The following is a 144179-nucleotide window of genomic DNA, read 5'->3' on the forward strand; positions in this document are numbered from 1 at the left end:
TGTTGAGCGAATAAATGCGTCTTTCGACCGAGGTTCTACGATGAGAAACAAGGATTTTACAAATAGGGATCAAATCTACGCCGATTGCCTCCGCTGAATTGGCAACGCCGAAATTTTGTGAGGGGAGGGGGGAACGCGAAAAGCTCCTTTTCTCCCCCACTCCAATTTTTAGCTTGTCCACGTGTTTCAGTAATTCTAGTGACTCAAAGGTGTTTGGCAGGGTGTGAATTTTCACCGACCTGCACGACTCATTTATTCTTCTACATCTACAAAACTCCATGCGAGCAGCCTCTCGGGTCTTTGGCAGGGGGTGACCAATAACCAGCATGGAGCATGCAAAAGAATCCCCACTAGGTCCCTCCCCAATGGAGCAATCGATAAATAAAAGCATGCAATTTACATTTGCATAATACCCTGCGAGCCACCTCTAGGGTGTATGGCAGGGAGTGATCTATAACCAACATGCAGCAAGCAAGAGAACTGCAACATATTGACATCTACATCTACATAATACCCTGCGAGCCACGTCTAGGGTGCTTGGCAGGGGGTTGCCAATCACCAACATGCAGCATGCAAGTGGACCGCCACATGCACACCGCACGGTCATAGAAATATTACGTATACTAGCAAAATATACATGCTTATTCACAAAAAAACTCTTGCTAATGGTTAGTAATTCCTAGGGAACATACATGAAGGTTAGAACTGTGGAAAAAAATATGTAATGAATCATCCTAGTGAGTGACGCCATCAATCCTATCAATTGAGACAACGTTGCTATCCTTAATAGTACGAGGGAAAGAATGACATTTTAAATCTCTCTGAGATTTACTCTAAATTTTTGTATCCAGGAAATTACATAAACATACAGGCCGTCATATTTCAGTTTTATAAATAATTCTCCGTTTTTTTTAATCAAGAAAAATTGTGCGGGAAAATGCGGGTTAACCCTATGGCATTTTGGTCTTACGTTAGGGATGTTAAAGGTAAATGATGTACCGTATGTTCCCAAATAAACGATAATGTAAATGTGATAAACAGATGCGAAAAAGTCAATTAATTAAATTCCTACTTCAAGAGCGTGTTCACCGAGTCTTCTTATGACTCACCTGAGACAGTTTCCATATCTCTGCATACGAAAGATGCCGCCACTTCACATTAGTGCTCACGAAGTGGAAATTTTTTAAAACTGCTCAGTTCCAATAGATCACCTTGTCCAGACGAAATCACCCTCGCGTCTGTAAATAACTAGCCTCTAAATATGTCCCCTTCTTGCAGCTATTATTCAGAAAATCCATAGAGCAACACGAAGTACCTACTGACTAAAAATTGCCAATGCAAGGCCCATATTCAAAAGTGGAGGCAAGAGACAGCCATCTGATAACAGACTGATATATTTAACGTCCATCTCATTCTAAGTCCTTGGACATATTGTTGTCAGCTCAGTTATAAAACAACCAGAAGCGCAAACTTGTTAAGGATAACTCAACATGGATTCAGGAAAAGTAGATCATGTGAAACCCAGTTAGCGTTTTTTGCCCACGATATTTTAGTCTCCAGAGAGAACTACTTACCAGTAGTCGCGATTTTTATTGATAAAAAAACATTTGATGAAGTACCCCACGGAAAGTTAATAATAAAACTGAAATCATACGGCCTAGATTAATATGTCGTTGGATCCGCGTTGGAAATGACACTGCTTATGATATTATGATGTTAAAAAAATTGTCTCATGTCTATGCATGTCGCAATTAAAATTAATGAAAAAGTTGACGTCGTATGATCACAATGAAGACAAAAAAATATACAATCATCACGAAGCCCCGAACCCGGGTCCCCGGGGTGGTAGCCATTATCGATTCCACTACCCCACCTGATACGTCTGCTGAACAATGCGATATCATGAAAGTATATCCGGCTTGTGAAAAGTACCGCATGAAAATTAAGTAATTACAGCCAAACTAAGGCCCATTCAACGGAACCACTACTAGTTCAGGGATGTGTTCACCATTCCGAAGGCCAAAAAATATGGCATTGAAAAAGGCGGAGCGAAGTTTGTGGTCTCCCCTTGTGAGTCATGGTTTGCAGTTTAAATTCTGAAGCCGGAAATACTATAATAAAATTCGTGTTTACCTATTTTTTACGGTAGCTTATTTCTCTAATGAGTTTAGAATTTAAAATAGCTTGATCATTACGATATTTTACGGATGAAACTATAGGATGTAGGCTAAGATAATTCTGCTTACTTTGCTAATCTTATGATGCGATTAAAAAGGAAACAGGGTCATTCCGGAAGAGTATAAACGATGGCTAATAACGATATTTTTCTTGTAACTCATAAGAATTTAATGCGGAAAGGCGATATCACGACCCGGTTCCTGCTTTGTTAGTCCCTGGCATAAGTCTACGTTAGGAATTCCGTGACGTCACGCCAGCACGGCAGTTTCAACTGAAACCACCTCCTATTATACGCACCTTGGGCATAACCGAAAAACATGGCCCTTATATACGGGCCACGCCGAAAAATAACCCGAGAAAAATATTCTGACTCCTGATTCCCGCACTCCCTGGGGAACGGTTGGAACTACCAGCACTATTTGCCTCTGCCACACGGCCCACTGGCTGAGGTTTTCCTGCGCCTCTACCGGCCACAGAGCACATTAAAACCGGTTATTTTGACGTAACTGAAAAATCTTTTGCCCGGTTATAACCTAAGTGACTAGTACTCGTTGAAATAACCGTGAGAGAAGTAACCGGAGGAGTGAATACTCGCGGGGAAAACCTATCGCAGTGAAAAGGTTTTTTCAATGGGTCTCAAGTTGAAATGAAACGAGTACTCGGTTATTTTTGGTTATGTCGGCTATATCTAAACAATCAGCGGAAATAACCGGACGCATTAACACACGTGAGGAAACCATGCTGCTCATCGCTGCGGTATAGGTTTTTGTTCAATGCACCATAGGGGGTCTGCGGTCCCCTCAGGTAAGGGTCCGCGCGTCACTAGAAGGATCGTAGATTACCTGAAACTTCGGGGGGGCGCCTGTAGCCTCCTAGCTGTTTGTACAAAATCAGGCAATGTTTAACAGGTCTGAGACATCGGAGTAGATGGAGGATTACGGTGGGGGCCTGGCCACCCAAAAAAATTCTGGGGGGGGATCTGGCCCCCCTAATTATTTGTTGCAGATTTTGTTGTTTTCGAGCACGGCTCTACCTGGAGGGTTCCTCCCCTCCGAAATGGTCGTAACCCTCATAAAATTTTCGGTGGTGGAGGGGGAGGTTTCACCCCCCAAGAAAATATGGCTCTTCCTTAACATAAATAAATCTAAAACAAAAACTTAAGGGGCCGAGTGCGGGAGTCAGGAGTTGGATAATTTTTCTCAGGGTATTTTTCGGTTATTCTAAAAAAATAACCTAATACTCAGGTTAACCCTTAGATGCACGTGCCTGCAAGTATAGCGCCAGTGCACGCTAGCGGCTTTTTTGCTGCACTTTTACATTTTTGAAGATCCCAAGTATAAATTCAAATTTGAGGGTATTTTAACGTATTTGGGTAATTTCTAATAAATAAAAGCACTTGAATATTTTTCCCATTTATTTATAACCTAAAACATCACATAATTATTTGCAAATTTCTTGAAAAATACTTCGACTAATTTTTCCAAAGGAATTGCAGACGACAATCTAGACAAAAGGAAATCTAGAATAAAGTCAAAAAACACACACAAAAAAGGAAATGGATATGCCAGATCGTTAATGCAATAATTAGAATTTAAAAAATAACAAACTATAGAAGCAAAATTGATTTTTCAATTTTTTCATCCTTATTGGTTTCATTATATTCATCACTGCCTCTGAAATGACATTTGTGACACTTTTTGACGCAAGTGGAATGATTATTGCATATTACTAGAAAACATTCGTATATTTACCGTCTCATAATTTTTACATTTTCCACGTGTAAAACAATGACCCACCCTACATTGACGTTCATATGCAGAAGCAAATAATTCAGGAATTTTCCTAAGTCTCATTGCTAGAGAAGCCTGTGTGTCTGCTGGAAGATTACCTTTTTTCACCCTGGACTCGAAATGTTTATCTGCAAGGCTAAATACGAGAGCTTCCATGAACTCCATTCTTGTTCTTCGATGAATTTTTTTCAAAATTCTTAGCAACAAAAATCACGTGGTCGCTAGGAGTAGCCATATATAAAACCGGAGAAATTGTGATATAGGCCACCTTCGTGTTCGTCTTGAAGGGGAGTAATTTACACACTTCTGGTTCACAGAATCGACACCTCCCTTGGTTGAGTTGTATTTCAGGATCATTTCAGGTTTTTGCAGTTCGTTTAGATGTCCTCTTTGCAGTGCAACGTAGAAAGCACTTCAAAAGAATTTCACATTTGTTTCGTTTAGTGCAGTATGAAACAAGAGTGCAGGTATCCTGGAAACCAAGAAATGAAGTTCGAATTTTTCAGGGTAGAAACTCTCCTTGAGTTTACGGATTTTTTTCACGGTACCTAATAAAGTTAGACCATTTTCTAGCAAATGAATGGCTAAATCAAGACTTGAATAGTAATGCTTTGCTGTTATTTTCCCATTCGAATTCATGAATTCCCGTTGCTATCCCGAACGCTGATCTGCAAATCATCAGGCCTGTTCCATCTGTTTTAAAAGCTCTTCTAGCATCTTCCTTTCAAATTTTATTTACAGAGAGAGTGTATTTCATTCCATATAAATATATTATTTCTATACGAGAATTAATGATGCAACCTCTGATTGCGAGTACACATGAGATGACAGTTTTCCTTCGATATACAATTTGGTATTCTCGACATTTTTTTCAATCACGTTCTGTAAAATCGGCAACAATTCGAGTTCGGTTGCAGCATTCTTAGGAAATTATGTTGGCCCTGGTGAAACACGAATAATGTATTTAGCTTTTGTTTGGGTGTTTGCAAATTGTTTCTAAGAGTTCAGCCAAAACGTTTCACCGTTTTCCGTTGATCTAGGTAAACATTGAAAATATGCATATTTGAGTTTGAAGACGAAATTTTTAAATTACGACATGTGGTTTGAGGTTGACATAAATTATACAAATAATAATAGTTAAGAAATGATAATGCAAATTCTTACAAAAAATATAATAAATACGAGACAACATATTAACATAGTATTGAAAAAATAATTATGCTTCCAAGTTTCCACGGTAGCGGCAGATTATCAGATGTTCCTTAGTATCGTGTGAACGCCATCTAGCGGCAAATCACCCAAAGTTTTCGTCGTTCTCACTTTGTAAGATTCTAACGCAATAGTTGGTCGTCACATTAACGCAAACATATGCTCTTTGTGTAGGGAAAAGTACAGAAATAGAATAACAAAGTGTGCCACAAGTGATCCATTCACAGTAAACGCGCTATTTCAAATTTTTGAAAAATGCGGCAAAATCCCCGCTTAGCGTGCACCAAAGGGTAAACCGGCGCCTAAAAATAACCGGTTTTTAATATGTTAACCTAATAAAAACACCGGTTACATATAAATCCGATTATTTTTGCCCATCCCTAATACATAGAAAAATACAGATTTATCTGCACTTATACCAAAGGCATATGAGTGGAGAAGTATTAAATAGGAAGCTACTGATGCGAATTACCCATGATATGTTTATCTTTATATGCAATATCAGCTTCATATCATGATGATGAAATAAATTTTATTCAAAGGAACACTTATCATCTAAAAGACGTTAGGTCTTTGTCTTGATAGAGTTAAATTTAAATCTTACATGTTAGAGTATCAACAATGTACGTCAAGTCAACTTACCATCTTTATTCTCAACATCTGGTTGCATAAATCCAATGTAATTGCCAGTGGGAGCTAAATATATCTAACTTTCTGTATTATCTGGAGCATTTGGCCCCAACCAACTTAATATCACTGGTAGAAACAGTAAACCATGGAGCAATCCATAAATAACCACACTGAAAAATAACTGTGACAAAGAGTTGTTAATCATAAGATAACCTTACAGATAAAAAATATGAGGTTTCTCAGAAAATACAAATCAATGTTAATAAGAGCCCATGGAAAGAGAGAGAAAGAGAAAGACAATACAAAGAGCAAAAAATTGAAAATCTGTCCAGTCTGTAGTACTTTCCATTTAGAGCAGCCTTTTCTCAGGCATGAGATATTCTACCCAGATAACACAAAGTAATTGAGTTATCCGTTTCTTATGAATTTCTTGCGGAAAAAATGCTAAACAGCTTATCGTAAGCTAAGGGGCTTATATAAGACAAGGGTAAGATTAAGGGAATAATAGGTAAGATTATTTCACTTAACTACCGCTTAACGTACAGGAACAATAAACATACACCAATGACAGAATTTGAGGCATTAAATCACCGCGATACAGTTTTATCAGTCATTTTTCGAATTTTGAGTGAAAAATGTATAAATAAGAGAATTATCACGTTAATATTCTGATAAAGTACATAGAAAAATGGCTTCTTCGGTTGTACATAGGCATAATGATTTACAAAGCATTGCTTCCATAATTTTTATTCAGTACGGTGCTTATAAATTGTTTGAATAGTTAATTGTTGTTTGAATAAGGATATTTAGTGATACAAAAAACATCGCCTTTCGTCTGGATTTATGCTTACGGTTATCGGATAGAAATTTCTCTGTCGTTGCACCGCTCCTGTTCCTGTATAACTGTTCGCAATAGGTGTATTGGCTATTATTTGCTCCACCTCCGATAAGGCGACAACTTGCTATAGCGAGTGTTTATTTGAGCACCGTGGGGTCTCGTTTATCGAGGTTGCACGGTATACAATTTCCATACAGAATGTTTACAATGTGCGCATTTTGTATAAATTCGTCCCGGGCCTATGTGGAAGAAAGCTGTGCATTTTTCTACCATACCTTTTTCGTTTAAGAAATTAAAATCGGCATTCAAATACCGAACATCAATCTCGCAATGTCTCATTGTCAGCCCCATACAGCCTCATCCTAAAAATTTGAATGAAAGATCTTCTAAATGAGCTTTTCTCAAACAATTATAGAAACTATTGTGTACAGTGGCGTAGCCAGAAATTTCGTTTCGGGGGGGGGGTCCAAAACCAGGGGGAAATTTTTGAAAAACTGGATACTAAGTAATGGGTTTTAAACTAATTTTAAAACTTTATATTATCGAAAAAACTTCAATTGTTAAAGAAATATTTTTAAAATTCAATTTTTTAATATTTTGTTTTCTTTTATGAAGGAAAATGATTGTGTTTTTATATTGCGGGGGAGGGGGGTGAGGGGGAGGGGGGGGAGGAGCGGACCCCACCCCTGGGTACGCCACTGATTGTGCATATTATTGCTTTCCTAAGGGGACTTTTTAAGATAAGTTGTGCAGCCCGTCTATCTTTGGTTTCAAAGACTGCTTATGTTCTTGTACAGAACTCAATACTCTTTAGCATATTCAATCTTTCTCTGTTGATTGGACATTTTCTTACACCTCTCATAACATCTTTTTATCATCCGTAAAAAAAGGTTCTCGGAGTGATCATAAGAACCATTGGCATTCTTGTTTTTTCCAAAGTCTTTGAAGCTAATTTATAACTGTTTTCAGCTAATTAAAAATTTAACCTTTTACACTATTCTCATAATGGATTCTTAAATGGTAAGTCAACCATAACTGCTGCCTTTCACCTAACTAATAAGGTAATTTGGGGGCTTTCTAATAAGAAAGACATCATTGGATTTTTTTTAACACGTACAAAGTATTTGATACTAAAGACCACTCAAGACACTACTTAAATTCTTGGATTATATCTTAATGTAAATGTTGATTGGCATGCCACATATTAATGGTTGCAACCGCATATTATAATAGCACTGGAATAATCACTAAGGCCCACCACACACGTTCAGTTTGGCCCCAAGGCCTGGACTGTACCACCACACACGTTCAGTTTGGCCTCAAGGCCTGGACTGTACAGTGTACAGTCCAGGCCTTGAGGCCAAACTGAACGTGTGTGGCGATGCCTTGAGGCGGATCGTTGGCCGGACGGCCTGATGGGAAAACAATAAGATCCGGCCTCAATGTCACTTGACCTTGAGGCCGGGCCTCATTGGAATCCCCATCCAGCCGTCCGGCCAATGATCCGCCTCAAGGAATCGCCACACACTGTCAGTTTTGCCTCCAGTCCGGGACTGTGCAGTCCAGGCCTTGAGGCCAAACTGAACGTGTATGGTGGGCCTTACTCATACTCTTCTCCGGAGTGGGAAGAGAAAGAGTTGTATCTCCACCTACTATTCGCAGTCAAGAACGTCCCTACAGCAACACCAAACTCTTCCTCTTCGAAGGAATGAGTGTTGAGTTGATCGCTGAAATTATCATGTCTACGTAATGCTTTGGGCGTAGTTTAGTACACGCTTCCAACGCTCCCGCTTCAGACGCTACCGATTTGTGGTCCACTTTTGCTCCTATCACTCCCAGTGCTACCCTACTGGATCACGGCTGGAGCGATTGTAGCATTTGTTAGTCGTTTTTTTTTACTAGTATCGTCTGCTCGGATATTAGATCGTCTGAGTTAAGAATTGTTATAGCCCCTTGTACTTTACTTAGCTTGTTAGAGAGGTCAGTAATATAAATGACAAAAAGAATATGACCATGGGGTACACCACAAGAAACCTAATTAATTTTAGATCTTCATTGAATACCATGATCGGACACCACAACAGACCGATGCTTGTCCTGAAGATTTTACCCACTGGTTTGCAAATCCTCTAACACCAAGGTGATAAACTTAAACGAAGAAGAGATCATGATACATATAAAAGAAGATAACACTGATTAAATACCTTATTAGAGAAATTTCTAAGAAACCAAATAATAAGCCTAATTAACTTAACTCACCTAAAACGTGCGTGTTGTACGTGACGTCATGCGTGACGTACGAGAAAGCTACGGGAGCTTTTGTAGCTTCTACTGGACCACGCAAAGACTCGCTCCCAGCGCTTCGGAGTACTTGGAGCTTGTACTATACTACGCCCTTTCTGTGACGTTTGCTGCCCACAGCTCATTGCGGCAACGACGCATCAACAAAAAGTAGGATCGATTTTATTAATGAAAATGGAGGACAACAGGATAGTCTGACTTACAAAGGAAGAGACAAAGTTGTTGGTTATGATCATAATTAAGCGACGGGAGGTGTTGGAAAGCAAGAGGACGGATGTTTTATCGCATGCGAAGAAGACGAAGGCCTGGTTTGTGGCAATAAAGAGCAACGTTGTTCCCCATACATTCGACTCTCTTCCGAGAGAGAGTTTGCAGTATTTTTTTCCTTCCAAGAGGGACTGTTTTTAGTTATTTTTTGTTGCCAAGAGGGATCGTATACTTTTAATTTTTCTTTCGAGAGGTGCTCAAAAGTGATAATGTCTGGGGATGAAGGAAGTCGTGGAGGTGGTTCTGCCACTGGAAGTGATGGTCCGCCTCTAATCAGCATCAGCACGCCAACTTCCATCATCATGCCCGAGTTTACCCAGCAAGTGATGTGGGACGTTTATATCTCTATCTTGAAAAATAAATTTAAAATGATAGACGTTCCAAATGAGAAACAAGATCCCCACTTGTTGAGTGTGGTTGGCTTTCAATATGCGGTCTTAATCACGAATTTCGCATACCCTACTAAACCAGAGGAATTGTCTTTAGATGATGTTGTGAAAGTTTTTAAAGATGCAATTGAACCTAAGCCCTCAGTTAAAGCTGAACGTTTTAGATTTTACGAGGCCAAAGGAATTTTACGAGAACAAGGTCCATCAGATACAATATCGTAATTTCTGTCTAACTTAAAAGCTTAGGCCCAATCATGTCAATTTGGACCTGGCCTGGTTGATGCCTTGAGGGATAGATTCGTGTGTGGGTTGAAGTGTGAAAGTATTCGCAAGAGACTTTTTGGGGAGGACAATTCATCATTTATGAGGTGTTTAGAGATTGCCCAGAGTATGGAGACTGCAGATAAAGCAGCAGCTGCTATGGGAGATTGTGTTACATCAGTTAATAAGCTTTATGTCTCCGCAGATAAGAAGTGCTATTTTTGTGGTAGATCTAATCATTTTAAATCAGATTATCCCATGAAAAACGCAGTGTGTGTTATGTGTAAACGCCAAGGGCACATGCCAGCTAAGTGCCTTAGCAAGAAATCCAAATTTTCCGACCCACCAAGCAAGCATGATGGGAAGGAAAGGCAGAGGAAGGAGGACAAATCACCTAAGCAGTTCTCAAGAAGAAAAAGAAGAGAATGTACAGGTTAGTCGTAGAAGATTCAGAAGATTGGAGTGAGAGTGAAGAAAATGGTGAGATTGATGAAAGAGTATTGGCGAAAAATGTCGACGTCATTATGGAAAATGATGTAGGAAAAGTTTTCATTCACAGTCTAATTGTAAAAAGGATGGTGACATTGTTGACCATGGGAACACCTTCGTTACTAAATTAACGGTAAATAAGAGAGTTATGACATCTGAATTGGATGCGGGAGCTCACAGCACATGTATATCGATATCTGAGTGGGTTAAGTATTTTTCCAGAAGTGAATTTTACAAAGGTAGAGCTACTTTAATACAGTATGATAATAAGAAACTTGTTGCACAGATATATTCCGTTCAAGTAAATGTTGAGTTAAATGGTAACTTGTATGAATTACCACTGTATGTAGTTGATACTAAATGTTCTAATGTTCTTGGTAGAAATTGAATGAGATTGTTGCCACTTGATTGGGAAGCAGTTGCTAGTGTTTGCAAAATTCACTAGATTTCTATACTTAAGCCAGAAATTGATTCTATGGATAAGCTCAAAATAAGTTACCATGACGTATTTATACATAAGGTTGGTCTTTTCAACGGCACTAAGGGTAGTCTTATTCTTAAGGAAGATGCTGTACCTGTTTATTTGAGAGCAAGGCCGATACCCCTAGCTTACCAACCTCTTGTTGAAAACAAGATATTGGAGATGGTCCGTGATGGTTATCTTATTAAGCTAAGTGATCAAGAATTGGCTAAAAATCAGTGGACGAACCCCATAGTGCCCATTACTACTGAGTCAACTGATAAAAAAATTAAGGTACGGATTTGTGGTAATTTTAAAGGAACCCTTAACCCAAGATTAGTTGTTCCACAGTATCCTTTGCCGAAAATAGATGAAATATTTGCTAAGCTAGGAAAAGGAGTGAAACTTACCAAGCTCGACTTGAACAGTGCATATATGCATTTGGAAATGGATGAGATTTCTCCGGGACTAAAAACAATTGTTACCCCTTGGGGACTATTTAAGTTAACCCGATTAGCTTATGGAGTAGCATCTGCACCTGAAGTATGGCAATTCAAGATGCAAAGTATTCATTCTGGACTTAAGAAAACCTTTTGTTACCCGGATGATACTACAATTACAGGATTTTCTGATGATGAACATTGGCCAAACGTTATCGTTCTTGTTGAAATGTGTAAAGCCGCCGGACTGACTATTAACTTAACTAAGAGCCATTTTTTCAGAATGAAGTCGAGTATTGTGGTCACATAATCGACAAGTATGGATTGCGAACTTTACCCAAAAAGTAAAAGCAATGTTGAACGCCCCGGAGCCCAAGGATGAAACACAAGAAAGATCTTTTTGTAGCATGGTTAAATGTTATTCAAAGTTTTAGCCAAATATATCCACAGTAATGAGCCCTCTCTATAGCTGTTTAAACAAGTCAAAATTTGAATGGAGTGAAAAGAGTAGTAAAGCATATAAGAAGGCTAAAGAATTACTTGCTTTATCTTAGGTTCGAGCTCATTATGACCCAAATTTACGTATAACTTTAGCTTGTGATGCGTCAGAACAAGTAATGGGAGCCTGTTTATTCCATATTTATGCAAACAATGAAGAAAGACCTTTGTCTTTTGCAAGCTAAACATGGGCTAAACCAGAAAGGAACTACTGTGTCCTTGATAAAGAAGTTAGAGCAATTGTATGGGCTACAGAGAAATTCGATGTACCGAGTAAGCACATGTAACAGGCGCACCTTTTTTCCCAGGAATTGCAGCCGAAAATGGGGGTGTACCTCTAACACAAACTTTTTATCTTCCCCTCCTCTCTTTTCCCGGTCGCAAGCCCAAGAGGAACTGAGTGGCCTTGGTTTTCTGCGTGAGTCAGTCATCTAAAAACCAAGGTCAAAAAAAAGCGGGAGGCAGGGGAGTTTCTCCTTCAGTAACGTACTTTTACAATGCTCCTCTTTGTGTTTCTTACTCGTAAGAATCGTGCCGTCACATTGGTACCTCAGAGGTGAACATGAAAAAGATCGTGCGGGGTATTTCGCTCCGGAGGGTGCGCTAAATTTACTGCTACAAGTGGGCATACCGCGGAATTTATACTGCATATAGTACTCGCTTAGCAATCGTAGAGAAAAGCACAGTTTTGAAGGTCAATACCCGGTAATAGTCAACGTCGGTCTTGCCGAGTAATTTCTGTTACGCTAAGGGCCTGCTTTTTCAGAAATCATCTGATTGGAAATTATATTGGTGTTAAAAATGCTGTTAAAAATTCAAACGAGTGCGTACATTGTTTGACTAAAAGGCGGATTGAAGAAATCGGAAATGCTTATATGTGAAGAGCACTGAAGGAGAGGTAGAGGGGAAGGAACCTGCTCCCTCCGTCTTTCCTCCGCAACGAGGTTGAGGGCGAAGGAGAAAGGGAAAAAGACATCCGATCTTGCATTTGACGTCGATGCCTTCAAAGCGAAGGGGCGATGGTGCAGCAATGTGATACACGCAGTTTGAGTTGCCTGAAGTTTCCAGTCCATCTTGTCTTATTTGAATGCGCTCATGCTATGCTTGTTTCTTCCGAAATTGTGCTTTTTGGACTATTTTGAACATTAGTAGCCTTGTTGCATCTATAAATATTTCTGTCAATTTAATAGGGCTAAAGAAACGTAAATTCTGTCAGATATGCGTCGCGTTAGATCCCTTTCTTTTTTTGAACCTCGTGCGTGGCATACATTTATTGAAAGCTATTGAGATATCTTCGGGCTCAGTAGGTGACTCACCTAGCATTTGGCCTCCGGAAACTGGGAGATCAATCAAGGTCAGTTGGTGAGACAGGGTAGGGATGAAATAAGTTTTGGTTGTTCCCGCGTAAATTGATATTTTCCTTTGAGGCGCGTGATTTATGGTCCATGGGGTCACGGAAAGGAAAAAAAAAGTCAGAGGCATGAGCTGATGGAGGGTCGGGGGTATTTTGTGAAATCTACGCTGTGGTAATTTTCTAACGGCGCTGAGATTCCCCCAATTGTTGTCCAATCTCTTGGGAATATTCACGCTATGTGCCTGTCGTGTTTTGCTTTAAAATTTTCCACGGCTGAAATTATATTACAAAACTCCTAATAGAGCCTTTAAAAAGAAATTGCACGTGAGTAGGACAAACATCGTAGTGCAACGGCGTATGCGAAGAGAGGATCGGAACTCTTTCTACTCCCTCTTACGGGTCGTTGCATTCAGGAAAGCAATGATTAAAAATTTTGGATTCAGATTCAATTTCTTCCACAAATTTGGATCCGAAGTCCATTTGAGGTGAAGGGCATTATTCGTGGGTATTGGAATCTGAGGTATCCGATCCGACCGTCCCTAGTAAGCATCATGAGGTGAAGGCTACAAGTGAATACCTGTTAATCTCCGAGCGCCATACATGCCGTGTAAATTTAGCTGAAAAATGCCGCTTGAATTATTAGTATTGAAGTGGAAATTTTTATGACTGCCAAAAGTCCAGGCTTAAGTCTGCAACGCCACGCGATAGGATAAAAATTCTCGAAAAGTTTTTTTTCTTTGTCTTCGATGCTCAAAATATGGGTGCGCCTCTTACACATGCTTATACGGTATTCCTAAGAAGTCGTTTCTTTCTAATTATCACAGAGCATAAGTCAGAGTTCTCTATTGCAAACAATTGCGTAATATTAAATGGAAAAGTCGTGATCCCGAGATCATAAAGACCCCAGTTACTTTAAGAATTGCATTCTGGTCACTTGGGAATCACAAAAACGAAATTCCTAGCTAGGATTTTTATTTGTTGGCAAGGGCTAGACAAGGAAATAAAGTCTTTAACGTCTTCATGTGAAGGATGTTCTCTAATAAGAATAGAACCTGTCAAAGCCCCATATCATCCGTGGGAATGGCCAACAGAGCCTTGGGTACGTATTCATCTTGATTTTGCTGGTCCATTTTTAGACTCAATGTTTCTGATCATTATAGATTCCTATAGTAAATGGCCAGAGGTAATCAAAATGTCCTCAACCACCAGTAGTGCCTTGATTGAGGCCCTGATACCAAGTTTTCCACAGTTTGGTCTACCAAAGGTTATTGTGAGTGGTGAATTAAAGCTGTTCTGTAAAAATAATGGTATACTACATGTAACTCTTGCACCATACCACCCTAATGCAAATGGATTAGCAGAGAAAGATGTTCAAACATTTAAACGTGCAATGTTGCCAAGCAAATTTGATTCCTCCAGTGACCTTGACAAGTTTTACTCTTGCTAATTGTCATACAGAAATGCTGAACACTATTTTACAAGACAAAGTCCTGCTATACTAATGTTTGAAAGATCACTCAGAACAAGACTAAGTTAAGTTAAATCTTACAGTGTGTATCCTAGAGATGTTACACCTAAGTATGATAAACTTAGATCGTTTCAAGTTGGTGATCAGGTACTGATAAAAATTTCCACAGATAAGAGGAAGTGGAAAAAGGCTGTGATAATTAAATCGACCAATCTAACGTTTATATTTGCTTTTTGGATCCTATGTTTATATTTAATGGTATATTATTATCGTCTGCAACGGGCGCTGCCAAATGTAGTTTTGCTTCCTTGTTATCTCTTTCTACATTAAGAACGACTCCTCGAGAACAGCCATCCAATCTTGATGTTAGGAATGAAAGACAAAATAATTGTCTCAGCGCCTAATCTGTGTTGCCAATTTCCCGGACGTAAGACGTAGGGATTTATTTGACAACATTGTATCGACTGATTTACTCCCCTGGATTGGATTATTGGACTACTCACCTGGGAAAAAGGCTAATGGGAATACCATTGAAAAAATATCTATGGAAAGAGAGTGGGAAGTAGAACCTGATAGGCAACATGTTGATTCTTCAATTTCTGATGATAGCGAGCAATGCTTGCCAAAGTCAGCTTCTGTTTCAAATTCAGATTTAGAATCAGATGGGGAAACTAATTGTAAAAAGTGTCCTACTCGGGAAAGGAGGAAAAAGGAGCACCCCAATTTTAATAAAATGAAATGCATCCCCATGACGTCAAAACCCTGACCTTCACTCTGATCCACTCGATGTATGTTTTCGTCCTTCACTCACTTGTTCACCAAAACCGTTTCCCCTCCCACTCCCCCACACCTAATTCCATATACCCCCACCTACTTCCTTGGCCTGGGTATATATACCGAGAGAGTACTGGATTTTTCACCTTGAAAATGACACTTACGTGTTGAAACCATGGTTGGTTGCTGAGTTGTGCCGGCCCTTACAGCCCTTGTGGTGACTGACTCCCTCATGGATACAAATTTCCGAACACTTTTAGACATTCTGGAGAGCTGATTTTGGGACGCGTGCGGGGAACCCGAAATGAGCCGGAGGAAAAATCCGAAAACCGAAAGTTTCCGCCACGTGTCGTCGCTAGGACGACAAAATGGCCAAAATCGCGCTTTTCCCGGAGACGGTCTTTCGGTTTTTATTTTACTGCTCGCGAACCGTACGTGCCACGTGCATGGTTAATGCACATATGAAAGCTGATAAATTTGGTCACGTAATTATGTAATTTTATCAGTTTATAGTTAAGTAAATGGCTGCAAAAATGGCGTCCGAAAATTGGTTTTTCGAAAAACATTTCATAACTTCCGCTCCCCTCGTCGTAATTACAGGTGTAGGATATTTAAAATGATTATTATATATGGTTATAATATTGTCTACGATATATAGGTACAATTATCTTTCGTCGCCCTTTATTACTCAGAAAAAAATTAAAACATACCAAAAATAACCGAAAATATTCAAATACGATAATCAAAAGATTAACGCAACATTTCGACAATTTTTACTTGACCGATTTCTTTTAAACTTATTAATTACATACATAGATGCATTGTCTTTGAGATAACGTAAACATTTATAAAGTATTTCAATCAATACACCCGTAAAAAATAAAAATGTCGGACACTACCCATTTTTTTCCTGGGAGAGGTTTACTTTTTATAGTATTACACTCGAAATATGGATGTCATAGGGCAAACGTCTGTTATTACTGAAACTAAATGGATGTGATCATAAAAATTGTTATCTTTACAGTGTGATTTGACATCAGTATTTGCAGAAATACCGTCTAAAAATGTATTCAACGGAAAATATTTCATTTTATTGTCATACTTAATGCTGCCAGCAACGTAATTTCGTGAGTGGTTTAACAAAAATGATTATTATATATGCTCATAACATTGTATACGAAATGTTGGTAAAAATTTGTTTCATCGTCCTTGGTTACCCAGAAAAAAATTAAATATTCCGAAAATCACCGAAAACCATGATTTCCAAAATATTAACACAAGATTTCGTCAATTTTTTCCAGACCGATGTATTTCAAACTCCACAATTACATACAACCAGGTATAAGGTTTCCGTAAAGATAGGCATTTAATAAATGTTGCTGTCAATATAACAGCAAAAAATAAAAATGGCGGACACTACTAATTTTTTCTGGGGAGAGTTTTACTTTTTAGTGTATTACTCTCGAAATATGGATTTCATAGGGGTAACTTCTCGTAGATATGATAGTAAATGGATGTGACCATATAATATCGTCATCTTAAAACCCCGTGAAGCCCCCTAAAAATTTAAATTCGCATATAAGTAGCCTTTTCGGGTACTTTTCGTCACGATTCCGCCTCATTACCATTACCACTCATCGCTACGGAATTGATGTGAATGATTGATAACCTCTTGCAGTACAAACCTGTAAACTCCCGGTAACCCCACATACACCCCCAAAAAAATAAAATTATGCATATAAGTATACTTTTGGGTACTTTTCTTTACTATTCCACCGTTTTTCCAAGCCTTACCACTCATCGCTACGGAATTGATGCGGACGATTGATGACCTCTGGCAGTACAAACCTATAAACCCCCGGTAACCCCACATACACCCCCCAAAAATAAAATTTTGCATATAAGTCTACTTCTTTGGTACTTTTCGTTACTATTCCACCGCTGGTCCTTACACCAACGACTCATCACTACGGGATTTATGTGAACGACTGGTGACTGCCAGAAGTGCACACATGTAAACCCCCGGTATCCCCTTGAAACCCCTTTAAAAATGTAAAATGTGCCATTAAGTCTCATATTTGGGAACTTCTCGCCAACATCACGCCGCATTAACCGTCCCCTATGAGCTATAGATCCATAATCTATGGTGAGGGTGGGCCGCCGTAAACCATACGGGAAAAATACCTGAAAACCCCCGATAAACTCATGGAACCCCGCCGAAAAAATATAAGCGAGCGCGCGGAGCGCAGCGAGTATACTTATTATTCTACAGTACGTGTCCAAAATCCATCTCGCGGAGGCAGAAAAAAAGTGAAACCTGAAATACTCATAGTGGCAGTCAAAACATAAAGTTTCATTTTACATATTCGAATTAAAATTATAATAAATATTGCCAAAGAATGGCCATAATATTATTTCTTTTGGCAACTGCCTCTGGTAAATTTCCTTCATTCTCATTTCTTACATCATGATTTCCAATTATATCATCATCTACGCTTTTAGTATAAACATCGTTTTCGCCTCTTAGTATAAGAAAGTTGTGTAGAACACAAGATGCTGCTATTTTGTCACAACCAAAATCTATATCCTGTGTATCTAAATGTTTCAGGTGCCGAAATTTACTTTTTAGGAATCCAAAGGCCCTCTCTATAGCCGCTCTAATTTTACTTAATTTAGTGTTATTAATTTCATTTGTTTGCCGTGGTCTCACATGTCATGTATCCCGAAATAGTGTCATCACGTTGAGGAGCAAAGGGTAAGCCGACTCTCCAATTAAATCCAAGTCTTGAGGCAAGAGTGGATTTGCATCACTGGTAAAATGGTCATATACAGGACTCAGCCTAAAGACATTAGCATCATGCATTCGCCCTCGCAGTCCCATAAAACATCCAAAACTAATGTCCGATGGCCGCAAACGCCTGAAAAATTCAGTAAAAATGAGTTGAACTCCACATAAAAAAAATCCTCCTCAAGTAATAAGGTGTCATATCAAGTGCTCAGATAGAATACTGCAGAAATATTTTTTGAGTTACAATAAGGTACCTTGCAAAATTACCAAATGTGTTCCTTAACGGTTATAGTAATCGTTTGAATTGTGTGGTGGTTTCCTACAATGTATATGGCAACCATCTATAGCTGCCACTACTCCTGGAAAGCCATGTGATATTACGCTGAATGCCTGAAATGAGCATAACTGTCAGCTTGAAGTTCGAACTTGAGAATTTCCTGTACTCCACTCACTCTTTCAAGGAATTTTTCTTCCTTTTTTTAATGACAAATTTATACTGAGATACGGTAGTACTGGATTGATTTAACGACTAACATTGGCATTAGCTACAAGAGTCCTACGTTCCGGCAACTTTATGTAATTTGTGATTAAATGTTTTAGGATCCTTACAGTCTCCATAATGGCAAGGACATAATGGCATGAGCTCTTGGCAACACCAAATCTGTTACCTACTGCCAAAAAACTCTCCTGTTTAGCGAAGATCCACACTGTCACCATAATTTTCTTCGGCAATTCAATTAGCCTATTTCCATTTCCGTTCATTGCATTGCCGATTACATTCACCAATTCCTTAAATGCAATATTTCAAATCATTCTCATTATACAGATATGGTACACGACTGTTGTATAACGCAGGCTGCTGATTGACATTTGATAACCCGAAAAATCATCCATGACATATTAAAGAGCATTAAAATCATTATAATTAATAAATATTAATTTACCCGAAAAAATGCCCTAGACATACGGAAATGCTCTTGAAACAGATCGTCCTGATAACGAGGGAATATCCTTTCATAGTAATTTTCATTCCGCGGCCTATTTCTTCTGAAGCGTACGAATAAGGGATTTTTTATAAAGAATCCAGCCTCACGTTGAATTAAGCCGAACAAATTGTTCATAATATCATCGTCTCCTGTAATTATAATTTCCAGTGCATCTACTGGAATCGCATTACCGCCCATTTTGAATTGTTTCTGCTAGTTAGCCACGTGAGTGATCACTGCTCAGCAACCATTCAGCAGATCGCAACCACCGGTTGCTCACCGGTGAGTGTGCGCTGAACGCGACCAATGAATGACGTATATAAGGAATCATTAGCAACCTAACAACCAAACAAGGTTTCCATTTGAACCAGATCCTGCAACGTATACAATGGTAGTATACATCATGGTTATTCATGGCCCATATCGAACTTCCATCGGTTAAGTAATCTGTATAGACTCGAAACAGACAGATTTTATAAGTCTACAATTTTTCGTGTGCTCTCAGGGATATATATACTAAAAGGTCGCATAAAAAGAAGCCTCCGCTTCTTAAAACCATTTCTGTCAAATACCACGTTGAAAAAGCAAAAAAAATAGCAGAACATTACTCAGCAAAGAGTTATACATAATTAAAAAAAATCTTGTAAGAATTCCTTAAACAATTACGTTATGGTAACTTAAACGCCTCATCATCATCATCACTGGTCAACAATCCTAGGATTTGTTTGACGCAGCTCTCCACTCAGTTCTCCTATCAGCTAATCTTTTCACACCTACGTATTTCTTCTCTATCACATCTCTCTTTACTTGTTCCATATATTTTGTTCGGGGTCTTCCTTTTCCATTCTTGCCTTCCTCTTGTCCTTCGACGATTGTCTTCATCAGGCCATCATGCCTCAAGATGTGGTCTATAAGGTTGTTCCGTCTTCTTATTACGGTTTTCGTGAGGCTTCTCTTCTCTCCTACCCTTCTTAGGACTTCCTCGTTACTAACTCGGTCGATCCATTTGATTTTCATCATTCTTCTGTAGCACCACATTTCAATGGCCTCTATCCTTGCTTTCTCCGCTTCGGTCATTGTCCATGCCTCACTTCCGTATAGGAGCATACTCCAGATGTAGGTTCTTATGAATTGTTTCTTTACTTCCATATTTAAGTTTCCCGCAGTAAGCAGGTCTCTCTTTTGGTGGAATGCTCTCTTCGCCTGGGCTATTCTGCTGATAACTTCTTTCTTGCTTCTCCCGTTACTAGTTATCTTGCTTCCCAAATAACAGAATTCAACCACCCCTATCAGTTTTTGCCTCCCTATTTTAATGTTGGTCTTGACTTCTTCTCTTCTGCTGCATACTAAGATCTTGGTTTTCTTCGTGCTTATTTTCAGTTGATATCTACTTATCACCCTACCCATATTAACTAGAATATTTTTCAAATCCTTCTCTGTTTCTGCTATAACGGCTATGTCATCGGCAAATCTTAGCATGCTAATTTTTTCTCCATGGATATTCACTCCCAATTCCTTTTCTTTGATTTCATTAATGGCTTTTTCAATGTAAACGTTGAAAATTACGGGTGACAATGTACAGCCTTGTCGCACTCCTTTCTTAATTCTTGGTTCTTCACAGCTGGGCCCTGATTTTATCACGGCTAATTGGTTTTTGTATAAACTGTGGATGATTCTTCTGTCATTATAAAGAACCCCAACTTCCTTTAGGATTCCAAGCATTGTGCTCCAATCCACGTTGTTAAATGCTTTCTCTAAGTCCACAAACGCAACGAATGTTGGCTTGTTCTTTTCCATTCTCTTCTCTATGAGCAGTCTTAGGGCCAATATTGCTTCCCTTGTGCCTTTGTTTTTTTCTGAATCCAAATTGGTCCTCATCCAAGTACTCTTCTGCTTTTCTTTCTATTCTTCTATAGATGATCCTTGTCATTATCTTCGACGCATGTGTAGTCAGGCTAATGGTCCTAAAATCTTCGCAGTTCTCCGCTTTTTTCTTCTTAGGAATAGGGATTATAATGTTCCTCTCGAAATCCTTTGGTATCTCACCTGTCGTATAATGTCCTCCACCTCACTAATGATTTTGTATAGCTGGCTCAACGTCTTCTTTCCTGAATTTTTAATTAGTTCTGCAGGAATGTCATCAATGCCAGACGCTTTATTTATCCTGAGGTCTCTTACAGCCGCATAAAATTCCGATCTTAAAATTGGGGCTCCCATGTCATTGGCATCCACTTCCCTCTCGTTTTCGATAGCATTCGTTCTGAGGCGACTTCCTTTGTACAAATCTTCCAGATATTCCTTCCATCTTTTCCCTTTTTCTTCGTTTTCAATCAATAGTTCTCCGTCTTTGTCCCTAAGGGTATTACATCTTACGCCCATTTCCTTAAAGTGGTTCCTCACTATCCTATTGGCGGCCTCTACTTTTCAATATTTAAGATTGTTTTGCACGTCTTACAGGATAAAAACTTGAAAGGTATGTGACCCACGCAACATTCTTATAGAATTCTATAAGAAATGTTGAGTTCTTATAAGAATTTCTGTAAGACTTATAAAATCCTATAAGAACTCTGTAAGACTTATAGTATTTTTTAAGTCTTACAGAATTATTATAGGATATTTTAAGAAATTCTCTAAGACTTAAAAGTAGAGGTCCGTGAAAGTGGTTTTATTTTTTGCTAAACTTTGTTTTAATACCATATATTTCGATGTTATGGAAAATCTTGGCGGTGTTCTTATAATGCTACAATTTTCCCACGTCCTTAGGCGTTTCATTATTTTATGGTACACATTTCATGAATACTTATACTTTTATTAAGCATTTTACATAATTTTATTTTTACAATTTCATTTAGCACAATTTCGATAGTACAAAATTTCTGGTAAAACTAAATGAAAGAAATGGTTCAACTTATATTGCTTCAAGGTATATGAATATGTAGTTCAAGTATGTAGTCTTGGTGAATATGATCGGCAAACGGGAAATTCCCACTACCTCGTATGTGTATACTTCGAGAGCCATTCCAGAAATTTTGCATTTTCAAATTTCTCTACACTAAATAAAGCCTTTAAAAATGCATCTGTAGTAGCTCCTCCTTGACTCTTTTTGACTGAGTGACTTTGTGTACAAATGATAGCTGTCGTTTTGTAGGTCCCCTTTCTTTTGCACGTTTATGTGTATCGCTACTGATGTGCTTTAACAAAGTGTCACATCTTTCAAATTAAAATCTTTTATCACAAACATTGCACAGTAATACTCTGTCTTTCACATAAAATCCTTCTAAGCTGAATTCATTTGCCCTGGTATGAACAGTATCACTAACTTTTGGCATTTTAAAATTCCTATCCTTCGTTCGATATTTAAAGCTATGGAACTATGATAAAAAACAGTCCAACCGCAAAACACAACCAATCACAATGGTGTTTTCAAACTGAGTGCTGGGTAGCTGCGGTATAACCATAGTACTGTATAACTTACAAATTGGCCAAAATGTTTCATGTTGTGGGTTCCCTTTCAATACCCCTCATCCAGGTGTTGAGGGAAGGTAGGAGAGCAGCTAGGTACAACAAAATCACTCGGTTTTGATTAAAGCTATTGCCAATCGGTCGGGAACGACAGTGAAAGAAGTATATATAACTAAACATAATAGGATTCAAAGAAACATGAAAAATTATTTCCCATTTATCGATCATGAAACATCTAGAATAAGACGCTTTCTCACCTGAAGAATTAGATATTATATTTGGACAATGCCGAAATGATATTTTCTGCAATGAAGCTTAGTAGAGAGCCAAATATCCGACGATCAGTCCACTGATAAATAGAACCCCCCTCCTCCTATCCTTTCTGTTCCTTCCTTTCCTTCCCCCTACTGCTAGAGCTTCGTGCTTTCAAATAACCATACGTCTCTATGGATGTCTTTAGACGAATCGAATTGCACAGTGGACGGCCGCCGTGGTCACCGCGGCGCCCATTCCAATCCAGCCCGGCAGTGCGCTGTCTGCGGCATGAAATAGAGGCAGTACTATATTGAGGCCACTTTCTGACGAAATAACTTTTCGCCAGCCGCCGTTCACGTCACGACGCGACGGCGTGAAATTCAGCCCGCTTTCAGACGAGACGACTCTGCCACGCTGTGGGCCGTGTCGTGAACGGCGCGCCGCGGCGGCCCGGTCCCAGCCAGCGGCCGTGTTTAAGTCAACGGAATTGTTACATTATACCCGCACTCAAGGTTTGCCACTGCTAGCACTTTGTGCTTTCAAATAACCATGCGTGTCTATAGATGTCTTTAAACGAATCGAATCACGCAATTGACGGCACGGCGCACAGTGGTCCCAAATCGAAAAAAGCTGGCCAAAAGTCATTTTTTTCGACTTTTTACGAGGAAGTTTTGAATTATGTATGTGGATTTTGCAGGATATGGCCTGTAATATTTTGTACCTGATAGGTCTGTGTGATTATTATGTTGACCTGTGTAACCCGTCAAACATGGGCATGTTCAGCCTAAAACGCCCGAGGCGTAGAAATAGTCGATTTTAGGGTAATTCAACTTAATAAATGACTATTTTAATTTCATGGGATTCATCTGTCAATTTTAATACGGTAAGTTTGCATATTTTTTCACCGTATTATAGTATATTTGTTCGTTACAGAATTTATTATAACTATATTTAATTATTTATAATGTTAGCTATTTTTGGGCCTATTTTTAGTCAAATGTGTCAATATAGTTTCGTGCCCCTCCGTGCCCCTCAAAGATTCCTATCCTTAATCCTTAGGAAGAGTATGTACAACAAGATGGAGAAAAAAAATCTTGCCTATACTTGCCTATCCGACATCTAGAGGGTTTTAAGTTGAGCGGTGCACCGCTCCGCTGAGGGCGGCTGGCCAGCGGCCGGCGGGAGACAGTGGCATTATCGCTCAAATATTCCTGTATCGGTAGTCAAACTTGCTTGGTGTATACTTAGCATAATTCTACATCCTGTACGATTACATAAATCAAGTGCTTCACGCCTATCGTATGCACACTTCTCGTTTGTGCTCTCACCTTTAATGAAACCAATGAGGGCCGGTTTTCATGCTCTTAATGAGAAACATTATGAGTGATCAAAAGTGACTTCTCAAGTTCTCATGCGAGAACCTTACAGTAACCACAAGATGCTTTTCTCTGCAAAACTAACCTCATATTTTTATAGAGAAGAGATCCCTTGCATGCTGTACAGCGTTGTCATTACGTTATTCCGAAATAAGGTATTGGCGCTAAGAGAAATAAATGCTCCCTAATGCCAAGAATTATTCACAGAATCATTTCGACAGCCCATAGACGTAGATAGGATTGAATTCGGAGGGAAAAATTCGTCTAAACCCACCAATGGAGCGTGAATCTTGCTCGTGCATTCTTTAATAATAATGGAATGAGGATGACGGCCTCCCTCACCATAGCCATTGCATGGATGTGGTGAACATTTCCCACTCAGTTTTACTTAATGTTTTTTTATGTGAACAAGTGCTGTGCTCCGAACTGTGTTAACACGGCTAACTCGAGAAACTTCTCCTGTCCAGATAATTAAAGCACTTGGTTTGCCTATATTTGGCATTCAAATTTCAGGATACGCCGGAAACTCAGAGACAAGTCTATATAAGCTTTATATCTTTTATTCAATGTCAAATCATAATTTCCTGTTTTTTATTGGCTAAAAATAGACAACTTTTAGAAATCACATTCATCGTTTCAGCCGTAAATACTCCTGTTAAATTTGAACTATGGGTGCCGCAAATTTTTTCGTACCTTGCGGTGCACATTAAAAATACGGAGAGAAAAGAATATTAATAAGCGAAGAAGAAGGAATATGTCGTGGAATATTTGAAAATAAGATTTCGACTGAATGAAATCAAGCATGCAAAAAATATTCTGACGCGTTTTGTGCGAAGAATGTTTTCTCGAAATACCTGAGAAAGTGGAGTCAAAGCTCGAGGACAGATGAGCATTGCAAAGAGATGTTCAAAAGCTGGTTGCAGAAGGAAATGAAATTCCCTCCATAAGCATATCAATATCTCCCTCTCGCATCTAGTGAGCGCAAATGATTACCGTGTATGCACAGTCGGTGAATATATGCAGTGTATATAAATAATCACTTATTATTCTCAATCATCATATTTTTAAAAGTGAAGTTTTGATTCAGGATTTCATTTCAGACAAGATGAAATTACGTGTAAATATAAAATTATAATCAATAAGTAAGAAATATTGGACCCGTTTCTATAATTTTGAAAAATCTACGAATGAATGCTTTATGTGTATGAAATGTAATTATTAATGTGGTTTGTAATTTTCACGACGGGTATCGATGAAAGACTTATTCATAGACTTTCAGTGATATTAAAATCTGTCCTGTGGCTATGAGATAAATAATGAAGCCTTCAGCCAGTATTGCATTGAAATAGCTGAGCTGTGCATCGATTATGCTTGGTATTATATTCTGCTCATGGTAAATAAAGTCCTGATAAATGGAACAGCATTTTCCAAAGAATCCTTTCTTACATTTGAAGTTTTAACGGAGGAAGCATTGGAGGCCAGGAACATAGACATGAGGAAATTCCGAGAGCATTGTACAAGAAAATACCCAAGAATGTTAAATTATGAAGATATCTTTCGAAGACTCCTGCAAATATTTGAATCATACATTTTAATTACATCAGGAGTTACAAAAAAACGAGGTCAGCCTATCAGGTGAGGTGAAAATTTGCTAATTTCAAGTGATTCGCAGAACGACAATGAGTCCGATGGTGTGACATCGGGAGACAATTATTTTTAAATTTGTTCTTTGTGATACATAAAAGCCATTTTATTGCAATTCGAACATTATTTTCCTCAATGTTCTTAATACCAGTCATTTTATTTCATCTTATGTGACTTATCAAATATATGGAAGCCAAAAATGAGTGAGTGTGAGCACTTTTTTCCGATTTTGGTATCTCACCAACTATGCTGATGGTCGCGGGTTCGAATCTCACCAATTTCATGTCGTAAATTCTATAATGGGTTTTAACAACAATTTATACATATTTTACCTTAAAATTATACTAATTTAAACTCTCCATGAACACCAAGTTATCACCAATCGCAATGACATCTATATTGAGATTTTCTAAAAATTGTTTAAATAATAACAGCTCAAATAATGATAAAATGAAGAGACATCGTAAAAATAATGCCAAAATCAGATTCAGACAATCAAAATCAGTGAGAGATATCCACTTTTGTTGCTGTTTTAGCTAAAAGTACGACGTTATTAATTTTGGCCAGCTTTTTTCGATTTGGGACCACTGTGCGGCGCCGTTGGCGGCCGCTGTGGTCACCACGCAGCCCATTTCAATCCGGCGGTGCGCCGTCTATGGCGTGAAATACAAGCAGTGCTACATTGAGGCCGCTTTCTGACGAAACGAATTTTCGCCGGCCGCCGTTCACGTCAGGACGCCGTGAAATTCAGGCTGCTTTCAGACGAAACGACTCTCTGTCACGCAGTGGGCCGTGCCGTGAACGGTGGCCCGGTCCCAGCCAGCGGCCGCGTTTAAGTCAACGGAATTGTTTCATAATACCCACATTCAAGGTTTTCCTGAAACAAGTTATCCAATAACGCTGTCTAATGCGTCTCCGTGAGACACCGGAATTACTGCTTGGCATTGACGTGTACCGGGCGCGTGATCTTGTATTTCCGCACTTCCGTGGCCGCGTTGAATTTCTTTCCACGCATTTTTTATTCATAATATCTAATTATTCAGGTGAGAAAGCGCCTCATTCTAAATATTTCAGAATTGATACATGGGAATCGAAGAGAGAGGCTGTGATAAATTTAACGGCAAATGCTGGCGGAGAAATCATTCGCGCATAACGCATGCGCGTTATTACGCGGATGGGCTATGCGCGAGACTAAACGAGCCAATTGACCTTGGAATCGTGATGAGAATGAGCAAATGAACGTCGGCAGCGTTAAAAAATTAAGGCTTAAGCTTTAAGAGAATATGACTCCTTAGATGTGATTTTTTTCACTAATCCATCTAAAATCGCAAAAAATGCAAAATTTCGTTTTTATTAACCGTTTTCGCGTTAGTTCATGTTATTTCGCGATATCACGTCTCGCGAAATTTACTAACCTCTACTTGTAAGAAATTTCCAATAGGGAAGTGCCTTCAACTCAAACTCAAAGCACATTAGCTAAGATCTACGAAAAAACTTACCTTAAAGAATGTAGTAAAAATATAAGAATCACTCCTGCCAAGAAGAACAATTGCCAGAAAAATACTCATGCCTCCGTTGAATACAGCAGGTCCCACGTGTACAAGCGTAGCCAAGGCCCTCTCTAAATAAGAATGAAAAAGAACCTTTATCATCATCAATTGCAAACTGAACATAAATATTATGTAAGCAAATTCACGATCATACCAGTCAGTGGCGCAGACTCCATGGGGCCTGAGGGGGCCCAAGCTCCCTTAGAAATTCGTTATGGGTGTGAGGAAAAAATGTGTCAGGCTTGTCAATTTTCCCCAGAATGTCCAGATATCGAGATTTGAGTTATCAGGGTTATAATGTTGATCATATGACTCTTCTAAAATGCTTGAAAACCTTAAAACGCATTACTTATAAAATTTCTCGGGGCAAGATCCCCGCTTTGGGCCCCCCCCCCAATATTTTTTTGTAAGTTGGTACCCCTGATACCAGTAAACTCGATCATACTAGCTTGTTAATTGTAAATTAATGCAAACACAGCAGAGGGCATATTCAGCACCAAATTTGGGGTCCTGGGAGTCTAGCTTGAAAAAAAAACACCACTTACATTTTACGCTAGCATAAGACACTGTAACACTTAATTTTGAGTTGTGTGTTAGCTTGACGATTGATTGGTGAAGGACAATGGAGCGGGCAATAATGAGCAGCAGAGGTGGAATGGAGAAATTGCTGTTGACGGTGCGGGAGGGAGTGTACGGGAGTTTTTGGTTGTAAAAGTTGTGGCGTGCGGGTGTATCTTTGCTCCCGAGTTTTTAACTTATCAAAAGTGTTTTAAAATAGAGTGCATTAACCACATTTGTGAAGTTTGAAGAGAAAATAAAGAAAGTTGCAACACATGACGTTGTTTTTGTGAAGTGAACAATTTTACATTTTTAAATGTATTTTGAGCTATGAATGTATGTATGTATGTGCATTTATGTATGACTATAACCTGGGTGTGGGGAGAAAGGAATACCCCAGGGAGAGAGGGGCATTCTCTTGTGTAAAGAATTTTAAAATACTCATTTTTTATGGATTTCATAGCCTAAAATTTCATTGTTATTCTTAAAAACAGATGAAATTGAACATTTTTTGACATTTAAAAAGTTAAACATTTGAGGAGAAATAAAAGATCAACTTATAGTTTAGCATAATTATAAAAGATTAATGTTTCATCTAGCAGAAAAATTGGAAATAATTAATTGGATAAGGTTTACTCATTCAAAAGGATAAAAAATGTATGAAGATAATAAAAATGAAAACTTTTTGATAAAATTTGGGAGGCATGACCCGTGTGACCTCCTCCCCTAAATATGCCACTGGCACCAGAATGGTAATGCATTTCATGCCTCTTTTTTAAACATTGTATTGAACTCTCTTTCTGGATACACGCAGTATTTTTCCTCTTTCCCTCTTTTTTATTCAGACTTAGCAATATATGCAACCCTCATTTCAGAGACACTGCAACAGCCCTCTGACCAAGCCACCATTATGGTTGACAGAATCATAAAAATTAAAATACCCCAAGCAGCAGATAATATTCATTGGATATCTAAAAAAGGTTGATGTATCCAAAACTCATTGTTATTACACGATGGATATTATGAAAATGTAACATAGATATCCTATTTGTAACATCCACAATGATTTATAAAAATAACATTAAATAGATATCCAAGTTGTAACATCCATGATATTAAAAAATTTCTAGTCAATCCATAGGTAGCATATGTTCTATACAGAATTGAAGTGCACAAATTTTTGTTTGCATGTCTGGGGATTACCAAAATTCATAATAAGCACACCCATTATCTACTCATTAGATGTTGTGAAGATAACTGAGAGATTCTGTACCTGGACCTCCATGTCCACTGTTGGACATCCCTGCAACATTGTTTGGTGGGTCCTAGATATTTGACAGATATCCATAAAATGTTAGTATTGGGATATTGATTGATGCTTGGGACATGCTCAATATTTACCAATGCGGGTTCCAGCAAGTCTTGTGAAGGTGTGTCCAATGTTAGCGGAATAATCAACAGCAAACCCCACACACAGCAGTATGACAATTGAGGTTGAAATTTCAATTGTAAGTCCAAAGAGGTACATGGAACCGACCAAGTTAACCAATGTGAAACAAATGCAGCAGATTATCCAAATGGCAGTTTGGAAATTTTGAATCAATAAGATTGTTACAAGAGCAACAGCCAATATGGTCAGTCCCAAATTCCCCAAGAGCTCTTCTCCAATGACCTGAAAAGAAATGCATTGCTCAGCAATACCCATTCTGGCAAGTTTGTCAACTAATTGTCTCATCAAAAGCAGAAATTGAATAAAATGAGTGCCATCATGACTGAGCCAGATTGCATCTAAAAAGTGTATTTGATAATGATAGTGCGTGATAAGGATGGAACATTATCCGCATGAAATGGTAGTGAATTTTTAAATAGATGTTTCAGAACCAGCAACCAAGAATAAAAACAAGCCCATTAATTTGATCCAAGAACATTCATTAACCCATTAACTGCACATGGCATGCTGGAAGAGAGTGGTAGTGGTTACTGCCATAAACAAAAAGAATAGCTTGAAGATTATTGTGCTACCAGCTATAACCATTGAGAATTTTGTGATAAATATCACCTATAGCCAATCAAATTATAAATAAAAAAATTTTCAAAAGACCAAATGTTATAAAAAAATGATGAGTATTTACTTTCTTACTGTTATGTATTGTGCATGTAATTGTAATGAAATGTTTGTTTTGCATGCGGCCATTTTGTTTCAGGGATATTCGGCTGAGCTTTGTTTTTGTGGCATGATGGGTACACTAGGGTTATGAATTTTTGACTTATTGTACAAAATTTGATTTCCTGTGCCACAAAAGGATGAACTTTCGCCCAAAAATAACGTCCGAAGTTTTAGTTTTGTTCTATTTTTTAAATAGGTCACCCACAACATGAAATTACTAATTAGAAATTCAGCCCTATACAAGTTCTTTCTAGAGTCTTGTCAAACGTTCTTCAAATATCTCAATCTGTATGATGGAACTCTATAGGGTAGTCTGGGTGTTTGTAAGACTCTCTGAAGTCTTCTATGGCAGTATTGAATTCTATATTACTCAATAGAAATGTCCAGAAAGTTCTGGAACATTCTCCAATTTTTAAGTATATAACTGCATACGTTTGTGATCTTCTAATTAACTCTTATTCTTAATTTCTTATTAATATGTTCCTAGTCTCCAACTGCAATTTGAAATCGTAATGTCTCATAAGGTAAGCGCAACTACTATTGAAGGGAACAAAAAGATCTGGGAGAATAGTGTTGGAGATATAGTAACAGCTGATGTTTGTAAACAGTTTGTTGTCACCATTGTTGTTCTAGTTTACGTGCCTTTCTAAAGTAAAGAAAAATAAAAGGCTGAGCTACCGAAAAGAATAAGCTGCATTCTTTCTGCGCAAAATCCAACTGGTTATGGGCCCAGAGGTTACGCAAGGATGAGAAAAACGCAGTAATAGAAAGTAAAATCGTGAAAGAAGAAAAAGAAACAGAATCCGGACAATTTAATTTTTCACGATGTCATCGGATGCTCATAGCGAAAGAATAACCGTCCAGAAGCTAAATGATAATAATTATCAAGCATGGAAATTCAAGATGAGAATGGTGCTAATAAGAGAAGGTACGTGGAAAGTAGTTGATGAAGATAAACCAGAAAAATCCGAGGCGGGATAGAAAGGAGAGGACGAGAAAGCACAAAGTACCATATCCCTTAGTGTCGAGGATGGTCAGATAATACACATTTGCAAGTGTAAAAGTGCCAGAGAAATGTGGTTAGAATTGCAAAAAGTACATGAAAGGGCCAATTTAAGCAATAAATTGTATCTACTTCGAAAACTTTATCAATCAAAACTTAAAAAGGGTCAATCAATGCAAGAATATATAAAGTCAACATTAGAACTAATCGAACGTTTGCGGAGCATCGGAGAAGAAATTAGAGATTTTAATATAGCTGCTCTTTTGCTTAGTGGTTTGACAGATGAATATAGCACCCTTGTAACAGCCCTTGATACGCGTCCAGATGACGAACTCACATTAGAATACGTAAAAGGAAAACTGATTGATGAATTCACACGTAAGAATGAGTCCATAATATGCGATGATTCACGCAACCTGCAATCGGAGTCAGCTTTGAAAACACGAAAACCACATGAATCCAGATCGGAAAGAAGTAATTATAAAGAGACTCGCGAGTGTTTCGTTTGCAAGAAACGGGGACATTTAAAGAAGGATTGCAGAATATGGAAAGCAAAAATGAAAGAGTTCAAAAAGGAGAAAGGCAGTCACGAGGCACGAGGTGCTAAAGATGCCAGCCTGAACGCATCGTTTGCTACTGCGTTTTGTTCATGGTACGTAGATTCGGGCGCTACGAGCCACATGACAAATGATATTGACTTCTTTACAAGAATTCGTCGAAATAAAGAAGGAAAGGTAATCGTTGCCAATGGGGAATTCATTGCTATTGAAGGGACAGGTAAAAGATACCTCAATTGCAAGATATCTCCGACAGAAATAAACAGGATACTATTGAAGGATGTTCTGTATGTACCTGATTTGCGAGGCAGCCTACTCTCGGTAAATAAATTAGCTAAAGAAGGTAATGTTGTGACTTTCAAGGAGAATGACTGCATAATTGATAAGAAAAGCACAATGCAAGCTGTGGGAAAGATTGATGGTATTCTTTATAAATTATAATGTCAAGAAATGGCTAATTCTGCGAAGTTTGGGAATCACCGGAATTGTATTCATCTATGGCATAGGCGGCTTGGACATAGAGACCCAGTTGCAGTGAAAAGATTAATTGATGATAAACTTGCTATAGGAATAGAAATTGATAACTGTTATAAATTCTTGAGGTGTTGGGACTGTGTAAAAGGAAAATTATCGAAGAAATCCTTTCCCAAAACAAGCAGTTATAAAGCTCAAAGACCCCTAGAACTCATTCACTCAGATATTTGTGGTCCAATGAGTACAGAAACTCCAGGAAAGAAACGTTATTTTCTCACATTTATTGATGATTACTCTCGTTACACAACTGCATATCTGCTACGCTTAAAGGAAGAAGTGTCAATCAAATTGGAAGAATATGTTGCAGCAGTTTCTACTAAATTCGAAAGAAAACCGAAAATTCTGCGAACGGACAATGGCGGTGAATATATAGGAAAGAAAACTCAGGATATTTTAAAGAAAGAAGGAATTGAGTTTCAGACCACAGTGCCATACAGCCCTGAGCAGAATGGAATAGCAGAAAGAAAGAATCGTTCTCTAGTTGAATCAGCTCGATGCATGCTGCTAGATGCGAATTTGCCAAAACAGTATTGGGGAGAAGCTATCATGACTGCATGCTATTTGCAAAATCGCTTGCCCAGTAAAGCCATTGATAAAACCCCATATGAGCTGTGGACTGATGAAAAACCTGATCTTCAGCATATACGAGTATTTGGAAGCAAAGCTTATGCTTATCTTCCCAAAGAAAAACGGAGCAAGTGGGATTTACGTGCTCAAAAAGGAATTATGGTAGGATATAATGAAACGTCCAAAGATTACAGGATCCTACAACCCAGTACGAATAGAATTATCATTAGCAGAACTGTAGTATTTGATGAAAATGTTACAGATAAGGAGGAATTAATCAAGGATATCGACCTAGAATCATCTGAGCGTTATACACACCAGGATGATAGGTTGATGAGAGAAAGAGAAATACCAATCACCAAGATAGATGATAACACCAAACTGGAAATGGACAGAACAGATCAGCCAGTTCGAAAATCATCAAGAGAATGCAAGGGGGTGCCACCAAAATGGTTATCATACACTGTTAAAATTAACCCAAAGCCCGATCCAGAGTCTTTAGAAGAGGCAATGGAATTGCCTGCAAATGAAAGAGAGGAGTGGATGAAAGCCGCTGACGAAGAAATAAAATCTCTCGAAGAAAATAAAACATGGATTTTAACTAAATTGCCTGAAGGAAAACATGCCATTGGATGCAAATGGGTGTTCAAAACAAAATATGATTCAAATGGAGATATTTGTCGACGAAAAGGAAGACTTGTTGCAAAAGGTTACTCTCAAAAATATGGAGAAGACTACGATTCAACCTTTGCACCAGTTGTAAGACAAAGAACCTTTAGAGTCCTTATGAGCATAGCAGCAGTACGAAGGCTGTTTGTCCGACATTTTGATGTGAAAACAGCATTTCTTAATGGCGACATCGAAGAAGAATTATACATGAAACAACCACCGGGCTACACAAAAACCGCTGAAGATAAGCTAGTTTGCAAGCTTCAAAAATCAATATATGGACTGAAGCAGTCAGCAAGAGCTTGGAATGTCAAAATAAATGATGTTTTGCTTGAAAAAGGATTTCAGCGCAGCCTAGCAGGTCCATGTCTTTATACGAAGAATGAAAATGAGAAAAGGATGTATATTCTGATTTATGTAGATGACCTGATTATAATTCATGATAATGAAGATAAAATTAAGGAACTAAGACAAATGTTGAATCATCACTTTGAAGTAAAAGATTTGGGAGATGCAACTAACTATTCAGGAATATAAATCCAGAAAAAAGAGGATGGAAGTTTTCAGTTAAATCAGAAATCCAAAATAGATGGAATATTGAAAAAGTTCGGGATGGAAGATGCAAAAGGTGTACCTATCTATACCGATGGATCCTGAATACCCCATATTGAAAGGAGAGAATGAATCCTTGCCAAATGATGGCAAATATATGGAAGCAGAGGGGGCACTTCTGTATATTTCAACAACCGCTAGACCAGATATTTCTGGAGCAATGAGTATTCTCTGCAGACGGGTTAGTAATCCCAGACAGCGAGATTGGGAAGCTTTAAAGAAACTAATGCGTTATCTCAAGCAAACCAGTGATATGGCATTGAATATTTATGCCTATGAAGATCTTAAATTGACTGGATATGTAGATGCCGACTGGGGTGGAGATATACAAGATAGGAAATCTACAAGTGCATATATTTTTAAGTTAGGAAACAGTGCAATTTCCTGGTCCAGCAGGAAGCAGTCTTCTGTCGCTCTGTCTACAACAGAGGCTGAGTATGTTTCTGCAGCATCTGCCAGTCAGGAAGGTGTTTGGCTACGACAATTACTGCATGATCTGGGGGAGGTGCAGAATGAACCAATAATAATCTATGAAGACAACCAGGGATGCATAAAATTAGCTTCAAATGAAAAATTTAGTGCCAGAACGAAGCACATCGATGTTCGGCACCATTTTATAAGAGACTTAATGAAAAATAATGTTATTCAGCTTGTTTATTGCAGGAGTGAGGACATGATTGCTGATGCACTGACGAAGCCACTTCCAAAAATAAAATTTGAAGAATTAAGGAATGGAATGGGCCTGACGACATAAGCTGTTAAGTGGGGGTGTTGGAGATATAGTAACAGCTGATGTTTGTAAAAAGTTTGTTGTCACCATTGTTGATCTAGTTTACGTGCCTTTCTAAAGTAAAGAAAAATAAAAGGCTGAGCTACCGAAAAGAATAAGCTGCATTCTTTCTGCGCAAAATCCAACTAATTTTGTTCAACAAATTTGTGATCTTCTAATTAACTCATATTCTTAATTTCTTATTAATTTGTTCCTAGTCTCCAACTGCAATTTGAAGTCGTAATGTCTCATAAGGTAAGCGCAACTACTATTGAAGGGAACAAAAAGATCTGGGAGAATAATTCTACTCAATATCAAGACTCAAATAGAAAAAAAGAAGAACTGCTCCACTAGAAGAACAGTCACTGGAAAAGAACAGCAGGATACCACTGAAAATCCAAGTTTTTGACCGCTATCTAACCCTTAGAACATCTATCAGGAGAAGGAAGGAACGAGTGAAAGAGATTATGAAAGAAGCTACATGTTTGTGGCGAAAGAAATAAAATTTCCTAACTTTATCAAAGCAAGTAGTACAATCAAAACTAGAACATGTGCTAAGGCCTATGTAAGGCCTATGTGTAAAGCGAGGAAAATAATATTCTTTGAGTGAAGTATTTGACATAACAAAAGATAATGGTGAATGGCTGTGCAGTGAGGTTAAAAAAGTTATATAATTCACAAATTGAGAGTAAAGGAAAAGTAGGTTATTCTACTGAAAAGTCAGCCAGTAATGAATCTATCCATCCATCCAAAAGAAGAAAAATACCTTTGGCCTATATTCCCTCAACAGCAATTGCAACAATAATGTCAGCTTGTGTATCAGAGACTGATAGTGAATATCAAGAGTCAGAAGAAGAAGAGTCCACAAGCACATGTAAGGAGTACAGCAAAACCACAATTTTAAATTTATCAAGCAGCAAAGCATCAGCAATTTGTAAACAGCTATTTCAAGATGTGATTAATGTAGATATGCCTTCACGATCGGGTACTTAGAGTACTATTAAAAAAGACGCTACAATAAAAGAAGAAATGAAGAAAATGCTGCAATTATAAAAAAAATTAATTAAATAAATAATGGAAATTCGAATCGAGACAAATGGAAAAATTTATGGAAATGTTTAAAGATGATTGTTGCTAACACTACAAATGTGAATTCTGGAAGAAACAATGGTGTTGTCATCAGTTATTCAGAGTTTTCTGAAAAGAAACTAGGAAAGCCACAATCCATTGCCTGTGAGATCCATGTTCTTGATCGAGTTCTTCACTTAGTAATGGATAGTGAAATTGAAGGAAAAGAGACATCTCCCAACATTGAATATCCATTTATTGCGGAACTTGTAAGTAATTATGAACAGCTAAAAATGAAATTCAACAATCGTAAAGGATATATTACTGAATCAGCAGGGCGACGTGATGATATGAAATTTATATTTTATTTAACTCCGGTTTTCCGTTTTTTTAAGAAACTGGAAGATTTTCTAAAGTAAAGTTTCAGAAAATACCTAATTTAAGTAATGTCAGGTGGAATTGCCAAGCAATACTAACTCTTTTGTTATTTATTCTTTTACAAAAAAAAGACCTCTCAAAACTTTTAGATTAATCCCCGACAGTTGGGCAGATCCAATAAGGTAGCCATGAATTACGTTCGGGGGGGTGGAAGTTTTGAAAAAACGGGATTCTAAGTTCTATTTTAAACTACTTTTAACATATTTTATAATCAAAATAACTTCATTTGTGAAAGAAATATTTTGTAAATTCATGATTTTTCAATATTTTGTTTGCCTACTGCCTCAATTTCATTCTTTTACGAAGATAAGTAATTGTGTTTTATATTTCGGTGGTGGGGGTTGGTCCGGACCACCCCCCCCCCCTCGCTACGCCATTGAACAGATGTGTGTTAATGCATAAGTGTAATAAAATTGCATCATTATTATTTAATTTAAAATCTAAATTTTAAAAACTGGTACAAAATGATTTTTTCACCGAATAAGTTATTATGGTAAAAGTAGTTTTTTGAATTGGGGGTGACCTTTTTTAAAAAGAAAATAGAAATAATGCCTTTTTCTTAAGTTTTAAACAATAGTTCATCAATTTATAGGACAGGAACAGGGGTTACAAAAAAGTCATAATCCCTAGGGCGCACACATCCATGGACGGCAGTGATTTTCGGGTGTCCTGGCAGTATCTAAATGTATTCTGTGCTGGCAAATATATCCGTTGTGCCTCATAACTAAGTCTTGACAATTATTTCGCACACAGCAATCACAATGAAGTGAAATTGGCTACAGCAGAATAAAGAAAGTAATCACTCCCGAAGCAGTAAACCTATTCATGCAGTTAACCATTTCGCTCCAGCTTAAAGAGGCATTGGACCCCGCCCTAGCCACCTGGATTCCACCTTACAACTCATTAGTGATTCCTAAGAAAGCATTAATACCTATGCACATTGCTTACACACTGTATTTGAACCCATTTACGAACATTTGAGACACAAGACATTTAACATACTTTCCTGACAATTTGAAATTTTTATTTTTTAAGTTCTGGGTCAGTATTAATGAATATCATTAAAGAAATTTTTTAACTTGAATTTCATTAAATGCTATCACTAAAAGTCATTCTTATTGATACAGCAAATCACTAAAATCCTAACATGCCTGTGAAATGCAGGTTAATCCAGAAGTTTTTCATTCAATGCATTTTTTGGAGAATGCATTTATATGATCGGTCGTGAATTTTCCAATCCATCAAATACAATGAATTTCATTATTTAGAAAAACCAGCATCCACAGGTCACATTACAATAATCTGATTACATTCAAATGTATACCATCTATTTATGAGAACCCTAAAACGCCATGTACCTATCTCTTCCAATTACTCAATATGCTATTCCAATGAGCAAATATGTCACAAAATTTTTATCTACTGCAATAAATGAAATAAATATTTGAATAGCACGATTAAAAAAATTCCTCTCATTTACCTGATTTGCAGTCCAAAAAATATATTCAGGGGAATATGCCACAATTCGCGATGGTCCGGTGGTAAAATTTATAGAGTGAATGAGGTCACGAATAGATTGCATGGCTTTCACTTGTTCTGCTGTGGTGTTCATATGAATATGCTGGATGATTATCTTAGATGCCTGTAAATAAGAGAGGAAAAAATTAGGCTGTGAGCTAAGCCCTGGTTTGCAAGAAACACAGATCCCTTGCTGCATGATGTGGAATGGGTGGCAATGAAAATGAGGACCATGGGCAGGCTCGCAGAGTTACACACCTGAGGGCTGGGTCTGTAAGTTCAAGACTTCTCATCCGCACACCTCAGGAGGGGAAGGACAGTGGAAAGAAAAACGGATAGGAGGCACCAACATGATGAGAGTCTGATAACGCATCCAGGGATGGGAAAAGTAGGATAGGGAAATCCCAACTCTGTCATTAGGGTGGCGTGGGCCACTACTAGTGAGACCATAATTTAATGTTTCTATGGAAAGATAAGATTTTTCTATCGAGAAGAAGAACCTTAAAAGTTTCTTAACATTATGAATGGGTAAAGTGTGATCACAGGCTTGTGACAATGGCTATCAAGTATGCATCAACAAACAGGTTGAAGTCCAAGACTATAATGTCAGACGCCATGCCACACAGCTGCAGTGCTAACAAGTTATTCGGGAGGCAACTGCTGTGGAACCTGGCTCTATGGTCACACCCCCACTCTGTCTGCGGAAACCAGTAGCACAGAGCTCCCTAAAGATAACTGCCTCATGATCACACTGTTGCACATCACACACCATGCAGCCACCAATCCGTTGTTCTAGGGCATAAGGGCTTCAGTGGACAATACTTGTCAGGAGTGCCCATCACCCACGGAGTTATAAAGCTCTGATTCCTCATCTCTCTCACTCATCCTTGGTTCTTGCCTCTAAAACATCATGACTCCCTAAAAATTTTAATGTACTAACCTGTTCCATGCACCCCTTTTATTGGCACCTGTGACAATTCTCAACCAAAATTCACTATTCCTCTCATTAATTATTCCCACTCACAAGGGGAGACCACGAAAGTTGCTCTGCCTTTTTCATTGCCGTATTTTTTATGGCCTTCGGAATGGTGAACACATCCCTGAACTAGTAGTGGTTCCGTTGAATGGGCCTTAGTTTGGCTGTAATTAATTAATTTTCATGCGGTACTTTTCACAAGCCACGTATAGTTTTATGATATCGCCCCTTCATCAGGAGGGTTAGGTAGTGGTTAGCGTTTACGGTTACCACCCGGGGGACCAGGGTTCAAGCTTTCGTTCTGACTTTATATTTTCTTGTCTCCATTGTGATCATACGGCGTCAACTTTTTCATTAATTTTAATTGCGACAAGCATAGACATGAGACTATTTTTTTATCACCATAATGGCGTTAGGTGTTTAACCAGTGTCATTTCAAACACGGAGATACGACCACTGCACTAGCAAGGGTTGGTGTGCGCCAAAATGTTAATTTTTTTATTGCTTATACTGATCAACTTCCACATTAAAAATGGAAACCACTATTGATAGAGCACAAGCCATTAAAGGCTCGCGGCGACCAACAACATGCGTACAGACATAATTAATACGAACAAAAAGCGATTATAAAATGCCATATTTCTCGAACACTTGTAATTCACTTTACTCCAAAGGGAGTTTACTTACACAGTACCTATGTGCTAAAAGAACCATTCCGAAATATAATTTCCATTAATAAATAGGATGAAATAAAAGTTTATGGCCCTGGACCGAACGTGGTGGCGTATAAAATACGTCAATCTTCGAAAGCCAAGGATTTCAACATCGTACGTACATTCTGGGCTGGAATGGTCTCGTGTATTCCTACAATGTAGTTTGACTGTCTATATTGCGAGTTTTCAAAATTCGAGGTATTGTAGCTAATTTTTTTTAGATCAGCAAGAGGAACCCGTCACACGTGGCGTATAAATTACGCCGGGCGACTGGCCGTATACCACCTCTGTACCTTTATATCTGTATCACCTATAAATGTACAAGCTTTTACCAATGTATACAAATAAAGATTAAATTTAACAAAAATCGAGTATTATCATATATGCACATAACATGGGCAAAGTACGCCATTCGCCCGGTTGTGAAGAAATAACAGTCGCGCCCGCTAGAGGGTTAAAAGCAAAAAATACACCAAATGTGTCTTGTGCTCGCCGCTTCCCAAAATCTTCCGTAGCCCTTCCAATATAATAACAAGATATGCACCAACAAATGTCATTTCTTCCAAAAAAGCCACGGTTTTAGCCCCCCGTTAATCTCTCGTTATATTTTTGAGTAGAAAGTGGAGCCTTCACTTCTCCGCGTTGAAAATGACACTGCTTAAATACCTAAAAGTCATTATGGTGATAAAAAAATAGTCTCATGTCTATGCTTGTCGCAATTAAAATCAATGAAAAATACGACATTGAAAGAGGCGGAGCAACTTTCGTGGTCTCCCCTTGTCAGACAAAATTTGCAAAAATATTAAGAAAGTTGTGCATTAATATATTTTATTAGAAGCGAATTTAATTTCTTTGATGGTAAAAATCAATAATTTTTCACTATGAAAATTTTTAGAAATGCATACCTACATCACCACTAGCTCATGGAGTGTATCATATTGAACATGAAATCTAACTGGCTTAGTTGGGAATATGACAACAGATATGTCTACGATAAAGAGAAGATAATGTGAAGTAATAGGACACCCAATATCTACACATGAGATGTTTTGGAGATAACTAAGAGATGCCGCATATGGACCTCCATATCCAATGTTTGGCATCACTGCAGCATTGAATGCAGAATAAATGAACTAAATGTATTCGTCTATAAAAAAGCATGAAATAATTACTCATAGATTATTGGTTTCAGTCGATGTAAAAGATCAAACACCTAGTGGGTAAATACATAGGACAAAAACTTGCATTGGTAACTTACAGTTATATTATAGTCACCGAAGGGAAAGCTGCTAAATTTGATATCCTTAACGTATGGTTGTCCCTCGTTGGTCATGAAAAGGAATTCAACGAGGTAGCCTTTGAATTCATCATAATTCTCAGGGACATATCCTGCAGATTTAAAGTTAAACCATGTTTCACAAATTCATCAGGCAAATTAAAACATAAAAAATTAGCCATTTTCATACATTGATAGAACATTTTCAGCCACTAATTGAGGCTTTTGACAACCACTAAATATCTTATTATTACATATTAACAAATGATTATAAGTCAGCTGGTCCCATGGGAGGATTTGGGTATGTTAATAATGTAAAACATGTAGTATTTATCTATTGCAGTAATAACTAATAATACACATATTTGTTAAAAAAAACAATTTATAATGCTATAAGACGAGCCATTAATAACAGGACTGCAACAAGGTAAATACCAAATCTGTCAAGCCATTTTTGGTATGATTTCCACCAAAAATCAATTGTTTCCTCATTGATGTAAGGATTATCTTCAATTTGTGCAATGAGTTCATTTAAGTTGTCTTTCTCAGCAAAATAATCTATCTCTCCTGAAAGCAAATTAAGGCAAAGTAAATCAAAAATAGCCCAAATTTATGTTCAGAATTTATAAGGCATTAATAATGATTACCCATATAAATTCCTGCTCGTTTCCCATACTTCGGGAAGTATTGCTTGAGGGCATTTGCATAATGCATTGGATATGAATCAGGGTTCAAATACCAAATAGGATCAAATTTCTGCTCCACTTGAAACACACCCCATATGTTGAATGCTAAGATGACCAAAGTTATCATTACTATTATTATCTGTAAGAAAAAATATTCCTCATTAATACCATATCACTTTTGAAAATAAATTCACTGCTTTTTAATCCCAAACTTTACCTTCACAGGAAGGCTGAGCAAGAAAGGACCGACATATTTTTCAAAGATCAATTTCTGGATGTTTCTTTGGCTGCATGAATTTGGGGTCCAGTTAGGGTGCTTCCTAAACATGCATCCATCTCTCTTGGCTTTCATTCTGAACTCATCAATGCACACACAAGCAACAAAGAAAGTCAGCTCGAAGATGTACAGAAAGAATATACCAAAGGCAGCAAAAACACAAAATGATCTTAATGATGGCACAACCTGAAATATAAGTGAAGACTTTTTTTAAAATATGATAAACTTGTCAGTTGGCTAAATTTTTTTTTGTTTGATTCAAGAGGGGGGGAAAAGAGTTGGCTGAGGCAATTAAGGGATTAACGGTGGATGTTTAAGCCGGGAGGAAGAAATGCTTTGAAAAGCCATATGTAACTTAATTCAATAGAATTAAGTTTGAGTGGGTGGTCTGTGGGGGGAAGGGAGGCTAAAACTGAAACATTGTAGCAATCATTGAATTGACGCTGATGAGCGGACATATATATATAAATATATATATATATATATATATATGCATATAAATTCACAGGTAAGGAAAGAAAGGGAAAGGAACATGGAATAGAAAAAGGACAAGGACAACGGTGCTGTGGTAGATGGAAAAAGCCAGAAATCAGAGGGTAAAAATGCGGCCTGACTGGGACTCGAACCCAGAACCTCCTGGTTGCCGGCCAGGTGCTCTACCAGTTGCGCTACCAGGACGCTTAGATTTACCATGATTTCGGCGGGGGTTTATATACAGTAAACTCCCTTTGCTTTGGCCCACAAGAGTAACCAATAGATGGCACTGGGGCAGCTCACCACTCACCAGCAGAAGGAATGGACGAGGACACAAGGATGAAAGGAAAGATACACACTCACACGATAGCAGGAAAGAGACAGGAACATGCGTTTCGGGGCACGCTGAGCCCAAGTGAAATAAGCCAATATGGCCGATACACTACTTCATTCATTCACACGACGCCTTAAGCGCAAATATGCATATAAATTCACAGGTAAGGAAAGAAAGGGAATATATATATTATATATTATATATATATAATATATATATTATAATATATATAATATATATATATTATAATATATATTATATATATATATATATATATATATATCATAAAAAACCCTAGGGTGGGCAGTATCAGAACACACAATAAAGAATAGAAACTAACACTCACTAAATAACTAAATTTTCGGTGGCATTACCACCTTCCTCGGAGTTAGGTTAAAGACTGTAGGTAGAGGGTAAAGGATAGCTGAGGGAAGGGGAAATAGAGGGGAGGTAGGGTCCAAAGAGGGGGGAAAAGAAGTGGGTTGAGGCAATTAAGGGATTAGCAGTGGATGTTTAAGCCGGGAGGAAGAAATGCTTTGAATAGCCAAATGTAGCTTAATTCAATAGAATTAAGTTTGAGTGGGTGGTCAGTGGGGGGAAGGGAGGCTAAAACTGAAACATTGTAGCAATCATTGAATTGACGCTGATGAGTGGCCGCATGTTTCGCCACTGGGAAGGATGCAAAGTCAGAGGAAGAGCATGATGCTCTGTGGTTATTAATTCTAAGATTAAGGGGAGTTGAGGATTTGCCTATATAAAAGGAGGGACAGTGCTTGCATTGAATAAGGTAAACTACATTTTTTGAGGTACAGGAGGCCGCAAGAGGTGGTGGTAGGTAGGAGACGAGATGACTGGGGATAGAAGGAGGGGTAAAAATAGGGCAGGTCTTACATCTAGGACGACCGCAGGGCGAAGGTGTGCTAATGGGAGTATTGGGTGACTTCTGTAAGGGGTTAGTAGAACGGAATAAATTTAAAAGGTTTGCAGGTCGTCTGAATGTGACAGTAGGGGGTTTGGCGAAAAGATTGGCCGTCGACTTATTGTTTTTAAGAATAGGGAAGAGGTCTTTAAGGATAGATTGCAGGGATTGTATTCCAGGAAAGTAAGTGGTGCAGAGGGAAAGGTCTCGTGGTTTGTTACTATTGCACGGTTCTGGGGGGCATTTGTGTTTGAGAATTTTTTTTACGTAGGAGGGACTCTGGGTAGCCTCTCTGGAGGAGGGAACGGTGAAGGTTGTGAAGAAAATTATTTAAGGCATCAGGATTATTACAGATACGGTGGCCTCGAATGGAAAGGGAATAGGGAAGGGAGCGTTTAGTATGGGAAGGATGACAACTACTGAAATGAAGGTACTGCTGCTTACTCGTGGGTTTTACATGGACAGAGGTGAGAAATTTGTTGTTGACAAGAGAGATATTGACATCAAGGAAGGTAATCTGGGAATTAGAAATGGTTGAGGTGAAAGAAAGAGAGGATGAGGAATTGAGAGTAGCAATAAAATTTTCGAGGGAATCATTACCATGTGGCCATAGGAGGAATATGTCATCAATAAATCTGAGCCAAAGGAGGGGTTTCAATGGATATTGGGAAAGGAAAATTTGTTCAAAGTGGCCTAGGTAGAGGTTTGCGTAGGAGGGACTGAATCTACTACCCATTGAACAACCTTTGATCTGTAAATAATGTTTGTTATTAAATGAGAACGAATTGTGCGTTAGGACGATATTAGTTAGGTCTAAGAGGAAGTCGGTGCTAGGGGTATGAGGAGTTGGGCGTTGGGAAAGGAAGTGGCGGAGGGAGGAAAGACCTTCAGAATGAGGAATTGATGTGTAGAGAGAAGTGACATCTATGGTGGCCATGGTAATTTGGGTGTCAGGAGGAATTTGGGTGGATTGGAGACGGTCTAGGAAGTTATATGTGTCTTTGATATGGGATGGTAGAGACAAGACTAGTGGCTGGAGGTAATAGTCAATGAAAGCGGATATTCTTTCCGTGGGTGAGTTGCAAGATGAGACAATAGGACGGCCAGTGTGGTTGGGTTTATGTATTTTTGGCAAAATGTAAAAATGTGGAGTATGTGGGTTTGGGGGGGAAAGGATGGAGATGTCAGACGAAGAGAGGCCTTCCGGTGGGGCATGTTCCTTGAGAAAAGACTTGATATTTTCCTGGAAGGTGGGGTTAGGGTCATGAGGCATGAGTGTGTATGAGGAGGTATCAGTCAGTTGTCTTTCAGCTTCCTTAATGTAATCAGAGGTGTTCAGGAGAACTACTGTGGATCCTTTGTCAGCTGAGGTTATGACTATATCAGGATTGTGGATGAGTTTTCGGAGGGCAATGTTCTCCGATTGAGAAAGGTTGGGTTTGGGCTGAAGAGATTTTAGGAAAGAATGGTTGCAGACTTTTGAAAGCAGCAGATCTATAAAAATTTCAATTGGGTGGCCGGTTGGGAGAGGTTTAGGTTCATGGGTCGAGGGTGGTCGAAACCTGGAAAGGGCACTATGGGGAGGAATTGGAGTATTAAGTTCTTTCTGTGTATCCCAAAAGGCTTTCCACCTTAGATTTCTGCAAAATTGCATAATATCCGTGACTAAGGGGACATGGCGCACTTTAGGGGTGGGAGAGAAGGAAAGGCCTTTGCTGAGGAGGGAAAGTTCTTCTTTGTTTAAGGAGGCAGAAGATAGATTGATCACTGGGATGTTTTCATTTTGACGCTCAAGCTCATGGCTTTGGGAGGGGGGGCGTCGAAATTGTTCTCTCTCTGGCAGTCGTCTCGGTGGAGACCAAAGTTGCTGTGGAGGTGGCGGAGGAAGATTAAATAGGGTGGCTAAATCAGGTCTGTAGAGATGTAGAGGAGGAGGGGAGGGAATGACCACAGCTTTATTGAAAGGTAAAGACAACCCGACTTGAAAATGAGACGCACAAAGGGAGGAGAGCTTTCTTAGGGATTTAGTTCGGCGGAGTTCCAATGAACGGCGGGATGCATGGAGTATTTCATTTATATTATTCAGTAGATGTGGTGCTGTCACAGAAATATTATTAATTAAATTTTTGATAGAATTGTGGAGTGTTTTAGTTAACACATCATATTGATCACGAATAAAACAACAAAGAAGAAATGATTGTTGGAACGAAAAAGCATGAAGGAATGGCCGTAGGTGTGGAGGGAGGCCAGAGAGAGGGTATTTCACATGAAGTCCATTGGGGAAAATACCTAATGCAATGCATGATGATAGAAATTCTGTATGGCAGGTATACTGAGCAAGCTTAAAAGATAATTTACGAATCTGGCGAACATATGAGGCCACTGCATCAACGTCATTCATGATTGGGATTACTAGGAGAGCAAACTGTATGAAATCTAAGTACGAAGAAATAAAACGGAAGGAGGAAAGGAAATAAGGTACAGTGGTAGTAGGAGAGATAGGGAAGTGAAAAAGGTGGTGTCCACTCACGGCCCAGGATGACTCCGTAGCTCCAGGAGTGGCTCAGCAACAGATGAAGGCACAAGTAGATTGCGATGCAACAATACACACTTCGAAATGTTCCTCGGCAAGGTAAATATCATAAAAAACCCTAGGGTGGGCAGTATCAGAACACACAATAAAGAATAGAAACTAACACTCACTAAATAACTAAATTTTCGGTGGCATTACCACCTTCCTCGGAGTTAGGTTAAAGACTGTAGGTAGAGGGTAAAGGATAGCTGAGGGAAGGGGAAATAGAGGGGAGGTAGGGTCCAAAGAGGGGGGAAAAGAAGTGGGTTGAGGCAATTAAGGGATTAGCAGTGGATGTTTAAGCCGGGAGGAAGAAATGCTTTGAATAGCCAAATGTAGCTTAATTCAATAGAATTAAGTTTGAGTGGGTGGTCAGTGGGGGGAAGGGAGGCTAAAACTGAAACATTGTAGCAATCATTGAATTGACGCTGATGAGTGGCCGCATGTTTCGCCACTGGGAAGGATGCAAAGTCAGAGGAAGAGCATGATGCTCTGTGGTTATTAATTCTAAGATTAAGGGGAGTTGAGGATTTGCCTATATAAAAGGAGGGACAGTGCTTGCATTGAATAAGGTAAACTACATTTTTTGAGGTACAGGAGGCCGCAGGAGGAGGTGGTAGATATATATATATATATATATATATATATATATATATATATATATATATATATATATATATATATATTGTGATAGATCACGGGTCTATTATAATAATATCGTGGAAGTTCTGCGGCGCGCGTTCGCGATAAAGGTATCTAAATACTGGGGATGGATTGACCTCAGTGCAGAGCACAGCACAAGATAGAAACGACCTCTTACAAAATGATCGGGTTTACACATTTATTTTCAAAATTGACCGTACAAAAACAAAAATCAGAGAAATACCCTTTCCTAGTTCTAATGAGGGATGAATGATTTGACTTTTATGATGATACATAAATGAAAAAAAATGAATCAAAAAGACGAAGAACACTACCCCACCAAAATTACCTAATTCTAATACAAAAAAAAATCAATAGGATGAATGGATGAATGATGAATTTACAAATGCCAAAGAATGTACAGGCTCCTCGTCCAGTTCTGCGAAATGTCCAGCACTATCGCTTTGAGTATGCAAACCTCGTGGACGGGAGATTAGTGATACAACTTTTCTCTTTGAATGTAGAAAAAAAACTTGGCAAAGGGTTGCGTGATATCGTTCCACAAATCACTAACTTCGAGTGAACAGCACTCGGGGTCTCTTCTTGAGGAATTATGTTGGATCGAGCAGGGAGAGTGGATAATGCACTATCCGGGGAGATGGGTTTGAGTATTTTACCGCGTCAATGGTGTGGTTCTCTGTCGAATCACCGTCTCGGCCGGTTGAGCCCAACAGGCTTCTCTCCGCCTGCGGCTTCGAAGAACAGCGGGCGATTCCCACGGTAAGTCGTATACTCCGACTGATTCCTTATCTCCCGTTGACTCTCGCTCTTTGTGCGCTGGCCTTATCTCGGCTCGGAAGGTCTCTCTGCTGCCGCGCACTTCCAAACACAAATGTCCTCCCGTCTCCTCGTGAACACCCGTTATATAGCGGCGTTCACGTGACATACCAAAACAAATGACACTCGAAAAACCCTTGTACTTGATGGGGACGCCGCTCTAACAGTGCTGTGCCCGCTAAATTTAAATGAGCGATGGCTCAGACCAAAGACCGACCGCGATGAAAACATGGGAAAAAATGATGGTGCTAGTCGTACCGTCACAATATATATATTTATATATATATACGAGTCGATTTGGCGCTTGAAGTCATCAAGCGGGTTTTGGAGGGGGTGGGAACATTATTGTGTCACGTGCTTTCGAGTCGCGTCCATAAGTAGTTTAAATTAACGAAATTACCCTAAAATTTTTATGAAAAGGAAAGAAACTAATGTGCTATGTCAAAAAATTTTTTTTATCTTTAATAGGATTCCATTGGACGGATACGTCATTCTTTAGATTGGCTATCGTTGAGACATAATTGGACTAAGGTTTTCAAATTTTCAAGAAAGAAAAGATTGTGTAGTTGTTTTTCAACGTTTAAGGTCCAAAAGTATTGTGAAAAGCAAAACTTGAAAATAAGACGCAGATTTGATAGATGTATAAAGATATCCCACCTACAAAACATACGTCCGTAATGTAGTATAAAAAATACTAATATGAAACCACCCAAAAATTTCTGTAATCTCACAGAAGTATTTTTCAAGATATTCCATAATGCATTTTAGCCTTAATGATGGAAACGGCAATTCACATTTACTGAAATCTTTAATGTAAAATTTGCGATCCTATTGAATTCCTTTCCAGTTAATGTGTATCGCCAGACAAATGCAAGAACAACTACACCAAAGAATGATAAATGTATTAACTAATAGCGATACCATTAATTTGAAGAAAAAAAACGCTGATTTGAAAGATATCGAATAATAGTCCACCATAATGCATATTTCAAATGGATTGCATGAAGAAGGCTAGAATGCAACTATTCACCATATTCCATTAGGCTACCTGAAATAATACAGAAGATTTTCCAATTTCGAATTGGTCACTGTAATCGAATCGAACTTTCGATTATACCGACACTTGTATTCAACTGTTCGCGATCCTATTTAGTTTCCATCCACCATTTCATCATTTCCTTCATAATAAATGATCAACTAGCCCCGAAGTTGTGAACTTCTATAATTTATAGCAATTTGATGTATTTAACAAAAAATCAGATTCGAAATGTTTCGCATAGGAACATAGTCAGCAAGCATATTTCGTTAGTGCATTATGAAGAATGGTATGATGAACTATTTACCAAAATTTCATCAGTCTGACGTCAATAGTTATCAAGATATGAAAATTTTCATATTTCCACCCATAGTCGTACCGAGTATCGACTGTACTGACATGTGAATTGAGAAATTCGCAATCGTTTTGATATCACTTCCATTCAATTTACATTCCCTTTATACTACCTACTCAATTATCCCTGTGGATGTGAAAATCCATAACCTGTATCAATAAGATATAATATACGAAAAAGTAGATTCGATGTATATCAAATGTGAGACTAAATAGAAAACATATTGCCATTGGGAAGTATTAGGAATACCAATATGCACCCATTCACCAAATTTCAGCACTCCAACGTAAATACTATTCAAGCTATGCCAATTTGCGTATTTGATCTATTAATAGAATCGAACTATCGATTATACTGACACCTGTAATGTAAAATCCGCAATACTACTGATTTTACCTACAGTGTATGGCCATCCACTATATAATTCCTGATATACTATGTCTATGGAGATTAAATCCTATATGTTACAGCAATTCGATACATTTAAAGATAAAGCAGATTCAATATACATCGAATGTGAGACTACATACCAAACATATTTTAACTGGACATTATGTACAATACGAAGATGTACCCATTCACCAAATTTCATTGGTTTAACATAAATACTCATCAAGTAATGCCAATATTCGTATCTGCTATAATAATCGAATCGAAATTTCGATTATACTGACACCTGTACAATAAAATACGCAATGATATTGACTCAAATTTCATTCTATGTTCATCCACTACATATTTACTAATCAACTTTGTCCGTGGATGTTTAATCGAACGTGGTGTAGCAATTCGATATATTTTAAGAAAACACAGATTCGATACATATCGATTGTGGGACTACATACAAAACATTATCACATTGTGCATTATGATAAATACAAAGATGTACAGTGGTTTGCAAAAGTTTCTTAACAAATTGAGCGGCGCCACTTCTGCTCCTTCAGAGAAATTGAGCTTCACTTACTGCTATTATTGCCCTTGGTTACGCGCCACATATATTTCGTTTGTTTGTAAATAGATGTTGTTCTCGAAGGTAAGAGCGTAGAATATATCGTGTTATTGCATATTTATCTTTTTTTCGTTGATTTATTTAGTTGAAAATGATTTTTTCGTGATCTCCAATGACTTTCTGGCTTCCAGAGTTCCTGTCGGTTTGTATTTTGCGTGTTTTAAGCCTTGAACTGCATTGAACTATTCGTGTTTAATTATTACGATTATTGTTTCAATTTAACCTCATGTGTATGGGTGCCATATGTAAATTTAACTTATGATTACTTGTATGCGTTAAATAGTGTATTGCGGTGTTTTCTAAAGTAGATATTTGAGATTAGTGTGCACTACTTCGCTCGTTTTCCAATTGCATTTTGGTGAGTTTGATGACATTTTCTGTATTGTGAAGTGATTGTGCCAAACATATTTGTCGGAACGGAGATTTACTTTGTTTACTGCGGTGTGTTAATATCCAAAATACGTCGAGAGAAATTATTAGGTGCATATTCAATATTTCAGTGTTGGTATTACGGTTGCCGTCGCCTCAGGCAGGCATTTGTTTCTCTTGAGTGAGCATACGAAGGTAAACAATCGTGTGACGAATGATATGATATGAGTTTTGATTCAGATTCGCGAGTAATGGTGCAATTATTCTAAGCTTTTTGTGTGCGCTACGGCAATCTAAGAATGATATAAGTTAGCGATAGCCTCTAAATTTCTAATTAAATGAAGCTTAAGGTTGGAGGCTGGTGAATTGTTGGCGTTCCGGTATATATTCGCGTTTCTCTATCATGCCCAAGGGATGTAACTTCAACTTTTCTTTCGTTTAATTTCATTGAGAAAATATTTTTCCCGTTGCGTTATTATTATTGATTTACTTCCGACTGATAACGTATTCTACTAGCGAATGAAAATTTCCTTCCTTGTCTAATATGAGAGTCAAAAGCTTATTTCTAGCGATCCCTAATTCGGACACATGTCGATTGCACGTCAGTATTTTGTGATGATCAATATTATTTTTAATTTCGTCATCTGAGTGATTATGCAATGTTATAGCCGTGGTTATAGCTGTGTTTTCAGCCTTCATAACCTTCACATACTTCTGGAATTTGTTTTTATTTACAATTCGTGCATCATATGTTTCTGGTTTCCAAAGCTTTGTTCGCGTCGCTGCCACTTCTGCACTTTCCTGCACCTTTCTGCCACTTTTGCGTTCGCGTCGCGGAAGTTGCAAGTGACGAACGCTGTTCGCGTCGCGGTTGCAGGTTCAAAAGGTGCAACTTTTATATGCACCTTTTGCACCGGCTTCGGAGGTGGAGTAAAAGGTACAACTTCAGAAAATCATGGGTAATAGCAGGCGAAAACAGGCGGAAAGCAAATGGCCATGATAGATATTTGGAAGGTATTTCATATTGACGTTACTTCTTCGGAAATAAAACATCTGATATTTGAAATACATCTGACTGGGTGAAATATTAATAATAAAAAATTTTTTCAAGTGGTTAAATAGTAAACAAAAGCGAACTTATAATATATAGTCAAATAAAATGGACGTTTCTCATTAAACGTGGCAAAAGTGCTTATTCAAATGAAAAATACCTTAGTTTTAGCATAGTAACCTATCAATAAACAATTTTCTAAAACGATTTGTTTGCGTCGTCGACAATACATTTACTATAACTCCCACGGAGGACTGATGCCAATCAAATAGCAATTTTTTAAAACGTACCGTAGGTATATATTCTTATCTTGTGAATGAAACAGTATCGTGAGTGGATCCATGTAGTGTAGTTAAAATGACAGCTATACCAATGTAGACAAGCACAATGAATTACTCTTCGATGAGGATGGAGTGGTATTTGTCGCTATGGTAGGGGATATTGTGATTAATAAAAATGTTTTTTGCCACAACTGACACTTAGAATTATGATTTCGAATAATATGACGTCTTTCACGCCACCAACCTTCTCAATGAAATGCACTGATATTCCGTTAGTTCGATTCATGAATGTTAATTAATTTTTCCGCAGTATTGAACGAGATTTTCATAATTTTTCACCATGATTTCTATGAAATAGATGGTCGTTTACAACGATAAAAATACTATCTCAGATTCTAGATAGGGGCAGAGTTCCTCGACGATCTTGGGAATACAGAGGTAATACTTATATTATATACGACCCTGAGGCCATTGAACCAACGAACCACTTGGACCAATATGGAATGAGGCAGTCACAAATATCCTTTCATTCATATGGGCAGTATAGGTACGAAGGAAATACCAGACACAAAAATATTCGGACAATGCCTGCCAAATGACCAAATTGCCTTTGGTCATTTTAAGAATTTCATTACGAACCACTTAGTGTTCCCGAAAAATTCGAACGAGATTAGCAAAATTGTTAGTCCCGGTGGTCACAAATCCTTTTAAAAAAGTTGTCAAGTAATTTTCCCTATCTACTGGAAGTAATCGAGTAAAGAAATTAATGCGTAATAAAAATGTAATAGCCTTTAATAAAAACAACTAGCATAACTAAAAGGCGTATATGAAGTGAAAAGGCAATGTTTACATCTAAATGGTAACTTCAGCTCATTGACACCTTTCTCACACCAATTAATAAACTAAGGTCTAGGATAACGATATCAAATTTGCCATAATTGCAAAAGCTTAAAACCTTATTCTTAATGAAGGAAGACGTAGAGGCATTTGCAACGCAATGCCAATACAATCAAATAACAAACAAGCAATAAACAAATGTGTTCAATATTAGTTCAACCAGAATCATAACAAACCCGAGTAAATCGCAACAATTACTGGAATAACACGTCATATCTATCCCGCGGCTGAATGAAAGCTGGGAAAATAACATTACAGTCTTCATAAAAATCCTCTTCGACAATGTTTATTAAAATCATGTCCGCAGATTCGATATATTATATATTCGATATATATCGAATGTGACCATACACAGAAAACATATTTCTATTGGGCATTGTGATGAATACCAAGATGTACCCATTCACAAAATTTCATTGGTCCAACTTTTATAGTACCCAAGTTATGCCAATTCGCGTATTTGCTATTTTAATCGAATCGATCTTTCGATTATACTGATATCTGTACTGTAAAATCCTCATTGATATTGATTTTACTTCCAGTCTATGGTCATCTACTATATATTTCCTGGTCAAGTATGCCCTTGGATGTAAAGTCCTATATGCTATAGAAATTCGATATATTTTAAGAAAGAGTAGATTCGATATATATCTAACGTGAGACTACGTACAAAACATATTTCCATTGGGGATTATGAGGAATACCAAGATGTACCTATTCACGAATTTTCATTGGCCCAACGGATATACTATTCAAGTTATGCCAATTTGCGTAATTGCTGTGATAATCGAATCGATTTTACGATTATACTGTCATCTGTACTGTAAAATCCGCATTGCTACTGATTTAACTTCCAGTCTATAGTTATCTACTACATAATTCCTGGTCAACTATGTCCTTGGATGTAAAATCCTATATGTTATAGCAATTCGATATATTTGAAGAAAAAGCAGATTCGATATATATCGAATGAGAGACTACAAACTAAACATGTTTTCATCGGACATTGTTAGGAATACAAAGATGTACCTATTCACCAATTTTCATTGGTCCAACGGGTATACTTATCATGTTATGCCAATTTGCGTATTTGCTATAAAAATCGAATCGAACTTTCGACTATACTGCCATCTTTGCTGTAAAATCCGAAATATTATTAATTATATTTCCAATCTATGGTTATCATCTATATAATTCCTGGTCATCTATGTCCTTGGATGTAAAATCCTTTACGTTATAGCAATTCAATATATTTTAAGAAAAAGCAGATTCGATATATATGGAATGAGAAACTACATACTAAACATGTATCCATTGGGCACTGTGAGGAATACCAAGATGTACACCTTCGCCAAATTTCATTGGTCCAAAGTATATACTAATCAAGTTATGCCAATTCGCGTATTTGCTACAATTATCGAATCAATCTTTCGATTATACTGACATCTGTACGCTAAAATCCAAAATGATATCGATTTTATTTCCAGTCTATGGCTATCTACTATATAATTCTTGGTCAACTATGCCCTTTGATGTAAAATCCTGTATGTTATAGCAAATCGATATATTTCAAGAAAAAGCAGATTCGATATATATCGAACGTGAGACTGTATACAAAACATATCACCATTGAACATTGTGAGGAATACTAAGATGTACCCGTTCACCAGGTTTCATTGGTCCAACGTATACGCTAATCAAGTTATGCCAATTTGCGTATTTGCTATACTACACGAATCGTACTTTAGACTATACTGATATCTGTGCTGTAAAACCGCAGTCCTATTGATATCCCTTCCATTCTATGGTCACTCCGTTATCCCAGCCTTCTCTACTATCCCCGCTTCCAAAATTTAGCCTATGTTCTCATATTGGTGACGCATATCGACGCTATGCGTGTATTTCTTACGGGGGCCTAATACAAAAACATATAAATTCATATTGACATGTCTGCATTAGGACACATTACTCATCTAAATAATTTATGTGTACGCATATATCATTCCTTCCCTTACGTATTGTTAAATTTTTTATCCCCGTAACTATGTAAATAGGTCTGAAAAATGGCTCCATCGAATGCAACCTTGTATCGATCATAACTTCGACTTTATTCATTCGATCCGTTTGATTTAACTTTTGTCGGATGAATGACAGTATCAGTTTTATTGTATATGACTTTCATGTTGAAGACTTGATTAACAAAAAAGTTATTAGCGATTAAAGCGTATCCATGGAGATTGGTATCGATAAAACTCGCACATGAATCGATCGAGCGGAATTATCACCATTGCAAAAGTTGAATATTTTAATGATGCTATTACCCTGTAAATTTCATTCATCTAGCTGAAATGGTCGCTAAGATATTCAAGATTGTATGCTCCACAAAAAAATGGCGAGAATGATTTTTCGCGTGCAGGACATTTTTCGGAATTCAATTATTAATTAACCAAGAGGGTTACGGGAAAAGTAGGCTGAAACGTTAGGGTTCGAAGAACCCTTTACGGTTTTTCTAGAAAATTCCAAATTTTCACATGGCACATGTCTCAACGCCGAAATCCAAGACTGAAAATTCGACCACCTCTACAATGGGAAATCGAAATCGTTTATTCCTCGGAATTATTTCGACATATGAAAATTCCAAGATAGCCAAAAAATCAACCAAAAAATCTAGTATCTTGCGTTTCAAGGAATTTGTCCTGCGATGATTGCAAAATGGTCAAAAAAATTCTTTACGTATTGCCATAAGAAAAGCATGGGTCACTTTCAAAAAATCATAAAAAAATACTAAATATCAATTCATCCCAATGACAACCACCCCAAAAAATCAACCAAAAATCTAGTTTATGTCAAGGGAATGTCATGTTCCTCACATATTTACAAATGCATAATAAAAGCGAAAAGGTTTTAGTCCCGTAAGGCTCCCATGTTAGTTCAAGTCGATATATCTCGAAAACTTATCGATTTTTTAAAGATTTCAGATTTTTCCTCCCGATGATTTTTTTTTAATTTCACGTCCAATATTCCATACAATCACACATGTCACAGTTTGGGCTACTAAATTGTATCAATCACCCAATCAGTGAATTAGTTTCCAGCTTTATAGGGGCTTTAACGAGTATATCGGCGCGTGAATTCATCAAGCGGGTATTTAAGGGGGTGTGAACATAGTTGTGTCACGTGTTTCCGAGTCATGTGCCCATAAGTGGTTAAAAAAGTGAAAGAAACACTCAAAATATCGTTTAAATGAGTGAAATAGGCGGGCAATACGCTCATTCACAGTCAACAATACTTAAGACCTTCTTAGTAACCACGGTGATCAATGCTTCGGGAAATCGTTTTGATGTGAATGATTTACGTAATGTAGAAAAATATAGTGTATAGTAGGTGAAGTTATGAAATGTAGGCGATTTTTCGTATTTCAGCCCTTACCCTAGGATTGCATCACCTCTTGATTTACTCACCTATTTTTTATTTATAATGTTTGAATACAGCAAAATTAATGAAATTAAAAACATTATTTTTAGAAAATAAACGAAAGGAGACTAATGAAATGATTATCCGAATAAATATGTCTCGAATAATGAAGTAATGTTCGGATTTCACTGACGATGTATGTCTCTCAATGCTGTCATTTTTTAATATCTAAGGAAGGTTTATAACAACAAAACGAATTGATTGCAATAAATATATGAATACGGTTAAGAAACTTGAATTGGAGAAAGAATCTATGAATGTTCAACTGTCCCCGTAGATGTTAAATTATATAAGTAATAGCAGTTCGATATATTTAACAAAAACGTAGATTCGATATGTGTCGAATGGGAGCTTGGAAAGCATATATATATAATTGGTGCAGCATGAACAATGCTATAATGAAAATATTGATAAAATTTCTTCGGTTTAACATCAATAGTTAGAGAGATACGAAAATTTGCATATTTGCTACCATAATCATATCGAATTATCAAGTATACTGACACGTGAAATTAAAATTTCGCAATCCAATTGATATATCTTCCCGTTTGGTAATATACCCTATATTTCATGGTAAAATACGCCCGCGGATGTAAAATCCTGCATGTTATAGCAATTCGATATATTTAAAGAAAACGCAGAATCGACATATATCAAATGAGACACTACATGCAAATCATATTTCCATTGGGGTTTGTGAAGAATACCAGGATGTGCACATTCACCAAATTTCATTGGTCCAACGGATATACGAATCAAGTTATGCCAATTTGCGTATTTTCTATAATAATCGATTCAATCTTTCGACTATACTGCATCTGTAATGTAAAAGCCGCAATGTTTTTGATTTTAATTCCGGTCTATGGCCATTTACCATATAATTCCTGGTCAACTTTGCCCGTTGATGTAAATTCCTATGTGTTATAACAATTCCATATATTTTAAGAAAAAGCAGATTCGATATATATCGAACGTGAGACTACATACAAAACAAATTTCCATTGGGCATTGCGAGGAATACAAAGATGTACCCATTCACCAAATTTCATTGGTCCAACGGAAACACTATTGAAGTTATGCCAATTAACGTATTTGCTATAATAATCGATTCGATCTTTCGATTAAACTGCCATCTGCACTGTAAAATCCGCAATGCTGTATATTATAATTCCAGTTAATAGTCATCTACTCTATAATTCCTGCTCAAAAATGCCTGTGGATGTAAAATCCTAAATGTTAAGGCAAATCGATATAATGTGGAAAATGAAGATTCGATTTACATCGCATGTGAGACCATATACAAAACATATTTCTATTTGGCATTGTGAGAAATATCATGATATACCAATTCCAAAAATTTCTTTGGTCCAACTTATATAGCAATCAAGTTATGCCAATTTGCGTATTTGCTATAATTATCGAATCGATCTTTCGATTATACTGAAATCTTTACTGTAAAATTCGCAACGATATTGATTTTATTTCGAGTCTATTGTCATCTACTATATAAATCCTGTACAACTGTTCCCTTGAATGTAACATCATATATGTTATAGAAATTCGATATAATTGAATAAAAAGTGTATTCGATATATATCGAACGTGAGACTACATACAAAACATATTTCCAATGGGTATTGTGAGGAATACCAATATGTACCCATTCACCAAATTTCATTTTTCCAACGGGAAAACTATTGAAGTAATGCCAATTTACGTATATTCTATAATAATCGAATCGATTTTTCGACCATACTGACATCTGTACTGCAAAATACGCAATACTATTGGTTTAACTTTCAGTCTATGGGTATTTACTATATAATACGTGGTCTACTATGCCCTTGGATGTAAAATCCTATATGTTATAGCAGTTCGATATATCTAAAGAAAAAGCATATTTGATATATATCGCACGTTAGACTACATACAAAACATATTTCCATTGGGGATTATGAGGAATACCAAGATGTACCTATTCACGAATTTTCATTGGCCCAACGGATATACTATTCAAGTTAATTTGAACCATTGAAAATTGTGAGGAATACTAAGATATGCATATGCGCCAAATTTCATTGGTCTAACTGGTATACTTTTCAAGTTATATCAAATTGTATATTTGCTATGATAATTGAATCGATTTTTCGATCATACTGACATTTGTACTGTGAAATCCGCAATGCTATTGGTTTTAATCCAGGCAATGGGTATCTACTTTTTAGTCCCTAGTCAACTATATCCTTGGATGTAAAATCCTACATGTTATAGCAATTCGATAAATTTAAAGAAAAAGTAGATTCGATATATATCGAACGTGAGACTATATGCTGCACTCGTTAAGGGGCTCCGCCCCTTAAAAACCCCGGTTCCGGCTTCGCCGTTTACATTTGTGGTCGTTCGAAGGCTTTTGAAGTTCGAATAATCTCACCTCAGGCCAGGGGGTAGGGGGGCACCCCACTCATTCCTCGTACCGGCTTCGCTGCTCCTCGCTGAAGGGCGGCTTCGCCGCCCAGGGTTTGAGTGTGCCCCCCGGGGCTACCCCGCTTAATACTAGGAACGGCTTCGCCGTTCCTCGTCTGGGGTGGCCATAGCTGCCCAGAGGGCGAGGGCATTCCGGAACTGTTTCACCGTTATTCGTTTAAGGGGCGGCTTCGCCGCCCAGAGATGGGGGGAGCCCACAGCGGCTGCGCCGCTTGAACATCGGGGCGGCTTCGCCGTTCCTCGTCTGGGGTGGCCATAGCTGCCCAGAGGGCGAGGGCATTCCGGAACTGTTTCACCGTTATTCGTTTAAGGGGCGGCTTCGCCGCCCAGAAATGGGGGGAGCCCACAGCGGCTGCGCCGATTGAACATCGGGGCGGATTCGCCGCCCAAGGGTTACTGAAGCTCCCTCTCGCCTACGTCAGTTACTCCTCGGAACGGCTTCGCCGTTCCTCGCTGTGGGGCGGCTTCGCCGCCTTTGGGTTGAGGAGCCTCCCCGCGGCTGCTCCGCTTAGTCCTCATTAATGCTCTTCTCCACCGAGAGGGGTGCCCAGGGTGATTCGGGGGTTTTAATGTGTTATACATGCGGTCACCAATCCTCCACAGTGATCAGGTAACGATGATTGTAAAGGGTAGTGCAATGCGTAGTAATAGTGGCAACAAGTACCCATAAAAGAAGACTTAATGGCAAGTTTTTTCATTTTTTGCGGGGGTTTCCAACGGAATACCGGGGGTTTTAAACTTAAGTTAAACCAGTGGTCACAAATCGTTCTCATGAATTCCGTGCCGATAAGTCCTAGGGGTCCGAAGCAGTGGTCTGACGATTCTTTTACCTGGAGAGGCGATTTATTAGAAATGTTTTTGGGAGGTTTTACGGGGTTATCGGGGGTTTTAATAAGTGGTAGGGGCACCGGTTAAATTTTGACGAAAACTATTCGGAAAGGCGACTTTAAATGTTTTTTATTTTATTTCGGCGATGTTCCAGGAGGTGATCGGGGGTTTTCTGGTATATTTTCCCCGTATGGTTTACGGTGGCTCGCTCTCACGAAATATTCCGGATCTAGATCTCAGAGGGGACGGGTTGTGCGGCGTTATGTTTCCGAGAAGTTCCCGAATAGGAGACTAAATGACACATTTTACATTTGGGGGGGATTTCAGGGGGATACCGGGGGCTTAAATATGTGTACTCCTGGCGGTCACCATCCATTCACATAAATTCCGTGGGGATGAGTCGTTGGGGGCGGTGGAATAGTCAAGAAAAGTACCGAAAAAGTAGACTTATATGTAAAATTTTATTTTTTGGGGGGGTGTATATGGGCTTACCGGGGGTTTATAGGTTTTTACTGCCAGCGGTCATCAATCATCCTCATCAATTCCGTAGCGATGAGTGGTAAGGATAGGAAAAGCGGCGGAACTGCGACGAAAAGTACCCGAAAAGGCTACTTATATGCAAATTTTAATTTTTTAGGGGGTTTCGGGGGGTTTAAAGATTACGATACTATAAGGTTACATTCATTTAATGTCACATCTAAAAGAAGTGTGCCCTATGATATCCATATTTCGAGAGTAATACAATAAAAAGCAAACCAGTCCCCGAAAAAAGTGAGTAGTGCCCGCAATTTTTATTTTTTCGCGGTTGAATACATTAAATCATTTATAAAATTTTTATGTTTTCTGAAAAACAATGCATAGTTGTATGTAACTACAATGTTTGATAGAAATCGGTGGGGTAAAAATTTACAAAACCTTGTGTTAATCTTTTGGAAATCGTAATTTTCGGTGACTTTCGGAATACTTTAATTTCTTTCTGAGTAACCAAGCACGATGAAAGAAAATTGTTACCTACATTTCGTGGACGATGTAATTAGCATATATAATAATCATTTTCAATATCCTACACCTTAAATTAAGACGAGGGGAGGGGAAGGTGTGAAATGTTTTTCGAAAAATCAATTTTTGGACGCCATTTTGGCTGCAATTCTCTCAAAGAATCGCCCTTTCTCGTGATGGGGCGCCGCCCAAGGTTTACTGTGTCCCAACGAGCCATCGACTCCTCGGAACGGCTTCGCCGTTCCTCGCCTGGTGGCGGCTGCGCCGCCCATGGGTTATTGGCGCCCTCCCCCCGTAAGCATCCTCGTGATGGGGCGGCATCGCCGCCCAAGGTTTGCCCTTGTCCCCCCGGGACGTCGACTCCTCGGAACGGCTTCGCCCTTCCTCGTGGTGGGGCGGCTTCGCCGCCCAAGGTTTACTGTGTCCCCCCGAGCCATCCTGTCCTCGGATTGGCTTCGCCGTTCCTCGCCTTTGGGCGGCTCCGCCACCCAAGGGGTATCGGCGCCCTCCCCCCGTAAGCTTCCTCGTGATGGGGCGGCTTCGCCGCCCAAGGTTTACCCGTGTCCCCCCGGGACGTTGACTCCTCGGAACGGTTTCGCCGTTCCTCGCCTGTGGCGGCTTCGCCGCCCAAGGTTTATCGGCGCCTTCCCCCCTCATAAGTCACCTATTCGGCTGCTCCACGTGTTGGAGCGGATTTGCCGCCCGACGGGTTCTTGGAGGTTTTCCGCGCCTCTGACTCCTCGGATTGGCTCCGTCGTTCCTGGGGCGGGGGCAGCTTCGCCGCCAGGGTTTTCACTCCTCACAGAGCAATGCGTACTATCAGCTATCCCCCATCGTTTACAAAGGCTGCCGGGGAATAATGTGGCAGAATGTAGAGGCATGCTAGCCGTGATTGTGGCATTTTAGCTTATGACGATGTTTTGAAGGCGGTCCGGGGGGTTTCCAGGGGTTTTTGTAAGTGTACTGACTACGTTCATAATCATCCAAATGAATTCCTTAGCGATGAGTCATAGGAGAAGGGAACTACTGCTAATATATGCGAAAACACCAAAGAACATGCTATTTACAGAAAAAAAATAATTTTTTCCCTGGTCTTCTAGGAAGCCAAGTTAAATTTCTAGGGGTTTTCTTGCATAAAAATTCTTTGTCTACCTACAAAAAAAATTTCAACGATCTAGCTTTAGGGAAACAATGAATTTTTCCGTATTACTCACATTTAGATTACCAATTCTGTGTTCTCCACATAGGGGTGCATAGGCGCTGTAATAAGGCATAACTTATGTGAATTTCGTAGCCGTACATTATGGGGAAGTGGTTTAAAAAATCGCTTTTAGGTGTCCATGTCCTGGAGTCCCTAAAATACATCTACTATATTGTCAAGGAATCAACGTTTAAAAATTTTAAGTTTTGTAGCGGGTGTGTGAATGGGCCTGGATAATTGAACGTGACGGATAAATATAGCCGACACAATTTCCAGTCCGAATAAATAAAAACTATACAACTCGGATGAATGGTACACGAAATATACCACTTATTAGGTAATTTTTATTTTTTTGGAGGGGTCACTGGGGGTTATCGGAGGATTTTATTTGCTTGTCCCACATAACGCAGCATCGTTTACCTTCGATAAAAATTTCGGCTCTGTAGCTGTAGTGCAAGCATGGTTTTTCGACGGTGTCACCCGTTAAAATTAAATATTCTGCGTTCTCCTGGTTGCGTGACGTAGGGGCACAAAAAAGACGTCACTTACTTGAATTTGGTGTCCATATTACGTCGGTAAGTGGTGAAAAAAATTCCGAAAAATTAAAAATCGTGTGTTGAGGGAATGCAAACTTCACCGCGGATGTGTTGTAAGTTACCAAACGTTGTAGGAGTCGCAAATTCAATGGAAATACATAATCGTTAATTACTCGAAATTCGTTCGTCTTACGGATACATGAAGATAGCCGAAAAATTGAATAAAAAATCTAGTATCTTGCTTTAAAGTGAATTTGTCCTACGATTATTGCAAATTGGTGAAAAAAATCCTAAATTCGGCCCTTAAAAAAAGCATTGGAAATTTTAAAAAGTAAAAAAAAATACTTTAAATCAAAATATATTAAAAGCAACCACACTAAAACATCAACCAAAAAATCTAGTATCTCATACGTTAAGGACTTATTCCTAAAACTATTTAAAGTTGGTTTTAAAAAAATCCAAAGATAGGCCCATAAGAAAAGAATAGGAAATTTAAAAAATATATAAAAAATACTTATAAACAAAAAATGGCAAAATGTTAGACATCAAAAAATCGGCCAAAAACTCTAGTTTCCGACAGTTATATTTCATGTTCCCGTGACATTTGCAAGTAGGCAATGAATGGAAAAAGTTTTAGTCCCATAAGGCTCCAATGTTAATTTGGATCGATATATCTCGAAAACAGATCGACTTTTTCGAGTTTTCGGATTTTTCCCCCCGATGAATATTTTTTCTCCACCAACGGTGAAAATTTCGTCTTCCCAGGTCGTCCGGAAGTGGTCGGGAATTTGTATACGTGAATCAGTCAGTGAGTGGTCAGTGAGCTATCTGTCACGCATTGGGTTGTATATAATATAGTTTACCATTGAGCATTGTAAGGAATACCAAGATATACCCGTTTACCATGTTTCATTGGTCCAACGTTTACGCTAATCAAGTTATGCCAATTTGCGTATTTGCTGTACTAATCGAATCGTACTTTAGACAATGCTGACATCTGTACTGTAAAATCCGCAATCCTATCGATATCCCTTCCATTCTATGGTCACTCCGTTATCCCTGCCTTCTCTACTATCCCCGCTTTCAAAATTTAGTCTATGTTCTTATATTGGTGACGTAGATAGACGCGATGCGTGTAATTCTCACGGGGGCCTAATACAAAAAGATATAAATTCATATCGATATATCTTCATAAGGAAACATAATTCATCTAAATAATTTATGTGTGCGCATTTAACATACTTTTCCTTACATATTGTTAAAATTTTTATCTCCGTAACTAAGTTAATAGGCCCAAAAAATGGCTCAATCAAATACAACCTTGTATCGATCATAACTTCGAGTCTAATCAATCGATCCGCTTGATTTAACTTTTGTCGGATGAATGACATTATCAGTTGCATTTTATGCGACTTTTATGTTCAAAACTTGAATAACAAAAAAGTTATTAGCGATTAAAGCGTATCCAAGGAGATTGGTATCGATGTAACTTGCACATGAATCGATCGAGCGGAATTATCACCATTGCAAAAGTTGACCATTTTAATGATCCTTTTACCCTGAAAATGATGCTATTACCCTGTAAATTTCATTCCTCTAGCTGAAAAGGTTGCTAAGATATCCAAGAATGTATGCTCCACAAAAAAATGGCGACAATGATTTTTCGCGTGCAGGATATTTTTCGGAATTTAATTATGAATTAACCAAGAGGGTTATGAGAAAAGCAGTTAGAACGTGAGGATACGAAGCACCCTCTACGGTTTTTCCAGAAGATTCCAAATTTTCATATGGGACATGTCTCTATGCCGAAATCCAAGATTGAAAATTCGACCACCTCTACAATGGAAAGTCGAAATCGTTTATTGCTCTAAATTGTTTCGAGATATGAAAATTCCTAGATAACCAAAAAATCAACCAAAAAATCTAGTATCTTGCGTTTGAAGGAATTTGTCCTGCGATGATTCCAAGTTGGTCAAATAAATTCTTTACGTAGTGCAATAAGAAAAGCATGGGGCACTTTCAAAATATCATAAAAAATACTAAATATCAATTTATCTCAATGACAACCACATCAAAAAATCAACCAAAAAATCTAGTTTATGTCAAGGGAATCTCATGTTCCTCACATATTTAGAAATACATTTTAAAAGTGAAAAAGTTTTAGTTCTATAAGGCTCCCATGTTAATTCAAGTCGATATATTTCGAAAAGTAATCGACTTTTTAAAGATTTCAGATTTTTCCTCCCGATGAATTTTTTTTTTCTTTTACGTCCAATATTCCATTTAGCCACTCACATCACAGTTTAGGCTTCTAATTTGTATCAATCACCCAATCAGGGAATTAGTTTCCAGCTATATAGGGACTTTAACGATTCGATTGGGCGCTTGAATTCATCAAGCGGGTAATTAGGGGGGGTGGGAACATAGTTGTGTCACATGTTTCCGAGTCATGTGCCCATAAGAGGTTCAAAAAGCGAAAGAAACACCCCAAATATCGTTTAAATGAGTGAAATATGCGGGCAATACGCTCATTCACTGTCAACAATACTTAAGACCTTCTTAGTAACCACGGTGATCAATGCTTCGGGAAACCGTTTTGATATGAATGATTTACGCAATGTAGAAAAATATATAGTGTGCGATAGATGAACTTATGAAATGTAGCCGATTTTTCTTATTTTAGCCCTTTCCCTAGGATTGTATCACCTCCTTTTTTGATTTTTAACGCTTGAATGCAGCAGACTTAATGAAATTACATGCATCATTATTAGAAAATAAACGAACAGAGACTAATGAAATGATTATCCGAATAAATATGTCTCGAACAATGAAGTAATGTTCGGATTTCTCTGACGATGTATGTCTCTTAATGCTGTCATTTTTTTATATCTAAGGAAGGTTTAAAACAACAAAACGCATTGATTGCAATAAATATATTAATACGGTTATGAAACTTGAATTGGAGAAAGAACCGAAGAATGTTCAACTTCCCCGTTGATGTTATATTCGGTAAGTAATAGCAGTTCGATATACTTAAAAAAAACCGTAGATTCGATATGTGTCGAATGGGAGCATAAAAAGAGAATATATTTCATTGGTGCAGCATGAACAATGCTTTAATAAACATATTCATAAAATTTCTTCGGTCTAACATCAATAGTAATAAAGATACGCAAATTAGCATATTTGCTACCATAATCATAATGAATTGTCAAGTATACTCACATGTGAAAATATAAATTCTCAATCCTATTGATTTATCTTCCCGTTAGGTCATCTACCAAATATATTTCATGGTAAAATACGCCCGCGAATGTAAAATCCTGCATGTTATTGCAATTCGATATATTTTAAGAAAACGCTGAATCGATATATATCTAATGAGACACTACATGCAAAACATCTTTCCGTTGGGCTTTGTGAAGAATACCAGGATATGCACATTCACCAAATTTCATTGGTCTAAAGGATATACGAATCAAGTTATGCCAATTTGCGTATTTGCTATAATTATCGTATAGATCTTTCGATTATACTGACATCTGAACTTTAAAATCCGCAATAATATTGGTTTAACTTCCAGTCTGCGGGTATTTTCTATATGATTCCTGGTCAACTATGTCCTTGGATGTAAAATCCTATATGTTATAGCAATTCGATATCTTTTAAGAAAAAGTAGATTATATATATATATATATATATATCGAACGTGAGACTACATACAAAACATATTTCCATTGGGAATTGTGAGGAATACCAGGATTTACCCATTCACGAAATTTCATTGGTCCAGCGGATATAGTATTGAAGTTATCCCAATTTACGTATTTGCTATAATAATCGAATCGATTTTTCGATCATACTGAAATCTGTTCTGTAAAATCCGAAATGCTATTGGTTTAACTTAAAGTCTATGGGTATCTACTATATAATACCTGGTCAACTATGCCCTTGGATGTAAAATCCTCTTTGTTATAGCAGTTCGATATATTTGAAGAAAAAACATAATCGATATATATCGCACGTTAGACTACATACAAAACATATTTCTATTGGACATTGTGGAGAATACCAAGATGTGCACCTTCGCCAAATTTCATTGGTCCAACGGGTATACTTTTCAAGGTATACCAATTTGTGTATTTGCTATAATAATTGAATCGAATTTTCGATCATACTGACATCTGGGGGGTGATTCAGAGTCTCGTAGGATGGCGGCGTCGGAAACGGATTCATTCCGAGTCGATCGGGAACCTATCTTACGCTCGTCTTCCGTGAGTTTCACACATACAATCGGAAAGCGTTCCGCTTTTGGTATGACGTCAACAGTCATCCTCCTCCGGGAAACGAGAAAACGTCACAATTTTCAAGTGACAAGTGAGCAGCGAAAATAGCCTCCCGCAAGATTTGATACTTGACAAGGGAGGCGAAAGGTATGTACGGGCATAAATAAGTGCTAATTGATACATTGTCACATAGTTGACGTTGTTGCCGTGTAAAATTATTTTAGAATTGTTCGTCTGTATTTTTTTAACGTAATACCCTGTCGTTTTAAGCAAATTACGGGAGTGAAGGAAAATTTTGAACGAGTTTGTTCTTTTCATTCTCGTGAGAGCATAGTTGATTGTTCTTAAGAACTAAACTACTGGTAGTCGCGATATCCATCATTTTTTCCAACAACATATGGTTTACTTACTCTATTGTTTAACCAAATTGTCATATTTTCATTCAGTATCTCAATTAAATATGAATATTGTCCATCATAAATGATGCTATGGCCTTCATGATATGCCGCAAACATCTTACAATTTTTCCGTGAAAGTGAAGGTACGCTGGAAGGAAAAACAGCGATTAAAATAGGTTGAATAGTGTCCATTATTAGGATTGGCTTGAGTTATGTATGTAAAAATAACGCAAAATAATTTGGTTAGTTTGTTATCTGTTTTGCACGTTATCGATTATTTCTATAACACTATTTTATTTGGTACGAAAATGACAAATTGTTGCTATCGATGCACCTTTAAATACATTTTATAAATTATATTTCAGTGAGCGATAATTCTACAAAGAAAAAAATTATCGCTGCAAAAGGGAATCGAACTCATAACCTTTACCTCGCTGAATACTGCCTTCAGCCCCCTCCAACTCGGCTGTTACGCCGCTGGTTGGCTGGCCACAAAATCCTCCCACGTTATTCAATTTTTTTAGTTCGTTACAGAGTGGCGCTGCGAGCCTGTCGCGCGCCCAGTATCGCGTTGCTGTTACATTCATTTCAATGGTGAACCAGCGAAGCTCATCACTTGGAAGATGTGTTATATTGCTAAAAAGCTATTAAATTTGAAGATGGTTCGTGCATCGCGCTTTTGATATGTGTCTAATAATTCTACAAGATACAGGAAAACCAGGAAGGAATGCTGAGCTGAAAATAAAAGTTTTTTCAAAGCAGTGGTAAGTACTCAAAATGCGGTGGGTTACCGATGTTAGTTTTATGGCTCTGTTATTGTTAATTTGGTAATTTTTTCGTGGTTTTAGATCTCAGTGACTTCGTTTTTTATTTGAAAATATGTGTTATTCGCTAAGAATAAATTAGCGGTGCAAATAGATAGCGGAAATACTGCAGTATCTGCAATGGCGGCTTTGTTTACTCTTCCATGCATGCCCTTTCTCTTGTTTTTAAAGAGGATATGGCAAAGCATCCGATATTTATTTACGGAAATTTTTATTTTTATCTTCGCGGGAAATCAATGGTTCATGTTTTTCACATAATACCGAAATAATATCATGCCATGTTGCCGTGGAGGCATAGTTCCATCAGTTTTTACTAATTGTGTTATTGTACTTAATTAAAATTGCATAACCTCGGTGGTTTCGTAGCTCGATTTGCAATTAATTGATGGCTTTAGATATTTAGTGAAGAATTTTGTGTCAGTACAGAAAGAGGAGGAAAAATATCGCTCCACCACGAATTGAAAACTTGTATTGTTTCATTCCTATTAGATACAGTTGTGCAGAGAATTTATGTTTTTATGATCATGGTGAAAGTGTTAATGTGCATCCTACTCTAGTTTTAGGACTTAATGACAGTGAAATTATAATGGTAGCTTCTGTTATCTGGTGGGATAAGATTTATGGCGCCCTAGCGATAGTTATGCTTGCATCCATGCTCATTTTATGCAAGTATTGATGTGTTTAGCGTAAAATAATATACACGGACTAACGGTGATCCGCCTACGGATGTTGAAATATAATTAATTTAATATTTTTTTTACTTTGTGGATTTGCTGCCATTGCAGTTTAGAAATTGTTGTAGTTGTAAACAAAGTGCAACAACAGTAATGTGGTCAGGATATTTTTTGCTGAAAAGGGGCAGGGGTTACTATCTGTAATAAAAAAGGAAGTCATGAGAATAGAGTAAATGGTGGTAATATTAAGAATTGAAAGGATGAACTTAGCTCTTGATATTTGCAATCGAAAATTTGGCCCCACCCTTTCATTATGATATTTTTCTCGTGCCTCAAAGCCTCACATTTTTGGTGTGATATAACCTCGTGTAACGCCATTATTAGCTAACTGTGGAGATTTTTCGTGGTAAAAGTACTGTCATTCCACATTTATAACTGATACGACCTAGGATTGCAACTCATTTTTTAAATATATTTTTTTTAATTTTGCCTAATTTTGAAAATTTTCTATTTCTAGGCGGTCATTCATCTCCAGATCTTTTGGTGGAAGTGATACTGCCACAACCGTGGAAAACCCTCAAATCTTCATGAACTTCGAGATTTATTTACATTTTTCACACTTCCAACCTTTGCCCTTATCCTCGCCTGTACAGTGTTAATGATAGTGCTTGTGCTTTCATGAATAAATGCATTTTAAATTTAACAACAATCACTTCCTTCAACTACCGTTCCCAGACGTCCCCTTTTCCTTTACATTGGTTGCTGTTTCGGTTGATCTTGTGATGTGTATTTCTGTGACTTTCTTGGGTTAAGAATTTAGCAAGGTGTTTTTGTTGTGCCTAAAGTCTTAATTAGGGTTCTCAAACGTACATTTTCCATTTCAGAATAACCATTAAGTCTTAATCTAATCTTAATATGAGTCGTTATGTGAAGCTTTCAGTAATTTATTTTGGGCCAGTTTTTCTCATTGCGGATCTTGTAATTTCTGAATCGGAGATAACCGTATCATCGTAGCTACCAGTTTAGGATTGCCTGTTTAAGGTGACCTAATGAGAGTTTAAAGGAGATTTCTGCAGCCAAAACTTATTTCCCCATTCAGCATAATTGCGCTGGAGTTCCTTGGAGGAAGAAACGCCGACTCGATTGTCTGTTTCGCCAATTTTTTTTTGGGGACCGATACCTTGATAATTATATGTCAGGCAGTATGCCGTTAGCGATAAATATATGATGATCAGGACGCAAATAACTTCTTTTTTACGAAGTAGAGCTAATAAAATACGACTGCTAGCAGACGACAACATCTCATTTTCAATTTCTTCTAAAGGCAATGTTTTTTGTACATGGACTTTCTAACTGGCTGTCAATGAAATTAAAAGGCTATTAAATTGCTTCTTAGTGTTCAATTCAGTTAAAGACATTTTAAATTCGTTGTTCCAGCGATCAAGTATTGTATTTGGTTCAATGCAATTTCGTAATGCTGGACGCGCAAACACCCACTAGCACCATCTATCGGCGATTCCCTCGCACGGAAGCTTTTGGGCCACCTAGCGGCCGGGAGTTGGAGGGGGCTGACTGCCTTAACCCGCTGCGCCACCGTCACTTGTTTACTTTCGGTCGAAATTTGTAAACTATAAATTAAAGGATGGTATGAGGTTATCGACCAATTTCCTATCTTTGGCATTAGTTTGAGCCTAAACGTTCATCAGTTGACATCTGAAGGCAGAAGTTTGGAATAAGGGCTTCATAATTTATTATACCGTGCGAAATAAGTATTTTACCTGTGTATACTATGGAACCAGATCCAATCCCTGGGCCTTCTAGTGGCAATGCCGTAGACGATTGTTATTCAACGTCAAAACATGCTTTTAGCAAAGATGATTTAACGGGATCTGTTCGTCATTTTGAAGGTAGGCATATTTTTGATGTAAATAATGCTATTTGTAGCAAACCCTATTCGTGGTCCATTATTTTTAATAGAATTTATTATTAAATGCAAATATTTTATCACATTACAGACACTTTGCTTGGGATGCAGGCTATTTACGACCCTAAAAACGCTTCTGTCACGCGATGCTCCAAACTAATCGGAGATGAAGTTGTTGGGAGTTTTTTTTTTGGATATTTGGAATGAGTTCAAGTTTGAAGAAGTAGAGGAGCTGTTTAGTGCCGGTGAATCTGACAATCTCCTAGTGCCGGATGATGTACCAGGAATTTTAGGCGAAGAAAGGTCCAGTGATGACTCATCGCCGACGGACCACAGCGAGTATGAACCCAGCCCCAAAAGGTCGACTCGCCAGCACATCCCATTAGATGTTAAAGTGAAAGTTGTGAATATGGCTAAGGAACATCCTAAATGGAGCCTTGCCACCCTTCAAACCCTAGTTTCGGTGCATTTAAAACATAAGGGAATGCTAGCCATGTGGGAGAAAGATATAAAATCAGGGGGAACAAAACGCGACAAGCTGGAAATGATCGACAGATGGGTATACGATCGCTTTCTGGAAGCCAGAAACATGAATGAGCCGGTGATCATCCGGACTTTACAGGAATGGGCCGTTTCCGCGTCGTTTCAGCACATATCGCAAGAGTTTGAATTCTCTGCGAGTGCTTCATGGGTGGCATCTTTTAAGAAGATACACCGAATTGTACAACGCAAAATACGTGTCAACGAGTATGCTTTTATCGAAGAAATCCTGCAATCAGCAATGAAGTTTCAGAAGCAAGCAAGAAGCCTGATTTCAAATTATAATAAGGATTTCGTAATAAACACAGATCAGACCGGGTGTGCGTACAGGGTTGATATGTCGCAGCCGAGCAGTCGTTGTGTACGGAAGTGTCTGAGCACCGCTCGCTGTCACACACTCTTCCCTCGTTTCTTCTCGTCGTAAAATGCCATCTCAGTGCAATTCCTGCGGAAATGTAATAAAGCGTGGCCAGACGTCGGTTTTCTGCAATGAGTATAACAAGAGTTTTCATGCAGTGTGCCAATCATGTCGAAGGATGTATTGAAGTTGCTCGAGGATGGCCAGCAACAGCGGGGGAGTTGTTACAATTGCGATCCTGAGACTCTGAGGAATCGTCCAGATTGCGTGGCGAATGAAGCTGTACAACAGATAGCGTCTTGCAGCACTTCGGAGGATTCATCAGTGCTCCTGCTGCGCGAACTGTCGGAGAAGATATCGGTGGTGCAGAATGAGCAGAGTGAGTTAAAACAATAATTAATTCGTGGAATAGTGTCATTCACGATCACACGAAGACGCTAAGTGAGCAAACAAAAGCTAAAGAAGCAGTCCAATGTAACCTTAGTAAAGTGAGTGATGGATTAGATAAATTATTTGGGGAAAACGTTGCCTTGAGTAAACGAGTTTGTGACTTTGAGGACAAGTTGAATATTTTGGAGCAAGAGTCACTCAGGAATACTACCGAAATACATGGTGTTCCGATGTCAAATGACGATGCTCCTTCAGCAATCGTGTTTAAAACTGGTCTTGCCTTGGGTATTAAACTCGATGGGAGTGATATTGAAGCTGCATATAGGGTAGGGAAGAAGCATTCTACCCGGTCTAAGCATCCGCCGCTAGTTGTACGTTTTGCCCAGTCAAGCATAGCGGAAGAATTTGTTCGATCCAGGAGGGTGAAGAGAAATCTGTCACTCTCGGACCTTCACCTGAACACAGGGAATGTTAACGCGGCTAGCCCTATTTTTGTAAATGAAGCTTTAACACAAACAAACAGAAGATTGTATGCCCTAGCAAGAGACCTTCAAAGAAATGGTAAGGTAAAGTACTTATGGGTGCGCGGTGGTCGTATATTTGTTCGCAAAAGTGAAGGTGGGGATAGAATAAGCATTCGAAGTGAGTTTTTTATAGAAACCTTACAATGAGGAAGGGATCCTTGTTTACCAGGGACGGAAGATCGAAATGGAACAATTTGTGCATTTAATCAGCAACTTTCGATCTATTATCAGAATGTGAGAGGTTTGAGAAGTAAGTTAAAAATGTTCAACATCTCGTTAGGTGATATTGACCATGATATAATATGTATAAGTGAGACATGGCTAAGTAATTATATAAGTGATTCAGAGGTATGCATGAGTGGCAGATACAAATTACATCGGAAAGACAGAAATGAGAATTTGACTGGAAAAAACTAGTTGGTGGAGTAATAGTAATGTTGAAGGATACGTATAAGTCAATGAGGTTAAAAGAATTAGAAACATGTGATGAAAATATTTGGATCAAGGTGCAGGTGGAAAATAATAAATGGGTGTATTTATGTGTATTCTATTTCCCTCCAGATGCTATGCTTGAAGTGTATACTAATTTTTTTGACAGATTGACCTCTAGTGAAATTATTAATAATGAAATATTTATCCTTGGTGACTTTAATTGCTCATCATTCATGTCATCCTCTGAAACGAGAACACCATTATGTATTGAGTAGTTGATGTTCACGAACTTAATGGGTCTGAAACAGAAGAATAATGATGAAAATAGTTACGGAAAATTTCTTGATCTTGTTCTTACTAATGTGGCCGAGAGTAATATTGAGGTGATTCGCTGTACGTTGCCAGTGATTAAAGAAGATCACTATCACCCAGCAGTAACCGTTAATTATGACTGTGGTATCACAAAAAAACCAATAAATGATTTTGGCAATTCATATAACTTTAAAGTAACTACTTGAAATTATATGAGGAGCTGCGGAGTAAAGATTGGAACGCAATTTCATCTACTAGTGATGTCAATACTGGTTTGGAAATGTTTTACAGTTACCTAAATGAAGCGATTGATATATCTATCCCAAAATGTAAAATATTAAGGTACAAGTATCCTTCGTGATACATTCACGAAGTAATTAAAAAAATAAAGAAGAAAGATAGGCATAGAGTACTTTTCATGAAAACTGGGTCAAGTTATCACAAATCAAAATACAATACTTTAAGAATAGAAGTTAGAGAAGATATTAATAAAGCTATGAGTTTTCACTTGGAAAATATCAAACATGAAGTTGTTAACGGGAACTATAGTAGTTTTTGGAAATTTGTGAGAAAAAATAAGGCTAGTGGTCATATCCCTGAAGTGCTTACACTAAATGGTTGTGAATTTGCCTCACCAAGAGAAATAGTTAATGCATTAAAAGAATATTTTAAGTCTGTTTATGTTACTCAAGTGGATGACTCTAAGAATAAGTGAGTTAACGAAACTCAATGATTATGTAATTATTATTAGTATTAGCAAGGATGAAGTGCTTGAAGCAATCCAAAGTTTAGATACGAAAAAGTCTATTGGTCCTGAAGAAAGATTTGATGCTTTCCCGGCGAATGATGTGAGTAAACTTCTCTCGGGTTTCCCACCGGGTTAAAGGCTTCATAATGGCCGACGTTTCGAGCTCCGACTCGGCGCTCATCATCAGGGCTACTGGATGCTGTGATGCGGGAATGGGCCTGCTTATATGCTGCCCTCCTCCGGTCAGGTTCCTCGGGATTGGCTGGTAGTTTCCCGCCTGGTGGGATTGACTCCGGATTGGTCTGTCCGTCGTATCGTCCTTTCCCTGTATTCGGTCAGTTTTTTCAGAACGGGTTTTCAAGTGCTGCTAAGGGAATACCCTGAATCGCGATTAAAGTTCTTCCTCTCCAGTTTAATTTCGATGGCTTCTTTGGTGAGACGGTCCCAAAAACTTTTGGTATGACAAAGTACCTCTGTTTTTTCAAATTGAATTTTATGGGCGTGTTCGACACTATGCTCAGCAATGGCAGATTTTTCTAGCTGACCAAGCCTCAGATGCCGCTTATGTTCTTTAAGCCTGGTTTCAATGGTGCGGCCAGTTTCTCCAATATATGCCTCACCGCACTCGCAGGGGACACGGTAGACACCAGGAATCTTGAGACCGGCTGAGTCCTTCGCTCGTACCAGCTGTTCCTTCAATTTCATGGGAGGCTTGTGGATGGTCTCGATGTTGTGCCTCCTGAGTATCCTCGAAATCTTCCCCGAAACTGATGAGACATAAGGCAGGCACGCTCTTGCAACCGGCTTTTCTTTGTCCTCTATATGGCGCTTATCCCGTGGTTCGGAGGTCCTTTTAAGGGCCATGGAAATTTGGTGTCCATTGTAACCATTTTGTGCAAAGGTTTTCTTCAGATGTGCCAACTCCGAGGGTAAACTGTTTTGGTCAGAGATGGACATGGCTCTATGAAACAGGGTTGTCAGTACAGCTGAGCGCTGCGAAGGATGATGGTGACTGCCTCCATTCAAGTACAAGTTGGTGCTTGTCGGTTTCCGATAAACGCTGTGGCCAAGAGTTCCATCGCTCTTCCGTTGGATGAGAATATCCAGGAACGGTAGCCGGCCATCCTTCTCTAGTTCCATGGTGAAGGTGATGTTGGGATGCCGGCTGTTCATGTGCTCCAAGAACTGGTCAAGGTTGTCCCTCCCGTGTGGCCACACTATGAAGGTATCGTCAACGTACCAGTAGAAATACTTTGGGCGTAGCGGAGCTGAGTTTAAGGCCTTCTCTTCGAAATCCTCCATGAAGAAATTGGCGACGGCGGGGGTTAGAGGGGACCCCATGGCAACTCCCTCAGCCTGCTCAAAGAATTCACCGTTGAATTGGAAGTAGGTGGAAGTTAAAACGTGGTGAAATAATTTCACTGTGTCGGGTTCAAACTTGCGTTCCAAGAGACATAGAGTGTCAGTCAAAGGAACACGGGTAAAAAGTGACACTACGTCTAGGCTAACTAGTAGGTCTGTTTTTTCCACATGGATTTCACTTAGTGTTTGCACAAACTCCGCGGAATTCTTGATGTGATGTTCACATAGTCCCACGTATGGAGAGAGGATGTCGACGAGATGTCTCGCTAGGTCATAGGTGGGTGATCCAATGGCACTTACAATAGGCCTCAAAGGTGCTCCGTGTTTATGGATTTTCGGCAATCCATAGAGCCTCAGAGGAGCCGGTGCTTGTGGCCTCAGGCTCTTGACAGTTTCGATCGGCAGAGCCGATCCTTTGAGGAGCGTAATTGTCTTCCTCGTTATGCTGTCAGTGGGGTCCCGGGGAAGCTTCACGTAGGCCTTGTCCTGAAGTAATTCCGCTATCCTCTGTTGGTATAAGGTGGTCTCCATGAGGACAGTGGCATTGCCCTTGTCCGCTGGCAAGATAGTGATCGTTTTATTTTGTTATAAGGCGCCGAGTGCGTCACGTTCTTCCTTTGAGATGTTGGGTTTCGGCGGAACGGCCCTTTTCAGGACCATGGAGACCTCACTTCTCACCTCCTCAGCAGCCTCCCCTGGTAGTTTCCTAATGGCTTGCTCGACACCACCAATGAAGTCGCTGTAAGGTATCATCCTAGGTGCCGGGGCAAAGTTCAGACCTTTGGCAAGAATGGACTCCGTTGATTCGTCAATGTCCTGATTAGTCAAGTTGATCACCAAGCGTTTCCGGTCCAAGGGAGAGGTAGTTGTCTTGGTGACACCTTGAACGGAAAATAGAACCTGTTCTAATTTCGTTCATGCGTTCGCACAAGTTGATAACAGAGCCACCTGGTGGGAAACGACACATTTAGTTGTCATCTGCAGGGCTATTCCACGGCCGTCTTGGCTCTTCAGTAACTCTTTACGCGTATTTGTTCATATTTACTGTATCGTAAGTGCTTGAATCCTACCACAAACCCACCATTTGCATCTTCACTTATATTCGTATAGATTATCCCTGTATGTATGCCGGACATACCAAGTTTATGCCTATGGTATCTTTCTGATTGTATTATGCCGGAACAAAACAATCGATGAGGTTGTCGCAGAGTTTTCAACACGACATTTGTGAAATGTAACGGCTATCATACGACTTATAGAACACATTTAAACATAATTTATATCATACGAATTAACGACAATTCTACCTTTTATACGTCCGAGGTGGGAATGCGCTGGCCCACCACAAAAATACGACTCACATTACGCAAGTTCATAAATCGACAAGACCACTAAACCAACATCTTTTCCATCAACAGGAAATATCTTCTTAACTTTATAACCGTCCCGGACAAAAGTAGAACAAAGTATTAAAAATACCTACTCTCATACATCATCTACACTCAGTGAAACAGATGACAGAAAAATGTCTAGTAAACACGGCTTAAAAACAAGATGCGTCTACAAATTTTCAGCCTAAGTACTAACGTTGATAACGGTTTGAAATTATTAATAGAGTACTATTGAGATATAGCATTAAGCGAGCGATAACGATAAATATTAAATATAAATAAATATTACTGGCACGAAATGGAACAACTTCGGCAACTACAATGAAAACCACTGTTTCCACGGCAGCGCAAATATATTACCAGTATGTGAAATTTCCTGGTCCTACAGGAAACAACGAAAATGGAATTATTTTCTGGTAGGTATCGTCTGCTTCCTACCTAATGATACTGTTTTCACATTTAAATTTTGCGCACTGTAAAGGGAATAAACAAAAACTAAACGCCTCGCGTTACGAGAAAATGTGTGAAAACTTGTGCAAACGCATGTACCGTGTAACCGCTCATTCATTCTCCTCGTTCACGCAAACGTCCATGAATTCAGACATGCAAACAGACACGCATTCATACATTAACCCGTACAGGTTAATGCACCGAGTAACCAGGCCTTTATGTCAGTTGTTTAATAACTCTTTAAAAAGTAGAGTATTTCCCACAAAATGGAAAACTGCCAAGGTGTGTTCCATTTTTAAAAAGGGAGAACAAAACGACATAAAAAATATAGGCCTATAAGTATATTGTCTGTTTTTTTCAAAAATATTTGAGGGTATTTTATGTAAGCGTATTAACTTTCTCATAAAAAATCAGATAAGTGATACGCAACACGGCTTTATAGCTAATAGGTCAGTATCTACCAATCTAGCTATCTTAACTGATTATGTTATGAATTCCATGGATAGCGGTTCTCAGGTGGATGCAGTCTACCTAGACTTTAAAAAAGCCTTTGATACTGTAAAACATAACATATTGCTAAGCAAACTGAAAAGTATTGGCATTACGGGTTCTTTGTTAACTCTTTTGAGTTCATTTCTGTACGAAAGAAAACAATACGTAGTGTATCGAAACGTGGTGTCCGACCAATACTCCGTTATATCTGGTGTACCTCAAGGTTCGAACCTGGGTCCACTTCTGTTTTTGATATTTGTTAATGACTTGCCACAATGTATCCATCATTCAAGATGTCTAATGTTTGCAGATGATGTTAAACTATATACAAAGGTGAACAATTTACAATATTGCCTACAGATAGTCAGATTTAAACAGTCTGGTCACCTGGTCTCATGAAAATGGTTTATTTTTTAATGTTGATAAGTGTTTTGTTTTATCTTTTTCACGAAAAAAATGTAATCAAATACAATTACCATATGGAAGAATCCAAATTGAATAGGACTAATGAATTGAAGGATCTTGGGGTCACCTTTGAAAGCAAAATGTATTTCACCACACATATATTGAATATTAGCATAACTGCATGTAAACTGTTGGGCTTTATACACCGTATGTCAAAATATTTTGACTCTGAGATGGTACTTAAGACATTGTATTATTCTTATGTGAGACGTACGTTGGAATATGGGTCAGTTATTTGGAATTCCTATTTAAAGAAACATATTGTAATGCTAGAGCATGTTCAAAAGAGATTTTTAAGATTTCTATATTTTGTATTATATCATGTGTATCCGCTTTTCGAAAATTATGTTTGTTATAGTGATTTGTTAAGAGTGTTTGGTCTTCATACCCTGCAAAATATAAGAACCATAAACGATCTTCTGTTTCTGCATGATGTCATCAATAAGGGCCTATGTTATGAGTTACTGAAGGAAATAAAAATAATAGTTCCAAATGTTAATAGCCGGTTTAAAAGAACATTTTACGTATCAAAGGTTAAAACAAATTATTGTTCCAATACGCAAATACGAAGGATTTGTGTACTATATAACAAAAATTTCAACGATCTAGACTTGTATCAAAATAAATACTGCTTTGTAAAAGATGTTAAGAATATGTTTCGCGACTGTGATAGTATTTAGTTAATATTTTTCAGCATTTGTTATCATGATTGTTACTATTTCGTGGCTGTGACCAATTTATTTTCAATTTTTTTTGTATTTATATACCTGTATTGTTCGCCCTATAATTATGTATATGTTGGGCGAACATTAAAAATAATAAATAAATATGAAGAGGACGCTCTCTAGCAAAGTAGACAAAATTGTTAAGGTGGCTCTTGGGAGCGTGAGGAAAATGACACACTCATATACAGCGCAGTACGCTATTACTGCTTAAGGAAAGCTGTTTCATAAAGTTTTTTTGTGCATGCAGGAACCTGGAGGTGATTTTGGTCCGCGAGTGTGTGAAAGTGTGAAGAAAATGGAGAATGAATTTGGAAACGTTTCTGTCGTGTGTTCCAAATCTGGAAAACTTAGAACTGCGTTGTATATTAAGTTTTTAAAAAATGTTCTCCAGCCATACGTTAAAAACAATACATTGTTATTGCTTATCGATTCCTGGGGGGGGGCAAACTAATGCTGCCATTTACGATGAACTATTTATCGACGAGGAAGGAGAACCGTTATGCAGCATAAAAATTATACCACCGAAGTGCACAAACGTATGCCAGCCGTGCGATGTATATTTATACAGACAGATAAAACAGTTTATTGCACGAATCCAGAACTGCACCTTCCTTCTTCAAGGGCAAAGGGAGATTTCCTCACATGAGGATGGAATAAAAATTCATTCCATTGTTCATCATCAATTGTCCTCGCCAGCATTCAATAATATGCTTAGGTATGCTTGGTATGCGTCAAAGTTAGTAGAAAATAGAAGTGTTTTCAAGAACTTGCGGGAAATATGTTTCTCTGAAGACTTAAAAAAAAACGCGAGTGCAAATGCTCAGGTAGCAGTTTTATTAAATTTTCATGGTGCTTTTCAATTTTGTGCTTTTCTGGTTTTTTTGACGCATATCATCCGAGTTCATGTAAAGGGGAAATTAATAAATAAAAAAGGAAAAATTGGAGAAGGCACTGCCAATATCAGTAATATTCAATTCTTTTGTTCTGGTGCCCTATATTACTGAGGTATTTCCTAAAATAAATGGTCCTGTATACGGCAACAATTCCTCGCGGGGTTATACCTTATGGTCTCATGAAAGGAAGGGAAAACTGAATGATATCGTGCTGCAAAGAAAAGCACAAGGAAGTAGCAGAAAGTGGGAGTCTAGGTAGGCCATGGAAAAAGAAAAGAAAAGGGAAGGGATGAACCGACAAACCAATCTAAAAATGATACGATCGTATGGACATCGACTTCAAGCATTGCGGGCCATGAACCAATTTTAAGTTAGCCTAGTAGTATAATCCAGCTAATAAAAAGTTCATATGTGCCAAAAACTCCTTCCCAAGTTTATACAGTTTGTTTGAAAGCTCTTGCCCGCTAAATACGCAGAAAGAAGAAGACTGATATTGAGGGGAGGGTGAGTCAGGGGGAGCATACCTCGCCTAGCGATCGGTTAGGGAAGAAAGAATAGGGGATAATGGTTGACAGGGTGGTCAAAAATGACTTTTTGGACACTTTACACATTCCGAAAAAAATACAGAACTTCAACCTCCTATCCAGTTTATTAAGTGTTAAAAAAACGTTGTCCTATTCGTTCAGCCCGTCAACGATCCAAGTGTTGGGGACAAAATTTCTTTTCAAAATCCTACCTTCCGCCCGCCAAACAATAGTTGGGGTCCATTCGACGGCGAGCGCTATAATGAGTAACGATTCTCACTTCATTCTGAAAATTTAGCATGTTAAACATTTTAACAAATACCAAGCTAAAAATTGACTAATTGACAGCAATAAATGTAAGAAGAACAACGTTTAGCACATGGAGTACTCAAAATTGATCATGGAGGTAGACAGGTAAAACTCTACTCGAAGTAGGAACCTGGGAAACTCTTCGAATCCGGTATGTTTAAAATGTTTTGCTTCGGAAACGAGTTCCCTTTACTACGACGCCAGCATCAGAGTTATATCACTCCTATTTGGATGAATCTCGGCAACGGAAAGAATAATTCGAAGCAAGGTAAGCTAGCGACATGAATGTCAATTTAAGGCTTATTCTAAAAAAGCAGTCTGATAAAAAAAACGTGTAACGTCTGAAATCAACAAATCTGAAGAAGACGGAACAAAGTACAAAAAATGGAGAAAGTGGCAGACTGGAAAAAAATTACTCATTCCGAGCCTAGAACCCTGGCCTTTCAAAACAAAAGCACAATACGGTACCACTGGGCCAAATTGACCTTTAAATAATGGGCGAAATTTTTAAATTAAATTGAACGTGACCGTATTTTTAAATTTTTAAATGCTTTTTTCTCTCAAACCCGGGCGTATTTGGACAAAACCCTTCAGCAGTATTCCTACCTTAGTGTCTGCTTTCAAATAAAAAGGGTCTCATCTTCTTTCTTGACATCAGTTAGGCAAAGTCTCCTTGTTAGTACAACATTTTGATTCTCTGACTCTACAGCATTATGGATTGGTGCGTTCACATCTGGTAGTAATGTAGCATAAGATGAGGGACATGCTACTATTTTTTTAATGTATGACTTTACGCCTCACTACATTTCCTACTGAATTTCTCACCAAATATGAACGGGGACTAGAATGTCTATTCACAATAACGCCAGGCTCCCAGTTGTCACACTTACTTGTTTTAATAAGAACCTTTTCACCTATCTGAAAGGTAATTTCCTTTCGTATAGAGGTTTTATCATAATGCATTTCATTTGGTTTGACTTTGATTGCAACGCTTTTACCACATCCTGTGGTCTGATAACTTTGGGCTTAACCGTGTTGTAAGTAACAGGCATCTTTGTGCGAAGTAATCGAATAACCAGTAACTGAGATGGGAACCAGTCTAGTCCAGGCAGAGGAGTGTTACGTTATTCACGTAAAAGATTTCTGAAGTCGGTTTTTCCTCCTGACTCTTTTTTAGGATCATTTTACTAAGCTTCACCCCTATTTCTGCAAGTCCATTAGAGCGTAAGTATAGTGAAGATTACGTGTTCTCAGCTCTATTTCATTACTTTTATAATACGGCCTACACTCACAGGACCAAAATGGTATGCTATCTGCCAGGAGAACTCAAGGAAACCCATGAGTACTGAACACCATCTGCATAGCATCTATGACAGCTGATTCTATTTTGGACTTAAGTTTGCAAATATCAACACACTTAGAATACTTGTCTATGAGGACAAGATAACTTTTACCAGAATGGTCAGAAATATCTGCACCCACTTTTCCAAATGGAAGATTTGCCATAGAGTGGGTTTGCAATGGTTGCTTAAAATTGGCTGGGCGAAACATCTCACAGATTCCGCATGATTTTATGTAATCCATAATGCTATATGACATGCCTGGCCAATAAAATAACCCTCTACCTCTAGCCTTAGTTTTATTTTCTCCACAGTGACCCTCATGTAGCAACTTGAGGGCATAAGATCTCAAAGTACCTGGAACTACTACTTTTTCCCCTAGAAAAATTAAACCCTCTTCATAACAAATACCATTTTCAAGCTTATAATATGGTTTACACTCCTCAGATAACTTTTTATAAACTGGCCAGGCTGACTTACAAAATTGACTTATTTGACTCAAGACATTATCTTAGCCAGTTTCCAATTGAAATTGAGCCAGACACTCTTTTGACATAGGCAGATGCTTGCTAATGGAATGGACTACCTCTAGCATTTGTGGGAGCATCAGTGACATGGTCTGTAACATAAGAGCGTGAAAAATGGTCGACAAAATGCATAAGTTTACCCGGTAAATAAGTAACATTTAACTGATACTTCAATAATTTCAACCTTAGTCGCTGCAAATGAACAGCGCCAATTTGATATACTGGCAAGTCCATTGCATTTATACTACTTCTCCCTTGCTGCATGTCAGCCCCACTGATACTGAACTGGACAATAGGCTCAGGCCAGGCCGAATTTATGACACCACTGCATCTCTTTTGCCGCATTTCTTTGCTGCCCTACCACAGAGCTGCTGCAGCATTTGGGTATCCCCTCTCCCTTATGAATTTGAACTGCTTCTCCCTTGCTGCGTGCGTGCTACCCATCGTAAGTTTTGCCAACATATGGAACCCATCTACCGGACATATACGCGACCCCTGTTTTCAGTGGCAATGTATTTTTCTTAATTTAGCTTTTGGCAACACGTATATCTTTTCCCGCTCGTCAAGCTGTCGGTTGCCGTTATTTCTCTCAATTTGCTATGAGCAAAACACGGGTGGTGAGCGTAGGTTTTGGCATGAAAAGATTGGTGGCATAAATATTTTCCCGGTACTTCGACGGTTGTAAACGGCAAGAATTAATCGAAATTAAGGTGAAGGGGAGAACGAGGTTGGTGGTGGTGACTGCAGTCAAAATTGGAAGTAAGCGTTTTAACTTCTGTGATGGCGTGTTTATTCCTTCCATGTTTAGCCATGAGAACGTTGACATTGAATTCGTGTTTTAATCCAGGCACGTTTAAGGATTTCAAGCTCCTTTTTCGGGGGTCATGCAGCCAATAACGAATTCTTCCTTCAACGCCTTGGCGACTGCCATCCACTTTTCCTGCCTCATGGATACCCCGGACGAGGAGGAGAATACACCAACCGGTCATCAATGCCGCGGATGCCGCGCCGTCCGTTAGTCATCCTGCGGAGGAGCGGGCTCGGTGAGCTGGAGCGGGATTTCGAAGAAATAAGGAATGCGGGTGGGTTTCGCTATAGTGCAATGTATATTTACTGCTTATACTTATTAGTTACTGCTGATAGTTTTGGAAGCTTGCGTGGTTTTCGTTTGGAGTTCACACATAGCCTAAGTAACGAGTCATCACTTCGTATTTCATTGAACTATGATGCAAAGCGCATGCTTCCTCAATGATAATTTAAATTTTGCTTTTTATAATTTGAATGCTTATAACTTATAAGCCAAGTAAAGGAAAGTTTTTTTTAAATGTGCAATTCTGCTAATTTGATTTTGAGTTGAGTCGTTTGTGACTCCCATCAGTCATGTTTCTTCTCTGTTGCAGGAGTATCTAACTTCCATGACTTTTTTCTTTTGGAATATTTTTGTATGTGCTTTTAACAGTTATTAATTTATCGATGTATTTTCATGTTCAAATAAATTGTGTCTTGAAAAATTTTGTGGTCATTGCAGTTATAACTATTGTTGATCGCAATCACCTGTCCACCCTTTATCTTTTATCATGCATAAATAACTGTGGGAGAAATTTGTTATGTGATCAATTATCATCCACTGCTGGCTGAGTTGCGCAAGTTGTTAATTTACTGTGTTTCATATGATTTGACAAGGGAATTTTAATGGATGGGTAGGAGAAATGTATTCAGCAAAACAAGGGAGTTTCAGCCGGGCATACAAGGAAGTTCCAGTCTAGCTATCCGATGGAGTTTAAGCATAGCTGGCCAAGGGAGTTTTAGCCTAGCTGGTTACCAAGGGAGCGTCACTCTAGTTAGTAGCCAAGGGAGTTTCGAAGTAAGGGGGGTATGTACAGTTCAAATGGGTGATGGGAGCAGACCAGCCCTCCGGAACTAGGGCTTTAGGCATGTTCCTATTTTGAAGCCAGCTCAGAGTTCTGGCCAGTAGAGGCGCCACTAGGCGAAGAGCCCACCGGGAGCATTACGTTGCATTGCGAAGCATTGGATTTTTTTGGCAATAGATACTGAATTTAACACTAGAATGCCGAAGGGTGTCATTATGACACCCTACACGTACATTTTTTTTACGGAGCTGGCCCTTAGAGAGTGTTGTAGAAAAAAATCTTTCGTGACTTTTATTCATTTTTAGATCTTAACAAAACGACAGTAAAAGGGATATCCCCCATAATTTTTTTCGTCTCAAAAATTCAAATTTACCTTCAATGCCGGAGGGTGTCATTTTGACACCCAGTATATTATATCACTTCTTTCTTCGGTTTAGGTGTCTCGTGGGATGCGGCTTGATAATTATTCGTCAAATTAGTATAGTGTAGTACATTATCTTCATGTGTAGTACCTTTATGTATAGTATAGTATATTTTAGTATAGTATATTACCTTCATGATTGTTTGTCTTACATAATTTCCATGAGCATCGGCTGTATACTACTTTTTTCAAAAGTTTAGTAGCTAGTAAGGTAAGTATATTCCGCTGCCTTTTGCAAATGATTTGCCTTGAAACCAGCTAATTTTTTTTACCGAGGCGACACTTATATGCCCTGAAACATTGCAGTAAAGTGACGCGCGCGACAATGCAGTTAGCTGCTGCCGAGCCTCTGTGTTCGGCTGCCTGGCTCGCGCGCGTGTTTGGCGGACTGGGTCGCCATGGTCGCGACCTGCTGCTTGACTTGCCTCGGCAGTTCTGTCTTGATAATGGCACTGCATAGACGTGTTACGACGGAGCAAAGTATTGAAATGCCAAACGATATTTCTGGAGACGTGTCGGAGAAAGCGTCTGATGCAGATGTTGAGTCGGGCAACGATTGGGTTGCACAGGAGGTGCAATTTAGATCATACAAAAATGATGAAAATAGTGAGCACGGTCAGTCTCAGTGTTTTGTATATTTCAGTTTAGTAATTTAATCACGAAAGATACACATATTTATTTTACAATACGCATGTACACATAATTGAATTACTGGATATGCACTGGTTATCGGACAGAAAAGAAATTGTGCGTGGTCGTGACATGGTGTGCCGATGTGGAAGGGGCTCTTCAAGGTGACGTCAACTCCTTGTTCAAGATCGTAAGAAGGAGATGGCCATGCTGAGGAATCATAACCTGGGCCTAACATAACCACTGACGAACAGCTGTTTCCAAGCAAAGCTTGATGTCCATTCAAGCAATTCATGGCACCAAAGCCTGATAAGTATGGGCATAAATACTGGTTTGCAGTATATAAAGACAGCATGTATTTGGTAAACTGATTCCATAACTTCCAGATTGACCAGAGGCGTCAAGGACGGCTCTCGTCAAGCTGGCGATCGCGTTTCAGATCATGCTGTATTGAAACGTATGCAACCCTACATGAGCAAGGGCAGGAATGTAACCACTAGCATTTGTTTCACATCACTTTTGCTAGCTCTGCTCGAAACAAAAGGGTACTTGCCTTTCGGGAACCGTAAATAAGGGAAGAAAGGAAATACCTGGTGAAATAAAATCTTCTCGGGAAGAGTTGTAATCAACTAAATCGAACAAAAATGGTGACGTAACACTTACTGTTCATCACGACAAACAGCAAAAAATGTGTTCTTGTTCTATGATCTCTTCGCCCTCATATTTACATTAGTTACAACTCTAAGAAATCGCCCGAAACAGTAAGGTGTTGTAATGAGATCAACTTTGAAGTAAATATTATTGATCAGATGGGGTGGAAATACTTGGTCTGAACTAGAACCAGGCGATTGCCTGTTTTTTTCTTTACAGAATACTTTTGACTTGGACACTAGAAATTCCTGAATACTATATATAAGGAAATAACTTCACAAAAGATGTCCCGAATTATTTTTACAAAATTTATCAGAATAGCTTGCTTTCCCTTACATTGAGTCAACGAATATCTGGCAACCAAATCCAGAACTGACTAGGGATTGTCAAGTATAGATAAAATGCAATGAAAACAGAGTTGCTTTTTGTAAGCTTAGTGAAAAGTCAGTAAACCTAAGGCCAAAACAGACCAAAAGTGCGAGAATGTAGAGAATCTACTATTTTGATGAAGCTTTTCGTAAGTCTGTATGAAAAAGCATTCGATTTCTTTTTGGGTTCATACGAGGTTTTTATATTTTATTTTTAAAAATTTCGTAGTTTTGTGACCGAAATGGTTTTATTTTAATTTTCGTCTTTTGAAGCACACTTCTACATTCTATGACGAAAAATTAATGAAGAAAGTTAACAATAATAATAAAAAGAAAAACAATGTCCTTTTTAATTTTTTCTATCTATTCAATCCTGTCGTATTCATTTTAATTTTTTATGCACATAAAATTTATCCAATTACAGTGAACAACAAATACTTATAAAAAAGTATTCAATGATTATATATAAGTATTATTACACCTTCAAGCGTCCTCCGACGTTTCAGCGCAATCTTTTCGATGGATACCGCATTCCAGGAGAGTATTTTTTTGTAAAAAAGTTTTTACTTCAGTGATACTCTATTAAAACATAAAGTTTTTTTTTAATATTAGGGCAAAAAATCAGTATTAAACTAAAGTTGATACTATCTACTCCAAAATAAACATAATCTGCAACGTTAAATGCATATTAAAGCATGGGTGTCAAAATGACACCCTCCCGGCATTCTAGGGGATACAAATTTCCTGGCATTCTAGTGTTAAGGTGAAAACCGTCTATACAATACATTATTTGTAATGCAAATAACATCCAGATTAAATGCTCGAGTTAGGTGTACGTTAAGGAATGCAATTATTTAACCAAGCGGAGAAAAGGGATAGTTGTTAGGGCGACGAAACCGGGAAGGAAATTATTATGTTCGCTTTAGCACTGCGGTGAATTAGAAGTCAACATAAATTAATAAAAACGTGCCACATTAAATTGAGGTCGAAATGGGTCAATTGCTCCGGAAACCAGTAAAATTCTACGAGTGAAGCCAGGGGGGCCAAATTGCGCATAAGCCATGTTACCGGGACCCGCTATAACACAGTCTTCTGAGGCAACGTCCAATTTCTGATCTTTAGTCATTAAATAACGACTTGAGGCATTTTTCGCGGTAGTTGCGATAAAATTAAATAGTACATGCCCAATAAATTAATTCATGCTGGATTATAGCCGTTGTGATCCGCAGGAAGACAATTAACAATGCACAGTGGTCCCGAATCTAAAAAAGATGGCCAAAAGTCGTTTTTTCGAATTTTTGCAAGGAATTTTTGAACCTTATATTCGGATTTTACTGGATATGGTCTACAAAATATACTACTAAGTTAGCATTTTTGTCCATCAGAGCGGCTGCAGTGATCCGTCATACATGGAGCATTCACCGTAAAAATGACAGTTGCGTGAAATCGGTCGATTTTGAAGAAGTTCAGCGTCATGCAGGACAACCTTTACAAGATATATTTAGGCAAAAATATTTTCAACTTCATATATAAATATTTTTACATAGTGGGACCTAAATTTTATTCGGATTTTACTATGTTTACTATTTCATATATATTTTTTAACTTTCAGTGTTTTTTACCCGAATTTTCAAATACTATGTACAATATCGTTTAGAGGACCACGTTCCTACGCGTCATCTTTTGCGCCAATACAAAGGGAAAAGTATATTCTACGCAGTAATAAATAAATTTTTTGCTACTAGTAGCTACTCCGACCTCTGCATTGATTTAAATACAATGATGCAATGCGCTGACGCGGGCGGCGGCCTGGCTGGCGCGTGGTAGGGCTCGAGGAGATCCAGTATTTATGGGTGTTATTCAACGTTGTTGGATATTTTATTTCTATAACAAATACTTATCCTATAAATAAACATCTCTTGTCATACGTAGAACGTTTTATCATTAATGGTTTCCAGTTGACCTTACCTTTTATTTACGCGTGTCCATGCTCTCATAAAATTTGCTTAAGGATTCGAGAGGAAGGATATATTTATGGAACGAAAGTTCTCAGCTGTGCTTATAGTAATCCTCAAATACTTGAATGCATTCAGAACAAAAAAGAATCCCTCAAATGCTACTCCACCCTTTCCTTCCGTTAGACGGATTAGTTTTCGCCCTCACGCGGCACATTGTCCCTCTGTCGCCTCCTTAGCGGCCTCCTCAACCACATGCAGGGCAAACGACTGCCGAAAAGGCCTAGGCTATTTATTGCGCCCATCGGGAAAACACAAGCACCGCTCTCTGTACACTTGTTATGAATTGCACTTTGGCCACCGGGGATGAACGGAGTAAGCCTTTTCACCCTTCAAATGTGAACTTTCCTAGAAAATGGAGATACTAGCATTGTGAACTTCACACTGTGGAAAACCCAAATTACTTATAGACATCGCTTGCCCGAAATTTTCTCGCCAAAACTCAGTTTTACTCAGATTTTTCCAAACGAAAGACATGAAAGTGAGTTTCATCAAGCGTGAAGATAGTCTTGAAAAAGTCGAGTATCCTCGAACTTTTGTAAAGAAGACTTGTAGGGTTGAAGAAAAGGGCCCATAGTATTTTAGTTTGATAACCCCTGCCAAACAATTTTGTTATTACTTTTGGTGCAATAAAGGTATTTGATCTTGAGATGCATGAAAAATTTCTTGAAAGTGGAAAAGGGTCCGTATCGTTTAAAAACCAATACTTATTGGATTGCTGGAGCAACAAGTTAGAGTTAGATGAGGACGTTAATTCAAAAGTTATCCTATAAACATTTGCGGAGAAGTGTTTTTTTTCTCAAATTATCTTCGCCGGTGGAAGGAAAGCAAAAGATATGACAGGTTTTTCAGAAGCAAGTTCGCTGATTTCCTAAATTAGAAGTTGAAATTTCCTTCGATTGTATTTAAACGTCAACCCACTACATTCAGTAAGTATTTAATGGGGAATTTGTGATGAATTTAAAGTGATATTCATTCTACTCAATTCAATGTGTTAATCAAAATTGCTTCTTTTGAAGGTTCATCAGGTTTATTGAAATTGGTCGAACAAAAAAACAATTTGAGAAGTCCAGTGAAAGGGCCAAGAGATGGAAAACGGAGGATCTTAGAGCTAGCACATCGCCAGCAGAGCATCCATTAGTTATCGAAGCAAAGGTGATGAGTTCGTGGCGAAAATAATAAAAGAGGTGACAACAACCACTCTCTCAAGAGCGCGGCGAGTGTTATCAAAATGGGGAGCCAAGGAGGTGAGGCAAAGTCAAATCTCCTAGGAAGAAGCCCTTTCCATGATCGTTTTTGGTAATTTCACGAAACATCAGTACTTGCTCCTCCGACGGACATCTAAAGAAGCTGCCCTTCCTGTTGGCCACTTGTCCGAGGAGGCATTGGAGACGAGGAAAAAGGACATGAGAAGATTCAGGGAGCACCATGCAAGGAAATTTTCCTGGATAGCAGCGAATGAGGACCTGTTTAAAAGATTACTCCTAACTTCAGATGCAATGATATCAAGTATTTCTAAGGTTCAAAGAAGGAAATTACTGCAGTTACCAGTCCAGGTAAAGAGTTTATTAATCCTGGAAGAATTGAGTGAGCAGAGTGATGACGACAGAGATGAGGATTTGTCGGATAGTGATTATGAATGTATTTAAATTTTTTTCGTAACAATGACTGAGAAAGATAAGAAAAAATGTTAACTTATTTGTTTGATCATTAAAAAAACCCAAATGAATAGAAAATCTCATTTAATTTTTCGTCCCAAATCATGTGCCCGTAAAATTGATGCGCCACCGCGTAAAGAGCTTATTGCAAGCGTATCAATAAATCTGGCGTTAAACTTGAGTTATAGGAGTTATGAAATATTATTTATAACATTTCAATTATTGTAATAATGCCTCCGTTGAAACTTGTGAAATAAGGAATCCCGTTTAAAATTGCTTCCAAATCCATTGGCACGTTTCAAGGAACTATAAAATTGTCTACTTAATTAGAATTTGATGTTATAATTTTTTAAACAATTAATACAGTACAATAATATTAATAATAGACTTATAATATAAATTTCCAAATTGTATTAACTTATTATTCGTATCATATACGATACATATGAGAAAGTAGAAAATGTTCTCTTGGTTCAATCAAAATCAGTTGTTCAAATATTGTCCAAAAATTAGCAATGCAGTCATTTTATATGCATATATTTATATGTTTTAAATAACTAATTCAGTTTTATGATATGTATAATTTGTATTTACTATCGCCTGGATAATCTCAAATTCCAATGTTAAAAAAATTAATTGTTTTAACAATATTTGAAATACCAATTAAAGTATTGCAAATACATTAAAAATAGTTATAAATTCAGAATAAACGGGTCAAAAAAAATAATAATAGACCTTTAAGTCAAATATATACATAATAACAACGGCGTAATTAATTTTAGCCAGCTTTTTTCGATTTGGGTCCACTGTGCAACGGCCGATGAGGTGTTCAGTGAAACATATTTGACTAAAAACTTACTCGGAAAACGATGTCTGGCAATTCGAAAATTGCATTACTTTTAACTTTCTGAGTCTTAATCTGGAAATGAAAGATCGATTGAACATGCTACTATGAAATCGTTATTTCTTCTCCGAACATAATTCGAATTAGATCGTCGCCACTGAACTTGTCATGAAATGCTCCTGTAGGATATAAATATGGACAATAACCCCAAATTAAAATAATTTTTTCAATGGCACAACACGGAAATGCCTTAACACTTAAATTTATATGATTCCATTTCTACTGTCAAAGCCCCTGAAAAAGAGCGATGCCACCTCTTGTAATGCAAATTAGCGCTGAACTCAAACACGACCGAAAAATTAATTAATCACCGCGTTTCCGTATAAATTATTAAATATTTATAATCTAAATCCTTGGAAAAAAATCCATGCGAAAAATCCAAAACATTTTGATTGTCAAAGAAAAACATAATCAAATATAAACATTTATTTAACAGCCAAATTTCAAAACATGAATTCATGTTACATAAATTCAGGGTAAAATCCTTTCGAGGAATAGCTTTTTGCCATTAATTCCGTATTTTTGGCTTCGACGGGACTTTGAATAAAGAATATTCCATGTTGGAACTGCCATAGCCGGTGGAACAATTCGGCACAACACAGGACCACGGGATCTCTCCGAAAGAGATAAACAATCGGAATTAAAAAAAAGAAAACGATTTCTACGTTCACTATATCAAACGAACTATATTTCTGTGGTAAATACCCTCCGTAGCTCGCTCAATCTTCAAATTGAAGTTTTTTACACATGTGCTCTTGATCGCAATTAACGCTGAATCATATCCTTAGGGCTCTTGAGATTGGGCTCTTCTACTGGTGGCGCTACCCCCAAACCAAATTGGAGAACGCATGAAATGGCTTCAAAAAAGGAACATGGATTCCAATGGGCTGGGATAGGGAGTTCCAGTAGGCTGGAGCAGACTCAAAATGATGCGAGTGCTCACGCGCATATTTTTGGTGAGTGACTCGCAGGTAGTGTAGTGGTGTAGCCGCCACCTGCACTACCTGCGCCCAGAATCCTAGTCCGTCTACAGAGTCATCTGTAAGGCCGTTTTCTACACTACTTCCTCATAGGGAGTGATGAAAGGAGAATGACTTTCACCTACTGTCACTTTTAAAGGTGTGTTTAGAATAAATATTTTCATGCATGCTAATATTATTTCTGTTCCTGCAATTTTAAGGGTAGAACATACCAGTGATATTTTTTGCTAGCCATGTATTCTATTACGACCAAATATGATGCTCATGGATTAGTATTAACATAATATAATTAAATCATCCTATATCTGCTCTAATACACACCTTAGATAAATTACCACCAGCCGCCACTGCTCCGGGGCACGGTTGAAGTTTTTAGCTTTCCAAAAGATTCTGAGTTGAAGAAGAAGTGCATTTGGGCGATAAAAAGAAACAATTTCACCCCTAGCTTGACCTATGGCGTGTTATATATACGTCAGCTTTCATCATTTCAAATTATCTTATGTTGTAGTTAAAAAAACAATATTCAGCTATACAATTATTTACTATATTTACGAGCCTGGTAATTTGATTTCTCATGCAGAAATACCAAAAATTGGAAATAATGTGACCTAGTAAGTTACATAGTCTTTTATTATTTATTAATTTTAGGTTTGTGAACTTCATACCTTGTGGTATCAGAAGATAATTTGTGGCCTTGGACGAGAATACGGGGAGAAAATTCTTGTTGAATTGAAGGTGCCCAGATTGGAGGAAGGTACCATTGCTTAACTGTTACCTGTCGTCAAGAAGACGGACATTGTGGCAGAAGTGACATATAGATCTATAGTGGATGTGGATTTGTTTTGGGCAAGTGGATGCCGTGATAGTGGGCGTTCATCGGAGAAAGTATTGAAGATAGTTATTATGTATCGACCAGTCCTCTTTTAAATAATTTTCTATTCGAAAAAGAATAAGAGTAATTGTTTCGCCAAATTAGATGTGGGCTAGAAGAGAAAATTGGAAATATTATTTTGACTGACTAAAGAAAATACATAATATCTGTACGTATTGTATTTCTGTGTTTTTTCTTTCTTGCCCCTTAAAATTTCCTGTTTCATCGGCAATATTTATTGAAAAAATCTTATTTCGTCAGGCTTTAGGGTAAGCTTTCAATGCTCATGGGCTATGTGATGTCTTATTTAGTGTCAAAATTAATAAGAATTTACTCTTATTAACATCTTAAGGTTTCCAAGTAAGTACGAACCACTTAAGAATGCTGCATGCTATCGATGCGTGAATTAGCCATAAGAATATCATTTTTCGCAGAGTTACGAGTTCGTATTTAGTGGCCGAGTAAGTTTTTATCGGTCGTGAGTATTTCGTGGTAATTAGATTTCATGATATAGTATTATTTACCTATTGAGAACTTACAATTCATAACGTTCTCTGCTGGCATCATGGCGTCTCTATGGTCGGTAGCTATCGATTGTGCTGCGTTTGATACCTTTTGCGATCGTGCAAGTTATGATATATCTAATTTTCGATCTAATCGATTGAGATTAGCCTGAGTGCTGTGTTCCTGCGCGCTTCGAATCCTTACGTACGCGCTTCGTAGCGGACATTGACATGCTCCGTACGCGCTTCGTCGACAGGCCTTGAATGGATATTGTGGATTGACGAAAAGCGACGGAGCGGCATAGTTTCCTCATAGTCAACGGATAATATCTACATACGATTTTCATGGTTAAATAAAAAACACAGTACTATTCCACAACCTTATATTATATTATATTATATATATTATATATAGGCAATATATATTATATATATTATATATGTATTATATATTATATATATTATATTAATATAAGGTTGTGGAATAGTACTGTGTTTTTTATTTAACCATGAATATCTCATCGTTCCACCAAGTAACGCCTAAATCTGTTGATTTTATCTACATACGAGTTAGATACGGGGGCTCTGTACCGTCTGGAAATCGACTTAACTCAAAATCAAATTAGCCAAATTGCACATAAAAATTCTCCTTTACTTGCCTAATTAGTTGTATGGTGCATTAATGTGAAGCATTCAAATTATAGAAAGCAAAACTTAAATTATCACTGAGGAAGCATGTGCTTTGCATCATAGTTCAATGAAAAACGAAGCGATGACTCGTAACTTAGGCTATGTGTGAACTCCAAACGAAAACCACGCAAGCTTCCAAAACTATCAGCAGTAACTAATAAGTATAAGCAGTAAATATACATTGTACTATAGCGAAACACACCCGCATTCCTTACTTCTTCGAAAGCCCGCTCCAGTTCACCGAGTCCGCTACTCCGCAGGATGACTAACGGACGGCGCGGCATCCGCGGCATTGATGACCGGTTGGTGTATTCTCCTCCTCGTCCGGTTTATCCATGAGGCAGGAAAAGTGGACGGCAGTCTCCAACGCATTGAATGAAGAATTCGTTATTGGCAAAAGATATACGTGTTGCCAAAAGCTAAATAAAAAAAAATACATTTCCGCTTAAAACAGGGGTCGCGTATATGTCCGGTAGATGGGTTCCGTATGTTGGCAAAACTTACGATGGGTAGCACACACGCAGCAAGGGAGAAGCAGTTCAAATCCATAAGGGAGAGGGGATACCCAAATGCTGCAGCAGCTCTATGGTAGGGCAGTAAAGACATTCGGCAAGAGAGATTCAATGGAGTTATTAAGTTGGCCTGGCCTTTGAGCCTACCGTCCAGCTCAGTGCCGGTAGAGCACATGTGCAGCAAGGGAGAAGCAGTTCATCCCATGAGGGAGAGGGGATACCCAAATGCTGCTGCAGCTCTGTGGCAAGGCAGTAAAGACATGCGGCAAGGGAGATGCAGTGGTGTCATAAATTCGGCCTGGCCTGAGCCTATTGTCCAGTTCAGTATCAGTGGGGCACATATGCAGCAAGGGAGAAGCAGTTCAAATGCAATGGATTTGCAAGGGAGAATGGCATCAGAATTTCGGTTGAGTGCTCTTTTTCTTGTTGAAGACAAGGCAGTGCAGTGCAGTTACAAGGTTATTTCAAGGCAGTGTTCACACATTCAGTGGAGTATCACCTCAGAATCAGCCCTGTTTCAAGGGAAAAATTTTTACTTGAGGTGGGACAACATGATGTCCACAAGGTTCGTTCCGATTTCGTATCTGGTGGAATCCTGATTCACGTTCGCAGACAGAAGGAAAAACACGAGCAAGATCTAGGTCATGGAGTACACACTACATTAATCATAAACTAGGCGTCTGAGCTCAAGGCAGTAGAATAACACGACAACAAAATGGCGAAGCTAGTGGAAAGCGGAAGTGTCCGATTATTCAACGGAATTGGAGGGAGAAGTTTACGAACTTATTTCTTAATTTAAAGAGTTAATGAAGGATGAAAAAATAGTATTTACGCAGAAATATATAATTACGATTGAAATTATGATTCAGTGATATATACATGAAATGATTTTTCAGGCGTCATGTGTGTGAGATCTTGAAGACCTCGTGAAGTGTGAGGTCATCAAGACTACATGAAGTATGCGGTTTTTAAGACATCATTCATGTGACATCATGAAGTGTGAGGTCTTCAAGACCTTTTCATGTCTCTTAATGTTGAGTCTTAAAGGAGTCCTACGTATGAGTTTATATAAGAGATCATTATGAATACTGTGTTGACTGGTTTTTTTTTATAAATATCATATCATCATGCTTTAAACTCTTGCGCAAACGTCTATAAAAAGCTACGAGTACATAAGATTAACATCCCTACTGGGAGTACAGGGGAGTACTATACCTAATACAATCCAAATGTAGAGGCCTATATCTGGTAAACAGCAAACCTAATGATTTCTCATGAACCAAATGTATGTCTATCATTAGTGTACATCAAGCAAGGACATTCAAGCTCTGTAAAGTTCACCTGACTAGAAGGTGAGATACCAGAGAGACTGACTTCTACATGCAGATTTTGATATATAATGAAAGAAATAGATAAAGTAAAATGGAATCTGATGCCAATTGGAGAAAAAGATGCGTAAAATATGGCTAACAATAAGTGCAAGATTTAGAGAAATTAATAGGAATCACAAAAAACACTGATGTAGTGCAGATCTTATTGTGCAATTATTGTGCAGATGTTATTTAGGTTTACTCGTGCAAAGTCATTCTCATTCTCTTCAGAGATGACTAAATCACTCACCTTGTCCATAGAAACACTTATCATTCACACTTCCACTCATATTAGATATGCCACAATCTGAAAAAATATACATATCTATCTAAATTAATGATGAAAAGTTTAAATTCCACGAAACTATCTGTTTAAGGTAACATAATTTCAGGAATGCACTTTTTGTAAGACTTGCCAAATGAGGTCAATGCCGTATTTTTGTTAGAAGCACGCGACTTATTTTATGAAACTGCTACCACAAAAACATAGTGAATGATTAACATATAAAATCAATCCCTAGCATCCTAACAAGCGGATAAGGTTTCCATGTGAAACGTATCCTGCAACTAATGCAATCGTAGTATACATCGTAGATATTCATGGCCCATATCGACAATGGGGAACATGCATGGAATTTGTTCATCATGGTAGTTAGTCTCATTGAATAGATAATTTTCTCACGAGTCCAAATATATATGTCAAAACTCTCCTAGTACTCAACTAACGTCAATAAAGCTATTTAAAAATGCTCGAATATCGCTTGAAGTCACGTGACCTAAAACGCCTTCTGACGTCATCGCACAGAACACCATTCACTTCGCTAAGAGAGTAGAGTGGCAGAGCCTTGAATGCAAGATATCGAAGTAAAAATCTTCGTCGAGCTTTGTATTAGTTCCTTAAAGGACAAATTGATGTAAGAGGGATTTAAGAAAGCAAAATACCTCAGTTTACTTTTGGCCGACTTTCTTATGGCGGGTGATTTTCTGAAAAACAGTTATTACTTCGTCACTAGCGCAATGCGGGAGTAAAATAAGGCAGGTATATAATCATGCGATAAATGAAAATTATTTTACGAACGTTTTTAAATATTTATTTATTGTCCATTAAGATTTATTCTATCCATTGCTAGCTGAAAATCTATCTTATGTATTTACTTAGTTACCTACCATACGGAACTTAGATAGTTTTCTCTTGTAGGCCGAAGTTGAGATTCAAAGGATCGTGAAAGGGTAAAAAAATGTTTGATAGATACAGAAATGAGTTTCAAATACTAATTCCGCTGTACTTACTCAAGTGCCTGTTTTTGAACAGAAACCCACTGCAGACACGAAACGAAATGTTAGATTTTGCGTTGATATGCAGCGAACTTTATGGGCATCACAGCTGCAAATACTTAGTTTACCTTACCAAAGATGACTTGTATACTCCTCCTCCCCGTGGTTTAATCGTAAACAGTATTTTTTCTCACGAATAGCCACCTTCCTTTATGTTTATAATCCAACAATCGGTGGACTATTAGGTACAATTTCCAGGGTTATTTACAAGGTGAAATGAGCGAGACATCTTAAATTTGGTGGGCATCCGAGAAATACTGGCGATTTGATAAAACCCTACGGTAACCCTAATTCAAGAGTGCACTTATGTTGAGAAATATCCCATTGACAATGTAAAAAAAGTATTTAACTCCATTCCGTAGGTCATCAACCACTTTCTTCTCTTATTTTTGTCCTTTGGAGCACCAGCAAAAACCTTTTCCGGTGAGAAAATAAAGGTTCTTGAGGGATGGGGCACTAAATACGATATATTTGGTTTTCACACGTATGCCTATTGAATAGCCTTGCTGCAATACACTTATTCCCCTAAACAAACGATGTAGGTGTCCTTCGCAGATCAGAATCTGCAACCAACTTATTTTCATTTAATCTTTCCAAATCTCTCCAAACAATCCACTGTATTTGTTTCAACAACGCATTGGCAACCCAAAATATTCGCAGTCTGCATTTTGTCGTTAAACAGCAATTATTTTCGCCAAATTCACATTTGAGCTCTCGTAGATCGATTTTCTATCCACTTCCTCAGTCTGTCATTAGTGTATATCGTGCCGTGACGTCACGCTCCGATGACATCGTTTTTTCATGCAGCTGATGAAGATCAATTTTTTATTAGCATTAAAAGGTTCAAAAAGCATTATTCACACGTGAAATTTTCGGAGAGTACATTAAAGGTAGAGGCCTTCTTATTCCAGTACTGTAAAAAAATTGTGCATGTTCCCCATTTTAAGTTAACAATTTTTTGTGTGCTCTCAGGGATATATATATGCAAAAAAGTTGCATAAAAAAACGCCTCCACTTCTTGGAACCGTTAATGTCAAATACCACGCTGAAAACGCCAAAAAAATTAGGAGAACATTACTTAACAAAGAGTTATACAAATTTCCAAAAATAATCTTTTATAGAATTCCTTAAATAATTATCAAATGCCAACATAAGTTATGGTAATCTAAACGTATGTCGGATAAAAACCTCGAAGGTAGGTTACCCGCGCAGCATTATTATAGAATTCTAAAAGAAATGCAGAGTTCTCATAAGAATTTGTGTAATACCAATAGAATCCTATAATAATTTCTGTAGGACTTATAGCATCCTATAAGAATTCTGTAAGACATAGAATTCTATAAGTGACACATAATTCTTGTAGAATTTTATAAAAATTTCTGTAAGACTTATAACAAATTTACAATAGAGCATGTACTCTGCATATTTTGATATTTTAGCCATAGGTCCCAAAGTAAAAGACAATCCCTAAGAAAATGATCTCAATGGAAGCGAAGCATCAAATTATTGCAAAGCATGTTCGTATCATCGACTTTGCAAATGAGTATGGCCACTATCCTTCCACAATATCCACGATTATCAAGCAGAGGGTAGCAATAAAGAAGCTGAAACCTTCCAAAGGCGTCACCATTATTTCAAAGCTACGAACTAATATACATGATGAGATGGAGTAGCTACTTCTTTTTTAGATTAAGGAAAAGAACTTGGCAGGTGACTCTGTTTCTGAAGCGATTATTTGTGAGAATAATCACAAGGCGGTGAGGGGTACAAAGCTAATCGTGGCTGGTTTGTCAATTTCAAGAAACTAAGTGGCATTCATTCAGTTATTCGTTATTAAGAAGCATCCAGGGCAGATATCAAGGTGGCTGAAAAATTCATTAAGGCTTTTGAAAAGCTCATGAGTGAAGGAGGATACCTACCGCAATAAGTGTTCAATTTTGACGAAACAAGGTTATTTTGAAAAAAAAATTGCCTAGGCCTACGTTTATCACGGCTGAAGAAAAGAGTCCACCTGGCCACAAGGCCGCGAAAGATAGGCTAACGCTTGCCCTTTGTGCTAATGCTGTTGGGGACATCAAAATAAAACCGCTACCAGTCTACCACTCGGAAAACCAACCCAACCGAAACGGAAGCGTTTGGGGAAGTGTCCGGGAAGTGTTGCGGGAGTGTTCAGGAAGCGTCAAACGGTATGTGGACGCTTTCCAGCAGCTTCCCGAACACTTACTCAATACTACCTGACTTTCGACCCTTCGTTTGCCGAACGCTTCCTCGCCACTTCGTGGTTAAAACACTTCCCGGACGCTTCCTGAACACTCCCCGTCTATCAACACTTCGGCGTCGCTGACGATTCCTCTCCACTCCCGCGTTAAAACGCTTCCCGGACGCTTCCTGGACACTCCCCGTCTCTCGATACTTCGGCTTCGCTATTTTGGTGATAGGACTTCCTCAAAGGATTGCTAATTTGTAATAAATAAAGTATGATGGGAATGGTATATAACAGTTGAAGTTGCATTTGAGAGAATTCACAAACAATCCCAGAGAAACGTGAGCGTCGATGAAGTATTGCGGGAGTGGAAGTAGCGGTTGAGTGCTGTTGTAGCAATTTAAATGTTATTAACGGTAGTGATAACATTTAAATTGCTACAACACTTAAAACAGCTACGGCTTTATACAGTGCATTTTATGGAAGTGAAGAGGATGGACGTGCCGCCTTTGTTTTTTCTGAGTCCCACCGCCGCCAGCGAGGGTTGCAGCTGCTATTATGCCTTAGAATTACCTTATAACTACGTAAGCGCGGTAGACAGGTGGTTACCGAATCCACCTGCTGTTCATTAGTATTTCCATGGTTTTAAAATTAAAGTTTTATTTTTCTATGTGGAAATCTTTTTCTGCAATATGGCAGTGTCAGGTGTCGGATGGACACTTCCTGAACGCTTCCGATACGCTTCCGGAGGCGTTCCAAGTGAGCCATAATCTGCTTCCCGGACACATCTGCGACGCCTCCTCAAATCTTCCGCAACACTTCCCCGCTACTTCCAGAACACTTCGTCCGACGCTTCCGCAACACTTCCTCATTGCGTCCGTTTCGCCTGGGAAAGGGATTTCTAAGCTTATAAGCTTATGAAAGAAATATTACAAGTTCTTTCTCGTGCAAACAGTAAAGTATGGGTGGCCCGTCAGTTTTTTATTGAGTGGATGAACATGAATTTTGAGCATTCAATGAAAAAGTATTTAATCCATTATGGTCTACCGCCTACGTATGTAAATGCTCCCACTCACCCTCCTGACCTTGAGGATTACCTTTTAGATGAATTTAAAGTTATTAAAATTGCCTATCTGCCACCCAATACAACGTCTACCCTTCAGTCCATGGATCAACAATTTATCTCCAATTTTAAGAAACTTTTCACGAAGCATCTTTTCAAGCGTTGTTTCAAAGTTACTGAAAATACGAACTGAACATTGAGGGAGTTTTGGAAGAATCATTACAACATGGTGATATGTCTTCAGCTTATAGATATTGCCTGGCAAGGTGTTACCAAAAGAATATTGAACTCAGCTTGTTGAAAATTATGCCCAGATGTTTTTTTTAAAGAGAGAGGGATTTGAGGGATTCGTACCTGATGAGGAGGAGATCGTATCCATTGGTCGCATTATGGGCCTAGAGGTAGACGAGGCAGATGTTTCACATCTCATTGAGGAGTATGCTGAAGAACTCACGGAGGAGCTGAAGGAGTTACACAATATTTCCCACTCGGGGGTGGAGATGGAACTCAGCAGTGAGGAGGAGGTCGAGCCGGAGGAGGAACTTACTTCACGTGTGATAAGTGATATCCTCAGCAAGTGGCAGGAAATCTCTGATTTTGTGGAAAAGACATTCAGAGAAATTGTCTGCTGGGAGAGCGAGTGCCTTATTTGATGATAGGTGTCTCACATTTTTTCGTAGCATTTTAAAAAGGAGGCAGAAACAGACCTCTCTTGATCGTTACTTTATGAAGGTCTCAGGCAGTGAAAGTCCGGAAAGTAAGGCCAAAAAGGCCTGATGTTAAAATAGTTTAAAGTATAGCGGGACTAGCCATGGTAATAACATATACAGGAGTCACCCGTAATGTACAATCGTGTGAAAGATCCACAGAGAAAAAATGTCATCCGCCTTGACAGGGATTATAACCCGGTGTTCTATGTCCGGTCGAGTGCTTTAGCCAGTTAAGATACCGAGACATCATTCTTCCCTGTGGATATTTCTGGACACTACCGGACAATGTGATGCTGGACAGCTGAGCATATGATGCCATAAGCAGTCCAAATCGTGCGCACAGCGCCACAGCCGAAGAGCAGGCCCGGACATAGAACACATAGAAGTGTTCGCTCTTGACTAGTTTAATGTATACCGGGACTAGCCACGGTGATAACTTATACGGGAGTCGCCCGCAATGCACAATGTGCATGACTTACGGTAGTTGTTCCAACAGCAAACGCAGTGATGTCAGCAATAGATCTGACTGTGATTGAAGCTCCAGCTCGAGTTAAAGCACATCCAACCTTTTCTGGAACATCCAGCCTCTTCTCCGCAACAGACAAGTTGTCCAATGCCTAGAACATTTCACAAAAAAGGCACATTTAATCCATTCATAGAACGTAGTTGCGTAAATATATTTGGCAAATTGATGTTACGGAGGGAGTTTAAAATTATTAAAAAATAAGGTTTTAGAATATTCTAATGGCATATTTCATCACTTATTTACTTTTACATTCATAGTAGTGCACATAGCTTACAAGCCTTTTTAGAACCTATTTATCCAAGCTTCCACCGATATCACTGTTCAAATGATTAGTCTACATAAAATAGTATCAATTATCCATCATTTAATTAGCATCTGTTGAATTATCTATTTTTCACTTCCATAAGAAAATGTTTATGAATGGAATATTTGCCTCATTTGTTTTAGTGGTTGGACTTAACTCTCCATCAGGACGGATTATAAAAGCTCCACTGCATTATCTAATATCAGGATACCCACTGATGAAAAGCAGAATTTCAGGAAAAATTATGCCAAAATATTTAACCTCACAACTCTGAGAGTTTATTGTTACTCACCTGTACAATCACAAACATATCGCCCACGCCAATGAAAAGAAGAAGAAAAGGTAAAGTATGATGAATTGGTCCATAAAATAAATCAAGGTAGAAGGAAAGCCCGTAGGATGCAAAGAGTGACTGCCCGACGACTGATACTCCAAGCAATGAGAGATACATCTAAGGTGGAAAGAGATTTTTTTAAGAATCAATATTTGCGGAGGGTAATTTAAAAGGCCAGCATGAGTAATTTTTCCAAATTGGCACAAAACAGCATGTATAACAAACTTACACGTTGAGCAATCATGTTGCATCTTCCAAGCATGACAATAACATAGCCAATGCTGAGGGAGAATCCAGCATACAGAACCGTCATGTTATTCTCCAGGACCATTCGGAGGAGGTCATTGTAGCTGAAAAATGATTTCAAAAATTAATGTGTAGCAATAAATTAAGCTCCACAAATCTGCCATTTAAAAATTGGAATCAAAAATGATAAAAAAAAGTATGTCAACTAAATGATAATGGGACAAATTTTTGACATTGGGTTTTTCAGGGTGGAAAAGAATTATTTCACAAAACTTTAACCCTGCATAGCTGAAGCCAGTAAAAAGCGAAATGATTAATGATTTTTAGGTTGAAATTGCACCATTTTTTAACAACAGAAACTTAGAGCTGAGCGCTGTGATTGTCCGCGAGTTTTCACTGTTGCCGAATGCTCTTCGCTTGCAATTGCCTTTGCCTTTGTCCAGAACATTTGGAAACAGGGCAAACTTGTGGTCAATTAAAGCACTTGGCTCAAAGTTTCTGAAGTCAGGAAACAATAATATATTCCACTAAAACCTTGAAAAAGTGGAAAACATTTCCAAAATTCATGTTTAGCCCAAAAAGTAAATTTTTATGACACTCATTGAACAGTAAAAACGAATATTTTGCTGGAAAGGTCTCGGATAGGTTCAATTTCTTCCACTTAATATGACTCTGAAGTCTGTTTTCGAAATTTTGTTACGCAACATTCCGAAAATGGTAAGAAAAATACAATTTCCGAATTTTTTTATTAAAAATCTGTTTATAGCAATGTCAAACTCATTAGTTTGTCATTGCTATAAACAGAGTTTTGCACACAAACTGCACACCATCGTGATAAAAAATATTCAGCATATGGTATTCACCCAATTTAAGGTCAATTGTAATAGAATACCGAAGATCTTCAGTTTTTGCCGTGCTCTTAAAAGAGTAAAAATAAAGATTCCTTTTTTAAACTCTCTTGTGCTTCGCAAGGAGTAGATTGCAATTCATTGGAATCTATTGTGGAGAGTTGATTCATCGCGAACCACATGGATTTCAGCAAAATCGACAATATCCATGGTGAACTAAAAACACAGTACTATTCCACAACCTTATATTTTTGGAGTCTACTAGTTTCGACGTTTACACCGTCATTATCAAGACTAACTGAGAATAGCATACAACATCCAGCCTTATTTATCCAACAATAGTGTGAGGGAAGGAGGAGGGAGGGGGAACTAAATGAGGAGGAGCATTGAGCATTGTTGGTTGGGCATTGTTGGTTGGATTGGAGGTTCAAAACAAAAAGTATAAGAGCTTGGGGAGGTGGGGTGGGGGCAGGCAGATAAAAGTCAGGTGGTAACGAGGTTAATGAGAAGGGGAGGAGGAAGGATTGTCAAGGAAGAAGTCAGATTTTAAAACAGTAGATAAAAAGTTAGAACATTTGAATACAGTCATATCATTAAAAATTTCGATGTTACGTGCAAGAGTGCATTTGGTGATTTCTAAAATTTCTAAAATATCCAGTTTTACACTTTTGTCATGTACATGTAAAATTTTAATATTAAAATCACTGTTGTAGCCGGATTCGGACAGGTGTTTAGAAAAATGTGAAATTTAGTCTTTCAAACGAGCACTTCTTTTGTGTTCATCAACACGAGTTTTAAACTTGCGGCCCGTTTGACCAACGTACACACCGTTGCACTCGTCGCATGTCAGGGCATAGACACCACTTTTGTCTTCAGGATTCACTTTGTCCTTGGAGTTAAAAATCACTTTACCAAGTGAGGTCGGGGAGTAGAAACACACTCTGTATTTGTCTTTGGGTATGAGGTTGTGAACACTGCAAGACAGGGGGCCAAGGAAAGGTAATTTGCACCACCATTTGGGTTCTGTTTTGGGGACCGGCAGCAAACTGGTTAGGGTGGGCGATACTCTTATTCGGGTTACTTTGGCAAGTAATTTACGGATGAGGTCATCATGGTAGCCGTTATTAGAACATATCGATTTAATAACATCAAGTTCCTGGTTGAATCTTGAAGCAGTCATTGGGATACAAAGGAGTCTGTTTAGCATAGAGTTAATGCCTGCAATCTTGTGGGAGTAAGGATGGTTTGAGTCTGCGGGGATAAGTACATCCGTAAAGGTACTTTTCCGGTAGATTGCGAAGTCATGTTTGCCTCCTTTGAGGGAAATCGTAAGATCTAGGAAGTGGATTGAGTCACCTCCGAGTTCAGTGGTAAAATTGATGGATCGGTGGAGGGAATTGAGTAGCCCAAGGAAGGAGGCCAGTTGTCTCTTGCTACCGGTCCATAAGCAAGTAATGTCATCCACATATCTAAAGTAGTAGCACAAGTTTTTTAAAAGAGGGTGATGAGAGCTGAACAGTTTACTTTCCAGGTTATCCATAAAGATATCAGCCAGGATAGGCGAGAGAGGAGAGCCCAAAGAGAGGCCGTGGTTTTGTCTATAAAACTGGTGATTGAATTGAAAATAGTTTTGGTCCATGCACACTGATAATAGTTTTTTGAAGTCACTCACTAGGTCGTCATTGACGGATGATTTTCTGAGCCAATCTAGAGTTATATCTATGGCTTCTTTGGCAGGTGCGGAGGTAAAAAGGTTGGAAACATCAAATGATACCAGTTTTCCATTTGGTGGGGGGGTTATTGTTGAAAGACGTTTTGCTAGCTCAGAGGAATTTTCAATGCTGTGCGTAGGCTTGAACCCCGAGAGGGTCCGAATGAGTGTATTTAGCTTAGAAGAAAGGAGGTGGGAGGGAGCAGAAAAATGGGAAACCAAAGGGCGTATGGGGACGTTACACTTGTGCGTTTTGGGTAAGCCGTACATTTTCGGTGGCAATGGATTCATTTTAATAAGATGTCTCCTTTCTCGAGGTGAGAGTAAGGAGGTGCAACTGTTCACTGTGGATTTAAGTTTATCTTGAAAAATGGGGGTGGGGTCTTTGTTTAGCAGATCGAAGTCATTGGTCGAGATAAAGTCATAGCACTTCGTTAGGTAATCACTTTTGTTGAGGATAACGATACTAGAACCTTTGTCAGCTTTGGTGAAGATGAGATCGTGGTTTGTGGCGGCCGACTTAATAGATTTTAACAAGTGGGAGGAAGAGGCACGCAAAGAATTTGGGATTCTAGTGAGGTTTTTAGAAATATGTTCAGCGATTTGGTGCTTTTTGCCGGGAGGTTCATTACGAAGGGCTACTTCACAATCAACCAAGAAATTACAAGCAGCCTTCTTGCTGATGGGTTGGGAAAGTGAGTATTTGTAACCCTTGCTAAGGAGGTTGACTTCTTGGTCCGTAAAGTTGTGGTCAGAAAGCATTGCCGCAGTAATGTCAACATAGAATTTTTAAATATTTTATGCATTCATTTTCTCATGGAAAGGATTATTGATCGTATTATGAAATAATATGGTAAATATTTTCTCACGTCAATAACTGGTGAAAGTAACCATCCAGCCCTATCGCAGTCCAGTTTGAGCTATAGTACACTTCCAATTATGTTATCCAGCCCTGTCACAGTGCACTTTGAGCCTTAGTGCAGATCCAGTCATGTAACCAAGCCCAGAAACAGAGCAGTTTGTCACAATATAGTTACAGTCATATTATCCAGCCCTTTTACAGTGCAGTTTGAGCCTTAGTGCAGTTCCAGTCATGTTACACAGCCCAGTCACAGTGCAGTTTGAGTCAAAGTACAGTTCCAGCACAGTGATTCAGCACTGTTACAGTACAGTTCTTCTTGGAAGCTGCCATAGTACAGTCTAGCACAGAAAGGTATACTGTGACTGTGCTAAACAGTGGCACAGCGAGGGGGGTGTTTTGGGGGATAAACCCCCCCCTCAGAGCTCAGAAGTCATTTAAAGTTTAATCCATTTTACTTGATTGGATTAATATTACTCACAGAATAGTGTTAACGTTAATAATATATCCCGCAAAAGCCGTAAAACTCACCATTTTGAACCATTTATCTCGAAATATTTTCTAAAGGAGTGCCCCCGCACCTCACGCTTACCCTGGCGGGTACTCCTCACCACCAAACACCTCAGTATTAGTTGTGCCTAAAACCCCCCAGCCTTAATTCCTAGTTGCGCCCCTGGTGCTAAACACAGAGTTTAGTCCAGCTACAGTGCAGATTTAGTGCAGTTACAGCACAGATTTTTTGCATGGGTAGTTTAAATAAGAATAACGGCATTAAAATTAATTTCCTAATCTAAAATCACAGTACATGAAATGTCTTGCCCAAGGCAAACCGTTCAAATTCAACGCCGTTTGAAAATAATCATTTTTTCTGAGGTCGCAAAACCTCACTTTCTCCAGGACTAAGAAAAACAGAGCCTGCAATGGTTATGCTTCTCTTTTTTATATCATTTCAGAAATATTTTTCAGTGCCGAATCCGAAAATCATCAATATTTTCCGTTGTGTCGGAAATAATACGATTTGCTAATTTAAAAATACGCAAGAAGTAACAAAATATTAAAATATGTGAACATTGGTGAAAAAAATCAAAGCACTCAAATGCATTTCCTTTCATAATTCATTGAGGAGATGCCTTATCCACACCTTTAAAGGCCGTTTTACACGGGAGACGAAATTGCGCAGGTTATAAATGCATTAATTTCTCATTATGGCGTGCAATTATGCGAATGCACGAACGAAATTAGAACAGGGGCTATTTTGCCATCTCACATCCATGAATTTTCGCATGTGCTCTGGCAATACACTTAACATGGCGCAATCTTGACTGCACCTTCGTACACTCGTCAGATAGTGCGAAGTTCCCCGTATAAAACGGTCTTTAAAGCTATATGGACGAAAAGTCTACAGAAAGCGATGTGTCGGTGGCTCATAGGCGGTTTAATTTTCCTACTCGCGCGAACACTCGCACATGGAGGCATTAGGTACGACTTCGATAAACTTTTTTAGCCTAATTTTGGATCAATCCACCAAAGGAAATCACGTGAAAACAAAGCATCACACCGCTTTCGAGTAAGTTTCACAGCCAAAAACGTGAATTAACCCTTTAGAACCCAAGATGTTATGCCGTGAATTTTATACTCTTTTTTGTAGTTAGGTTGCTTAAATATAATAAATGGAATACGTTAATGCATTTTTTACAGATTTCCCTAACATTTGTTTTGTAACATATGTTGGTAACAATTTGACAACATGTTGTTCCAGAGCAAAACTGGGCCGATATGAGGAACTTTTTCAGAATAATCATCTGTAAATGAGTATTTCACGTAAATTTCATTCTTTCTTATCTCAATAACTTTCATATTCACAGATAGTTATGATGAAATTCATAGATTTTCTATCAACCATCCAACTAAGGCAACGTTACTAGTATTTTGAATTCACCAGTCTGAACTTCCTTTCCCAAATGACTTGAGGATAGCTTCTGGGGACAGAGAACATTTGCAAATCTTACTACAGTGAATTTTGTTCAAGTAAAATGCTCCTCTGTTCTTTAGATCTGTTGTTACTTTAAGGGAAGAAAACCAATCAGCAAAATATGATTTGAAATTTTGATACTACGGCTACTAGTGAGAACCATTTCAATGTCGCCCGAAAAGTATGTCTTCGTAGGTTTCCTTCACAGTATATATTTCAATGTCATACTGGAGTTCCGACTGCCCACCTCTCATAAAAAATGTTAAACCCTACTTGAGAGGCTTGCCTTTGATATATTTTTTCCCTTTACTTCACCCCTTGAAAGTAGTAATTTTCTCGCCAATGGAATTTGATTCCCACACTTCTGGAGGTGTTTGTATCGTGCTGATAAACACAGTATTCATAATTGGCCTCAATTTATACAATTGGTCATGTTAAGGACGATTCTAGGGACTTTTGATGGTTATTATTCGCGGAATGTAAATACCACATCAAAACAGAGAGCGATTGCAACTCATAACATCCACAATAGGAATTTGTTATAAAAAAACTTAGTTTCGTTAGCCCAGTGCATTCTAATAGGTGAAATTTTATTTATTCCCATTAGTATAGGAAAATACTAAGGTGCTACTCCATTTCCTCTGGGGATGAGTTGAGCGCCACACTGTCGTTTTTGTGATCGACTGTAAAGGGATGACTCCTCACTAATAATGATGAAAATCTCTTTGGACCAGCGGTACAAAAAGTAGTCATGTGGCACATACGGTACCTGTGAAGGTAGTACTAAACTACTCTTGCAAGCAGCGTCTTCCAATACAAAATCTCAAGTAATGTCGATAGGGTCGTTTCTGTACTCAGATATGTTGTCATAATTGAGTTCATCTAGGATGTCTGCGATATTTTCCTTCTTTCCAGACATCTGTACTTCACGTTTCTTATATACAACTACGTGTTAAGAATACGGCAACAGAATCACCACATTGCCAAACAAGATTGCCTACATGTACCAGATTTACCCATCGTTCCTTGAAGACCCGTTGTTGCTTTGAAGCAAGAAGAATTTCAAATCAAATTTATAGCTATTAGAAACCATGTAATGGGCTTGTGTTTTCTGTGATAATTGAATTCAAAAATATATTATAATAATATATATAATAATAATATATATTATAAAACATGGTTATACGATAGTTAATGAGAAAACTCTTTGTAAGTACCAGGATATCAGCGAAAATTTTTAGCTGTTCAGAATACTTCATTTCATTCTCCCCTACCAAAGCGATATTTTCACCAATCATCATCTTGTGGCATAAATATTAGCTCCGAGGATACAGCTTTCAAGCAGGATTAAATCTGTCTAAATAACATGCATTCCCTATGAATTTCAGGCCCTTGAAATATGTTGCTTGGATGCAATACTGGGCGCTTTAGGGCTGAGGATGAAATGAATAGATGTGGTTTTCATGAGGTGAATATTCATGCAGAATAAAGATAAACAACCTTAATAAATTTCCACTGATTTTTTAATTAGTTCGACGCTTTTCGACGCTAAGGTGTCATTCTCGAGTACCGAAAATGTATGAAATTCTTTACTCGAGAATGACGCCTTAACGCGTCGTAAAAATAAAAATTTTGTGGAAAAATTCACAGGTTGTATATGTTCAATGACCGTGAATTTAGGCTGTGAATCTCAAAGTCCAATAGTTTTGCCTTCCTGCGGCGTGTTATGCACAATTTGTTGACGTGAATTGAATAGGCTCTTTTGGCATATGGTATCGTACTTAGAGGAGACGACCGACAGCTGAGGTCATTGGCGCCATGAGGGAAGGGTATGGAAGGAAGGGTGGAGAGAAACCCGTTGGCATTAGCCTGTCCTTAACGAAAGGCACCGAGGGGACGGATGAAGTGTTGCACTTGAAATGTTCTCCACACAATATTCGAGCAGGGATCGCACAGTCACTGAAAATTCTCAGCCACCGCCGGGATTTGAACCCGAGCCCACTGGGTTGGAGGCTAACGCACAAACCACCACACCGACCCGACCCGTTGTTCAGCAAAGCCGGCCACGGTGGTCTACACCGTTTATCCTTGGCCACCGAAGCCGGCTCCGGGGATTTAGGGGGTACAGAGTGTGCCGACGAATCTGACTGTGGCGTAGCCGAGTGTTCCATTTACTCCCCCCTACCGGCCCCGGTAATTTTTGGATCGGAGGTAGACTAATCTTCCCCCCTTGCCCCGGCTACTTTGTGGACAAAGCTTCAAGGAACCACTAAGCCGTTCCGGGGAGTGTACCGGCGAAGCCGCACGTGGCGTAGCCGAGTGTTTGTTTTACTTCCCTAACCCGGCCCCGGTGATAGGGTGGTTTCCTATTATTTTTTATTGCCTAAATTGAAAGATTATTACTCTTGGAGTATGAATTCACACTTTTAGATTTTTAAATGACGATATATAGATTTTTCGATTATATTTCGATATTTTTTCGATTATATAAAGTGGAAATTTTCAAGCGCACGAGAACGCGACGGCTAATTATGAATGCTGGGAAAAGACCGCGTGACGTCATTCTGGTTCCCGCTGCCGCAAAGTGATGTGAACTTGGGGCGAGGATGTGTGCGCCGCTGCAATGCAGCCTGCTAGCAGGTAACAGAGTACCCTGCTAGCGAGTAGCGCTTGGCTTAAATAAGGATTATTAATACCTTATCAAACGAAGGAAACTTTCCGACCTTAGGCAGTTTAATTAGGTGATTATTAAGATCTTTTAAGAAGATGTTTCCCTGAGCTGAGCTGACGATATAAAACTCCTGTGAATTCGTATAGAAACCAGGTCCCTGTGACGTCATGTGGAGTGGCATTGCATAGGCGCCAATCTGGCCTTTCTCAAATACGGTTAAAATTGACCATTGCCATTCGTCCAAACTGGGATTTCTAAAACCAAAGAATTTTTTTATTATGAATAATGTGTAACTATTTTATTATGAATGTTGGGTAACGAATCGCAATCAATGCGTTTTGTTTTCTTTGATGAAGGAAACTACCCTATTTTGGGATCGGAGGGATGAGGAACGGCGAAGCTGTTACGAAGAGTGTGCCGGCAAAGTCGGCTGCGGTTGGCGCTACACTTTCCACCTTGGCTTGCGAAGCTGAACCTTTGGGGGTGGACTTTGTGGACAGTGGTATGAGGAATGGTGAATCTGTTCCGAGGAGTTTGCCGGCGAAGCCGGTGGTGGAGCATGCAAGGGTCCACTTCCCTACCCCCTGGCCTACTCGAATAAAAATTCTTCGAACACCCACAAAATTAGACGGCGAAGCCGGACCTGGGGTGTCTAAGGGGCGTAGCCTTTTATCAAGCGTGCGGATTGCAGCGAGCCATCCTTTATATAATGCCCTACAGGAAATTTGTAGGTAATATATTAAAAGGTATGGTTTACAGATGCGCGTTAATTTGAAAAAAAAGCAAGCCGCACAACACAAAAACTCCCCCCTTCTAGAAGCAAGTGTCACTACAGTATCTCCTGCCTACTTAGACCACTATACATATTTCGCTGCTCTTCCACGGCATCAGCCACCCGGCGCCAATCTGATAAGGCTTGTCAGCCAAGTGGAGTGCAGTAATGCCTCATTTGGTCGACGCTCAATCCAGCAGAGAGTGGTCACAATCACACGAAGTGAAGTGAATAAAACTTGACGACGTAGAAGAAAACGAACCATTGTTTTGAAACCAGCATGCCAATTTTACAAAAAGTAGCTCAAAAATATAAGTCAACAGACAATGACTTAAAAGTTGTTCCCCTGTGTAAAGTGTCATCCGCTAATTACGTGAGGCGTCTAGGGGTGGAGGGGGTCAATCCAATTCTTACCCAATCGCACATGGGGGAAAGGGGTCCTGGTAACTGGTCCTGTGTTTGTGACGCCATTTACAAATTATTTTCTCATATTTTCGTAGGCAGCTTAATTTTTTGAAATAAATTTAAATAATGCTAATAAAGTTTATTTAAGAATGAAAAAATAGAAAAATTATGACACCAAAGAAGACGTAACTCGGTCAATTACTACAGTTTGTGAAGCGTATCTATAATGCTTCAAAGTAAAGGTATAGACTTAAAGCATGCTATAATTTCATATCTCTTTTTTACTTAACGTAGGTAACCTGTGTTTTAAAATGATGGCCATTATGAGTTGCGAGAAGATCGTGACTCATGAACGAGTCGAATTCTTTCACCTAATCTTTCCAAAACGCCATAAATGCCCGTTTGTAAAGTTAGTTTAAAGATATCGTCTGCAAAGAATCTTATTGCTACATGCGGCAGAAATCGAGAGCGGTGAGGAGACGGAAACGTTGATTGACCCGTGAGAATAATTAACCGTATTCGCCTGCCGGAACACGTCATTACCAAAAGTCCAGAAAGCACTCCAAATGAAGAACTTAGCCGAAACACATGCAATTCGTGACCCTCTATTTTATTAGCTTTATTTAGGAACACCAACAATCCGTATCGTACGCATAGTAAGTGAGCATTAAAGTAAACTTGTACTTCCATCTGTAAAAAACCGATTTGTCCACCATTTTTTTGTTGGATAATCGGGGCAAATACTTTGATAATGTTGTTATACTCTTATAAAAAACATACGGCCGTGTTCATAGTTTCCTTAATAAGCTACTAACGCCTAAGTAGCGTTCTAAGTAGTAGCATACTAGCACAATGGTATTCATAAATCGTTAGTAAGGTCTACTAAGCTTAGTATGCTACTATCTTAGTAGCTGGCTCTTAATCGCCCTCCGGCCTCGTCTAAGGGAGCTACTAAATATGGCGGACCGTTGTGGATGATCGAAATCCGGTTTTATTTGTATACTGTTATAGAGTTTTTACGCATTTGTGCCAAAATGGAATACGAGAATCGATTCTTCAAGTAACGTATGTAGTATAATTGTTGACAGGAATTGAAAGTTTTTTGTAGCTGCGAGGAAGTTACGACTTGCAGTGAACTTGTACCTCTGGTGTAAGTGAGCACAATTTGTGCATTCAATGTGCCCCTAAGTGAATTGATTGCATATAGACGATGAAGTAAAGAGTGAAGCGACAAGTGAAGTGATTTGTGAGTGTATGAGCTTCGACAAAATTATTTATTTCTTGCATACCGGTTTAATCATTTCGATCAAAGGTATCTACTAGCTGTTGCGAAGAGGATACATTTCATATTTGAAGCAGTTGTTCTTTAGAGATACAGCAAACGCTGATAAATTTTCATTCGTTTATACGCTTATAAGTTGTGTTTGATTTTATTACTTATTCTAGTCACTTCATCGTGAGCTTTCGCCAGTGTTTACATTTCGTGTATTTCGTTGCGCTGTTTTTTTTTTGTTTTGGTTACGGTACGAGTGATAGTGGAGAGTGAGATTAGAAGTTTGTTGATGTTACAATTTCTGGATAAGAAATTTGTTTCAGCCTATATATTTCATTGTATACGTAATGGTAATGTGAAATAACATCAACTGATTCTAAATCATTAGTGATGAGTGGGAAGTGAGATGTGAAGAATTCTTTTGAACGTCAACGGGTGCAAATCATTTTGGTTCGTGCAGAGTGGTTGGGAAACTAATTATCATGCTCTACTAGAGTTACGTTTTAGTGCTTTAAATTAAGAATGAGTCAAGTTTTTCATTGAACCAGTTGATTCGGAATGTACGAATTATAAGTGTCATAAATACAGCTCGTGAAATGTGAAGTGAAATGTTGTGTGCGTTGTAGTGCTATCTGTGATATGGTCAGCAATAAATAAGTAAAACAAGTTACGTTAATTATGCATTGTTTTTACATTAACCACCTCTAGTAAACTGTATGCCGTATATTTCCGCTCGCTGTCAATATTTGAAATATTTAAATGTAGCGAAGCAGATTGTTGTTTTCTTGACTAACATTTGAGGAGTTGCAAACATATGTTACTAATTGCTCGCACGTATGTGTTTGTAACGTAATAAATGTTAATCATTCACACATTTAACATAACGCTATTTTCTTAACGATTCATTTCTGCACTGCAAAACTTTTCGTTTGTACTCCGATATTGAGGTGTATCTCTGCTTTCCGAATATAAATGTGTATAATATTGACGTTGCTAGTTATGTTTTTCCATACTAATCACGCATACACTAATGGAAACAAATATCGTAAGTGCAAAAATATGCAATCTAAATGATCAATGAATACACGGCCGTTTGTACAACAATAACTGCATCTAAAGCATGCAAATGCTTCGGTATTACTCATAAATCTACTCTTTCCCAATGGTATTGCATAATTTTTGTGTACAGCAATCAAAAAATATGTTTGCGATGCGATATCACATCGAATTATCCACTATGAAGTAAAAATTTCAATGCATTTTGCTGAACCAAATGCTTTTGTTTGAAAGTTTTACGAATTTTCCGCGCCGCGGAGGAGTTAGATGCAGGTTGTCAAGCGTAGCCTAGCGGGTTGACCCCCAATCGCTACCGAGTATCGGCAGCGGAGCTGGCTAGTAGCATACTAAGTTAGTAGCTCTTAGTAGCTCAATGAATAGAATCCATGTATACCATATCTTAGTAGGCTACTAAAAGGTCTTAGTAGCTGACTAAGTTAGTCGCCCTACTAGCGTGTTTTAGCGGACATCTATGAATACGGCCGATAGTGCTTAAGATAGCGACAAATTTTAATAAAAATTAGCTGCCTATTTTTCGAGGAAATAATATCATCTATGAAAATCGTAATTTATGGTATCAGAAGGAGCTGTTTAATTTTTATTTAATTATACAATGGTGAAGGAAGAAATCTCTTACCTACATACAGTGAGAAATACTTTGATTATTTATAAAAATTATTTTTGGTCCATATAACAATGAAACACGTTGATGTCAGCATAAAGTATGGCAAAAATGAAAGTTTTACCATACACATATTTTCAGACGGTATTTCTGAAACTATAGACGTCAAAACTTACTTTAAAAATAAAGGCATGATGTGATCATATCCATTTACTATCATAACTAACATGAATTTTAAAAAGCAAACCTCTCCCCGAAAAAATTAGTAGTGTCCGCCATTTTTATTTTTTTGCGGGTATATCGATGGGAATATTTTTTAATATTTACGTATTCTGAAACTTATAGCACAGTTGTATAAAAAATGCAAAGTTTAAAAGAAATCGGTCAGGTTGAAATTGAGAAAATGTTGTTTTAATCATTTGGAAATCGTAATTTTCGGTGATTTTCGGAAAATTTAATTTTTTAACCAAGGACAACGAAAGAAAACTGTTACCTTAATTTCATATAAGATGTTATAAGCATCTATAATAATCATTTTTGTTATACAACTAACGAAATTACGTTGATGGCGGCATAAAGGATGGCAAAAAATTATTTTTTGCGTTAAATACATTTTCAGACGTTACTTCTGCAAATGTAGAAGTCAAAACCCACTTTAAAGATGACATTATTATATGGTAACATCCATTTACTATCATAACTAGCAGAATTTAGCCCAATGAAATCCATATTTCGATAGTCATACAGTAGAAAGCAAATCAACAAAAGACATCAGTTAGAAACAAGTTGACGAAACCTTACGTTAATCTTTTGGAAATCGCAATTTTCGGTGATTTTCGGAATTATTTAATTTTTATGGGCAACCAAAGACGACGAAAGAATATTGTTACCTACGTTTCGTACACAATTTTATGAGCACATAAAATAAACATTTTCCTTATCCTCTACCTTAAATTACGTCGAGGGAAACGGAAGGTATGGAATTTGTTTCGAAAAACTAATTTTCTGACGCCCATTTTGCTGCGATAAACTAAAATGTAAACTAATAACAGTATATAATTGCAAGAGCATGTTTATCAGCTTTTGAAAACTGCGCAGAACATCATAGTGGCACGCACGGTTAGCGCGCAGTAAAATAAAAACCGAAAGACCGTCCCTAGAAAAAGCGCGATTTCGGCCATTATGTCGTCCTAGCAACGACACGCGGCGGAAACTTCCGCTTTTCGGATTTTTCATTCGGATCATTTCGGGCAAGGTGCGTATAATAGGAGGTGGTCTCAGCTGAAAGTAGGGGAGGAAGTGCGTGACGTCACGAAGTTCCACATCGCCTTTCGTTTCCTCAGAGTTCATAGCATCGTGGCGTCGTCGCTCAGCAATTTGAGGCTACCATGTACTTTGACTTGAAATCTTTGTGGAACTGGAATATAAGGTTCAAGTAACTTCATAATACGTGAGAATATTTCGTTTAACAGGTTAGTATTGTTTTATTCAAAATAAATTCACAGCCCCTCTGAGGATCAAGCTCAGCAATTTATACATATTTTCAATTACAGGGTCAGCTATTGCAGTGACAATGGAATATGCGTGCCGGCTCTCATCTCCTATTCATGATTCTCTCACTAATTTGAAACCATTTCCATAGAAATATTCCATAATTTCTACTTAATATTTATTTTTCATTTGCATACTTTGTATGGATTGTATGACTAAACTTATTGTTTCAATGGCGTTCTTATATAACTCTGGAAATCTGAAAATTTAGCATTTGACGTGTGTGTACATTATATAAGTTTGAAAAATGAGAATTGATTTTCCTTCTTAAAACCTCTGCCTGTGATTTAATTTGATGCTGCTGTTATCCATGCTGCAACTCTCATGAAAAGCACATTTACTGCATGTTAGGTCGTGGTTTCTGTAGTTGTTCTTATCATATTTTGGGGAATGATAATATTTCTGATTAGTCAGCCCTTAAAAGTGACCAAATTCGTCCTCGATTCTGTTGATTGCACTACCTTAATGGAAGTTTACTTGGAAATTATGAGCGAAATCCCTTCGATCTTGCTTAACAGCTTATATTTTACTTTCCGAAAGCTCAAATTATTCCATAGTAAGCGTTGCCACTTTATGGGCATGAGGTTAATATTAGTACCTTCAGATATGATTCACCATGTAAATATGTAAGTTCCATACCCGAATAAACGTCCTGTTAAAACATCAAAACTTGGCTGAGGTACGTTTATAGTTTTCCCTTTATTCCTTTTTTTGTGGGGAACTAACTACTAGTGGTGCTTATTTATCTCAGATTACGGCCTTCAATTACCAGAGGATATTTATTTTTAGTCAAAATGGTAGTAGTCGATATATATATATATTAGGTACATGTAAATGTTTTATCTTGATAGCAATAGAAGTACATTTGCAATTTTGAAGTGGCTACAAATCTGCAGTCGTGGTTTTTAGTTTAAGTTTTAAAGCTGGAAATAGTTAAATAAAATAAACGTGTTTACCTATTTTTACGGTAGCTTATTCCTCTCGTGAGTTTAGATTTTCAAATTGCATGATCATTACGATATTTGACGGGTGAAACTATAGGATGTAGAATACGATAATTATGCTTACTTTGCTAGTCTTATGATGCGATTGAAAAGGAAACAGGGTCATTTCGGAAGAATACACAACATAATATTATGGCTAATAATGATATTTTTCCTGTAACTCATAAGAATTTGATGCGGAAAGGCGATATCACGACGCGGTTCCTGCTTGTTATTCCCTGGTGTAAGTCTACGTTAGTAACTCCGTAACCTCATGCCCGAACGGCAGTTTTAGCTGAGACCTCCTATTATACGCACCTTGATTTCAATTCCCCCCACGTGTGCCAAATTTCTGATCCCTCGCATGTTCAGAAGTGGTCAGGAATTCTATCCATCAGTGAGTCAGTTACCTCAAGGGCTGTATCTATCAGGGACTCGCCGCGCTCCGCGCGCTCGCTAGGCAACTATGCCACCTATCAACCTCCGCGATCGAACGCGCCAGCCGCCCCCGCCGGGAGGCTTCGCCGTCCCGATGAGCCTTCCACGTCGGTCAGAGGCTCGATCGGGAGCGTGAGACGCCACCCGCGGCTGATCCGCGGATTCTCGTACTTTCGTATTGAGGACCCCTGCGCCGCTCAGCGCCGGACCTCGTTTTGGGGCGGCATCGCAGCCCAGGGGGCTACGACACCCCGGAACTGCTTCACCTCGTCAGAGGGAGGCATAGCCGCCCTAAGCTCACCGCGCTGCGCGCGCTAATTAAGGGAGCTGCGCCCCCTAGAACCCGACCCGCGGCCGGCTGCGCTGACGGTTTCATTGCTAATCACGGCTTCGCCGCAGATTCCCTCACCTTCGTCCTGGGGACCGATGTGCTGCACAGCGAAGATCCTTGTTTTGGCACGACTTCGCCGCCCAGGGGGTTATGTACCCCCCCCCCAATGGCTACCTTTTCGATCCACCAGGGGGTAGAGGTAGCCCCCATGTGGCTTCTCCATCACGTCCTTGAAACAGCCTCGCCGTTCCTAGTGAAAAGGCGGCTTCGCTGCCCAAGGGTTATCGTAGCCCCCCACGCCAGAGACTCCTCGGAACGGCTTCGCCGTTCCTCATGAGAGTGCGGCTTAGCCGCTCAAGGGACCGCTCCCCCCCGCGCCGGCGTCTCCTTTGAACGTCTTTATCGTTCCTCGTTATGTGGCGGCTTCACCTCCTACGGGGTTGTGCCTCCGGTGGCTATCATTTTGGTCCTGGGAACGGCTTCGCCGCTCCTCATTCGGGGTCGGCTTCTCATCCCGGGGTAGAGGAAGCCTTCATGCGGTTGCTCATGTATGTCCTCGGGGCGTCTTCGCCGTTCCTCGTTGGATGACGGCTTCGCCGCCAGTGGGTTACTAGACACCCCCCTGCGCCCCCGGCTTCTCGGAACGGCTTCGCCGTTCCTCGTTACTGGGCGGCTTCGCCGCCAAGGATTTCTCTCCTCACCAAGCATTGCGCACTACCAGCTGTAAGCCATGTTGGTGATGGATTCGGTTGCGATGGATGCAATGGGTAAAAATGCGGCGGAACATAGACTCATAGTGCCCGAGAAGGCGGCTCGTTAGCTTGTTTCAACTTTTCAAAGGGGGTCTACTGGTTACCGGGGTGTTCTTATGACTCCGTTCACTATCGTTGACATGATAACCTTGGCGACGAGTCCTAGAGGCATGGTATTACTGCGAAAATGTGCGATAAGAGCCAACATTTTGCGACTAATTACAAAAAATTTTTCTTTCAGGGGTCTTTCAGGGAGCCACCGAAGTTTATGAGGGGATTTCCTGTATAAAATCTGTCCTTCCGCCCACAGTAAATATTCTAGCTCTCTAGCTTTAGTGAAACCATGAATTTTGGACTGTTGCTAACATTTAGATTGCATATTACGGGTTCTTCATTAGGCGGGGCATAGGAGCACTATTGAGTCATCACTTACGTGAATTTCGTGGTCACATGTAGTCGGGAAGTGCTTTAACCCTTTAAGTGTGGATGGCATAGCATTGATGCCCAGCGTAGGTCCTGCCAAGGGGAGGGTGGCATCACATTGATGCCACGCCGGCATGTCCTTTAATCGCTCCCTACGCACCTCCGCTCTGTTCTGTCTACCCTCATGATGATTTCCCGTACACGAACTGGATTAGGCTACCTGGATATTTCTTCGGTTTTTGAAAAATAATTTATATATTTTGAGTACTTTTTTTGCATTTATCGAGTACTTTTTAATTTGTAAGATTTTTCGCCATTATAAAAAAATTTAAATGTGATATTTTATTTACTCTTCTGAATATTTGTACTAAGTTTTGCCGCATTTGAAGGTTATTAATTTCGCTTTAGTTATATTAAAATTTTTGTTAACAATATTTAGTCAATCTTCCTTCCGTCTCATCGACGAAAAATATTTTCGTATTTCAAAATACGGTAAATATACACACGCTAAAAACAGTTGAATAATATGTTGCTGTTTTTATTATTGTTTAAACGTAATATTTACACAATGCCGTTATAACTCATAACATTCTTCCATAATATATTTGCAACTCATTTTCTGAACGATGTTTTCAATAGGGGTTTGATTTTATTGGTTACGGATAAATAAACAGATTTTTTCGACTTCTTCTCATTTATTTTGTATGAATTTGTTAAAGTTACTAGGTGGGAATAATAACGACGACCAATTCGTTATTCACGGGAAATAATGAAGGTTGTGGGAATACTTTTATATTTTTTACTATTTTGAATGAGAAATTAGAATTGGGGAAATCCTTTGGGAAAAAATTATCGAATTTCGGGGCTCAAATATAAGAGCCGTTTTACGTCATCGCGGAATAGACTACAAGTCGCTCTGTGCCGCCTGTTATCTCTATTTTTAGAAGTATTTTTGCCATTCTTATTATAAATGCATGCAAGTATTCTGTTGTGTGCATGTCGTCGAGAAGGTCAGCTGTTCCTTCTCAGTTATTACGACTCTCGCCATTAGTGCAGTATCTCTTTTGAACATATTTCGATTGCATGCATTTTCACTCCTCTATGGGGATTTTATTTTTCTAATATAGCCGTATGTTCTTTTTCTATTGTACATTTCAGTATTTTACAAATATTTAGCCATTTATGTGGAATATGGGAGAAACCTTTATCTTTAATTTTATTCCTTTTTTCAAACCCCAAGGACCATCAGCCTTTGGTGAACTAGGCTTAGAATATCTCCTCACAATAAAACTACCTCTGGCACAATTTACTGAAGTGTATACATGGTACACTGCATTGGGTCTTCTCCGCGAAGGTTTTTCTTCAACTTTGAAGCAATTTACATATTTTACTTCGACCAAATAGAGCTATTGTAATCAGAAAAGAAAGTCAGCAAAATTTCTATGCGCAAAGAAACAATTATTTTTGGATTACTATACGTTGCCGTTTTATCTGGAACATACACGTTCAGATATTTCTTTTACGTCGGTTCTAAATGTTAACGCTTACATCTCTTTCTGACTGCAAAAGAGCAACCTCATCAGTCTTGTGTTTTTTGTAGGTGTAATGTATTTAATTGTAGTATACTTTATAGGTGTTAACTGAGGTTTACGTTGAGGATGCAAGTATGAGGAAGCTGGATGAAATATTCTCGTCTGAAAGGCTTTGGTCCATATTGCCAATGCGTCTCAACATGCAGTTTTTCAAGGATAATCGAGCATAGGAACCTTACTTGTGGAGAATGGGAGACATTTTTGGTATGATATACCCAATGTGTGATTGTATGAAGTATTATAAGATGGCCATATATTCCAGATTATTGGAAAAGTTAGGAAAATATCTTCGATTTTTTTTGCCTTCTCAGCACTATTTTCCGAGACCGATTTCAACTAATTTTCCATTGCATGCATTTTGGTAGGAACCCTGGTGTTGATGATCCGATACCTAAAGACTCCTTGCATTAAATTCGACCCCTTTTGAATTTATTCACTCAAACAATGAAAGAAATTTACTATCTGCGTAAATAACTCTGCTTCATAGGTCCATATTGCTTTGCCGTCACAAACACGGCATAACATTATATATGCTTTCTTAGCGTAATGGCCTCGTGCATGATGCTATAATTTACACTAGGGCGAAGGATCCTGATGTTGGAGGCAGGGGACATACAAACAAAGTCGTGCGAAAATTAATCCATAGATTTCTTCTCTGTGGGCACAGTTAATACTATCGCGTAGCCACGATTTTTAAATGAGGGGTTTTTGCCGAAGATTTTGGGGCGCCTCCGGAGGGTTCGGGGGCCATTTTACCCGGTTTTGGCGCCTCAACGGGGGTTGTAACCCATAACCCCCCCTGTTCTCTCTTCCCCTGGCTCCCCTTCCGTGGCTACCCAACTGAGTTTCTACATGGAAAATTATAATAATCTGTTCAAATATCTATTGAGTTACTCAAAAAAGACACTTAAACCACTGAAACTCTAAGGTCAAACAGAAGAAATAATCCTCCTCACGTCCTAAGAACGACTAAAAAGTGGTGAATCAGTATATCTCTGATGGTGTATGATGTGCAGAAGTTCCAGGGCTGTGTTTGAACCCTTCCTTCAAAGAATTTCACCATTATTAGTTAATTTTTGCAGCAAAACGCAAAAAAATGTCAAAAAGATAAAATAACTTTCATATGTTTGCATGCAAATATAAGTTACTAGTAAATTTAAAAATTTAGAAATGTGAAAATTAAAACTCGAAAACTTTTATTTACCCAAAATTTGAAGCATGGATATGGATGACATCTGAAAAATATTTATCTTATTTTATAATTCAATTCCGCCATCATTTCAGAAATTATTTCAAGCTTCTTAGTTGCTCCGTAAAAATAGGTTGTCCGTCGTTCCTAATGTTTGTGTTACGGGTTGCATAAATATCCGGAGCATTTATCACATGGGTGCGGATGGCATCAGTGTGATGCCATTAACAAATTGTTTAATAAATAGTCAAATGAATATAAAATCCTTTTTTTATTGACATTATTTTCATATTTTCGAAAAACAAAGTGAATGCAGTGAAAACAAAAATTCTCCGCAAATGTGAAAAAACTCTGAGAAAATCTAACGCAATAAAAGGGTTAAAAAAATTTGCTAAGACAACCACACCAAAAAATTAACCTAGAAATCTAGTTTATCAAAGGAATTTCATATTCCTGAGACATTTGCAACGACGCCATAATGTGAAAAAAGTTTTAGTCCCATAAGGTTGCCATGTTTATTAAGATCAATGTATTTTGAAAAGCAATCGACTTTTTGAGATTTAGGATTTTCCCTCCGATCAATATTTTTCCCTCCTTCGGAAAAAAAATTTCGTCTTCCCAGCACGTCCGGAAGTGGTCAGAAATTTGTATACGTGAATCAGTGAGTGGTCAGTGAGTCAGTGAATCAGTGAATGATGTATATGTCACGCATCGGGTTGTATGTAATATCGATTTCTTGTTGCATTCCTTCATTTGCAATGTTGTTAGGACGCGTGAGACAAAAAGAGGGTATCCTGTAGCTTAAAAAGTTTATGTGATGGACAAAAAAATGAGGTAATTTTCCTTTTCAGAGGCAAAAATTAATGCAAAAATTAGTCACTTAAGTAAGGTAACAAAACTATTCCCCAGTGTTATTAAAACGAAGAACAACCATTACAAACGTGTTTAGTTAATGTTAAAGAGAGTTGACTTTTGAGGAGATAGACAAAAACCATTGATTTTCAAACGGCGCTGGGTTCCGAAAAGGTTCGTCGTAGTCAAAAGCCCAAGGTGAAGAATTTTCAGGAAATTCCATGTAATTCTTTAGTGTTGCATTAACAAAGTGTTACTATAATGCTTTTAGATTTCAAATCATAACAAAAGATTCCAAAAAAATTACTATTTTAATATTTTTGTTGTTGCACCATGAAAATTTGATGGCAAACCTCATATTCGGACTTAGCGCCACAAGTAAATAGGAGCAATATAAATCTATATTGCTCCCAAACTTTCCAATGAAGGCCCTTTTCAAACACAAATTGACCGGACTACTAGGAGCATTCAAGAGAACAACAGAAAACAATTAAGATGTTTTAGATACAGAATTATTTTTCATGCAGTCATGATTGCTGATGAGTATAACCACCAAAACATTTTTTACATAAAATAAATGATAGCAAATTACCTTCTTTCAGTGAGAGCATACACCCTCATTCCATTAGGCATTGTTCTATTTGAGTGCAAAGTCTGCTCAATGAACTTCAACTCCCATTCAGGAGACTTTGAATGAGTCTGGAAAAAATATAGATTAATAATTCACCTCAAAATTTCACATAAAGCATGTCTAAAGAATAGTAACATGCTCGTCATTTTGGATAGAAAATCACAAAATAAGAATTAAGTATCCAATTAAACAGTCTCTTCCCATATTTTTCATTACTGGAATGAATGAATTCCTTTCGGGGAATGATTTTCACAAAAAATAGTGGAAACAATAGAATAAGGAAAGTCATGACGGCCTCTTCAGATCATTTTATAGCTAAGTTGCGCCGATGTATTTTCTCATTTTATATTTCATTTTATATTCATTCTAACTTCAATTCTGACAAGTTGTAGTCAACTGAAGTTTTACCTATAAAGTGTAAATATAACATTATATCCCGGGATGAGTAATGGATGACTCTTCAATATACCAAAACAAAGAATTACCATGCAAAACCCTATTAAAACTTTCACCACGAGACTAAAGCAACTGCAATTTTAGTAAGGAAGTTTTTGTGCACTTTTAATTTCGGAAATTCAGAATATCTTTATGATATAATGTATAATGATGTAATGATGAATTTTTGGTGAATATTTTCATTTAAAAAAGAACCAAAAATGCTCATTGAATCACACATTCTTATGGAGAACCATAAGTCGATCTGTCTTTGCAAGGGCTCAAAGAGATAAAATCGAAACTTGAAGAGTGTGCCTGGTGAAAGGGCTCCATATTATATGTTGTGGAAGAAATAAAGTCTTTCATTATTAATAAGGCTCAAAGAGAGTTAACTTCATAAGATACTGGTGAAAATTAATGAGAAATAGAAGAATACATGTTTCTTGAGCCATGAATACTATTATCTGAGGTATAATGCGTCTAAGAATGGCATTAGGGAAATTGCATACTTTTTATAAACAGTATGCTAAAATACTACAGAAAATACTAATTACCGCAACATACTTTTTTTCCGCTTAAAGTTCAGTTTATACACAAGTCTCCAGAGTTTCGCGGAAAAAAATACCGCCCCCACTGATCTTACGCCGTGAAGTCAAAATTCAGTGGGAGTATTAGCTCCAAGCCCATTAACGTCGTAGCTGCAGGCTTGGAAGAGTCACTTTGCGTTTAAGGGAGAACATGGCCGAAGAAAGGAAAAAACACAAGTGGTGCATTGTTTCTCTGTGCAATAACACCCCAGAAAATATTTTCTTCCGCGCTCCCACGGAGGAAATTAGAAGAAAAGCCTCGATGCATGCCGTCCGTCGGGATGAGTGTTACGGCAAAATAAGAGTATAAAAATAGAATGATAAATTCGGTGTGCTGTGTGTGCGAAGATAACTTTAATTGAAATAATATTTCATCGACTGAATAACTTGAACCTGAGATTTTTCTATAACTTCGCCACCGTAGAATAAAATCTTCGAGATACTTGTTTCTCGATGGGTACGATGGACTCTAATTACTTATTACATTACAATACACTTGTTCAATTTCAGTTGCGGAAGGACATGGAAAAGTCCATGGTGTTTAAAATCAAGGGAGGATATATGACAATAAAGAGCGACGTTGTTCCCCCATACATTCTACTGCCACCCAACAAGACCAGAGTTTTCTCACTGTCAGCGTCAAAATGATGTGCCACTGTACTTCGAAAATTTATATCTGGGCTTCAGGGCAATCAATGATAATGAATCATATGTCATTTAAATAAAACTTTATTCTAAATTCTGATTTATTTTTTGTTTTACGAAAAATTGATAAATGTAGACACGCCAGGGCAATACATGACTGCGCGCACCGTAAAATTAAACGTTTTCTCAACTTCATTAACTTTTAACTCAACTACTAGGAGAAACTACTAGTTCTACTGCATTCATCTTCCAAAATAAATTGCACACATCAATTTCGATTAATAAAATGACTTTTGCATATTTTTAGAGCGCATATTTTGTTGCTAATTAACAAACATGTTTAAACATTATCTAGTCCTACAGTTAACCCCGAAATAAAAATAAAACTGATAGAAACACTTTAAAAATTATTTGTAATTTTTCTATGATCAATAATATGTAAAGATATCGGTATTTGACAATGTGAATCTATTCTATTAATGCCATGTTCCCAAACGGGGCCGCGGCGGGTAATCCTAGGGCAACTGCTGCGAGAATGGAGCGGAGACGCATTACAAAGGAAGTTGTAGTTGGAAAAAGAATGAAATCCAGAGGTTGTAACAAAAATGAATAATTTAGCATTCTTTGATATTATTCTACGCCGTTGCTGGCTATTCAGAAAAAGTTGAATCACAAGAAGAATGTTCCGCGGCCCTTGATTAAGAAACTTTGGAGGAAGAAGCAGAAAACATACGTGGATCAGAAATTTCCATTTAGTTGCTTGTCAGGATAAAGCAAGGTTGTCAGGCCATTTAACGGTTGTCAGGCGATCGTATAGAGTAAGACTGAAGTGCACCACAGGGAAAATGGAGTTTTTGATGGAAACTCATACCCAAAGTTGCCCAAAATATGTACTGTTCCTTCACATGTTGCTCTTTCCCTTGTTAAAACCAAGGATAAATTGGTTTTGGATGATATTTTCACCCCGGAATCCAGTGATAGTGAGAGAGCAGGTGAGGGTTATCACTTTACGATTTCCGATACGGAATTTTCAAGTGACAACGATCGCAGTAACGATGAGCTCTTCTTGAGAGTAGGAACCAGATATACCATGAGAAAAGCTCCAAAAATGTATTAAGGACTCTCCGGAGAATATTCATATTTTAATGTTATTTTAGGAAGACCTTAATTACAAAGGTAACTCATTGACACCTGAAGACGTGTTTATTATATTGATCGAAGTTCGATTGACTGATTCTTTCTGCACAAAAGGAAGTGACTTCAGGGTTTTTGAGTCATAAGCTGGTAGATTGTGTTGGAAATTCGTGCATAATATTGCTACTAAATTGAAACAATTAATTGTCTGGTTTCCTCAGATTCCAGTCTTAAAGAGCTTCTTGTCGCCTTCCAGGCAAGGTATTTTTAAGTTGAAAGTACCATTTGAGAGCCTCGAGGTGGAAAATAAGTTCACCATAAGACTCTACCGGACTGCCAAAAGAATACACATTTCACATGAGTGTACGCTTTCGCCAATATTACACGCAAGTCTCACTTTGTTATGAACTATAAAACATTTCAGATGCTCTTCAGCTACCGTCCATTTTTCGGCATCGACTTACGACGCCGACGAAGTCTACAGTTTCACTAAAATACCCTGGTATCATGATGGAATCAGTAACAGGAAGCTTGCTAGGATCACCCTAAGAAGAACCATATTCCTTCATCTTAACGCAATGTATCGCTTTTAATTGAGGAGAAATAGATCAAATAATAGCCCTGAAGCCACAATAAAAAACTCCGATGCGTCTCCACCTCAAGAAATGAATGATAACCACGCCGTCGCTTGTATTCAAGTATGCAGCCTCTAACATGGCCGTGCCGCCGTGCCTCCACGTACTGAATAATGACGTCACTTTACCACCAGCCATCATTGGGCGTTTTCGATTCTCACTTGTTTTTGAAAATTCTCGATAACTTTGATGAATTAAAGTTCGCAAACCACGTCATAAAATAATAAAAAAACTTTCTCTGTGATACGTAAACGTATATTTGTATATAATTTTGGGGATCTTGATTATATCTAAAATATATGCAAGTTCCCAATGGTAAGGGACAAGATCTTGAAAAGCTCGTATTTCAATGACAGTTTTAACTAACACACTCGAAGTATTAATGAAAAGAAATGAAACCCAGAAAAAAGATGAAAGAAAACCTCTCCATAATCAATATATTTCTCGATATTTTTGTACCTTATTAATTCATATCACAATGAAGACATCAATGCCAAATATTCAACTGAAAATCCCTTTGGCCTTAACAGGTCAAATTTCAGAGTAAACTACAAAATTTACATCGTCAATGGACATTATGACTCATTTTGAGCTATTATATATAATTTAAGCACGGTCTATTGAGGAATCTAAGTCTAAACTGATTACAAATAACTAACTAAACCATTATATGCTATTTACAAATAACTTCCTGAAAGAAAAATGCTGCCAACAATTGCCGACAAAATATTTCCGCAGGAGAATAAGCTCTGATGAGGATGATGATAGAAAGAGTGATTTATGATTATACAAAGCAATTTTAAGAAAAAAGAGAACACGTAAACTGAGGCTTAACATTAACATGTATGTAGCCAATATTAAGCAAGAAAAATTATTCAAAGATAAAGGAGGTCTTGATATGGTTTGAATAGCATGCTTTTCTGGGTGCAAACCACCACCAGTACCTTGCTTAGCATCCAGTTCATAAGTGTAGCTTTTGCACTTGTGACTAGAGTACCATTTTCATTCCATTCCATCCCAGATAGTAGTGGGCCCATATCTTGCAAGACGTGAAGATTATAGCTGTAAATTGATTAATAAATTTACATATTTCAGGAATGAGGCGTTAAGGACAGTACACTTTAAAGATATGTCAGCATAAAAGAAATGGCGAAATTTACATTTAATTGAGGATTTTAAAAAGTTGAATGTATGTTCAATTTTTATCAAATTTAGCCCACTTGCTAATGACAGTTTTGTATCACAAAATTAAAGATACAGTTTTCAAGGAACCAAAAAACCATTTAATTACATTACGATATTTACAATAACCCTGAGGATTAAAAAAAGTGGAATTTTGGTTTAATTTCTAGAAAATTTAGCCCACTTGCCAATGACAAATTTGTATCATCAAATTAAAAAATAGTTTTTGAGAAACAAAGAAGACAGATATGACGTCTTACTTTAAGTTAATTGCATTAAAACCAAAAAAAACTATTCGATATTTTTTAAATCTATCATAAGCATTATAATAAAATATATTATCACACGTAAAACTGCAAAAAATCATGCAAATAAATAAGCCGATTAATGATCGTACCCCACACATAAAAGCACCGCAGTGTATAAGAAACGAGAACACCCTAGACACCAATAACCAACTTCCAATTCAAGGCACAGTAAAAATCCAACGCTGTGTTATCAGGTTACATTTTTGAAATCTATACACTCAGGTACACCAATGAGTATTTCATCAAATAAAATACATACAGGGCACATTATTCAAAGGACTTCCAAATCTTCGAGTTTAAGGGCCAAAATATTTGAATAAATATTCTTCCTCCAACGGACCAATGCGTTAAATATGCAGCTTAGGTGAAAATTATGATGGGTAAACATAGCAGCTTATTATTATATTATACTTTATTGCATTTCAGCGTCGTCGAGCAATTTTCCTACCTACGCAGAAGTTAATTCAGATGTGTTTGTCCAACTAATCATTTCATCGATAGCGTGCTTTGCATTTTTCTACTGCTCTATTGAATCCGAATTAAAGTGTCTACTTGTAATAATTTGGTTGGTATCAACAACATATACTACTACTTGCCCTTGATTCATATGTGTTGACAAATCGTTGATCTAGGTGAAGAAAAGAGGACCTAATCTTGAGCCTTAAGCGTCAATCTAGGCACACTTTTGGTGATATAGAATTGAGATGCACTTTTCACTGCATTGCGGTCTTAGTAGTTATTGTTTTCTGATTTTGACAAAGGACATGATCCAATCTGAAGCTTTACCATAAATAAAAACTATTTTACTTCAATTCAATCTAATCTTGCAGAAACGTGACTTGAATATTGTTGAAATTAATCTTGTGAAATAAGAGAGAAAACGTGGTATATTTTGTGATATTTAGTATCACCCGACGCTTCTAACTTTATAGTCTATAGCTATATTTAACTAGCAGTTAGCCTGATATTGTATATTTGTATGGGAGGAACTTTTGTTCAAGGATGAACATAAGTTACCTTTTATAAACTGGGACAATTCACTCTTACCAAAACATTAAAATCATACGGCCGTATTCATAGATTTCCACTAAAACACGCTAGTAGGGCGACTAACTTAGCTACTAAGACCTTTTAGTCGCCTACTAAGATATGGTGTTTATGGATTCTATTACGTGAGCTTCTACGAGCTACTAACTTAGTATGCTACTAGCCAGCTCAGCAGCCGATACTCGGTAGCGATTGGGGTTCAACCCGCGAGGCTACGCTTGACAACCTGCATCTAACTCCTCCGCGGCGCGGAAAATTCGTAAAACTTTCAAACAAAAGCATTTGATTCAGCAAAATGCATTGAAATTTTTATTTTATAGTGGATAACTCGATGTGATATCGCATCGCAGACATATTTTTTTGATTTCTGTACACAAAAACTATGCAATACCATTGGGAAGGAGTAGATTTATGAGTAACTAGCTGACCCGGCGAACTTCGTATCGCCTAACAATTAATGAACTTACAGTTTACTTACACCATTTATAAATCAAGAGCGGCTGTATCGTTTTTAATCATTTTTAATTTATTATAATGAAATAAGGATACAAATTCAATAAAACTACGTAAATGAGTACCAAAATTGCTTGTCAGAAAGACATTTTCTTTATTGAATCTACATAGGGTGGATCGGAGCACGTTTACGCGGATTTTTTTCAACAAATTTTCTTACGTTTTAGCTTAAGAAATTTTGGGCATTGTGGTTTAATAAAGCAGTTCATGAATACGAATTCAGTGGTTGGCTATTTGCGTTATTAGCTGTAAAAAAATGTTTTTAGGTCCAAGTCCGTTGCATACACTTGGCCCATTCAGGGGGGAGGTTGACACAACCCCAGACCGACGCTTGACTGATGCTCAAAATCGTGCAAGAAAAGCCCATATGAGGCAGCATTTGCATTAAATGACTTAAGGCGCGCCAGTTTTAGTATCTCTGTTTGGTAAAAATGCACTGCGTAAACGTACTGTATGCGTAAACGCACCACGGTGAGCCCTACACATTCGGGTTTAATGTCTTGTGTCAAGCACCTTCTGATAAACAACAGTTTTTGTTTTGTTATCAGGCGCAAGATGAAGCAGATGAAGCTAAATAAATATAGCGAAGCAAAGCAGTGACGCAGCGAGGGGAGGTTTTGGGGAATAACCCCCCCCCCCCAAGAGCTTAGAGAATTTTTTTATGAAAGATTTTGTTATTAATATTAGGGGGACGGATGACTAACAAACAAAACATATTTAACTATTCACGCAGCCGCAAAACCCACTATTTTTAACTGTTTATCTATTTTGTAAAATGTCTGAGGGAAGTGCCCCCACACTTCCCGCTTACCTTAGCGAGTTTTCTATATCCTACAGACCCGTGGTATTAGCTGCGCCCAAAACCCCCTATCCTAGCTACGCAATTGAAGGGAAGGAAGAAATACAGAGGACGGTTTATCGACTCGTGAACATAGCACGTTAAATTGACCATGAGAAAATCATGGTTTTTCATTAGCACATGAGCACAAACAACACAAAAACTGAAAGACTGACCATGCGATTTTTTTAATCGTTATCACGAATGCAACACGAATTGGAAATTGAATAAGTTTAAGCTCAAAAGGGCACATGAGTTGAGATAATGGAATCTACGGAATAAGGACTTCCTCACCTTTGAATTTTCCTTTGAGTGAAGTTGCGTGAATCACATTCATTACCAATTATTTTAATCACCAAACACGTTCCGTTGGATAGTTATGGTTGGTTTAGGCTTCGAAAGATCATGAACACAGAAACTACATTTTTCTGTAAATCGTGCCTTGGTAAGCCAGGTATGTCCAAGGACTTAAAATATTCAGATAGAGAGTTGGTGATTTCTTCTTCGTTTGTTACACATTTAAAAGATTCGAATTCATGCAGAGTACGAACTATTTGAATTTACCTCGTTTTAGTCATCCGCATCTTAGTTCTTGCTCGCTAAATCAACCATCTTTGATTCTTTTGGAGATCAATCATATTCTGGAACTCTTTGTTGATGAGCTCACTGAAACTAATTTGAAATCATTCCAAGGAAATGAGTTAAAACTACTCGATTCCTCGACAGGAACACGGACATTACCGTTTGTCAACAATTGCTTGGAGATTTGTTTACAAACACGGTAGTGAGGTGTCAACTTGAGCTGGGCCACGGCTGGGCTTACAATTAGCTCGAATTAAATTTTTTAAATGTAATTTCAATTTAATTAATATTTTGAATATATTTAGTAATTAAAATGTTATATTGTTACTAAATTCAGTTATTAAAGTGGTAAAAACAAAACAAATTATTTTATTTGTAGTTTTGACCGACTTATCAATTGTTGTGTTACTATAACTCCTAAAAGCATGTCCATAGGAAAGAGATGAATTTTTTTGTGAAATTATCCTTTTTTTAATAGCCTATATGTTAACCCCGCCTGAGACGAATCCAATGAACCAAATCTCATTGAAATCGGTGCAGCCGTTCTCGAGTTATAAGTGTTCTAACTAACACGATTTTCGACTTTCTTTTATATATATAGATACCGGAGCATTTGTATGTTTGAGATGCAGTTATTGTTATACAAACGGCCGTGTATTCATTTATCATATACATTAGATATTATTTGCACTTCCGATATTTGTTTCCATTAGTGTATGCGTGATTAGTATGGGAAAACATAACTAGCAACGTCAGTATTATACGCATTTGTAATCGGAAAGCAGAGATACACCTCAATGTCGGAGTGGAATCGAAAAGTTTTACAATGCAGAAATGAATCGTTAAGAAAATAACGTTAAGATAAACGCGTGAATCATACATATTCATTATTACAAACACCTACGTGTGAGCAATTAGTAAAATATGATTGCAACTCCTCAAATGTTAGTCAAGGAAACAAAAATCTGCTTCGCTACATTTAAATATTTCAAATATTGACAGAGTGCGGAAATATAAGGCATATGGTTTACTGGAGGTGGTTAATGTAAAAAACAAAGTATAATTAACGTAACTTGTTTCACTTATTAATTGCTGATCATATCACAAATAGCACTACAACGCACACAACATTTCACTTCACATTTCACGAGCTGCCTTTATGACACTTATAATCCGTACTGTAATGGTTCAAGCCCCATTACAGTGCATTTCTACTCGGCGCATTTTCTTCCCTACCATTTTACCCGCTCTTTCCAAAGACTTTTCCCCAGACCCGGCCCGTGGAGGAAGGCGTAGATGAGTAAGTGGGGATGAATGTGTTTACGCCGATTTTTGTTTATTATTATTATTATTATTATTATTATTATTATATTATTATATATAGGGCGGTAATGAACCTCCACTGAAGGTCCTCTTTCCACTTAATTCACTTTTTCATATCGTTCCGGTCCTTTGTCCTTTGTGACTGGGAGACACCACGCGTAGGAAGGGACCCGCCAAAGGGGCTGGTTACCGCAATCTTGGGTCCCTATCTCCCCCGCGTATGAGGTGCTCCCTATTTACCGGTGTCAGATCGCCCCCTTTTCAATCCTTTCATTGATTTCTAGTACTCCCTCATTTACAACGCACAAAATCCCTCCTATGCCCCAGATGTTGACAAAATACTCTCCTTTTTGGTTCCCGTTGTGGTACGCGTGCTCTCTTCTTAGCCTGTTTCTCACTTTTCTGCACAGGAATTGGGTGTATGCAGCTTCTTCCCTTTCTCCCTTTTCACATGCCGTAAAGCAAGTGTATGTAGTATGTTTTGCTGTAACAAGGAGGTAGTTTGCGAGGTTCTCAGCCGCACGCTGACTTTTTGCCATTTTGAAGCCGATGTGGAGGTCTTGTATAAGGAGTTTGTCCTTTCCTGTCAGTTTTAGAAATAACGGTTTTGTGTATTTCCAAAGGGCTCTCGACTCCTTGCAGTTGAAGGCAATGTGCCACGATGCAGCGGTGTTTTCGGGGCACCAAGGGCACAGGTCGTTGACTCGTAGACGTGCTCTATTCAAGAATACGCCATCAGCCCAACGGTCGTGGGCGAGCCGCCAAGCCGTTTCTGCCTCTTTTCCAAGTGCCAAGGGTGTCCAGAAGGTCCTCCAATGCACTTTTTCTTTTGTGTGCGCCTCCATCAAGGGCCACTGGATGTCTTCCGTTAACATTTTCTTAAGCACCACCTCTTTGTACAAATCCCTTTTTGATATCGGGAGACTTTTATTTTTTTGATCTATTTCACTGTGGTAAAGGTAGGTTACTTGCATCGCATTCGGCCACTGCTCCATTGACGGGCAAACCCCGTTTCCTGTTTTTAAACCAAAGGTTTTGGCAGCCTCCCTCACCGACCAGTAAAAATCATGGTTTCTCCTGCGGCGACTGAGGTGGTGCCTCGCTAGCCTTTTCCAAGGTGCGTCTTCCTCTCCCGACGTTAGCCTCTGGATGTACATCATCCGGAGGGCCGTTATTTTTTCATATACGTTGATGAGGCCGAGTCCACCCTGGTCGACGGGTGCACAGATGGTGTGAGCGTTCACCCAGTGCCTACCACCGCCCCACACGAAGTCGGTCAAAAGAGATTGAATCATCTTAACGCACTCTTTGGTCACGTGTACTGTGTGTAGCGTGTACCAGATGCTAGGGGCCACGTACTGATTGGCAACTCGTGTCCTACCCCGCGTCGATAGTTGCCTGGCTGCCACCTCCCACTTTTTTATGTTGCCTTTGATTATATCAATCAGTTTTTTTTGCGTTTTTTCGCGTTCTCTTTCCTCGTCGTTTTCGAACCAAATTCCCAAGAAAAGAGCGCCGCTCTCCGACATATTGAATTCTCCCAGCTTGCCTCTCCTTCCTCGCCACTGGCCACAGTAGATACCGATGCTCTTCTCCTTGTTCAGCTCAGCCCCGGAAATGCGAGAGTAATCGTCGAAAGCTTGCGTGATTTCGGCGACCTCGGAATCGTCCCCGATGAACACGGAGATGTCGTCTGCGTAGGCCGATACTTTTATATTTTGCGAGTTGATTTCTCTCAGGGAAAGACCACCAATCTTATCCCTGATGAGACTCAAGAGTGGTTCCACTGCCAGGGCGTATAATTGTCCAGACAAGGGGCAGCCCTGCCTGATTCCCCTGGAAAAGGGTATTGGCGCCGTTAACGTGTTTTTAACCCTGACAAGGCAGGTCGCTTCGTTGTATAGCGTAGATATGGCCTTCCTGAAATTTTCCCCAATTTTCATTTTAGTTAGGACGTTTTCGATATATCGATGGCGGACTTTGTCGAAGGCTCTTTTCTGGTCGAGGGCCAAGATTGCGAGGCCCTTCTGCGAGTTGTTCGCGTACCTCGTCGCGTCCCTAATTAGCGATAGATTGTCTAATATGGTTCTTCCGGGGACTCCGCAACCCTGCTCAGGCGACACTATCTCGCTCACCACGGAAGAGAGACGCATGGACAGGGCCTTCGCCAATATTTTGTAGTCGACGGTCGTGATGGATATCGGTCTCCAGTTTTGGAGCCGTGTTCTGTCACCCTTTTTATAAATAAGGGCCAGAACTGCTCGCTTAGCCGAGAGCGGTAGGAGGCCTCTCTCAAGGCTTCTGTCTGCCATTCTTTTGAAGGGGCCCCGAAGAACCCTCCAGAATTTATGGTAAAACTCCACCGTTAGCCCGTCGAGTCCTGGCGTCTTTCTCCTTTTGATGGAATTTAGGGCAGCATCGAAATCTGGTGTGTGTAGGGGCTGGTTCGTCCACTCCGAGCTTTCTTCTGAGAGTTCACGTACTGGTGGCAAGAGAATTGAAGATGTTCCATCTGTTGTCTCATCTTCCTTAAATACGTCCACGTAGTACTTACGGACGTAAGCGGTGAGCGTTCTTTCGTCGGTTATTGTATCGCCCTGCTCATTTACAAGGGCGACGAGTGGAGGCGGTCTCATATAGTTCACGGCACGTGACACGTGAGTCCCGGTGGGGTCGTCTTCAGCTGCAATCTCCTCCCATTCGGCGATTGTGATCACCCTCCTGCTCCACTTCGCGTACGTGGTTCTCACCTCTTCCCTCGCCCTTCTGCCCTCGCAACTTGTTTCTCTTGTCTCGCTCCACTCCAACTTTTGAAGAGCGGCCGCTTCTTCATCCTGTTTTAGGCGTTTGTATATTTTGGTGTATGATTTTATTTCAGTCTTAATGCGCCCCCATGTGGAAATCGGGTCCTCGTCTTTTTTTGCTACTACTTCTTCAATTAAGGAGTGAACGAAATTCACGTATTCTTGGTTGTCAAGTAGGTTGTTATTGAATTTCCAGTATGGAGGGGTGGGTCTGATTATGTTTGGGAGCCCGAGGGCAATCGTTACTACTCTGTGGTCGGAGAAGGAGGCAAGACTGGATATGGATTTGATCCGCTGTATTTTGCTCTCTTCCGCGTAAAATCGGTCGATCCTTGAGGCGACGTCTGAATCCGACGAAGAGAAGTAGGTGTACCCCACGTCGTCTCCGCGTAGCTCCCGCCATACGTCCAATAGCTGGTTCTTATAGATGAGTGACGCGAGCGTTTTTGCCGTTTTCGGAGATCTTTCCCTTCCGGATGTGCGGTCTTGTTGTGGGGCAAGAGTGCAATTAAAATCTCCACATATAATGGTTTGCTCCCGACCATCACTGTGCGCTCCTTTTGTGCAGTCCATGAAGCTGTTTATGGATCTCAACACTCTAATAGCCGTTTCAGCCTCGTTGGGGAGGTAAACGTTCGTTACTAGGATTTTAAAATCCGAGGCACTCCGTATGTGTATCTGGCTGGCATGTCCCTTGTGGATTACGTCGTGCTTGATTACCATGGCCGCAATGGAATTTTTAACTGCAAAACCCACCCCTGCAGCGATGCGATCCGAGTCGTTTAAGAAGAAGCGGTAGCCGGAACGCTTCAACGTGGGGTGGATGACATCGGTGTTTACCTCCTGCATGGCGAGGATATCGGGCTGTTTTTGCTGCAAGAAGATTTTTAGGGTCTCAGCTTTCCCCCTTCCAGCAATTAATCTTACGTTCAATGTTGAGATGTGCAATGTCATCGTACTCTTGTTTGGATAAAATCCCCTGATCCTCTCAGGGGTAAGAGAGACAGGACAAAAATGTCATAATGTTGCACTGAGAGAAAAAATTGGCTGTTGTATCCAATAGTTGGATCCCACATCCAATTTAAATGGTTGCTATGGCCCCATCCAGTTAGTTGGATGTGGGAGCCATTTTAAATGGCTGGGTGAGAAATGGCTGTGACAACCAACTCGTTGGATACCACAGTCAGCGTCGTTGGGTCTTACGTCCATCTATATTGGATGCCACAACCTTGCGAAATTGTTGCCGTAGCATTTAATGAATGGGTAATATTTCAACGGATATTATTATTAATAGTGTCACCATTTGAAAGTAACATTACAATATCCTTTCGTGGTACTATTTCCGCCACTACCGACGAACATTAGAGTCAGAAAATGCATTTTTTTAAATAAAATGTTTATTTACAGTAAATTTTGGGGTTCATAATTTTCATTGCAACTTGTTACCTTGAAGACTTACCTCGGATCACTATCATGTGGAATTGAATGCCATAAATAATGCAAATAGGTTAAATGATATAAGAAAGCAGTGGTCTTTTATAAAACGTATTTATTAAAAAATGAAGCAACTTTTTAAAAAGAAACAAACTTTCGGGTGAAAAATTTTGTTACACAATATCTGAAGGCTGTACACAATTCTGCTGCAATAGTCCGGCATTCTCACATAAATTACAGGCTGAAAAGATATTAAGTTTTCAACATTGATGGAGTTTACTATGCTGGTTTCAAGAACTTCGTAAACATCAAAAATTTGTCGAAATCCAAGGTGTGCATAGCTTTGAAGACGAAACGCTCAATCATTTTCGTTGGAAATTATTCTGTCTACTTTTCCAAATTCAGGAAGGCTGAAATCGTCGAAACCAACTGCAACACATTTTCCACTTCGGTAACGAGTGAACTTCCTTTTCACCCAAGGCACCTCAAGGCAAGCTGACACAAACTCACGGGGAATTTTCCTATAAGTTCACAGTGTCCATCAACACCTCACAATCTTCCACAAAGGAACTGAAATAAATATATAATATATTTACTTAATTAAACTAGCCTTTATGATTATTGGTTATACTCTTTTGCAATTAGTTACCGACGTTTTACATGAAAAGGAAGCTACTTCCTACTCATAACTCGAGCTATTTATACAGTACATAAATGAGCCGTAACTTCTTGACATGTAAACATCAAGAATAGCTAGATCAGGAGAAAAATGATTTTAAAAATTCTGTGGTATGTTACACCTTGCAATATGGATACTATTGTATATAGGTCTATATATCCTCGATTAGAGTTCTAAATTTCGTAATAAACAGCTCTACATTGCAGTTCATAAGCATTGTAACGTTTGATATTATGTTTATGTTTTGATTTTTATTATTTATTTGATGTTTCTATTTGGATTGTTGCCAATGAGTTGTTGAAAAGAGAGAGGGAATTGTTGATAGGGAAGCCATTTAAATATGAGCGGGAAGGAAGGAGAGGAGAATAAGAAATTGTGATATGAAATTAATAAAGAGGTCTCTGGAAGAAGGTAGTGTCTGATATTACACTTTGATATTATATACATTTAGGGTAGAGTCCTTCGCTTAATTAGTGCATAAGTATCTGCATTTCTACTTGTACAGTGGAACTCAGGTTATCCGGTGTGCATGAACTTGCAATCCAATCCAATTGAAATTGTAATCTAATGGAAAACTACTTGAAACTTTTCATCAATGGATTAAATGAGAATACAAAAATTCCATTCAGAACTAATGATACAGTGATACAAACGTATTAAGTTAAAATGCATTCGTTTTATTAGTAACGAAATGCATAATTCATACGGGTAGTCATCGAAAATTGACCGGAGTTATTTTCGAGGAAAATTAAGGTTTAAAAAATACAATATCCAACCTAAGGATAACATCAATCCAAAAGATAAATCTTGAACGGTGAAATAATATAAGAGTTCCGCATATTATCGAAACACGATGGCCAAACTCACCGGTAAATTTTTCCACGAGAAAGTTCAGGCCCCACGCATCAAGAAAATCCATAGCTCGGTCATCTTCTTGTATTAAAGTGCTATATGATATAAAAAAAGTATTAAAATTAGCATTGAATGGCAACATTTTCTCACTTGCAAGAGCAAACTTAAAAGCTATATACTTACCACAAAGCATGCCAAACATGTTCACTTACGAGTTGTTTATTATAAGAACTGTTTGGGAGTCCGTCGCTATGGCGATGATTGACTCAGAAGCGATATTAGTCGCCCTATCCTTCGAGTTGGCTGTGGGATCCAACTGTTGGACGAGGGATCTCTTCGAGATGGGTGTGGGGACCAACCCTTGGACACTATAACCAAGTTGCGATCAAACAATTTAGTTGGATAGTACACCAAATCGCGTTGGCTGCCGTGTCTGTTGCAGTGGATACTGCGTCCAACTTTCACTTATCCAATTAACACTGGATGCCACATCCAATCCTTTTTTTGAGTGTGGCTATTGAGATTGAAGTAGGTAATACACAATAAGTAAATGTACACGTTTAATAAATAAGAATGTCCGCTTTTGGCAAAGACTGTGAATTTATGATGCCGCAATACCCGTGTAGGCATCTAGGGCGTAGGTAGTGTATTGGACTTCGCCATAGACTTCAAAAGTCTTTGCAGTCTCGTCTCCATCGCGATGTCTCCTATTGTTCCTCTCACGGCCAGGATCCGCAGTGCGTTGGTGAGGGCCGTAATGTCTCCAAATAGGGCCCTCGCAATTCCTGCCGGATCGGTTTTCCTCTTCACGCTCTTTAAAAAATTGACGATATCTTGGGCCGGTATAGTAATGGCGTCTATGCTGTTGCAGGCGTCTTCGACATTTTGGTACGCCTCTCCTACCACGTCGTGTCCTGCGTTCCTTTTCCTTCTGGGGGACTTTCCTTTTCCTCCCGCATCCCTTTCCCCCATCTTACTTTTTACTTTCATGGTTTTCTCGTTCTCCACGTCGCCCAAGTCCATCTCCTCCTCCAGAGTCTCTTCGTCTAACTGTTTTTTTCCCCATTTTTGTTTTGGGAGGGGTAATCACCCTGCAAGTTTTCTTCCTTTCTCGTCATTTCTTCGCCCGTTCCGTCATTTTCGTATTTTTTCTGCACCTCGTTTTCGCGCTCGGTGGTGGAGTCGGTCTGTCTTTGGGAAGGGGATGCGTTTGGAGGGGCGGAGGATGAAAGGGTGGGTTGAGGGGTCGGGGGGGTCGGTTGTGTGCCGCTACCATCGTCTATCTCTGCGTCCGTAGCGATGTTTTCGTTTATTGGGCCCCGTGCCGATATTCCATCTGATGTTGACGCGTCGTCCACCTCGGCTACCACTCCAACGTCATTTTGGGGGTGGGATGAGAAGGCTCCTGACGGTGGGATGGGTGGAGTCAGCTGTTCCGCGTTGAGCGCGACTTCTTCTTCGCTCGCCTCGGCCGCGGCGGTTGGCGTGCCAGCGCTTTCGCTACGTTTCTCGGGGTTGGTGGCGACTCTCGTCTTTCTTTTGTCTTCCGCTTGAGCGTTGCAATTTTTTGCTATGTGTCCCTCTTTATGGCATCGGAAGCATCTAGGATCGTCGAAATTGAAATATATTCTATGTCTGTCGGTTCCGTAGTCGAGTAGTAATGACTCGGGCACGATCAGACCTTCTCTTTTAATTATATACAGTTGTTTACGCCAGGACTCTACGTGATGAATGTCTTCACGTTTTATGCCCACATTCATAGTTGTTATTGGGCTTACTATTCTGCCGATTTGTGACACAATTTCGAGAAGATCGGGCATTGGGAAGTCGGGAGGAACGTTGGAGACCACCAGTCTCTCCGCCTGCTGAACCAGCCTCTCTGCTATTATGAAGCTGTCCGTTATTGTTATTCCCCCTTTGGTGACAAAAAATTCGTTGAGTATTTCCTCACTTTTTAGATGTATACACACTCTATCTCCCGAGAGCTTGGTCGCGTGAGTAATATTTTTTCCACCGACTTCGTCTGCCATCACTTTAACGTATTCGGCTAAGGGTACATTCGGTAGTCCTTTGAATAGTACTCCTGTTTTTTTGTTCGGCCCCGTCTCGAGCGGAATTATTTTCTTCGTTTTGAATTGAAGTAAGTTTGGGTTTGGAGGTCTTCGATCCCGTCCTCCGGTCGCCACGGCGTAGCTGATGGGTTGTCTAATGTGGGTGACTTCACTCCGCGGAGAAAGAGCGGACGTGTTTTCGGAGCGCGGAAGGGGAGGTGGGGGCATGGTCGTCGTAGAGGTGTTTCCCCGTCCCCTGTTGCTCACCGCGGTTGAGGCTTCCGATGAGTAACCGCCCCTCCTACTTGATTCACGCGAGAGTGGGGGGAATGACGATGTCATTTCGCCACGTGGTGAATTTGCGATGACTGTCGATTGACCGTGATATTTTTTAATTTCGTGGTTGTCCCAAAGTGCGGTCGTGCTTGTTGATGGCACGGGTGAGGAAACATTGAATATTTCATCTCCGCGATGCTTGGTCGGTGTTGAAGTGCTACGCGTGGTAAGCACGCCCGCCTCCCTGCGTAACACGGTTGCCGGTGCGAGTGTGATACTGTCTAAATTCTCTGATGAAAAATTTAGTTTACGCACGCATTTTCGTGCGGACGGTGAGCCTGTCGGTGCTATCTGTGGTGTTCTCTGAGGAATATTCGGTGCACTCTTTACAGTACCTTCTTGTGAAGATCGGAAGAAATCCGCGAAGTCCATTGAAGGTCTTGACGGCGGTGGTGAAGATGCTGTCTGTGGTGTCAACGGCATGGTGGTCGGTAAGTTGAAAATCTTCTTCTTTCCTTCAGTACGAGTCTCCACGGGCTCCGAGATGCCGGCGGCTGTGCTGTTGCCGGAATCCAAGTCCGTTGGTGTCTCGTGAAGAGTGCTCCGATGACGAAAAACACCCTTCAGGTCACGGAAAACCACTCAATCACGCCCGTAGGGCAACGCGAGGTGCGTGTGCCCTCACACGAGCAGCGATAGGTTGCACAAAAGTAAAAAACTTTGCAACTTTTTGGCACTTGATAAGTTGACTGTCGGGAGCGATCGAAAGATACGTCCGTCCTGGTCGGCGTCTCAAGTGTGTGTGTGTGTGTGTGTGTGTGTGTGTGTGTGGGAGCTGGGGAACTCGGGTTTTTCCCGAGTGAATGGCGTGTTACTCTCCCTTTTTTCATTGTGCGTTACCCTCACTCCAAGTTGAGGGATAATAAAAGGTGGTGCGCGTAATAGAAGCGAGAGACTTCTTAAGTGACCGTCCGGCGGAGCCCATGCCCGAAATCTGAGTGCGACGCACGGCAGAAGGAGACGAGGGACCCATTTCAGACTGATTGATCTGAAAGAAGAATACCCCCCTGTCCGAAGGAGCAAGGACCAACTGAAGAGGACGCATTACCTCCGTTCCGGATGCAGCTTCCTCCAACAAGGGAGAAAGGAGTGCAGTAAATGGAACGAGAGTTTGTTGGATCCAACCTGGTCCAAACCTCGGACAACGAAAAAGTAAGATCGCACCTATCCCCCCCCCCCCCCCCCCCCAAAGCCACCTCTTGTCTCCTGCCAAGTGTTAAGACAAATAGTCACGGAACGCACCCGTTACTTAGTGAAAGTGAAATTAATCACCAAGTAAAATTAACGTTTGCACCAAAATTTACATTCGTTGGGATGGACTATCGTTTACCTTCCCAGTCAAGAAATCATTGAAAGTGTATCATATTTACGTGTTCGCAACTGAACTTGATTTTGTCGTTATCATTTGCTATATTGATTTTCATCTCGAAACCAAGTTATATTGTTGTTGTTTCTTTTTTTTATTTTTCATTGATGTTTCATAATGTAAACAACGGCGAAAGCTCACGATGAAGTGACTAGGATAAGCAATAAAATCAAACACAACTTATAAGCGTACAAACGAATGAAAATTTATAAGCGTTTGCTGTATCCTTAAAGAACAACTGCTTCAAATATGAAACATACCCCCTTCGCAGAAGCTAGTGGATACCTTTGATCGAAATGATTAAACCAGTATGAAAGAAATAAATTATTTTGTCGAAGCTCATGCACTCACAGATCACTTCACTCTCCATAGCCTTTATGCAATCAATTCACTTAGGGGTGCATGGAATGTACCAATTGTGTTCACTTACACTAGAAGCACAAGGTCACTGCAAGTCGTAGCTTCCTCGCAGCTACAAAAAACTTTCAACTCCTGTCAACAATTACACTACATACGTTGCCTGCCTTACTTGAAGAATGGATTCTCGTATTCCATTTTGGCACAAATGCGTAAAAACTCTATAACAGTATACAAATAAAACCGGAGTTCGATCATCCACAACGATCCGCCATATTTAGGTGCTTCCTCAGACAAGGCAGGAAGGCGACTAAGAACCGGCTACTAAGATAGTAGCATGCTAAGCTTAGTAGCCCTTACTAACGATCTATGAATACCATTTTGCTAGTATGCTACTACTTAGAACGCTACTTAGGCGTTAGTAGCTTACTAAGGAAACTCTGAATACGGCCGATAGTGACCATCAGAATTTGATTAAGGTAGTTTCGCACATTTAGCATTATTCTAGAAAAGTATTTATAGAGATAATTAAATATGTCCGTAATAATACAATGCGAACCAATGGCTAATTCATAACGAATTCGTATTTACTTAATTATAGTAAATCGCATAACTTACATCAAGTTAAAAATATATTAATGCTCAACAAATTACGGAATGAATCTGTAACACTTTCCTTCGAATTAATTCTGACGAATATAGTTCATCAAGAACGGCTGTCTCCTCTTCGAATGCTTTACTTTCTGTTTTCTTTACTCCTATCCTACCTTGTTGCAGCCTCGCCTTCTTCTTTTTCTAACCAGCTTTTAACCAACTTGCGTTCACACACGCATAAACTACCGCCAACGATGGTCGGTAAACGGTTGTCACAATCCCAACCACGGTTAACGGTAACTTACGTTCTCACCTCGTTTTGTAACCATGGTCGGGACTAACCGGCGTAAAAAGAGCGGGTTAGTGGTACTTTTCTGGGGCCAAGAAATGTTCAGGTATGCTGGACGGAAGGGCGAACCTTTTTCGAACCCTTTCTCGGGCTCTCAGCTATAATCCGGGTCCTCGCGGTCCTCGCCGTCACAGTATGAGGTAACCGCTGCCGATATGACCTTTCGTAGTACATTTTTTACTTTACTAATGCCAGTACTTGGAGGTAAACAATTACACCTATCATACTCATTGCCGTTGAGCGATTAAATGCGTCTTTTGATCGAGGTTCTACGATGAGAAATAAGGATTTTACGAAAAGTGATCAAATTGACGCCCATTGCCTCCGCTGAATTGGCAACGCCGAAATTTTGTGAGTGGAGGGGGGAACGCGAAAAGCTCCTTTTTCTCCCCCCACCCCAATTTTTAGCTTGTCCACGTGTTTCAAGAATTCTGTTGACGAGGTTCCTCAAAGGTGTTTGGCAGGGTGTGAGCTTTCGCTGACCTTCACTTCTTCATTTAATCTTCTGTATCTACATAACTCCATGCGAGTCAAGGGTGTCTGGCACGGGGTGTCCAATCACCAAGATCACCACAAGCGCATGGAAAAAGAAAAGCCTGTAATCGCCATCTACATAATACCTCTAGGGTGTTTGGCAGAAGGTGACAAATCACCAACATGCAGCATGCAACAGGACCGCCACATGCACACCGCACGGTCATAGAAATATTAGTGTTTGGCAGGGTGTGAGTTTTCACCGACCTGCACTACTTTATTTATTCTTCTACATCTGCATAACTCCGGATCCGGATGGCATCCATAATTCTGGAGGAGTGGAGTAAATATTAAAGGTCTGTCCGGAAAAAATGGGAAGTTTCCACAAATTTCATTTTTTCGCAGGAGAATAGATGGCAACAGTTCACTTTTTATGAATTTCAATTTAGTTTTTCATATAAAAGCAAAGTATAAAATCAATCTGTCGAGTAAAAGTCACGGAAATCCGTTGCACTGAAGATAGGGGTGAATTAACGAACAAACTGACAGCAGTCCAAGCATGTTACGATGCGTGCTA

The 144179-nt window shown here is 38.8% G+C and overlaps 1 protein-coding gene across 1 annotated transcript; it reads right to left on the minus strand.

Moving 5' to 3' along the window:
• Positions 1–72725: 72725 nt before the first annotated feature.
• LOC124168469 lies at positions 72726–95715 on the minus strand. Its single transcript, XM_046546774.1, has 4 exons — positions 95676–95715; positions 75537–75746; positions 74049–75422; positions 72726–72742 (listed from the first exon to the last, which is right to left on the minus strand). The coding sequence occupies exons 1-4, from the start codon at positions 95713–95715 to the stop codon at positions 72726–72728; spliced, it is 1641 nt and encodes a 546-aa protein (XP_046402730.1).
• Positions 95716–144179: the final 48464 nt, after the last annotated feature.

Source organism: Ischnura elegans, chromosome 1 (genome assembly GCF_921293095.1).
Source record: "Ischnura elegans chromosome 1, ioIscEleg1.1, whole genome shotgun sequence".
Lineage (NCBI taxonomy): Eukaryota > Metazoa > Arthropoda > Insecta > Odonata > Coenagrionidae > Ischnura > Ischnura elegans.

What these genes read in the sequence shown, in the direction of transcription:
- LOC124168469 (XM_046546774.1), bottom strand. Translation starts at nt 95,715, where the DNA reads ATGAGTGGAAGTGTGAATGATAAGTGTTTCTATGGACAAG. An exon ending in TAAGTGTTTCTATGGACAAG is followed by an intron (nt 75,747 to 95,675) that starts GTGAGTGATTTA and finishes TTTCCGTTCAAG; the next exon opens with GTGTCACCAAGACAACTACC. An exon ending in GGCTGCTGAGGAGGTGAGAA is followed by an intron (nt 75,423 to 75,536) that starts GTGAGGTCTCCA and finishes CTATCTTGCCAG; the next exon opens with CGGACAAGGGCAATGCCACT.